Source organism: Mobula hypostoma, chromosome 21, assembly GCF_963921235.1.
Source record: "Mobula hypostoma chromosome 21, sMobHyp1.1, whole genome shotgun sequence".
Taxonomy (NCBI): Eukaryota; Metazoa; Chordata; class Chondrichthyes; order Myliobatiformes; family Myliobatidae; genus Mobula; species Mobula hypostoma.
In genome coordinates, this window is record NC_086117.1 from 45,421,586 (window position 1) to 45,565,764 (window position 144,179).

The following is a 144,179-nucleotide window of genomic DNA, read 5'->3' on the forward strand; positions in this document are numbered from 1 at the left end:
GCACTCTGATCTTGGTCTCACTCTGATGTGGGTCTCACTCTGATCTTGGTCTCACTCTGATGTGGATCTCACTCTGATCTTGGTCTCTCTCTGATGTGGGTCTCACTCTGATGTTGGTCTCACTCTGATGTGGATCTCACTCTGATATGGGTCTCACTCTGATATGGGTCTCACTCTGATGTGGGTCTCACTCTGATGTTGGTCTCACTCTGATGTGGATCTCACTCTGATCTTGGACTCACTCTGATGTGGGTCTCACTCTGATCTTGGTCTCACTCTGATCTTTGTCTCACTCTGATGTTGGTCTCACTCTGATGTGGATCTCACTCTGATCTTGGTCTCACTCTGATGCGGGTCTCTCTCTGATCTTGGTCTCACTCAGACGTGGGTCTCACTCTGATCTTGGTATCGCTCTGATGTGGGTCTCACTCTGAAGCGGGTCTCTCTCTGATCTTGGTCTCACTCCAATGTGGGTCGCACTCTGATCTTGGTCTCACTCTGATGTGGGTCTCACTCTGACGTGGGTCTCACTCTGATCTTGGTCTCACTCTGATGTGGGTCTCACTCTGATCTTGGTCTCACTCTGATCTTGGTCACGCTCTAATGTGGGTCTCACTCTGATGCGGGTCTCTCTCTGATCTTGGTCTCACTCCAATTTGGGTCTCACTCTGATCTTGGTCTCACTCTGATCTTTGTCTCACTCTGATGTCGGTCTCACTCTGATCTTGGTCTGTCACTGATGTGGGTCTCACTCTGATCTTGGACTCACTCTGATGTGGGTCTCACTCTGATGTGGGTCTCACTCTGATGTCGGTCTCACCCTGATCTTGGCCTCTCTCTGATGTGGCTCTCACTCTGATCTTGGTCTCACTCTGATCTTAATCTCACTGTGATGTTAATCTCACTCTGATGTGGGTCTCACTCTGATGTTAATCTCACTCTGATGTCGGTCTCACTCTGATCTTGGTCTCTCTCTGATGTGGGTCTCACTCTGATCTTGTTCTCACTCTGATGTTAATCTCACTCTGATGTAGGTCTCACTCTGATCTTGGTCTCACTCTGATGTGGATCTCTCTTTGATGTTGGTCTCACTCTGATGTGTGTCTCACTCTGATGTTGGTCTCTGATGTGGGTCTCACTCTGATGTGGGCCTCACTTTGATCTTGGTCTCACTCTGATCTTGGTCTCACTCTGACCTTGGTCTCTCTCTGATGTGGGTCTCACTCTGATCTTCAACTCACTCTGATGTGGGTCTCACTCTGATGTTAATCTCACTCTGATGTGGGTCTCACTCTGATCTTGGTCTCACTCTGATGTCGGTCTCACTCTGACCTTGGTATCTCTCTGATGTGGGTCTCACTCTGATTTTCAACTCACTCTGATGTGGGTCTCACTCTGATGTTAATCTCACTCTGTTGTGGGTCTCACTCTAATGTGGGTCTCACTCTGATGTCGGTCTCACCCTGATCTTGGTCACTCTCTGATGTGGGTCTCACTCTGATGTTAATCTCACTCTGATGTGGGTCTCTCTCTGATGTGGGTCTCACTCTGATCTTGGTCTCACTCTGATGTGGGTCTCTCTCTGATGTGAGTCTCACTCTGATGTGGGTCTCACTCTGATCTTGGTCTCACTCTGATGTTGGTCTCACTCTGATGTGGATCTCACTCTGATCTTGGTCTCACTCTGATGTGGGTCTCACTCTGATGTTGGTCTCACTCTGATGTGGATCTCACTCTGATATGGGTCTCACTCTGATCATGGTCTCAGTCTGATCTTGGTCTCACTCTGATGTGGGTCTCTCTCTGATCTTGGTCGCACTCTGAGGTGGATGTCTCTTTGATGTTGGTCTCACTCTGATGTGAGTCTCCCTCTGATCTTGGTCTCACTCTGATGTGGGTCTCACTCTGATATGGGTCTCACTCTTGTGTGGGTCTCACTCTGATCTTGGTCTCACTCTGATGTGGGTCTCTGTCTGATCTTGGTCTCACTCTGATGTGGGTCTCACTCTGATCTTGGTCTCACTCTGATGTCGGTCTCACTCTGATCTTGGTCTCTCACTGATGTGGGTCTCACTCTGATCTTGGACTCACTCTGATGTGGCTCTCACTCTGATGTTAGTCTCACTCTGATGTGGGTCTCACTCTGATGTCGGTCTCACCCTGATCTTGGTCGCTCTCTGATGTGGCTCTCACTCTGATCTTGGTCTCACTCTGATGTTAATCTCACTGTGACCTTAATCTCACTCTGACGTGGGTCTCACTCTGATGTTAATCTCACTCTGATGTGGGTCTCACTCTGATCTTGGTCTCACTGTGATGTGGGTCTCACTCTGATATGGGTCTCACTCTGATGTGGGTCTCACTCTGATCTTGGTCTCACTCTGATGTGGGTCTCTGTCTGATCTTGGTCTCACTCTGATGTGGGTCTCACTCCGATGTGGGTCTCACTCTGATCTTGGTCTCACTCTGATGTGGGTCTCACTCTGATCTTGGTCTCACTCGGACGTGGGTCTCACTCTGATCTTGGTCTCGCTCTGATGTGGGTCTCACTCTGATGCGGGTCTCTCTCTGATCTTGGTCTCACTCCAATGTGGGTCGCACTCTGATCTTGGTCTCACTCTGATGTGGGTCTCACTCTGACGTGGGTCTCACTCTGATCTTGGTCTCACTCTGATGTGGATCTCACTCTGATCTTGGTCTCTCTCTGATGTGGGTCTCACTCTGATGTTGGTCTCACTCTGATGTGGATCTCACTCTGATATGGGTCTCACTCTGATATGGGTCTCACTCTGATGTGGGTCTCACTCTTATCTTGGTCTCACTCTGATGTGGGTCTCACTCTGATCTTGGTCTCACTCTGATGTGGGTCTCATTCTGATCTTGGTCGCACTCTGATGTGGATCTCGCTCTGATGTGCGCCTCACTCTGATGTGGGTCTCTCTCTGATCTTGGTCTCACTCTGACGTGGGTCTCACTCTGATCTTGGTCTCACTCTGATCTTGGCCTCGCTCCGATGTGGGTCTCACTGTGATCTTAGTCTCAGTCTGATATGGGTCTCACTTTGATCTTGGTCGCACTCTGATGTGGATCTCGATCTGATGTGCGCCTCACTCTGATTTGGGTCTCTCTCTGATCTTGGTTTCGCTCTGATGTGTGTCTCACTCTGATGTGGGTCTCATTCTGATCTTGGTCTCTCTCTTATGTGGGTCTGACTCTGATGCGGGTCTGTCTCTGATCTTCGTCTCACTCTGATGTGCATCTCTCTTTGATTTTGGTCTCACTATGATCTTGGTCTCACTCTGATCTTGGTCTCTGATGTGGGTCTCACTCTGATGTGGACCTCACTCTGATCTTTGTCTCAGTCTAATCTTGGTCTCACTCTGATGTGGGTCTCACTCTGATGTTACTCTCACTCTGATGTGGGTCTCACTCTGATGTTAATCTCACTCTGATGTGGGTCTCACTTTGATCTTGGTCTCACTCTGATATGGGTCTCACTCTGATGTCGGTCTCAGTCTGATCTTGGTCTCTCTCTGATGTGGGTCTCACTCTGATCTTGTTCTCACTCTGATGTTAATCTCACTCTGATGTAGGTCTCACTCTGATCTTGGTCTCACTCTGATGTGGATCTCTCTTTGATGTTGGTCTCACTCTGATGTGTGTCGCACTCTGATGTTGGTCTCACTCTGATGTTAATCTCACTCTGATGTGGGTCTCACTCTGATCTTTGTCTCACTCTGATGTCGGTCTCACTCTGATCTTGGTCTGTCACTGATGTGGGTCTCACTCTGATCTTCAACTCACTCTGATGTGGGTCTCACTCTGATGTTAATCTCACTCTGATGTGGGTCTCACTCTAATGTGGGTCTCACTCTGATGTCGGTCTCACCCTGGTCTTGGTCTCTCTCTGATGTGGGTCTCACTCTGATCTTGGTCTCACTCTGATGTTAATCTCACTCTGATGTGGGTCTCTGTCTGATGTGGGTCTCACTCTGATCTTGGTCTCACTCTGATGTGGGTCGCTCTCTGATGTGGGTCTCACTCTGATGTGGGTGTCACTCTGATCTTGGTCTCACTCTGATGTTGGTCTCACTCTGATGTGGATCTCCCTCTGATCTTGGTGTCACTCTGATGTGGGTCTCACTCTGATGTTGGTCTCACTCTGATGTGGATCTCACTCTGATATGGGTCTCACTCTGATCATGGTCTCAGTCTGATCTTGGTCTCACACTGATGTGGGTCTCTCTCTGATCTTGGTCTCACTCTGAGGTGGATCTCTCTTTGATGTTGGTCTCACTCTGATGTGAGTCTCCCTCTGATCTTGGTCTCACTCTGATGTGGGTCTCACTCTGATATGGGTCTCACTCTTGTGTGGGTCTCACTCTGATCTTGGTCTCACTCTGATGTGGGTCTCTGTCTGATCTTGGTCTCACTCTGATGTGGGTCTCACTCTGATCTTGGTCTCACTCTGATGTGGGTCTCTGTCTGATCTTGGTCTCACTCTGATGTGGATCTCACTCTGATCTTGGTCTCACTCTGATATGAGTCTCACTCTGATCTTGGTCTCACTCCGATGTGGGTCTCTCTCTGATGTTAATCTCACTCTGCTGTTAATCTCACTCTGATCTTGCTCTCACTCTGACGTAGGTCTCACTCTGATGTGGGTCTCACTCTGATCTTGGTCTCACTCTGATCTGGGTCTCACTCTGATGTTAATCTCACTCTGATGTGGGTCTCACTCTGATGTGGGTCTCACTCTGATGTCGGTCTCACCCTGATCTTGGTCTCTCTCTAATGTGGGTCTCACTCTGATCTTGGTCTCTCTCTGATGTTAATCTCACTCTGATGTGGGTCTCTCTCTGATGTGGGTCTCACTCTGATCTTGGTCTCACTCTGATGTGGGTCTTACTCTGATCATGGTCTCTGTCTGATCTTGGTCTCACTCTGATGTGGGTCTCTCTCTGATGTGGGTCTCACTCTGATGTGGGTCTCTCTCTGATTTTGGTCTCACTCTGATCTTGGTCTCACTCTGATGTGCGTCTCACTCTGATGTGCGTCTCACTCTGAGGTGGGTCTCACTCTGATTTTGGTCTCACTCTGAGGTGTGTCTCACTCTGATGTGGGTCTCACTCTGATGTTGGTCTCACTGTGATGTGGATCTCACTCTGATATGGGTCTCACTCTGATCATGGTCTCAGTCTGATCTTGGTCTCACTCTGATGTGGGTCTCTCTCTGATCTTGGTCTCACTCTGATGTGGATCTCTCTTTGATGTTGGTCTCACTCTGATGTGTGTCGCACTCTGATGTTGGTCTCACTCTGATGTTAATCTCACTCTGATGTGGGTCTCACTCTGATCTTTGTCTCACTCTGATGTCGGTCTCACTCTGATCTTGGTCTGTCACTGATGTGGGTCTCACTCTGATCTTCAACTCACTCTGATGTGGGTCTCACTCTGATGTTAATCTCACTCTGATGTGGGTCTCACTCTAATGTGGGTCTCACTCTGATGTCGGTCTCACCCTGGTCTTGGTCTCTCTCTGATGTGGGTCTCACTCTGATCTTGGTCTCACTCTGATGTTAATCTTACTCTGATGTGGGTCTCTGTCTGATGTGGGTCTCACTCTGATCTTGGTCTCACTCTGATGTGGGTCGCTCTCTGATGTGGGTCTCACTCTGATGTGGGTGTCACTCTGATCTTGGTCTCACTCTGATGTTGGTCTCACTCTGATGTGGATCTCCCTCTGATCTTGGTGTCACTCTGATGTGGGTCTCACTCTGATGTTGGTCTCACTCTGATGTGGATCTCACTCTGATATGGGTCTCACTCTGATCATGGTCTCAGTCTGATCTTGGTCTCACACTGATGTGGGTCTCTCTCTGATCTTGGTCTCACTCTGAGGTGGATCTCTCTTTGATGTTGGTCTCACTCTGATGTGAGTCTCCCTCTGATCTTGGTCTCACTCTGATGTGGGTCTCACTCTGATATGGGTCTCACTCTTGTGTGGGTCTCACTCTGATCTTGGTCTCACTCTGATGTGGGTCTCTGTCTGATCTTGGTCTCACTCTGATGTGGGTCTCACTCTGATCTTGGTCTCACTCTGATGTGGGTCTCTGTCTGATCTTGGTCTCACTCTGATGTGGATCTCACTCTGATCTTGGTCTCACTCTGATATGAGTCTCACTCTGATCTTGGTCTCACTCCGATGTGGGTCTCTCTCTGATGTTAATCTCACTCTGCTGTTAATCTCACTCTGATCTTGCTCTCACTCTGACGTAGGTCTCACTCTGATGTGGGTCTCACTCTGATCTTGGTCTCACTCTGATCTGGGTCTCACTCTGATGTTAATCTCACTCTGATGTGGGTCTCACTCTGATGTGGGTCTCACTCTGATGTCGGTCTCACCCTGATCTTGGTCTCTCTCTAATGTGGGTCTCACTCTGATCTTGGTCTCTCTCTGATGTTAATCTCACTCTGATGTGGGTCTCTCTCTGATGTGGGTCTCACTCTGATCTTGGTCTCACTCTGATGTGGGTCTTACTCTGATCATGGTCTCTGTCTGATCTTGGTCTCACTCTGATGTGGGTCTCTCTCTGATGTGGGTCTCACTCTGATGTGGGTCTCTCTCTGATTTTGGTCTCACTCTGATCTTGGTCTCACTCTGATGTGCGTCTCACTCTGATGTGCGTCTCACTCTGAGGTGGGTCTCACTCTGATTTTGGTCTCACTCTGAGGTGTGTCTCACTCTGATGTGGGTCTCACTCTGATGTTGGTCTCACTGTGATGTGGATCTCACTCTGATATGGGTCTCACTCTGATCATGGTCTCAGTCTGATCTTGGTCTCACTCTGATGTGGGTCTCTCTCTGATCTTGGTCTCACTCTGAGGTGGATCTCTCTTTGATGTTGGTCTCACTCTGATGTGAGTCTCTCTCTGATCTTGGTCTCACTCTGATGTGGGTCTCACTCTGATGTTAATCTCACTCTGATGTGGGTCTCACTCTGATCTTGGTCTCACTCTGATGTGGGTCTCACTCTGATGTTGGTCTCACTCTGATGTGGATCTCACTCTGATATGGGTCTCACTCTGATCATGGTCTCAGTCTGATCTTGGTCTCACTCTGATGTGGGTCTCTCTCTGATCTTGGTCTCACTCTGAGGTGGATCTCTCTTTGATGTTGGTCTCACTCTGATGTGAGTCTCCCTCTGATCTTGGTCTCACTCTGATGTGGGTCTCACTCTGATGTTAATCTCACTCTGATTTGGGTCTCACTCTGATCTTGGTCTCACTCTGATGTGGGTCTCACTCTGATCTTGGTCTCACTCTGATGTGGGTCTTACTCTGATCATGGTCTCTGTCTGATCTTGGTCTCACTCTGATGTGGGTCTCTCTCTGATGTGGGTCTCACTCTGATGTGGGTCTCTCTCTGATTTTGGTCGCACTCTGATCTTGGTCTCACTCTGATGTGCGTCTCACTCTGATGTGGGTCTCACTCTGATTTTGGTCTCACTCTGAGGTGTGTCTCACTCTGATGTGGGTCTCACTCTGATGTTGGTCTCACTCTGATGTGGATCTCACTCTGATCTTGGTCTCACTCTGATGTGGGTCTCACTCTGATGTTGGTCTCACTCTGATGTGGATCTCACTCTGATATGGGTCTCACTCTGATCATGGTCTCAGTCTGATCTTGGTCTCACTCTGATGTGGGTCTCTCTCTGATCTTGGTCTCACTCTGAGGTGGATCTCTCTTTGATGTTGGTCTCACTCTGATGTGAGTCTCCCTCTGATCTTGGTCTCACTCTGATGTGGGTCTCACTCTGATGTTAATCTCACTCTGATGTGGGTCTCACTCTGATCTTGGTCTCACTCTGATGTGGGTCTCACTCTGATGTTGGTCTCACTCTGATCTGGATCTCACTCTGATATGGGTCTCACTCTGATCATGGTCTCAGTCTGATCTTGGTCTCACTCTGATGTGGGTCTCTCTCTGATCTTGGTCTCACTCTGAGGTGGATCTCTCTTTGATGTTGGTCTCACTCTGATGTGAGTCTCCCTCTGATCTTGGTCTCACTCTGATGTGGGTCTTACTCTGATGTTAATCTCACTCTGATGTGGGTCTCACTCTGATCTTGGTCTCACTCTGATGTGGGTCTCACTCTGATCTTGGTCTCACTCTGATATGGGTCTCACTCTGATCTTCGTCTCACTCTGATGTGGGTCTCTCTCTGATGTTAATCTCACTCTGCTGTTAATCTCACTCTGATCTTGGTCTCACTCTGACGTGGGTCTCACTCTGATGTGGGTCTCACTCTGATCTTGGTTTCACTCTGATCTGGGTCTCACTCTGATGTTGATTTCATCCAGATGTTGGTCTCACTCTGGTTTTTATTGCTTCTGATTTTGGGTTAATCCCAGATGCTGGTTTTATCCCTGACTTTGGTCTCACTCTTGGAGTTTGGGAGAAGGATGTTGGGAGTGGCTAGGGGTGTGGAGAATGTTGGACAAGGGTTGTGTGTGTGGGATGTGAGTGTGGGAGGGGTGGGTGGGTGTGTAAGTGGGGGTGGATTATACTCATGTACGTGTGAGGGATGGGGTGAACAGCTGGTGTCAGTGTGGCACTGACACCAGCGATCATCGTTCAGAGGTGCCAGGCCTGGGTGTGGAGGGGGCTGCCCTGACTGTTGGCTTTGTCCCTCCCAGCACTCACCCTCGGCCTTGTTTCCATGGTGACTGCCTGGGCTGGGAAGCTACAGCCAAAGTGATGGATCCCTGGTTAATGACTCAACTGCTCCCCGCCATTCCTGGAGGAGGCAATTCAGGAATGTTGTCAGCTCCTTCCTCAGAACCCACTTCCCCTACACACCCTCCTCTCCACAGCCCCTCTGATCACATCCCCACTCCCTCACCCCCGTTCCCAACAACTGCAATTGATGATACAGGTATGATTTTCCTTTCACAGATTTCTGCTGCCTTGCTCAGTGCTCTTCCAGTTTACTGGGGGTTCTGTAAGAAGGCTCCATTTATTATAGATTCCAGAATTCTCCCTGTGACTAACACACTGGTAGCTCCCTGGTTTGTCTCTCTTCCTTTCTCCAAAGGACAGGACAATGGTTTAGTACAGCAGCTGCATTCCAGCATCGAGACCCACGTTCAGCCCTGATCTTGACTGCTGTCCACGTGGAGTTTGCACGCTCTCCAGGTTTGACCATGTGGTTTTCCTCTGGGTGCTCTAGTTTTACTCCACATCCTGGATTGATAGATTAATTAGCTGCTGTGAATTGGTCCAGTGTTCGTTGGGCACTGATGAGTCCCTTGTGATTAAAAGAGAAGGATGCTGGTCAGACAGTGTCTGTGGAGTGGGAAAAAGTGAATGTCCAGAACTGGGAAAGAAACTCACCAGTTAGTCTAGGTAGCAGAGAAACTGACGGAGGGGTAGGGAAAGGGGATTTCTCTGATAGGGTGAGGTAATGTGGCAATTATAGGAAAAAATAAGCTACTTAGTTGTGTAACATTGCACAGTCTGTGTAATGTAGAGTCTGTGTAACGAAGATTCTGTAATGTTTACAGTCTCTGTAATGTAGAATCAGTGTAACGAAGTCTGTAATGTTGTACAGTCTGTGTAATGTAGAGTCTCTGTAACAAAGTCTGTAATGTTGCATAGTCTATGTAATGTAGAGTCAGTGTAACAAAGTCTGTAATGTTGTACAGTCATTGTAATGTCCAATCCACAACATTGTAAAGTCTGTGTAACGCTGTCGACTCTGTGTAAAGTTGTACAGTCTGTAACATTGTCTAGCTTGTGTAACGTTCATTCTGTGCGACATTGTTTAGTCTGTGTAATTTACTGTCTATTAATGTTATACCATCTCCATAATGTTGTACAGCCTGTAACATCACATAGCCTGCATAATGTTGTCCAGTCTGTAATGTGCTCCAGTCTGCGTAATGTCATCTGCAATATTATACAGTGTGTAATGTATAATCTGTGTAATGTTGTATAGTCTGTAACATCAGTTAGTCTGAATATGGCCTGTAATATATACTCTGTGAAATATTGCAGTCTGTGATGTCGTCTGGTCTGTGTAAAATTATACAGTCTTGGTAATATTATGCAGTCTGTAATGTTATACAATCTGTGTAATGTTGTACAGGTCAGAGTGGGAAGGGGATGGTGAGTTAAAGTGGTAGGGAACCAGACACTCAGGATCACTCCTGTGGACTGAGTATAGAAGAGGCCACATTGTCAACATTGAATGCGCTGGACTAGAGTGGATGACATGCGAGTGAACCCCTGCTTCACCTGGAAGGACTGTCCTAGTCTGTGGCTGGTGGGAAGGGGAGAGCTGATGTGCTACACCTCCTGCAGGTTCCAACGGGACATGCCGCGAGATGGGAATGGTTGGCGGGGAACAGAGCAAAGCGTACCCACCCACCCACCCTCTGAATTGCTCTTGTAGCCACAGTAACCTTTTGTTTGGCCAAGTTAGGATTCTGTTCACTGCTCAACCCGGGGTTTGCTCATGAAGGCATCAACAATGGCAGTATTGGACTTCAAGGACAGGGATTGGTTGCATGTGTCTGTTGCCTATACCATGGATGTAGGCAGCCCTTTGCCAGCCAGCACCCAGCACTGTCCTGAATAACTGCCACAAAGACATCCTGGGTCTGTGATGACTGACCACCACAGTGTCCCTTTAGTGTAGGGCTTTCCCTGCTAAACTGTATAGTCCCTGCACTGTATGTGTAATATTGTACAGTCTGCACTGTTGTAAAGCACAGTCTCTGTGGGTCCAAGTACCTTTATTTGTACTGACTGACACAGAGACCCTCAATCTCCATTAGTGCTCACGACGAGAAGATGGGGAGTGGGAGGGCTTGAGAGCCTAGACAGCGCAGGTAATTCCAGGAGGAATTTGGGTTGATAATGAAGTTAAGGCAGAGTCAGCAGCGAAATTCCAGGTGCTGTCATAACTGGACCTGCAGATTAAACCCCAGCCTGGGCACACCGGACCTGGGGTGGGGGTGAGGCTACAGAAAGGGGAGTGGTTTCCATGGTGCTCAGGCAGTGCGCCCAAATCCATATTCAACCTGTTCCGATCGGAATGGGTCTGGGCGAGGAAATGGACACCAGCACACAATGGGATCACTATTGACCCAGGGAGGGATGGGTGATGGACAATTTCCCTGTGATTAAATCCACTGTGCCTTTGTACTTTAATCCAGAAAGTGGCCTGGGGTGAGTGTGCATACTGGGCTGTGACAACGGGCAGTGATCCTTACACAGAGACTGGGCTGTGACAGTGGGCAGTGATCCTTACACAGAGACTGGGCTGTGACATCGGCAGTGACCATCACACAGAGACTGGTCTGTGACAGTGGGCAGTGACCCTCACACACTGGGCTGTGACAGTGGGCAGTGACCCTCACACACTGGGCTGTGACAGTGGGCAGTGATCCTTACACGCTGGGCTGTGACAATGGGCAGTGATCCTTACACAGAGACTGGGCGTGACAATGGGCAGTGACCCTCACACAGAGACTGGGGCGTGATAATAGGCAGTGACCCTCACACACTGGGCTGTGACAATGGGCAGTGACCCTCACACAGAGACTGGGGCGTGACAGTGTGCTGTGAATGGGGTAGTGACCCTTATACACTGGACTGTGACATGGGCAGTGACCCTCACACGGTGGGATGTGACAGTGGGCCGTGACCATCACATGGTGGGATGTGACAGCGGGCAGTGACCCTCACATACTGGGATGTGACAGCGGCCAGTGACCCTCACACGGTGGGATGTGACAGTGGGCTGTGACCCTCACACGGTGGGATGTGACAGCGGGCAGTGACCCTCACACGGTGGGATGTGACAGCGGGCAGTGACCCTCACATACTGGGATGTGACAGCGGGCAGTGACCCTCACACGGTGGGATGTGACAGCGGGCAGTGACCCTCACATACTGGGATGTGACAGCGGCCAGTGACCCTCACACGGTGGGATGTGACAGCGGGCAGTGACCCTCACACGGTGGGATGTGACAGTTGGAAGAGACTCTCATAGTGGGGCTAGGATGGGTCTGACGGGCCAGCTGCACGGTGACAGTATATATAGAGATCTTTCGTTCTGTAAACAGGTCTTTACTGACACCCAGCGGTTCAGTGATGCAAACTCCCCCAAATAAATGAACGGGATCTGGGGAATCCGAGGAATTCTCACGCCGGATCGGGAGGTTTCTGTAGACGGAAGGACTATGCAAACAAGGAGATGCGTTACAGGTGATCCGGAGCTATCACATCGAATGGCAGAACAGACTCGGGGGTCTAACGGCTCCCCCAACCCTTGACTTTATGCAGCAAACACTCAGTCGCAGTTTGTCCGGCGACCAGGTGAACCTGCCGCAGTTTACAAGATGGTTGAGATGTTACTGTACTGGGAATTCCGGCTGATGTCTCAGTCACGGCGTCCAGATCCATCCACGTCTGGGGGATCTTCCCGGTGGGATCCTAGACCCCGTGGTCGGAATTTCCCGCTAAGACTGAGCAGCTCCGATATGGAGGGAGGGAGCCCGTCCACAGTCGGCAGCGCACCCGCGGGCAGCCGAATTGGTGGGAAACTCGCTGTCAGTACCTTCTCTAAAGGATAGCGAGGGGAGTAGCGCATTTCCCTCTCCCTGGCACGGCCGCCTGGATTCCCCCGGACATCAGCTGCTCCCCCCCGCCCCACTTCCTCCACCCGTTTCCCCGGCAGCTGCTGCCTGACTGCGGGACCTCAGCCCTCTCACAGCCCCGTTTTGGCAACCACCGCTGACCGACCTGTTTCCCGGATAAGGCGGCGGTGGAGGGAACGAGAGCGGATGGGTGAAGCACACGTATAACGGTTAAAACCGGTAGGAGGAGGCGTCTGTCAACGATCCCGCCGCACCTTCTGTGCCAACACAGACTTTGATTCTGTTAACGTTAAACCACGATATATCTGGACGTTAGAAATGCTGGGACAACTCAGCGTGTTGTCTAACCTTCGCGACCCGGCTGTCGTGAGGCTCTGTGGCAAAGTGCGTTCCCGGCGAAGGTCGATATGGTTGGATCAGGGAATACGGGCTCAATGCAGGACAGTGGCTCTGAGGTCGGAGATAGGTGCGCTTTTACTGAGAAGCCCAACGGGAGCGAAGCTCACCGGTGAAGCAGTCGATGAACATGGTTGGGCTGGGACCTCAGCGTTTATAGATTCATACAGCACGGAAGCAGGCTCCTGGGCCCAAATCATCCATGTCGATTTCTACTAATTCCATTTGTCTGCATTCTGCCCACCTCCTGGTACCAAGTGTATTTTAAAAGTTGTAATTGTACCCATCTCTGTCACTTCCTCTGGCAGCTCACTCCATGAACCCACCACCCTTTGTGTGAGAGAACTTCCCCCTCCGGGTCCCTTTTAAGTCTTTCCCCTCTCCATTTAAACATATGGCCCCTAATTTTAAACACCTCTACCATGGCCAAAAAACTGATTACCCTGTCTATGCACCTCAGAATTTGAAAAGATCACTCCTGAACCTCCTTCACCTGGGAAAAACGGCCCCAACCCATCCTTTTCTCTATAACTTCAGTTCTCCAATCCCCAGAGAAGTGAATCTTCACCCTCTCACATCCTTCCATGACACGGCAAACAGAATTGTGCACAGTACTCCAAGTGTGGCCTAACCAACGATTTGCGAAGCTGACACCCAACATGACATCAAACTCTTGTACGCAATAACTGATTAGATGAAGGTACATTGTATATCACTCGTCTACCTGTCACCACTTGTATCCCAAGGTCCAGCCATTCATTTGGTGAACTTCCCACATTCAGTTGTCTGACTCACAGTTTCGTCTGCCATTCCTTTGTCCACTTTCCCAATTGATCAAGATGATGTTGTAATCTTGCTTCACCATACCATCATCTGCAAACTTCCTAACCATGCTACCTAACCCACATTCTCTTCCATATTATTTAATGCATGTATGGCAAACAACCATGGACCCACACCTATCCCAGTAGCATACCACCAGTCATAGGTTTGAAGTCTGAAGAACCCTCCACTACCACCCTTCACCTCAATCCTGCCAGCAGGTACGGGCTGCCTCCGACCACTCCCTATCATCTCACTTTTAAAAGCCTCACACTTGCTGGGCCTGCAAGCAGCTTCTCCCAATCAACCTTCACAAGTTCCTGTCTGATGCTGTCAAAATTAGCCTTGCCCCAATTTATTAACTTGCAGTCACATTCTTTTCCATAATTAACTTGAAATGAACAGAATTAAAGTCACTGCTCCCAAATTGCTCTGACATTTCAACTACTTGCCCAACTTCATTTCCCCTAGAAGTGCAGCTCCTTCTCTTGTAGGCTTCAGCAATCTTTCCTGCTCTCACTTAACAAATTCTGCTCCCTTAAAACTATGGCAGCTCCAGTCAATATCGGGGAAGCTAAAATCACCTACTGATTGCAACCTCATTAATCCTACATCTGCAACTTCACCTGCATATTTGCTCCTCTAATTCTCCCTGGATTGTTGGGGGGGGGGTGCTATAATACAATTCCAAAGTGATCAACCCTTTTTAAAAAATCTACTTCCTATCAATATGGCCTCACTGGAGGCTCCCCTGGGATATCCTACGCATGGTCACAATGTTCTCTAGCTCTGTCTGTCACACTAGATACCTTAGAATACTGAGTTGCCAGTCCTGTCCATTCTCCAAAATAACCATAAAAGCCCTGTTCCTTTTGTTGATTCATGCTCGGAGCTCTCCCGCTTTATCCGAGAGGCTTCTTGCATTCAGTGCAGTTTGCCTGCTGACTGGACTTGCTCACGTTGTCCTCTTTTCTCTTTGGCCATGCTATTACTTTAGGTCCCTCTCATCTGCCAGACTAATTTAAAACCTCCTGAGTAGCTGAAGTAAGCTCCTCACCAATACACTGCTTCCCCTTCCAGTTCAGACACAACCCTCATGTACAAGTCCCCTCTGCTCCAGAAGTGCTCCCAATGGTCCAAGAACCAGAATCTACCCCCCCACCCTGCCCCGTACCAGCTCCTCAGCCACACATTCATTTTTTCTTATCTCCTCCCATTTCTACTTTCACAGATACGTAGCATCAGGAGCAATCCAACTAACAACCCTTGAGGTCCTGCTTTGTAACATTTTGACTCCCTCTATTCAGTCTGCAGAACCTGATCCCTTTCTCTATCAGTTCCCTCAGCGATGTTCTACGGTGAACTAAGTGGTTTCCAACAACTACAGTAACTCTTCCTGCTCAGCATGGTACAATCCAGAGCACAATATTCCCTCTCAGTTTCTATAACAACTCTTCTTTGAGCACAAAGCAATTTCTGGGCCAAGTTCTAAGGAGCCAACCCCCTGCCCTTCCCCCAGCACCCTCAGAATGCTTTCACCCTCCTCAAGGAACTGTCCTTTGGAGGCAGGGATTAATCAGACAGTTGCAGGAAGACCTCAAACACCAACACCTGCTTCAGACTTGGCTGTAGCTCCAGGTAGCAGAAGACAATTGTTGGAAAATGATCACTGCAAACAGGCAGGAGGCAGAGCCATGAAGTGAGTTATTGTGAAAGATTTTTTATTCATTGCCTTATTTGTGAATCAAAGGAAGATGCAGCAAGCCAGTAATTTTACTGCCTGTGGTCTGGGATTCTAACAATCCCATTCCTCTTAGGGAATCTGAAGAATTCATTACCTAGAATTGCAAGAAATTGCCTCTGATAGCTGCCCCTAAAGCTACAGGAACAGCAGTTGCTTCCTCCCCAACTTAAAGAATGGCAAATGGCATTTCCAATTGTAGGAAGCTTCACCTCGCATCCTCCCGATATCCTACTTCCCCAGTTCAAGGCCCCCACCGTGGCCCCAGACTGTCTTGACGTACCACCAGAGTGAAGCTGACACAGTGTATTCTGGTCATCCACTGACATTCACATTCAGTGACCATTTTTTGCCAGTACAGTGACCGCCACCTTCTTTACAACCCATCAGGGACCAGCACATTTCGCACCCAGCTTGGGCCATTTCTGCTATGCATCTGGCCATGGACTTGATTCTGCAATTAGAGATGGATGTCAGAGGGACAGTCATCTCTCCTACAGGACAATGACGACTCACATCAATATAATCTTTCTGTGCACTGGTGACTACAATCACACATCTGTAACATCCCCTCTCCACCCATTCGCAATTATTTCCTCACAGCCTGGATCTTGTACCATCCTCTCCTCCTGCAAAGTCCTACATTCAAACCTGCCAGATTTCCATGTGTGTAAATGTGTCAGCACAGGAACAGGCTCTTCAGTTCTATATCTGTACTGAACACAATACCAAATTAAACTGCATCTCTTCTGCCTGTACATGATCCATATCCTTCCAAACTGCATTTTCATGTATTTAAGAGGCTCCTGAATGTAATTGTTGCATCTGCTTTCCCCAGCTGCCCGTTCCTGACCCCTGCCTCTGTAAAAAAAAAGCCCTGCACGCCTTTAACCTTTCCCTCCTCACCTTTAATACATGTCCTCTATGACTTGACACTTCTACCCAAGGGAATATTCTATCCTATCTGTGCCTCACATAATTTTAAGTTCAAGGACACAAGGTGATGTCATGCAGAATATCAATAAAACCAAACCGAGACAGAACACTCATCAGGCCAGTCTGTTAGCAAGAAAATACGTTTTTTTGTCTTTAATGCAGAAATATAATTGAAAATGTTTACATGGTGCAGAGGAAGGCTCCAAACTCTCTCAGCCCTCCTTTGACAGGTCACATACTCCAAGGCAGAAGCCAGTGGTGGAGGGCTTTGATGATGTAATTCTCTGCGTTGCTGAATGCTCCACTTGCTTTCCACAGAATTACTGCCCATTAATTAGCACCACCACCCACCAGCCATATTGGAAAACAAACATCTGGTCCTCCAACAATGAAGGCAGCAAAGTCAGCAACATTAGAGCACTCCAGCCTGCCCTGCCATGTTAGGGAATTCCCTACATCATTTTTCTTTAAACAAAGACAGAAGATGCTGGTAACACTAAGCAGGTCACACAACATCTGTAGTGAGGGAAAGAGAGTTAACATTTCAAATTGATGAGCCTACTGGCTTTGAGGAATCACTTGGACCTGAAACTTTAACTATACTTCCCCCCCCCCCACATATTTTGCTAGATCTGCTGAGTGCTTCCAGCAATTTCTGGTTTTGTTTCAGATTTCCAGCATCTACAGTTTAAAAAAAATATTTTCATGTTTTAAAACTGATTTGCAGTTGGTAGGTTTCACTGACCGGACTGGCACTGCCCACTGAACGAAGCCAGCTGTGACTGCCCTGAAAACCTGGTGAGGCTGGCGATTTCCTTCCCCGAGGGACATGAAGGAACTGGAGGAAACAGCTTACCTGTATCAACAGTGAGTGGTGTTCTTACAGTAAATACCAGCTTTCAGTTAGTGGGAAGGACACAAGTCAGAGTTCATTAACTTAAGATCATTGTAGGAGCAGCTGAAGGCAAGGTGAGAACATTTACTGAAGTAAACTGTGACTCTCTGGAACACTTTGTACAGTGTGGGAGCCCATGGTGTAGGGGAATTGGACAGGGTCAGCCAAATTTCACAGGCTAGGAGTATGATCTGGTGTCTGCTCTCTGCCCATTCACAGTCTGGTTGTGCTGTGGACTGACTGGAAGTGCTGCTCCCCTGGACTCGCCATCCCTCCTGCAGCTTGGTCAAGGCAATTCCATGAGTGAGCGTTCCCTCCCTTCAGCAAACCTCACTGAGCTGCAGCTCTTCTGTTGCCTTTCCACAACCCCAATGGCATAACGGGCCACAGAAGCTAAATATGGATACCACACCACAGCAGAAAGGGCCCCCGCCTACACAAAACGGGTGGACGTGACGACGGAACAGCTCGAGACAGTGCTTTGCTGATGTGTCACATGCTCCCCACTGCCTGGCCATGGGCAGGGGGAGTGAACAGAAATGGGCAAGGGGGCAGTGAGGGCAGACTGGCGACGGATGAACCCAGTCTTTAATTGTTGACACCACTGCTTCACTGCTCCAGTCACCCTGGTTTGAGCATGACCTCGGGCACTAGCATGTTCTTCCTGTGACCACGTGGTGTCCCCTTGGTTCTTCAGTTTCCTCCCATGTCTCAAACACGTGTGGTTGGTAGGTTAACTGTCTGCTCTAAATTGTCCCCAGTGTGTAGCTGAGGAATAGAACAGGTTAATGGTTTTGGTGGGGGGGGGAATACAAGGGGATATTGGGATTGGAGTATATGTGTGCCTGGAGGTCGAAGCAGATGCAGTGGGCCAAATACTCTGCTGGTGAGTTTATGACCCCACACCTCCAATGAGAGTGAGACTGGCAAAATATTTCACAAGCAGTACATGTAACAAAAGACTTCTCCAACATAAGACTGTAGTGAATCACTGGAAAATTTAGGAAAACAAACTAAAATCTGAGCAAGCCAGTGCAATAACTTGAGAGCTGGCAATTTCTCCAACCGTTTATCCTAGAGGGAAACTCTGGATACAAATTCTACTTGGAGCTGACCAACAGGGTGGAGTGGAGCAGGCACTGTTCTTCTGTACACTCGGCACGCCTCACATTAACTCCCTCCCAGCTGCGAGAAACTCATCGCTGGTTTCACCCTGGGGCCATGAACTCTGACCTCTGCTGGGTTACTGATGTCCCATTCACATGGGCTTACCCTATACTGCTCGTAGCCAGGGACAGGAGCATACACAGGAACCACGTTAGATCAGGGAAATAACTGGCTTTACATTCTGGTAGTTATCTTGATGGCTATAAAAACTCTACACTCAACAATTAGATACTAATCATTCCATTCTTATTTGAAGCTGCCTGAATTACACTGATTTTAATCAATTCTGTGGTAATGGAGGTCAGAACCACACACTGAGAACCTGGTGAAGCAGGTTTTAATTACCCCATGGTACTACACTCATTAACCAACCCCAACATACCCACTGTGAGTGAATGGGCAAGAAAGAGTCAAGGGCAGGTTAGCATATCCAAACTCTTAGCGGTTCAGGGTTCAAGGATCCAGTCAGTACAACAGAAAAGAAAAACTGAAAAGTAGGGCAAGGGAAGGCATCACTTTGTTTTTAAGAAGAGTCTTTAGTTACAAGACTTCCAAACTGCCTGAGTTTACTGCCAGTTTTAAAGGCACAGGGCCAAGTATGAGTTGGAGCATTGGTTCAGTGCTGTAGATCTGTTGAGTTTCCAATCTGCATGGGAGGGGTAGGGCGCTGAGCCATTCTTACCTGGGTACAAGCCTGAAAGCGATCAGAGCGCGAGTGATGGGTTGTCCGCAGTCAGGGCGAAATTCCAAATCCAGATGGTAGAAATGCAACAAATTCTGATGAAGGTGAAATTTACTAAAGACTAAATCCACCAGTTTCAACTTCAAGAAGTCCACCCATTTCTTGAGAAATGTGAATAATGTTAAGCTGCCGTAGGGGCCTGATTAAGCTTGAAGGCAGCCTGGCTGAAGCTTCCAATTCAGACCCTGACTCACCTGCATCGATACACAGTTCGACACATCCTTTCCAGCACTGGTGAATACTTAGAAACTCGTGATGGAGGTTGAGTGAAACAAGGAGTATTTAGGACAAACAGCTTCTGCCACAAAGCCAGGGTACATGCTTTGCACCAGTGTTAGAGAGAGACTGAAAGTGTGGAATGGACAGGGTTGTAATACCAAGACAAACACCAGTACTGATGACCAGTCTATAGCTCCTCGTAGTCTCCTGCTCCCCTGCTCCTTGCATGATTATCGCCACTGCCAATCAGAAACTTCTCCAAATCGTCCGTATCCACTTCAGATTTGTTCTTAGCCTTCTTCTTCTTCTTTTTCTTCTCCTTCTCTCCTTCGGCTGTTACTTCTTTTTCCTTTTTCTGCTTCTCCTCTGTTCCTTCTCTACTTTTCTTCGGTTTCTGCCTCTTCTTTTCCATTTTCTCATCATCCTGAAAAAGCAGAGTGTGAATTGGGGTTCAGAGCTGCTGTCCACAGGTGGGGCACTGGAAAAGTTCTTGTAATACTTTCAGCATTTTCATTAATTCTAATGCAATCTTTTCCTGCTACGTTTCCCACATTACAACATTATTTTCCATTTTGTACTACCTTAATATATGGACTTATCTGTCTGGATGGTGTGCAAAAGGGTCATCGTACCCTGGACTTAAAGTTTATCTGAACAGGCAGCTGGGCTTGGCTCCCATGCTGCATCTGAAAGACGGCACTCACCCAATAAACCAATGGATTATCAAACCGGATTATAGGTTAAGGCCCTTGGAGTGCAACTTTAATCTGATCCTTCTGACCCAGTGTGACTACGTTTTCTTCCTCCCCACCCAACTCCACAGCCTGCCTGTACTTTCTAGGCCCCTGCCTCCAGAACATGCAACATTATTCCCTGCCATGGAAAACAATATACCTCTCTCACTTTTTTCTTCTTTTTCTTCTTGTCTTTTGAGGAAGCCTTGCTCGTTTTTTCTGTGAAGGAAATCAAAGACAATTTCAGTCAGCTGGTAACACATAATCCAGGTTACGCTCCCCAATAGGAGGGAAGGTAAGGGAATCAGTGTCTAACACTTTACATACGTAAGAATGCAGAACACATCTCTGAAAGCTGCAACAGCAGAAGTGTATTTGACATTCTTTATACAAGCATTTAAAATTTCAAGTAGTTTTTCACCTTCCTCCTTGAAACCCATGAATTGTGATGTTAACTCCAAGTCTACAGTTCCAGTTAGTGTATATGAGCCACAGCCAAAAACAGACACCCTGACCCTGTCAGCCTAAGGAAGACCACTTCCTGCTTGGGAAATCAAGGACAGATTTGCAGCCCTAGGTTCAAACAATGGAACCATCGTACCACCACGCCACGGTTATTTTGGATATATTTTTTGGGTATTCTTTGGATATAAATTCACTGGGTATATTTAAAGAGGAAGTTGATAGATTCTTGATTAGTAAGGGCAAAACTCACAGGGAGATGGCAGGAGAATAGGACTGAGAAGGAAAATAAACCAGCCATGATAAAATGGCAGATCAGATTAGATGTGCCAAATAACCATTTCTGTTCCCATGTCTTATTGTCTCAGAGTTCAGTTCTCACAAACCCGCTGACTCCAACTCAATGCTATTAATGAGGCGTGAAAGAGTCAACCTAACTGTGACTATCCAGGGGTGGAGGAAGGTGGGCATTGCCAGATGGCACTGGTGAAACACAACGATGTGTTACAGGAAACTTACACAAACTTCTAAATATACTTCTGAACTACTCTCACTGCAATCTGCAGCCTGTAATTTCCCTTATGTAACATACTTCTGAGCCATCTTAATGAACCAGTTATTTCACGATCTGAACGACTCAGTGGACTTAACTCTCAAGCTTGCGGATAAGATACCTTTAAACCAACAAAGGTACATCACCATGGCCAAAAGAGAGGGAGGAGGGGAGGATTCCAAGCCAGATTAAAATGCCAGGTTAAGAAATCTCCTCTTCTCAGCATCTTGTTAGCAAATGTACAGTCACTGGAGAACAAGATTGAGGACCTAAGGGAAAGATTACTGTATTGGAGGGAAATAAGGGATTGCTGCACTCTATGTTTTACAGAGACATGGCTCACTCCAGACACGTTGATTTGACAATCAGACCTGAGGACTTCCCGATATACAGGATGGACTGTACTGCTGATTCAGAGAAGACAAAAGATGAGGGTCTTTGTTTCATGGTAAACTCTTTGTGGTGCTTGGACGCAGCGATCTTGTCACACTTGTTTGCCCGACCTGGAACATCTAATGATTAAGTTCCAACTGTTTTACTTATAAAGAGAGTTCTCCTCCATGATCCTGATCGCAGGTTACATATCAAGGCTAATGTTAAGCAGGCACTCAAGGTACTGAGTGCCACCAACAGCAAACATGAAATAGCATCATTGTGGGGACTTCAATCAGGCTTGTTTGAAGAAATCTCTGCCCAAGTATCAACATAACACCTGCGGCACTAAGGGGCCCGACACACACGACCACTACCACACTACGATTAGGAATGCCTACCATTCCTTGCCTAAACTGCATTTCGGAAAACCTGATCACTTGGCTGTCCTCCTCCTACCCGTATACAGGCAGACGAGCAGCTACAGGGATTGCTTTGAGTTGGTGGACTGGACCATGTTCAAGGACTCAGAGGATCTGAACGGATGTCGTGGATTTTATTTTAAAAAAAAAGTCAGACAAATGTGCCCCCACAAAAACATTCAGTCTTCCCCAACCAGAAGCCCTGAATGAACCATGAGATTACAATCTGCTGAGGGCTAGATCAGAGGCATTCAGGTCTGATGAACAAGTAAAATACAAAGGGTCTAGGTATGATCTCCAGAAAAACATCTCACATGTGAAGTGACAATTCTGGACCAGACTTGAATCACAGAATAATGCTCAACAGCTGTGGCAGGGCCTGACTGCCACCACCTCCTAAAAAGTAAAATCAAGTGACATAGGTAACGGCAAGACTTCAATCCCAGATGAGCTTGATCCCTTTTTTTGCTCACTTTGACTGTCAAAACATGGAGGCACCTTCATGAACTCCCACAGCCTCCGATGACCCTGTGATTTCAGGTCCGAGGCCAATGTGAGAGCATTCTTCAGGAGGATGAACCCATGGGAAGCATCCAGCCCAGATGGGGTACCTGGCTGAATACTAAAGACCTGTGATGATCAACTGACTGGATTATTCACAGTTATCTTTAACCTCTCACTTTGGTGGTCTGAGGTTCTCATCTGCTTCAAGGATACTGGTGTCTAATAAGACCATGGTATCCTGCCTCAATGACTATCGTCCAGTAGCACTTACATCCACTGTGACGAAGTGCTTTGAGAGGTTGGTGATTAACATATTAATTCTTGCCTGAGAAACCACTGGATCCACTCTAATTTGCCTACCATCACAACAGGTCAACAGTAGATGTCATTTCATTGGCTCTTCACTCAATCCTGGAGTATCAGGCAGTGAAGATGCACACATCAGGATGCTCTTCATTGACTACAGCTTGGTATTCAATACTATCATTCCCTCAAAATTAATCAACAAGCTTCAAGGAGGCCTCAGTACCTCCTGGTGCAATTGGATCCTCGATTTTCTCACTTGCAGACCCCAGTCAGTTCTGACTGGCAAAAACATCTCCTCCACAATCTCCATCGGCACAGATGCACAAGGCTGTTTGTGTGCTTAGCCCCCTGCTCTACTCACTTTATACTTGTAAGTGTGAGGCTAAGCACAGCTCCAATGCTACATCTAAGTTTACTGATGACAACCTCTCACTCAATGTCAACAAGACCTGGAAACTGATTATTGGGTTCAGGAGAAGGAAAGCAGAGTTACAAAGGGAATGGTCCACTTGAAATGCTGAAAAAGGGAAGGGGAAGATGTGTTTCATGGTGTTGAAGTGGCTGAAATTAAAAAGGATGATCACTGAATGTGCAACTGGTGGGGACAGTGAGGACCAGGTGAACTCCCATCCTTGTTCTATCCATGAGAAGGAAATAGACAAGATACAATCAAGGGCTCTGTTAACTTGGGAAGAGGGGAGACCACAGTTCAGGAAGACATCTCAGAGGTACCTCCATGGAAAGTATAAGAGCTTACACTACCAAAAAGATCTATTAAAGGCTTACAACACCCTCCCCCACTGCCCCACTCACTCCCACAGCTATTTGCCTCATCCAACCTCCTGTACAGACTCCTTTGCATTCTTCCTGTCTCTGTCACATCTGCTCCAATGTTGGGAACTTGCATTCAGATGCCTCTGAGATATCTTCTTTCTGAGAAATGGACTCCTCTCCAGCAAAGCCAACAAAGCCCTTGATTACATTTCATCTATTCCCCGTACTTTTGCTCTCAGCCACCCATCCTGGACAGAGCAAGCTTGGCATAAAACAGAAAATGCTGGAAAGACTCATCAGGTCACGTAGCATCTGTGGGAAGGAACATACCAATGTCCCCATGGACAGCATTCTAACTGGTTGCATCACCGTCTGGTATAGAGGGGGGCACTGCAGAAAGTTGTAAACCCAGTCAGCTCTAGCATGGGCACTAGCCTCCCCAGCATTGAGGTAATCTTTGAAAGGCAATGCCTCAAAAAGGTGGCATCCATCATTAAGGACCCTCATCACCTAGTACACCCTCTCTCCTCATTGCTACCATCGAGATGGTACAGGAGCCTGAAGACACACACTCAACGTTTCAGGAACAGCTTCTTTCCCTCCGCCATGTTACTTCTGAATGGACAATGAATCCATGAGCACTACTTCACTTAGTTTCGCTCTCTTTTTACACAACATTTAATATTTACTTTTTATTGCAATTTAGTTTTTTTTTATGTATTGCAATGTACTCTGACGCAAAACAACAAATTTCACAACATACAATAAGCTAGTGATACTAAACCTGATTCTGAAACAGTTAAGATTTCAAGTCTGAGATCCTTTACCCACATTTTCTGTTTTTAATTTCAGACTTCCAGTATCTATGTAATTTTGTATTCTGTGAGCTTCCAGTCCTCACATTACAATCCACCCACATTCAGAGGACAGATATCCTATCCGGAACAACAGTGAGTTATGATAATCTAGTAGTTGCCAGGCTATTAATATTGGAACTAGCTTTAATTCTAGATTTATCTAACTTCACACAATTTACTTTCTGTTCCTATATAGAAGACCATGATGAAGAGAGAGGATATGAATTCTTTGTTCATTATTTAAGGTAACCTACAAAATCCACCCAAAGGTCTTTCCTAGAACATGGAGCTGGCTATACTGACACAACATTGCTCTCACTGTGGTGACTCTGCATGGCCTTTGATTTCCACGAACATTCATTAAAATAATTACTTAAAATTGAAAACTTAAATCAAAGACCTGCATAGGTAAAGTTACTAGAATCATTTAAACTGATTGAACTGAACCATCTTTCTCCCTGTAGTTTGGTTTCCTCCGTTCCTTTCAATGGAAGTGGAAAATATGGCGAGTCTCCACTGGACTTCACAAGGACACACCCAGTCAAGAGCAGAAATCCCACAGCCTATGCTCCACGTGTGGAAAGCTGTGCCCAGGAAATTCCCATTCTCGACTGATCTGCCAGTAGATGTGTGTGGAATTCAGCAGAAGGCTATAGCCAGTGAAACATTCTGTGAGAGATCCAGATAATTCAGATTCTATCCACTGGACAGGTTTGCATTAAAAGCAGGATGTGCTGGTTTGCTGGAAATCTATTTGTTCCTATTGCTGCAGCTATTTGAATTCTCATTGGACTGGCTGTTCATGTTACAGCTAGCAAGAATAGCTATTCAAAGGTGCATAGTTACACAACTAAGATCGCTACCTACACTAGTCCCATTTGCCAGAGTCTGGCCCATAATACTCTGAACTTCCCCCATCCATGCACCTGCCCAAGTACCTTTCAGCAAATTATTTAGCTGAAGCTTAATTCAGTGAATCTGAGAAGTTGTAAGGCGAGTGCTGAGTCCCTCTCTTACTCTTATATAGTAAATAGCTGTCAGAGGAAGGAAACGCTTCAGGCAGCAGGGTGTAGCCTGGGCACTGGAGCCCAGTGGGAGCGGGATCGCCTGTGGCTGGCGGCTTTTAGCTAGGAACCACAGTGATTTTCTGTCTGTGTGTTCCAAGCATGTTCACACGGGAGAAGAAATAATCTCAGAACACTCACTCCCCAAATTCTCCTTATTTATGCTGAATATACAAGTAGACAGCGTCAGTACCGTTGGGAATTACAGGTGCTGGAATGGAAAACGGTGCAAAGAATGGAACCATATCAGCATAAGGTAGTGCCCTGCAACAAATTAACACTGGCAAACTCGAGGGAGGAATCTATCTTAGCACCATGTCACAATGAACCCAGTGTTAACTTGCTCACTGAAACCCAGAATAGTTTCCGTGTACAACCTCTTGGCATCACCTTCATCGGTGCTCTCCGGGGCTGCGGGGCTTTTGTTGTTGATGCCCAGGCCAAAGATGTCCAGGTCATTGGCTGCCTTCACCACCCGCAGCGGGGCTTTCGCCTGCACGGTGAGCTTCGCTGAGTCGAGGTTGAGGTCGTCGTCAGAGATCTCGGAGCTGTCCTCTCGGACAGGGAATTCCTCCTGCAGAAAGGCAGCACCAGGGGGATCAGTGGGCGAGGATCCGGGGCACAGAAAGAAAATGGAGAGTGCGTTCAGATAACTGTGAACCAGGAAATGCACGCAGACTACAGCTGCACCCAGCTCCATCACCATCACCCAGGGAGCTCGGCTCCAGTCAGAAAGTCATGAGTTCAAGCTCCTTCCCACAGACTTCAGAGTAAATTCCAGGCTACGCATCAGAGCACTGGAACTTGGAATCTGCTCACCTTCACACTGAATCTCCTAGAGCCACCCATACATGTGCTGGGTCTCTGATCCCAGATACCAATGCTCTGGATCTCCTGGTCCCACCCATCCACACCATGGATCTCTAAGACCTACACAACAATGCACTTGACCTCCAGGGCCCATCTGTTCACACACCGGATTACAAAGAAATCGCCACTGGATCTCCTAGACCTAAACCCCAATGCCCTGGATCTCCTTGACCCATCTGTCTATGCACTAGCTTTCCCAACACCTTCATCAGTAGGCAGTGATTCCTAATGCAGACCGAGCACTCACATGGTAACTCCAGCACAGTGTGAATACCGGGCAGCGGTGACGGGCAGCATCACAAGGCTGAACAAGAAACTCTATTCCCTGTTTAGCATTCGACTGGATTTGGAATTCAGCCAGGCCTTGGGGGCGACTGGTGCGGAAACTGAAAAAACACCTGCACTGTTGACTGTGCCCGCAAATGAAATCATTTTATTTAATCACCATCCCCCTCACACCGATCCGCCCAACACCAAAGAAAGCATGCAGCAAGTCTCAGCTAGTCTAGGAACCTACAAGTATTGGTCTTTTGTTGGAATCGTCACTCTCAAAGTCCGGGTCGTCCAACACAAAGGACAGCAGCTGCTTGGCAATGGGACCCTCAGTGTCACTCTCAGACGATTCTTTGCATTCTTGTGGTTTTGCTTTGCTCTGGTCTTTTCCTTCAGTCTTTTGGAGAGGAGCTGCCACTGGGACTAGTGGAGTTGTCAGAGAAGGCATGGGGGTCAAGAGGGTGCTAGTTGGCAGGCCAAAGGTCGTGTGTTTGTTGCCTAGTTGCTCTGGTCGAATGGGAGCAGGAGAGCTGTCAGCGGGATGGTGTTCAATGGCTTTAGGTGGGAATCCATCTTGGGATTTTAACACATTTTTGGAAGGCCTGTAAAGGAAGGGGAAGTCATAAATATGAAGAATCCTCTTGCTGTTAGACCACTCAGACTTAGCACCCACACTCAATACTTTCATTGCACCTGTGCATACATGTCCTTGTGTGCATGATATTAAACTCAACTTTGACCAACTCATGACACTGGAGAAGAACGTCTGTGATCAGCTAAGTTATACATTTTTAGCAGATGAGGTCCAATTGGTTATGCATCTGCTTCTTATCTCTGAGTGTGAGAAGGAACTGCACCTTAGGAGACCCACACCTAATGCAGCTGTTAAGTGGAAACTACAATGTGTGAGTGATTCATGAGGACTGGTTCACAAGGCGACAGATGAATTAACTGACTTGGCTGGTAATTCTGGGGTTTAGTTATGATTTGGGTGTCTGAATTCCACCATACCTAGATAATTTAAAATATTACTTTAACAAATCCATTAATTTCCAAAGACTAGCATCAATAACAGTGACCATTAAAGGAAGTTTTCAGATGACACAAAGCCAGGCAACAGTGTAAATATACAGTATAATGTGGTGGTGTTGATAGCTTAGATTATATGTAGACTATTAACAGATTAGGTGCATGAACACAACTGTAGGAAATAGATTACAGTGTAAGCAAAGAAAGAAATATTTCTGGTTGTTCCCAAAGCCAAAAGAGATAAACTTCCTAATAAACTTGGCTTCCCTTGTAAAATCAGAAGAAACATGCCTGTGTGTTATCCTTGGTTCGGATTTGATTTTTTAATCCCACATAAAGAAAGTGACCAGAGCAACATTTCTACACCTAAGTATTGCAAAGGCATGTCCATTTCTGTCAAGTAATGATCCTGAGAGACTAATTCACACCTTTATATCGAATAAACTAGATTACTGCAATGCTCTTTTTACTGGCCTTCCAAAGCAATCTACTGAAAACTTCACCTCAATGAGAATACCACTGTTAGACTTCTAATTAGAGCCAGGATGAAGGAGCATATCACTCTCGTCCTAGTATCTTTGTACTGGCTTCTTGTATCTTTTAGAATTGATTTTAAAGTTTTTTTTTACTTGTATTTAAAGCTCCCAATGGTCTGGGACCCAAGTACATCACAGAACTACTTTCATTTCATAATCCTGCTCGAGCTCTCAGGTCTTCTTCCGCCAGTCTCTTAAATTTAAACAATCGCCCTCAAAAGATAAATGGCAGGTCAGATCTTTTGAACTATGCTCCTAAACTGTGGACTTCAATACCTAAAACTAAGAGATACAAACTCAGTTGACATTTAAATGCCAGCTCAAAAATGATAGCTGATCTTTAGCCTGGGTACCATGTACTTGCATTAATCTGTACTCGATCCTTTAGTGTCCAGGAATCTACTGCTCTATGCCTGGTGAACCCAGTGATCAAGCCTCCACCAGCCAAGTCAGTGGAAACCATTTTAGATACACAGAACCCCACCTCCCCAACATTTAGAATGATTCTATTAATTTTCTTTAATATTGTAAGTTTTTCCAATCCATCCTATTAACTACTGATCCCTGTCCCTGTTGCCATTTCAGTAAATCTCTTCTACTCAATCATTTCCGAAGTGTAGGTCCAGATCTGAGTACAATAGCAGCCTAATCAGCAGTAACGTGAAGCTTCAGCGTTTCCTTGGTTTGACACTCACTTCATGTGTTAATACAGTCCACCTGCACTTAACTTCCTTCCCAGCTTAACATCTTCAAAGATCTGTGCATTATGTTCCTGTTACCAACTAGTTCTCTTCCCATATCTGCCTTAAATTTTACTTGAAATCTCTTTGGTTTCTTTCACCAGTGTGTTCATGACCCCCTCAAACGTCATTCTTTTACTTCAGGAGATTCACAAAGACAGATCTGGGCTTTCTAGTGCATAGTTTGCAAATGTAGGTACCACGAGCAAGCGGTGAAGCTAGCAGAATACAGTCAGTTATCATTAGTGGAACAGAATGGTTTTAGGGTCAGGTGAAACAACCAATCTCAGGGAGGCTTTCAGTGACTGGTTGTGGCTCCTAACAACAGCTTGGCTATTAAAACAGTTTATCCAAGAGCATTCATGCTTTGGGATGCACTGTTGGGTTTTTGTAGCTGCGTGGTTTTACCGAATAAAGGTTTATTTCATGTTCTGGCTTTATTCTATCTCTTGGCCTCCTGACAGTGCAAAGCTGGACTTGGCAGAAACCCATCTCCAGGTGATGGAAAATCCACAGGAGCTTCTCATGATTACAATGCATAGGGGTTGTTTCCCTTCCTCCGCCTGTCTTTTGGGGTAAAGATGGCTCCTTCAATTTTCCAACAGCTTATGGACACTTAAAGCCCTGGCAGGTCTTCACAATAGAGATGCAGTAAAGTATCTCCTCTTTTGAGAGGGTCTAGAACTTGGGCAATAAAGGATTGTCCATGGAAGACAAAGGAGAAACAAAACTGTTGTCTTCAGAACTCCCTTCCTCAAAGTAGAGGTGGGAACAAAATCATTGAATATTTTTAATTGACATATAGATATTTAACACGTAAAGGTGTGTGAAAGGTTACTGTGAGTAGATGAGAAGTCATAGGCAAGATTATAATCAGACCAGCATGGTTTGATTGAATGGCAGTGCAAGTGTGTAGGGGCCTTGAGGAATACTGTTCTAAATTCCTATGGTATGCTTGTTTTGAAATTAAGCACCACACATCCAGTGTATGTCTAGGACAGTGGCTCTAATACTGGCCCTGACTGCATCATTATACATTTCCCTCCGATCACCAATTACCAAGTACTGACCTCTTCAGTGGATCCAGACTCCTGGTGACTTTTGTGTTGTCATCTTCGTCACTGGACAGCGTTATATCCTTACTGGGAACCTGCGACTTCACGGCAGGCTTCTGCAGCATCTGGTCATCGAGATCTAAATCGTCCTCAAAACCGGCAACCATGGGATTGCCCTGCCTCTCTCCATCACTGCAGCAGGAAAAGACAAAGCGGCTGTCAGTGAATCACAGAGCTGCTCTACCAGCAGCATCACTAACTTGCACCGTGTTTGCCAGCACTCTACGAGCGCCGTAACCTCCACCCAGTGGCCGTGCTGGCCTTGCACTCATCACTCAGAGCAGAGCATCACTGCCTGGTAGCTGTAGCTGCTACAGCTCTTTCCCACCACCTATGCCTCCCACACCCATGACAAGGCCACTACTTCAGCCCTGTAGAAATTTTAAACATTTTAACATGATCCCCCAGCATTTCTAACACCTAGGTGTGCTGATAATTGCACATTTACAGAATCAAAAATGTGTCAGCATAAGCTGGTGATAGGCTCATTCTGCTTGTGGCTGTGGGTGTATTCATTGCTACCCCCTTCCCATTGCACGTTCCCCCCCTTTCAAAACTGTTTCATGTTATTTCAGTAAACAAGTATAAAGGAGAATAACTGTTACTCAGGATCCAATATAGCACAAAAACACAATAAGATAAAGGACACAAAAAAACCCCACCATAAATGTAAATACATAAGATAACCTATATACAAAGATTGATTATGTGTCCATAAAGTGACGTGAGCAACAGGAGAGTCTGTACATAAGCTGACAGGAAATGATAAAGTAGTGGTGTTGGTAGGTGTGGAGGGGTGGATTAGTGCGTAGAGGTGTTGATCAGTCTTACTGGTTGGGGTAAGTAACTGTTTTTGAGCCTGGTCATCGGTTGTGAAGATGTAGAGTCCTTTGGTACAGGGATGACGGTGGCTGAGTTGAAGCACGTGGGGACAGCAGCCTGGATGAGTGAGGTTTTGAAGTTATCAGTAACCTGGTGTGCACACTCCCCGAGTACTCGGCCTGGAATGTTGTCTGACCCAGCGGCTGACACTCTGAAGGGTCCTTCTCACGTCTGCAGGTGTTACCGACAGTGACTGCTCACTTTGGAGGGAAGTAGCTTTACAGCATCAGGGAGGGAGGCATCACTGGTACAGTCGACATGTATAGTCCTTGTGTAGTGAAGTAACGGCCTTGATGCTCAGCCACATACGTCTCGCTTTGTTTTGTATGGGACAGGTGTTGCTGTATTTTTGTGCATAGGCAGTCCTTGCCCTGAGAGCTGTTGTCTCCAGACTTCCAGGCAGCATCCTGGGCTTTTAATAGGGGATACACTTGTGTTCAGCCAGCGCTTCTGGTTGGATCATGAGATGATCGTTCTTAAGGTTGTCTACACACTTACTGATGTAGCCAGTGACAAATGAGGTATGTTCCTCAAGGTCTGTGCCTTCTGTTTGTGGCAGTCTCCTTGAACATCTGCCAGTTAGCCTATTCTAAACAGGTCCTGGAGCATAGAGATTGCCTCATTAGGCCATACAGTGATGGTGCTTTTGTCCGGTTTCTCCATTTTCAACAGCAGTGTGCTGGGATTAACATTGTGGAGATGTGGTCAGAGGGGCCAAGATGGCTTTGTAAGCACTGTGTCTGTTTCTACAAACATGGTCCAGCCTGTTTGTTCCCCTGTTGGCCATGGTGACGGGTAAAATGTCCTGCAGGTTAATGTGATTGAAGTATCCTACAATTTTGAAGAGACTCTGAATATTTGTTTGTAGAGAGCTGATGATACTGTCAAGCTCTTCTAGTGTGTCCTTGGTGTTCGCAGTTGGAGGGACATAGACGGCAGTGATGAACACAACAGTAAATTCCCTGAGCAGGTAATGTGGCCGACATTGTAAGATGTTCAACGGCCCCCGAACAGTCACTACAGATGAGTTTGTGCACCAACCTGTGTACGGGAGTTTCTGTCTGTGTGAAACAGAGTCATCCCATCTAGCTGAGATGCCGACTCTGGCAGTTGTTCAGGCACGTTTCAGTGAAAACCAGAACCTAGCAGTTTCTCATCTTTCGTCATTCATTCTCAGTCTCAATTGAGTCTATTTTGATTTCCAGTGAGTGGACGTTGGCCAGGAAAAATGATGGTACTGCCAGCCTGGCTGGGTTAGCTCTCGACCTACCTAGTTCCTGGGTCTCTTGCTGCATTTCTACCTGCTCCCTCCCTCCTGCCTAGACCAGGTGACTGTAGAATCCCAAGTCTATTGAGCACTACTATTAAGTCTACTGCTGGTGGATTAAAAGTAATTCAGTGGTGGTATATTCGTGGAGCTTTGGTTGACTGAAACGTCTGACGAGAAACTTTGAAATGCTAAGAATTTAAAACTAGTACCATTCAGATTTTTAAGTGTGTTTGCAGTTGCCCCTTTAAAGTAATCACTGAATCAGCTTCCATCCCTGTCAGACAATGCACTCTGGAACACCACATAAGAATTAGGCTGTTAACAGCACAGACTGCACTAATTTCATTCATCCATGCATTTCATCTGAATGCATCTTCAACCATTTGGGAATTGGGTGCTAGATTGGATTGGCTGAAATAATAAGCCAACACCAATGGAAATAATGCAAGAATTTGAGAATAGGGGAAAGAAATCTGCAGAACATGAGGAATCAAATATGATTTACCTCTCAAAAACACCTGGCTCCTTGATGTAATCCTATTATTGTTCCTTAGGTGCTCTGTTATTACATCCTTCACTATAGATTCCAGAAATTTCCCCAATACCAAAGCCAACCACAAGTCCTATCGTTCTGTTTTCTCTCTCTCCTTCCTTAAATAGATTAGATTTACTACTCTCCAATCTATAGGAGCTATTCCATTCAATTTACATACACAAAGAAGCTCATACAGTCACTTATGTGTCTCACCAGTTTATCTTCTTATTCCATCTTGCCTTTGTTTAACAATTTCTTGTTGCTCTTTTGCCAAGTTCCAAAATGCTCAAAATCTTAGATTTGCAGTTATTTCTGGTAACTTTGTCCCCCTGCTTTAGATAAAACACTATCTTTAATCTCTCCTGTCAGCCACAGAGAGACTGTTTTCCTGCTGGCCTTCTGCATCTTATGGAATACATTTTCTCTTACAAATCATGCACCCTCCCTTTAAATGTCAGCGCTGCCTGTGCATTGTCTACATTTTAATGCAGCCTTCCCAGTTACCCAAAGCCAACTCACCTCTTGTGACACCATAGTTCAAGACTGTTTCAGGTCAAACTAACTCAATACAAAATTCTATAGTATTTAAGCTCACTCTTCCTTAAGGTCCCTTTCTATAAAGATTGATGAACATGTTCTTCTTGAACGGTACAAGTATAAAAGGCCTTTTCCTTGGTTGACTCCTGAACATATTAACCTATAAAACATACATTCACACAGACATATTCCTTACTATTCACTGCCCTTTACCACCATCTTTCATCCAACACCACTCATCTTTTTCTCTCCGTCCCTCCCCTAATGACTTAAGATTTAATTCATTTCTAAATTGCTTCAGCCTTGATGAAAATATACCAACCTGAAACATTAACTTTCTTTCCCCACCCCACACACACAGATGCTGTCTGACCAGTGGACATTTTGTGTTTTTTTTTAAATGTTAAGAAGTAGATTTAAAAGCAAAGGTTTTGAGGAAAAATTTCATAATCTTCAGTAACACACTGAGAAGTAGAGCCCTTTAAAGAATGCTAACAAAGTTAAGAATGGTATCAAATTGAAAGAAAATGTACATGTTGTTGTGAGGGTTAGTGGTGGATCAGAAAATTGAGAGCATTTCAAAAATGATGCAAGGATGCTGAATGAAGTGGTAGGAAAAAATAAATCATGTTAGCAAGCCTGCACTGATAAAGGATCTTTGACTTGTAATGTTAAATATAAAAAAAGGCAATAAGGACTGCAAGGATATGAATCAAATCAAATTCAAGTTTCATTATCATTCAACCATACATGAATACAGCCGAATGAAACAGCATTCCTCCAGGGCCAAGATGCAAAAACCACACACACACAGAGTCCCTGAGTGCTATTTCCCATAAATTAATGGTGCAATCCGTAAACACGCATGCAATCCAGCTCGTCTTTCCACCGATTGAACACTGGAGGGCAGGACTGATGGAAGAGGCCTTCACTGCCTCCACTGATCCCTCTTCTGGACTGCAGCAGCAGGCAAGCCCACGGCTTGCGGCCTAGTCCTTGGCAGCTCCTGTGCCATCTATCAGACCACCAAACGAGGGAAACAGTCCTGTGGCATCTTACATTATCAATACCCAACAGGGTCTTGCGGTTGTAAGAAAAATGTCCAAAACAATCACCCATAGTTGCATTGCATGCTGCCTTTGCGCACCAACTCCGATACTTTCCTGTAGCAGACAGCAACATGGTCTGCACTAAGTCCAGCTCCTCCGCCAACAAGCAGCTCACTGATGGGGTAAACCTACAGTACCTGAAGCTCTTGGAACCCAGTACTGTCTTGTGATCATAAAAAGGACATTTAAAAAAGTTAAAATAACCCTTGGTTGGCCCCCAAGAGGCCGCTACAATCAAGTGCTCTGCCATCTTACCAAAAGCAAGTTGAAAAGGAAGAGAATAAATGTAGGACCATCAAAGGTGAGATGTTCTCCGGGAATGGTTGAGGGGAGCTAACGAAATGACAAATTTTTATGTTTTCAGGGCAGAAAGCACTAGTAGGAAATCTGGGGTGGGGGTGGTAAAAGGGAGGTAGGGGCTTCATCACAATGACAAGAGGCAAAGTATTAGACAAACTAATGGGAGCAAAAAAGCAGACAAGCCTCCTGGACAAGTTGGCCTACATCCTGGGGTTTTAAAAGTGGCTGATCATGGATGCATTGATTGCAATATTCTAATTCCCAAGATTCCAAAAGGATTGTAGCAAATTGGAAAATCACATTACAACCCCAATGAAGAAAGGCGAAGACAAGAGCAGAAAACAAATGCTAGGGATGGAAGAGTGGGATTAAGCTCGTAACTTTTCCCAAGGGTATCAAAGGTTGCAGTGTCAACTATTACACTAAATTACTGTAATCTCTCAATGTAAGTAATCTAGAGAAAGGAATTCTGGTTTATTGTCATTTATTTATGAACCTCTGCGATGGACTCCTGTCCAGACACGTGGATTCATTTCTTACCAACTGCAATCACTGACAGTTTACACTTGTCTACATTTGTGAGACATCAAAGATCACACTGGGGCCTCAGCTATTTACAAAACGGTATTAATGCTGTAGATGAACTTAAGGCAAGGAGGGTGATTCCTGGTAAAAAGGTGCTGTAGTGAGAGGAACAAATCTGTAAACCAGGCCTATGATCTCAGGAATTTAAACATACTGAAACTGTAAAATTCTGAGGTGCTTGACAAGTTAGATGATGCAAAGCTTTCTTTATGGGGGAACCTGGAACTTTTAAAACAACAATCAAGAGAATTATTTTCCCCGTGGATCTTGCAAAACAGGGACCTTTGAGTATATTCCATATTGAGAAGGTTGTTTAATCTGTTAAGGAGTTGAGGGTTACGGACCGGAAGCAAGGTCAGATGAGCCCGGATCTTACTGAATGGTACGGTATGTTAGAGGCCTCCTCCTGCTCCTCTCATTTTCATTCTCACAATCAGTCTCTTCCACCCATATTACAAGAAATGTAAGAGCTGCGTTTATATAATATCTTTCATTAACTCCCTATGTTCAAACCAATGAAGACAGCTCAAATCCACAATTCTCTAAATCTCTATACAGCACACATTACAATCCTCCTGTTCTGCACCAACACTGTCCTTGTATGTAGTCAGCAGAGTATTAACATTGTGGATTTTCCCTCCTGTACACAGCCTGCAGGACACTATTCCACTCACCACTCGAGTGGCACCAACCACCACCTGTCCCCACCCTGCACACTGCAAATTCTACTCATCACTGTCCCCACCCTGTAGGAAAGGAAGAAACAGATGTGGATTTATGAAGTAATGCACACAAAATGCTGGAGGAACACAGCAGGCCAGGCAGCATCTATGGGAAAGAGTAAACAGTTGACGTTTCAGCCGAGACCCTCCATCCCATGGACAAGTCAAACACTTAACTGCCAAAGCAGCAGTGGACATCTCACTGACCACTGACACTGCCTCTAATACAGCATTAACTTCACTTCCCCACACTGTCAAATATATTTTAACTTCACTCAAGAACACTGCACCCTACACAGTGCTAATCTTACTCTTTACCAACACCTCGTGTGCAGTGGTTTCTACCTTCCCGTACTGCCTCTTGTTCAGTGACAGTCTCACTTTTCTTCTATGTCAATTCCACCCAGAAATACTGCCGTCTCCAGTCTAGTACTAACCACATTCACCATGAAACCATCCCCGTACTGTACTCGTTCGACTCACCAACACAAAAATTCCATTCGAGGGTAAGGGAACACCACCACCTAAAGGTTCTCCTCCATCCCTGCTCCTTCAGGGTTCAAATCCTGAACCACGCCCCCCCCCCCCCAACGTGGGAGCATTTACCAGAACTTTCAAGCTCACCACCACCTTTGAGGGCAATAACTGCCGACCTCATCAGCCACACCAGATGCCAAAAGTCAATAAATATTAAAACAAAAGCACTTGCACTCTCCTGCATCATGCTGATGCCACTCACCAGTAACACCTGCTCCTGTACATTCCCTCTACCCCCAGTTGCCTTTAACAAACATCTCTGCCTGTATACACTCAGTACAACAGTAATACCATTGGATTGAAGATTACTGTCAATAATTTCTTTAGATTATCGAACCATGAAAAGTAAGCAAATGATTAACTGTGATTAAACGCTGTTATTCATTTAAAAAATGTAAGTGTTATCCTCAGGCCAGGGGACCCTGAATCGGTCAATGTGCTGAAAGCTCTACCTGTCACTCTCTTGCCAGGCTTCACTGCTCTTTTCCTTTTGAAGAGCCAGGTCATCCAAGAAGCTCTTGTCCAATCCCTCATCAGGGACAAAGTCATCAACACTGTGCGTCTTCACTTCTTCTTCAGGGGATACCGGGACTACTGCATCTGTACAAGGAGAGAGAATTTTGGCAAGAAATATGAGATGCAAGCTTTTGGGAACTGAGGACTATTGCTAAGGGAGACAAGTGGAAAGAAATGGCATCAGATGTGACAAAAGGAAGTGGGGCTCAGGGAAGGAATATATAGACACCAATCAAGGGAAGAAATATTCAAATGAAAGATTCACAAGCTATTTGTTAGGAAAATAATGGTAGAGGGAAAGAGGGGGAAGTAGCTAGTAAAGGTCTGTGGGAATGCACTGATGCAGTGAAGGAACACAATGACAGATGAGGGCACCATGAGGATGAATAGATTGTAAAGTGGGCTCCAGCAGAGAGGCTACAGAGGGACAGGAATGGCTGTATGGCGGAAAAACACGAGTTCTGGAACAGGGGTGAACAGAGAGACCAAAATGGGACCATCCTGAGCCTTAAAATTATTCAGATCACGCAAAGTCTGAAAGATCATCCACCAGATACTCAATTAGGTATCCCATAAAATTACACGAAAAACCAATCAGGCCTACTGAAAAAAGCATTTCTTTTGTTTCCTTAAAATTTACAGCATCTGGAGGATTTTACTTTAAGATTCTGATAAATTGGGTGGAGATTTAACTGTTAACCGGCAGAAAATGGAAAATTATTCAGTAGGCTTGGCTGTTTTATCTGGTAATTTCAACATATTAAACAAGGAATGAGGTACTTAAGATCAGATTAATGTGCTTATTACACAATTCTCCTACCTGTATTTAGACAGGACATAGGGGAGAATACACCCCACCTACCCACCTTGAGTCTGTTTCCTATCCTAGCACGCCCATATTTAAATCTAAAGCACTGTGCAGAAGTCTTAGGCACATTATATAGAATCACAATCAGGTTTATTATCACTGGCAGTTCAATGCAATACATACTATAGAAGAAATAAATAAATAAAATAAATAATAAGTAAATCAATTACAGTACATGCATATTGAATAGATTAAAAATCATGCAAAAAATCCCAGAAACAATACATTAAAAAAGTGAGGTAGTGTTCACGGGATCAATGTCCATTTAGGAATCGGATGGCAGAGGGGAAGAAACTGTTCCTGAATCAGAGCGTGTGCCTTCAGGCTTCTGTACCTCCTACCTGATGGTAACAGTGAGAAAAGGGCCTGCCTTGGATGCTGGAGGTCCTTAATAATGGACGGTGCCTTTCTGAGACACCGCTCCTTGAAGATGTCCTGGGTACTTTGTAGGCTACTACCCAAGATGGAGCTGACTAAATTTACGACCCTCTGTAGCTTCTTTCGGTCCTGTGCAGTAGCACCCCCCCCCCCCCCCACAATACCAGACAGTGATGCAGCCTGTCATAATGCTCTCCACGGGAAATCTGTAGAAGTTTTTGGGTGTTTTTGTTGACATACCAAATCTCTTCAAACTCCTAATGAAGTATAGACGCTGTCTTGCCTTCTTTGTAGCTGCATCAATATGTTGGGACAACACACATCAAATTTGCTGGTGAACGCAGCAGGCCAGGCAGCATCTTTAGGAAGAGGTCCAGTCGACGTTTCCGGCTGAGACCCTTCGTCAGGACTAACTGAAGGAAGAGCTAGTAAGAGATTTGAAAGTGGGAGGGGGAGGGGGAGACCCAAAATGACAGGAGAAGACAGGAGGGGGAGGGACAATATTAGGTCCTCAGAGATCCTGACACCCAGGAACTTCAAACTGCACACTCTGTAATGTGCCCAAGACTTTTGCATAGTACTGCATTTGTCAATATGGAGGGGAGAGCAAGTTTGTAAATCCGGCGGAAGCAAAGGATGTTGGGGACAGCGAGGCTGAAGCATCGCAGGTGGGGTGTGAGACAGGTGGCAGAGGAGTGCCGGGGCAGGGAGTGGTACGGGTACAGACACACCCAGCCCTCAGACACCAGGCAGAGTTATGTGATTCCAAACATTTGGTTTATGGATCATTACAGAATGTCCCCCAGGTGCTTCTCACTCCTACCTCTCTCCCTTCCCCCTTTCCCAGCCTTGATTCCCCTCTTCCTGCCCCCTTCCCACTCTCAGTCCACAATAGAGACCCACATCAGAATCAGGTTTATCCATGTCATGAAATTTGTTTGTGTTTGTGGCAGTATTTCAGTACTGTACCTGTCCATGGTGCACTTGATTTCCCAACAGAATTCCAGCTATTCCCAATCAACCACTGACCATGGAGAGCTCTTGACCACAGGAAGCCACTGTGAAAACTTGTTGTTTGCTTTGCCCCTAAATGCCCCAGCACTGATTAATGCCCGGTCCCTCAGTGCCTCTGGCTCCCCAGCCCTTGAGGAGGGGTTTTGCTCATCTATCCTCAAGTACCCATTGTGTCCCTGGAATGGCTTCAGTCCTTACCAGGCTTAATGGCCGGAGCCTCAGGTGTGAAGGAGGATCCAAAGAGTCTGGAGATGAAGCTGCGTTTCTGAGCCATGGGCGCAGCCAGGGCGCTGGGGGGAGGGGAGGGAGAAGGGGTGCTGACGGGCACAGATGGCATTTCGGTGCGTTGCTCAGCACTGGGGGACACTGAAGGAGGGGGAGGGGACAGTGATGGAGTGGGTGGTGCTTGGATTGGAGGCTGAGGAGTCCCTGGGCTGGAGTTGGTTGTGGAAGCCGAGCTCGGCGGTACCACGGGTGACTGGGACCCCGATGATGGGCTTTGCTCATTGGCTGCGACAGGAGAATGGAAGTTCCGATTCTTGTTATCCATCAGCTCAAGAAATCTGCAGAACAAAAAAGGGAAACGGAAGATACTGGTTAGGCTGCATCTGTGGAAAAAGCAAAATTCTTCTCGGGACATTCCACGTTAGACCAGTTCCTCCATGTTACAGCATCTCCAGAATTCATACAAACAAAACTAACGCTAAAAGTACAAAGCCTTTCTTATTGACCAAACAGTTTCACCTTATACTGACAGGCCACAAATTAAAGCAGGCTCATCCTGCTGGCTTTAAATATGAATTTGTTCACGATGAACATTTGGAACATGTGGTCGTTTAAGAAAAAGAAGCTTGGACTACGTTTATAAAGCAGGAGATGCTGGGAGAATAAATCACGCTGCAGGATTAGTAAAGGTGGGAGTTTTATGTAAGGCATGGATTTGTCACTTTATAACAATTTGCGACTCTCATCATCTGCTTCAGATTTGAAGGGTGCAATGTTTACCTCAATAGCTTTTTGTTCATTGTCAAAACAGCCTTTTTAAAAAAAAAGTTCTCAACCTTCAGTCGGAAGGCTGGGAGTTCAGCCTGCTCTTCAGGAGCGTACCGTCCTGAAAGACACCTCATCTGTTGGGTGGAAGGAAGAGTTTTGCCGGATGGAGGGCTTCTCACAACTTCGCAGCATGAGCATTGAACACGGCATTGATTTTTTTTGTGTGATTCTATAGAAGTTTAAAGATCCGTGCCAAGGCTCCATCCTTGTTTAGACATAACTTTGTGAAGTTTATCAATTGTAGCATTTCTTAATTTCCAAGTAGTTTTCCACTTTGGATTCACTTTCCTCCTTCCAGTAACAGTTGTCTCTGCTCCAGAGAATATTACTCAGGTATCCAGATACATTTCAAAGAAACAGGGCAAGTTGGAACAGAGGGTGGGTCTGGATGTCATCCAGGAAAGTGGTTTGCATCACCTTCTCAACTCATCCACTCCAGCTCAGCCTCACCTGCCTTCATTTATTTATTTATTCAGCAATACAGCAAATAAAGGGAATTGGCCCTTCCTGCCCTTCGGGCCACACTGCCCCAGCAACCCTGATTAGCCCTAACCTAATCACAGGACCATTTGCAATGACCAATTAACCAACCCGGCGTGCCTTTGGACTGTGGGAGGAAACTGGAACACCCTGGAAAAATCCACGCATTTCACAGGAAGGACGTACGGAGACTCCTTACAGAACAGCCCAAGAATTGAACTCTGAACTCTGGAATGCCCCAACTGTAACAGTGTCACACTAACTGCTACGCTAAACAGCATCTGTAAAGTGAAATGGATGCTCAGAGGCGAAGTGGCCGGTATAAAGAGACAAGGAGCTAGGAAGTTGATGCAGGGGAGGAGGGGAGCGGATGGTTGGCGGGGGGGAAGAAACAGCGATGTGGGATTGGGTGTGTGTAGAACTGGATTGATCAGGAGAGGAGAGAAATGGACAGAGGAGGTGTGGATCATCTGAAGTAAGAGACTACAATGTTTGTGCCATTGGTTTGCAGACTACCCATGTGGAACGTGAGATGCTGTGCATCTTGCTTGTATCTGGCTCCCTCTGGCTGTGAATGTGGCCAAGGACTGACTGATTGGTGTGGTAATGGAGGGGAGTTAAATGACTGGTAACCGGGAGCTCCAGATGGCCATGGCAGATGCACGCAGCAAAGCAGTGTCTAAATCTGCCCTTTGTCTCATTGATGCCTCTCCTCGGCCTTCTCTGAGGCAAAACGAACCTCAGACTACCTGGGTAGTCTACAATCCAAAGGTATCATTGAGTTTTCCAATTTCAGGTACCCTGCACCTTTTCTGTCTCATTGTCTCTCCAGGTCTCCTACAGCCCTCCATTATCCAGCTTCTTTCCCATTCTCCATCCTCTCCATTTTCCCATCACACGCACTCTGGGTGCCCTCCACCCCATTGTTCCCATCTGCCCACTCCTACTCTAACTGGATCCATGCTCTAACTTCCTTTTCTATCGGATACCAGCATCTACAGCCGTCTATTGCCTCCACATCACCTCTAAGCCTCTGTCCCCATCCCCACCCTTCCCCTCCAACTGACCATCTGCCAACCACCCCTCCTCAGCTGGATCCACTGGCTCTCACTCCACCTCTGTGCGCTGTTATCTCCCCTCCAATCTTACAGCTCAGACGAAAGATCTCAACCAGAAACGTCGACTGTTCAGATCCCTCCACGGTTGTTTCCTGACCCACTGAGTTCCTCCACCAGTTTGTTTTTGCAGCAGATTCCAGCGTCCATAACCTCCTGCATCTCAATATGAGGCACCTTGCCAAAAGTTTGTTACAAATTCAAACAAGCCACACTCTGGGCATCCTTGCCAGCAAAGTCAACAAAGTTGGTCAGGAGGTATTAGGCTCAAGGACACACTACCTGTTCATATGACTAACAGCTGTCAACAGTGCAAGTCTAACAAAGGTGCCCAGTGACAGATGGGCCTGTTACTGTAAGACTTATCATGGGAGGGCTTGTTCCATACTATTGAAAGGGAAAGGCAGAGCCAATCGTGTACAACTCCACTGAAGTAGTTAAAATGTTATCATCAGCCATTTGCTCTCCCACTCCCACCCGCTGCTTGTCCCAACCCCTGTCCTTCTCCTCCTCTCACTTCCCCTAACTCTAGTCTCTCTTCAGCCTTTTAGAACATAGAACATAGAATAGTACAGCACATTACAGGCCCTTCGACCCTCAAACCCTGCCTCCCATATAACCCCCCACCTTAAATTCCTCCATATACCTGTCTAGTAGTCTCTTAAACTTCACTAGTGTATCTGCCTCCACCACCGACTCAGGCAGTGCATTCCACGCACCAACCACTCTCTGAGTGAAAAGCCTTCCTCTAATATCCCCCTTGAACTTCCCACCCCTTACCTTAAAGTCACGTCCTCTTGTATTGAGCAGTGGTGTCCTGGGGAAGAGGCGCTGGCTATCCACTCTATCTATTCCTCTTATTATCTTGTACACCTCTATCATGTCTCCTCTCATCCTCCTCCTCTCCAAAGAGTAAAGCCCTAGCTCCCTTAATCTCTGATCATAATCCATATTCTCTAAACCAGGCAGCATCCTGGTAAATCTCCTCTGTACCCTTTCCAATGCTTCCACATCCTTCCTATAGTGAGGCGACCAGAACTGGACACAGTACTCCAAGTGCGGCCTAACCAGAGTTTTATAGAGCTGCATCATTAAGAGCTGACTCTTAAACTCTATCCCTCCACTTATGAAAGCTTACATCCCATAAGCTTTCTTAACTACCCTATCTACCTGTGAGGCAACTTTCAGGGATCTGTGGACATGTACCCCGAGATCCCTCTGCTCCTCCACACTATCAAGTATCCTGCCATTTACTTTGCACTCTGCCTTGGAGTTTGTCCTTCCAAAGTGTACCACCTCTCACTTCTCCGGATTGAACTCCATCTGCCACTTCTCAGCCCACTTCTGCATCCTATCACTGTCTCTCTGCAATCTTTGACAATCCTCAAATCCTCAATCCTTTGACTATCTACAACACCACCAACCTTTGTGTCGTCTGCAAACTTGCCAACCCACCCTTCTACCCCCACATCCAGGTCGTTAATAAAAAAAATCACAAAAAGTAGAGGTCTCAGAACCGATCCTTGTGAGACACCACTAGTCACAACCCTCCAATCTGAATGTACTCCCTCCACCACGACCCTCTGCCTTCTGCAGGCAAGCCAATTCTGAATCCACCTGGTCAAACTTCCCTGGATCCCAGCCTTCTGACTTTTTGAATAAGCCTACCAGGTGGAACCTTGTCAAATGCCTTACTAAAATCTATGTGGATCACATCCACTGCACTACCCTCATCTATATGCCTGGTCACCTCCTCAAGGAACTCTATCAGGCTTGTTAGACACGATCTGCCCTTCACAAAGCCATGCTGACCGTCCTTGATCAGACCAAGATTCTCTAAATGCCCATAGATCCTATCTCTAAGAATCTTTTCCAACAGCTTTCCCACCACAGACGTAAGGGTCACTGGTCTATAATTATCCAGACTATCCCTACTACCTTTTTTGAACAAGGGGACAACATTCACCTCCCTCCAATCCTCCGGTACCATTCCCATGGACAACGAGGACAGAGAGATCCTAGCCAGAGGCTCAGCAATCTCTTCCCTCGCCTCCTGGAGCAACCTTGGGGAATATTCTGTCAGGCCCCGGGGACTTAGCTGTCCTAATGTATTTTAACAACTCAACACCTCCTCTCCCTTAACATCAACATGTTCCAGCACATCAACCTCACTCATATTGTCCTCACCATCATCAAGTTCCCTCTCATTGGTGAATACCAAAGAGAAGTATTCATTGAGGACCTCGCTCACTTCCACAGCCTCCAGGCACATCTTCCCACCTTTAACTCTAATTGGTCCTACCTTCACTCCTGTCATCCTTTTGTTCTTCACATAATTGAAGAATGCCTTGGGGTTTTCCTTTACTCTACTCACCAAGGCCTTCTCATGCCCCCTTCTTGCTCTTCTCAGCCCCTTCTTAAGCTCCTTTCTTGCTTCCCTACATTCCTCAATAGACCCATCTGATCCTTGCTTCCTAAACCTCATGTATGCTGCCTTCTTCCACCTGACTAGATTTTCCACCTCACTTGTCACCCATAGTTTCTTCACCCTACCATTCTTTATCTTCCTCACCGGGACAAATTTATCCCTAAATCCTGCAAGAGATCTCTAAACATTGACCACATGTCCATAATACAATTCCCTGCAAAAACATCATTCCAATTCACACCCGCAAATTCTAGCCTTATAGCCTCATAATTTGCCGTCATCATCCCTTCTCCTCCACCACTTCCTCTCTCTCCATTCTGAGGAGGCAGGTGGCATTGCCTATTTCTCTTCAAACAGCTGCTGACCTGATGTCGATAATTTTTTTTTGAGGCAAATAAAACATCAGCATTTATTGTCAAGGAAATGGAAAACAAGAATCGGGAACTACTACTGCAACTCAAGAGCTTTTCTACAACACCCGGAGTAATGAGTTGGTTTTGGTCTCCTTATTCAAGGTCACAGCTCAAAAATGTTTTACTTGGTTGATTATTGAAATGAAAAAGTGATCTTTATGTGGAAACATTGAACACAGAGTTTAGAAGAATGAAAGATAATGTTATTGAAACGTGGTATTGAGGGATTTTGACCATTTATTACATTGAGATATATTCAGTCTTGGGGGAAAAATCAGAGACAGGCATGTGGCCCACCATATCTGTGCTGATCAAGTTCCTATCTATATTGATCCCATTTACCAGCATTTAATTTAGAACATACTCTGCCCTGGTGATTGAAGTACTTGTTCAGATGTTTCTTAAATAAGAGTCTCTGCCTCCATCGCCCACTTAAGCATATATTCCAGATCATAACCACAAGTCTCTTACTCCTCTGGTCTTGGGCATCACTAACATAGCAAACGGGTTCCTACCCTACCTACGCCTCTCAATTTTGTATACTCTTAACAGGCATCCCTTAGCCTTCTCCAAACTTAGGAAAACACACTTACCCTATCCACTCTCTCAAATGAAACCTTTCAATCCAGGCAACATCCTGGTGGACCTCTGCTGCATCCTCGCCAGTGCAATCATGCCCTTCCTATAGAGCAACCACAGGTGTTTTACAAAATTGCACCAAGGCCTCTTATATTCTACGCCCAGGCTATTGAAGGCAAGCATCCTCAATGCCTTCTTCACTAGTCTATCTACGCTGCCAACTTCAGGCATCTCTGGACCAGTACACCAAGATCCCTTTGTTCCCCAAGGATCTCATGGCACATATCCTGACCTCACTTGACAATATGCAATGCTTCACACTTACCAGGATTAAATTCCACCTGCAATTGCTCTGCCTAACTTAAAAGGTGATTGATATCATTCTATAAACTAAGTCTATTTCTCCCAGTATCAACAATACCACCAACTTTCAAGTCAATTGCAAACTTATGACTCAAAATCTGGAATAAAGGGAAATCATTTCAAAATAGTGCACCACCAGAAATGAAGAGGAATTTCTTTTCTCATCTTTGGAATTCTCGTCACCAGAGATGTGGAGGCTGAGACATCTGAGTATATTCAAGGAGGAGATTGGAGGGAAGGGTTAGATTGATCGTGTAGTAGGTTAAAACTTCGGTACAATATCATGGGCCAAAAAGCCTGTACTGTGCCGGAATGCTCTATGTCCTCCACCCATTTTTGTTGCTTAACCAAAATAAAACTGTACCTTCCTGAGCAATCCAGACAGAGCCTTGAAACACAACCACCTAACACAGAGTAATAACTTTCAAACTCATCTTTAACATTCACAAACCTCTGCAAATTCTTCCACTTCAGTCTATAAAAAGTTCAGTTTACTCCTGGGTGCCAGAAGATGCTGAAAGACCTTTTTGAGTGGGGCAAGGAGAGAGAGCAAAAATTTAAAATCCTCAACCTCAGTATCAGACTCTTTATGCTTTTAAACAATCTCTTCTCTTCAATGTCTCTTTGACTTGTATCTGGTCCAAAAACCTTCACCTCTGAGTTTGGCCTCTTCACCTACCAGATGGCAAAGTCTTCAGCTGTCCATGTCTTTCTTTAAAATGGCTTCATCTTACACTTCATGCTCCTTCTTCAACCCAAATTTCAGGCCGTGACTGTCCATTACTTTCAACTTTTTGCCTTGCTGACATTTATTCCCTTTCATATCTGTGGCAGGTATCTTTGAGGTTTCTCTGCTTGAATATTAGGGCCAATAATTTCCAGTGGCTTTAACATGCTGATCTTAGCATTCTACACATTCCATAGAGACTCCAGCAACCTAAGGACAGCTTCAGGAAAGCCTGTTGTAAGCCTATGACCTCTGTCCTCAGGGTCACCAATTATCACCTGGGTCATGAGGCAGATGCATTTCCTAACAGAGGCACAAACTTCAGAAGGAACTTATTGACTCCTATCAAAATAAAAGATAATCAGATCAAAATTCTATTCCCAAAACAAGGCTTCAAACAGAACAGCAAAATTCAGTTCTGGGCATACACTGTTTGCAGAAATGTTCAGTGATGCAAACAGTTTGCTGAAACAATGAATAGATGTCTGATGATTCCACCCACCTGGTCAATCACATAACTGACGATGAGGTAGAATTACAATGCAGCATGTGATGGGGACTGTCGCTCCAAATTCCTAATTAAAATCCCGGCCTGTCTCCTTACAATATGAGATAAGCAAGTGGGAGATGCGCTATGGTTCAAAGCTCTGCAGGGATAAACCACAAGCTACAATCAGCTCGTGTTGAGAAGCCGTGTTCCCAATGCTGTAACTGTCTCTCTTGCTGCAAGGTGGTCAGAGATCGGAAAAACGATCTCTTACGCAGCCACTCATCTAACATCACAATAGCTTTAAATGAATTAATTAAGAGCCCAGGCACTGCAGATTTAATATCAGGGACACAAGTCTTCTCTTACAGAAGATAACTGATCTATAACTATTTGTGCCTTTCAGCCAAGGATTGCAAAGCTGTAGTCCACATGTCACAACCGACTGCCAGTCACGGTTTTGTGAAGCCATAAAAGTAGACGTCAAAGCTTTGAAATGTCCATTTGGCATTTCACCACTTAGAGCACATTAGAGTAGACCATCAACTCCAACTTCTTCCCAGAATTTTCTACCATTATGCCTCCAAACTGCCCATCCCTGATTCACCAGATATCACGGACAATTCTCCTTGATTATTTCCTACCCTCACTGGGATACCCTGGTGTTATTACATTCTCACAGCATATCCCAGGAAAATATCGGATGATGCACCCATCAAAGTGTGTGCACGGCAGTCAGGGGACTGGGTGATATAACCCAGTCACTATATACAGAGGGTGGGTCCTATCCACAGTAGCATTGTATGCAGTACTAGCGATACAGCTGAACCAAGAACTAATGAAGGTGAGCTGTTGGTTGGTTTACTCCAGCTCTGGTACATCCTGGTATCCGATTTTAATTGTACAACGTGCGTTCAAGATAGTGCCAGCGAACTACGCTATCAATGTCCTGCAGACAGTTCACAAAACTACTTCTTTCAAGTAGGATTCTACTGCAATTAGAACCTGTGATTTACATTTTGATGGTGTGTTTTTGGGTTGATTAGCTGGCTGGTGGCGTAGTGGCATCAGCGCCGGACTTCGGAGCAAAGGCTCCCAAGTTCGAATCCAGCCGGCTCCCTTGCCCGCTTTCCATTTATCCTGGGTTGAGCACCGAGCTAGCAACTTGGTCTTGTAAAAATAAGAAAGCCTGCTAAAGAAAACGCCGCCATGACGGCGTCCTGATGACTCCACTCGGAGTTAAGGGCTTTCTGCTTCTTCGTCTTTTGGGTTGATTGAGCAATCTGGCTCAGAGGAAGTTCGGTGAGGTTGAGAGCAGAGTGTGTGGCCTGGATGTAGGGCGAGATCTCATGATCAACTCCAATGCTCCTCTCTGATTAAGGCATTGAGCAAGGTTTAAGTTGACAAAGATGGGAGCAGACTGCGGGTGTGTTCTCCCACCGTTCATCATCCCAAATGCAACACCTCACACTTGTCTGCATTAAGTTCCTTCTGCCATTTGCCAGCACATTTTTCCAGCTGGTCCAGATCCCACTGCAAGCTTTGATAGCTTTCCTCACAGTCCACTTTGCCCCCAATCTTGGTGTCATCTGCAAATCTGCTGATCCAGTTTACCACATTATTATCCAGATCATTGATGTAGATGACAAACAACAACAGACCCTGCACCAATTCCTGCAGCACAGCACTAGTCACTAGCCTCCGGTCAGAAAGGCAACCATCTACTACTACTCTCTGGCTTCTCCTGAATGTTGAATCCAATTTACTTCCTCATCCTGAACGACAAACAACTGAACCTACTTGACCACGTCCATGTAGACAATATCCACTGCCTTTCCTTCGTCAACTTTTCTAGTAACCTCCTCGAAAAACTCTAAGATTAGTTAGAGACAGTCTACCACACAGAAAGCAAAGTTGACCATTCCTTATCAGATCCTGTTTATTCAAATGCTTATATATCCTGTCCCGTAGAATACTTAACAATAATTTACCCATTACTGACATCAGGCTCACTGGTCTATAATTCACTGGCTTATTCTTGGAGCTTTTTTTTAAAAGAACAGAACTACATTAGCTCTTCTCTAGTCCCATGACACCTTACTACAAGGTCCGAGGGGACATGATGTCATGCTCTGGAGATAGATATAACTATGCTAATTTACCTCAAGTCAGCAAGCACCTCCTCTTTTGTAATCTGGCTATGGTCCATGACCCCACTACAGTTTGTGTATTAGTTCTATAGATTCTGTGTTCATCTTCTTAGTAAATTCAGAGGCAAAAAAAATCCATTCAAGATTTCCCTAATCTCTTTCAGCTCCATGCAGAGATGACTACTGATTATCAAGTGGACCAATTTTGTCCTTTGCTATTGTTTTGCTCTGATTATATCTGCAGAAGCCTTTAAGATTCCCTTTCCCCTTGTCTGCTACAGCAACCTCATTTCTTCTTTTAGCCCTCCTGATTTTCCTCTTAGTGTTCTCTTGCATTTCTTATGCTCAAGTCTAATGTTTGTTCCTTGCTGCCTATACCTGCTAGGTAACTTCTTCTTAAACAAGGCAACAATAACCCTCAAAAACCAAGGTTCCCTAAACCTATTAGCCTTGCCTTTTTCCCCTAACAGGAACATACAAATTCTGCACTCTTGATATTTCGCGTTTCATTTACCAAATTTCCCCTTTTCAGAAAACAACCTATCCCAATCCACAACTTGTAGATGCTTTCTGGTGCCCTCAAAATTGGCCTTTCTCCAAATTAAAATCGCAACCTGAGGATCAGTCCTGCCCTTCTCTACAATTATCTTGAAAGTAATGGAATTATGATCACTAGATCCAAGGTGTTCCTCTAAAGACTTATTTTATCACATTGAAACATTCTGTACAGTGAAATGTGTCATTTGTGTTAACAACCTACACACCCAAGGATATGCTAAGGGAAGCCTGCAAGAGGTGCCGCACATTCCTTCACCAACATAGCATGGCCACAATGTTCAAAGCAACAATATAACAACCAGCAACAGCAGGAAAATAAGCCCCTTTCTCACCCTTCCACACACACATGCTTTCAACCCTTCAGGGCAGGGTGCCTCTAGGCCTTGGCCCCTGACTCTCAAACTCCCAGACATCAGGACTCCAAACTCCAGTCTCTGATCTGGACTGTAGACTCTACCTTTGCGCCTCTACTTCCAGACTCACCAACTTCAGTCTTTCTACCCCGGGATTCACTCAGCTCTGGACTTCGACCTTCAGTTTTGCCCTCTGGATTTTGCTGACTTCTGGGCATTGATCCCTGGACTTGCTAACCACGGGTTTGACCTTTGGTCTATCACACACTTCTATCTCCTGTCTTGTCTCGTTCCTTAATAGGAGACCTAGTATTGGGCGTTCTCTGTTTGGGTCTTCCAAATATTAAGGAAATTTCTGGCTCAGTGCGCAAGGCCAAATGTCACATTCTTTGTAACCATTGCACTGTTTCCTGCATTATTTTTCTTTTTATTACCTTTAGTACTTAAAAATGGAATGACCTGCCTGGACGGCTTTTCACAGTACTTCAGTACATGTGACAACGATAAAGCAAGTCCAATTCCAGATGAGAAATCCTACAACACTGGGCTGTGACACCAAAAACATATTGGCAACTTGTCCCGCAACCGCCTAACTGGTTATTTGTCTCTTTAATGTTTTGGCGACCAAACTTCAAATGATTTCTTTGGATCACTGTAAAGATGAAGGAAAATTTTTATCAAGTTCCCTCTTTGATATATGGCATCATTTTCCCTGCACAACTGCAATTAGATTCCTGTTTTAATGCAAGGAGGAAAAGAAAATCCCACACTAAACAACAGTATTGCAGAGCACACACAAAGCTAATTAAAACTGGAATATTTCTACTGCCTGCTGACAGAAACAAAGAATGAGCTTATACTTACAGCTCATAGTTTTGGTCCTCGGTTTCATGCTGTACAGAGAGTTCTTCCAATGTTGCATCAATATCCAGCTGATTAGTCTCCAACTGCCTTAGCAACGTCTCTCTCTGAAGGAAGAAAAAACCGCGTCAATATCCAGGAAACGAGACATTTGCTCAGCCACATACTGCAATCACCACAAATCACCTTTCAGTGTTCTAGAATTCATCAGTGTAGACTCAAAACAAAATGAAAGCATGAATAGATGAAATCTTTCTCAATTCTGATGAAAGATCTCAGATCTGAAACATTAGCTGTTTCTCCTTCCACAGATGTGGCCGGGCCCACTGAAGTTTTCAAGCATTTTGTTTTTATTTTACAACTTCTTTCTTTGCACCTTCTGACAGCATTCACCATTCCCGCCTTTTCCCTCCTCTTCTACAAAGCCCCGAGTTCCCCATCATCTGCAGACTTTTCCCTCCCCATATCCTCAGTTCAGTGAACACAATTTCCACTGCTGTAACTCAAACCCCTCTCCACTGGACTTGTGATTCCCTTAATGCTCAAATCCATCATTCTTGAATGTAATTGCCAGCTGCACACCTGCATTTCTCCGGGTCAGAGATATCCATAGGTATGCAACCTTTTGAGTGAAGAAACCTCTCATATCATCCCCCTATCCTTCGACCATGCCCTAATAAAGATTCTCCAGCTAGGAGAAATAGCATTTTAAGGGCAGCACACACGCACAGCTCAGTTCCAGAGTTCCGGATTCGATCCAGATCGCAGATGCTGTGTGTGTGTGTGTTGAGTTCTTATATTCTCCCAGTGACAGCACAGGTTTTCTCTCACTGATAAACTTCCCCTAGTGTGTAAAGACTGGTAGAATCCGGGTGGAGTTGGAGAGAACTGTGAAGAATAAAAAAGGCATTAAAGCAAAATTAGTGTAAAAGCATAGGCATGGACTCAGGGGCCAAAAGGCCTGGTGCTGTGCTGTATGACAAAAACATATACCAAGTAAGTGGATTGCTTAGTCTTGGATTACAATATGCCTCTTGAGAACTGTTGAGAACTGGACCCCCAGGCAAGTGCAGGGAATTCCATCACACTCCTGACGTGCCTTGTAGAAAGTGAAAAACCTCTGGGACCAGGAATCAAGTCACTCACCACAGGACACCATATGTGCTCATAACATTTTCTTAACAAATAGTGACAACCTGGAAATTAATAACTGGAGCGAGGAGTATTGCTGAACCTCAACAAAAAGCAACTGGATCTTTTCTTGATGAAAATGGATACTGTCCAGTCATTGTGTAGCTTGAATGTTATTTCCCATTTATGGGTGTCAAGCCTGGCTTCTTGTGGGTATGATCCCCTTCAATACCTCAAGCATTCTTCCTTCTAAATGCCTTCAGGTAATGATTTGTCATACAACGCAAAGGACACCTCCATGAAGTGTGTCAATGTGTACGTTACACAGAGACATGATTAAATAGGATATTATTATTTGTTGGAAATAACTTAGAAAATGTGTAGCTCGGGCGGCTGATGGTAGGGTTGAGCCGTTCTCAGATCTTGGCAATCCATTTGCAAACATTTTATCACCATACAAGGAGACATCATCAGTGCACTGTTCATTTGTGGTGCGTCCTCCGAATACTTGGCTTTTATATACTTATCAATCAGCTGATTTTAGCCGGCTGGCGGTGTCGTGGCGTCAGCACCAGACATCAAGGTGAATGGTCCCGAGTTCAAATCCGGCCAGCTCCTTGCACGCTTTCCATCCCTGCCAAGTTGAGGGTCGAGGTAGCAGCTCTGCCTCGTAAAAAACAGTCAAATGCTATGGAAATGGCAAAAATGCCATCTAATGCACCACAAAGCATGAAAAGGAACAACAAAAATCAGTTGATTGGTCATCATTGCAGAAACTCAGCTGTGACTTCACATTTGTTATTTGTATCTTGCTGTTCAATGGTCTCACGTGTGTATCCTGGCCAGTTCTTCAGGGTAAATGCCAGAGAGAACAGAGGTTATTTACAGTTGTAAGAAAAAGTTTGCGAACCTTTGCAATTACGTGGTTTTCTGCATTACTTATAAAATGCAGTCTGATATTAATCTAAGTCACAATAATAGACAAATACAATCTGCCGAAACTTATAACACGCGAACAATTGGCCCAGCAGAGATTGCACTTTCTGAGGAAGCTTAAACAAGCATCACTCCCCACTAACATCTTAACTACATTCTACAGAGGCGTGGTTGAGAGTATGCTGACCTTTTGCATCACAACCTGGTACTCCAGCTGCAGTGCTGTTGACAAAAAAGCCTTGCAGAGGGTGGTTAGGGGAGCAGAGAAGGTTATTGGGGTCTCCCTACCTTCTGTCCAAGACCTCTTTCAGAGTCAATGCCTCCAGAAGACACGGTACATCATTAAAGACCCCTCACACCCTCTCCATGAACTGTTAGTTCTTCTGCCATCAGGCAAACGTTAGAGGAGCATCAAAACTAAAACCACAAGGCTACTAAACAGCTTCCTCCCACAGGCAGTCAGACTGCTAAATAGCTGCTCCACCTGACTCTGCTTTGGACACTTTTAACTTGCACTGGACACTCATAACTGATTTTAACTGACATGTGGCTGTTGTGTTTTACTATTTATTGTTATGTTTATTATTTAGTGTTGCGTTTGTTATGTTATGATTACACTGCCCCTGAGAAATGCTGTCTCGTTCTGCCCTGCAGAGCTGATGTATGATTAGAATGACAATAAAGTTTTTTGAATCTTTGAATCTTTGAATCTTGAATCTTCTTCTTGTCAATACTGAGTACACTATTTAAACAATCACAGTTTAGATTCTTAGTTAAGTATGTGAACCTCTAGGGTAATGCCTTCTACAAAAGCTATTCAGGTGTTCCAATCAATGAGATGAGATTGGAGGTGTGGGTTGTAGAGGTGCCCTACCCTATAAAAAAAGAAAGTCAGGTTACTGACAGAGCCTGCTGTTCTCAAGAAAGATCTGTTTATGTACACCATGTCTTGATCAAAACAACTTTCAGAGGATCTCAGAAGAATTGTTGAGATACATGAAGCTGAAAAAGGTTACAAAAATCATTTCTAAAGACTTGAGTGTTCATCAGGCCACTGTTACGAGAAATTGTCTACAAATGGAGGAAACTCAGTACTGTTGTTACTCTCTCTCCCTAGGAGTGAGCATCCTGCAAAGATCACACCAAGAGCACAACGTGCAATGCTGAAGGAGGTGAAAAAGAACCCAAGGGTAACAGCAAAAGACCTGCAGAAATCCCTGCAACTTGCGAAGATCTCTGTTCATGCGTCCACTATAAGAAAAACACTGAACAAGGATGGTGTTCATGGAAGGACACCATGGAGGAAACCACTGCTCTCCAATTGCTGCACATCGCAAGTTTGCAAAAGACTACAATGCCCTCCGACAATGTTCTGTGGACAGATGAGACAAAAGTTGAACTTTTTGGCAGAAATGCACACCGCTATGTTTGGAAGAAAAAGGGCACTGCACACCAACACCAAAACCTCATCCCAACTGTGAAGCATGATGGAAGGAGCATCATGGTTTGAGACTGCTATGCTGCGCTTGCAATTGTTGAGGGAACAATGAATTCAAAATTGTATCAAGACATTTTACAGGAGAATATCAGGTTAGCATTCCGTCACCTGAAGTTTAGTAGAAGTTGGATAATGCAACAAGACAATGATCTGAAAAACAAGAGTAAATCAACAACAGAATGGCTTAAAAAGAAGAAAATTCGTGTTTTGTAATGACCAAGTCAGAGCCCAGACCATAACCCGATTGAGAAGCTGTGGCATGACCTGGTGGGCTGTTCAAGCAAGGCATCCCAGAGATATTGAAATAGAACAGTTGTCTATGGAGGAATTGTCTAAAATTCTTCTTCGCCGTTGTGCAAGTCCAATTAGCAGCTATAGGAAATGTTTGGTAGATGTTCTTCGCGATCAAGGTGCTTCTACCAGTTATTAAATACAAGGGTTCATATACCTTTTCCAGCCTGGACTGTGAATGATTAAACTATGTGTTCAATAAAGACATGAAAAGTACTATTATTGTGACTTTGATGAAGATCAGACCATATTTCATAATTAATACAGAAAACCACGTAATTGCAAAGGGTTCACAAACATATTCTTGCAAATGTATAAAGAGGAAAAAAACAGAAGACATTAAGAATCCATATTGCATGCACCTTCATTCATTGACAATACAGCCCTTAACATTGTAAAGAGTTCTTCCTGCAGTTTTTGGGCTTTCTAAGGCACAGTAAGGCACAGAACACAAAGGAAGAGCTGTTAGTAGCTATGGATAAGAATTATTATTGTCCAAAGTACAATGGTCTGCAGCAGTATTTATCAGAACTGAAGAACATTATACACAATACCAATGACATATGATACTAGTCTTAACCAAAATTAAAATGGACTCTGTGCTTTTATTGATAGCCTTAGACAAAAAGTCAAACCTTTTAACAACTCTTGCACACCTGACCCACATGATATTTGCAAAGACAAAGAATGGGAAAAGGGAATTGGCCAAGCTGGAAATGGTGGTCTGTGGTTCAGCTTTGATGCTCTAAAATAGATCTGCCTCATGAATGAGCTAACAGCGTGTGGTCAATTCTTCAAAAGATCTGCCATCAAAATCACAGTTTCAAAAATCAAATTCCACCACATGTGGTACTAGACTCACTTCAGTCTTTAAAATCAACTGTTGCCTGTTACATATTTTGAAGACAACCATGCACGGATTACAGACTATCTTGGCAAACTTGAAGGGATGATATCAAATGCAGAAAGGCTTTGAGATGAGGTTATCCAGCTCCATATTTAAAAAAATCTCCTCCAGTCTTCAACCCAGCTACATACAAAAAAACTCAGTAGGTCGGACAGCATCTATGGAGGGGAAATAACCTGTTTATTTATTCTCCTCCACAGATGCTGCCTAACCTGCTCAGATGCTCCAGCATTTTGAGTATGTTCCTCAAAATTTCTAGAGCCTCTTATGTTTATGATCTCTAACCTAGCTGCCTATATGACATCCTAATTGAGCACAGTACTGAAGGCAAATGTCCTTCACCAGAACCATTACTTTGTCAATGACTTTCCTTCCATTGCAAGGTTAGAAGTGGGAATGTTTGCTGATGATTGCACGATGTTCAATCCTATTCACAATTCTTCAGTAAATCAAGCAATTCATGCCTGCATGCAGCAAAACCATGTCATGGGCTGATGCGGCAATCAATAACCACCTCCAGCTGCAGAAATTCTAACCATCTACAGTACGTCAGACCAGCTACTCTGTGCGTCTCATCCCTTAGCCCCTAACATTCCAGAAAACAATCCAAGTTTGTCCAGCTTCTCCTTACAGCTAATGTGCTCCAAGTCAACCTCTGCTGCATCCTCTCCAAAGTCTCCACATCCTTTCTGTAGTGTGGTGACCAGGACTGCACACAGTATTCCAAATATGGCAGAACCAGCTGCAATATGATTTGCCAACTTTTACAGTTAAAGCTCTATGGCTTTATCAATGAAGGCAAGCATGCTATATGCCTCCTTTACCACCCTCACATACTGTATTGCCAATTTCAGGGTTCCATAGACATATAATCCAAAGATCCTCATTCGTCTAAACTCCAGCAAGTAAAGCCCAGAGCCATCAAACACTCCTCACACATTAATCCTTTCATTCCCAAAATCATTCTCGTGAACCTCCTCTGGACTCTCTCCAATGCCAGCACATCTTTTCTGAGATAAGGGACCCAAAACTGCTCTCAATACTCCAAGTGAGGTCTGACCAATGGTTTATAAAGACTCAGCATCTCATCCTTGCTTTCATATTCTAGACCTTTTAAAATGAATGCTAACATTGCATTTGGCTTCCTTACCACTGTCTCACCCTCCAAGTTAACCTCTAGGGAATTCTGCAAGAGGACTCCCGAGTCCCTTTGCACCTCTGATTTTTTAATTTTCTCCCCATTTAGAAAAACAGTCTATGCCCTTATTCCTTCTACCAAAGTGCATTATACTCCATTTGCCACTTCTTTGCCCATTCTCCATGTCTACATCCTTCTGCAGACTCCCTGCTTCCTCAACACTACCCGACCCACCACCGACCTTCATATCGTCCACAAATTTGGCCATGAAGTCATCAATTCCTCCATTGAAATCATTGCCATTTAATGTGAAAAGAAGCAGTGCCAATATCAACTCCTGAAAAACACCAGTAGTCACCAGAGGCCAATCAGAAAAGGCCCCTTTTATTAACACTCTTTGCCCCCTGCCAATCAGCTGATTTTCTATCCATGCTAGTATCTTTTCTGTAATACCATGAGCTCTAATCTTGTTAAGCAACCTCACGTGCCCCACTTGCTTCTTTTAAACTCTCTCTCCCACTACGCAATCCAGCATCTCCTCCGGAACTGTGGTGTGTCAAATGTCCCTCCTTAATATGAGACCGCAGTTACTAGTCTAGGCTACTCCAGCAGTAACTCCCAATCGTGTAACCTTTACCACCAGGAAGAACGGGGCAGCCCAAGCAAGAACATATATCACTTTAGAATTCTGCTTCCAGCAAACTGCTCCCCTTTTGTGTCTTCTCTCTCATCTCTCCTGACATACTCAGTTCTTTCTATACCCACTCCATTACCGTACTCTTTTCCCCTCCTACACCCACGCCAGCACGCACCACCATCACCATACTTTCCCTTGCTCCACCCACCCCAAATGCCCATCACCCACACTCTTTTGCCTCTGGTTCTCCTCTCCCAAATTATTCCCACTTGCTCTCCCCGCCTCCCTCACTTGATTCCATGCATCACCTTTCTTTCCTATTAGAATCAAATAGCTGCAGCCGTTCGAAACCTTTCAGCTTTTGCTATTTCCACCTGCCCTCCCCCCATCTGTCTATCACCCCTCCTCACCTGGATCCACCTATCATCTGTTAGCTCTTGCTCCACTTCTTTACACCATCTCCCCTCAAGCTTTCAGTCCAGAAGAGGGGTCTCGACCTGAAATGTCGACTGTGCTTTTCCCTCCATGGCTGCTACTTGACCTGCTGACTTCCTCCAGCATCTACTGGGTTGCCTCTGCAAGGTCCCATCATCCAAACTTCATCCTGAAACTCCAACAGTGGTTCAAGAGGAGATTCATCACCTCTTAATCAAGGACAATTAGATATGGGCAATAAACACCAGCTTGCAAGTGCCACCTTAAACAAATATTTATTTATTTTTAATTTAGAGATAGAGCACAGAACAGGCTCTTCTGCCCAACTGCCCAAAACAATCAGATACTTCCTTGAACTAAATGTTGAGAAGACATTCAGCTCTCCATTCATCACCCACTGAAAAGGAGATTTGTGTCTGTATTAGACACTCATCTGTGATACTGGCTCAGTTTGTATACTGTTTTGCTCTCCCTCCCTTTTTTCTCCTCTGGGATGGAGGCTGTAGCAAGCCTAAATGGTTGGACATGCCTTCCTGCTCTGCATTTTGCAACTTTTGTTTATGAAGATGGTAAGAATGCGGAATTCTCCACCTACAGGCCACATACACCATGCTCTCCACCCACACAGGATCACCAGTCTACTCGAAGTTTCTTGTCCCTTTGTCACCTTTCCCACCCACCTCCCCCATCTGGTTTCATCTGTCCACCATCCTCCACCTGTATGGTTCCACCTATGACCCACCAGCTTCTGCTCCACCCCCTACCCGTACTGCTGTGTAACAGCAATCTTTCATCTTCCCTCCCAGTCCTAATGCAGGGTATCAATCTGACATATTGACATCTCTTGCCTCAAAAAGCTGCTGCCTGACCTGCTGAGTTTTTACATTAGAACATTACAGTATGGTACACGCCCTTTTAACCTACTCTAAGATCAATCTAATCCTTCTCTCCCACAAGGCTCTCTATTTTTCTATCACTCAAGTCTCGTAAATGTCAATTTCTTCGAACTTTCTCTTTTTTAAAAATTCTTTGGCCTGTTTTGTTATCTATGTTCTCGCTCACTAAATGATCACCCATTCACCAGGCAACCTTGTTTACAGTTTATCCCCACTGTACACCCTACTGGGATAATTCCTCTCCATCTTCCCTACAGCTTAACAACCTGCCTTTACTTTGTTCCCGACTCAAACCTCAGTTGAGGTCGAAGGGTTTTCAATCCCAAACATTAATTGTGTTTTCCTCTTCCCACAGATGTGACCTGACCTGTTGAGTATTTCAATACTGTTTGTTTTAGTTCAGATTAAAAACATCTGCAGACTGCTAATTTCAGCAGCATAAACGCAAGCTGTTGTTGTTGCTTGACGAGCAGATTTATTGAAACTCAAGCACCAAAATGGACGTGGTCAACGACAGAATCCTGGACACGACTGTGTAACAGAGCCCATTCAGCAAAGATAGTTTACAGGCCTTAGAAGTTTCTAAACATTTAATTGACGATCAAACTGATCAAACCCAGTATTATCTTTTGATATCACCTTCAGTTTAATACCGAAGTTCTGCCACTTTACAAAAAAGTACATCAAATAAAAATAACTTGCATTAAAAAAAAAAATCTCTTCCTCCTTTCCTGTCTCTCTTCCTGGGGCAACCTATTGCTGAGCAGCAAGGGTGAGCTCTGTTCTGCCACATTTTCTACCTATTTTCCATCAACTGAGAAAGCATGGTTGGTGGTTAAAGAACGAAAATATTTCAAAGGCTGGGATTTTAAAGCTTGTCAATAATTTTTTTTCTAATAATTAAGAAATATGTACAATATAAGTGCCATCACAGTACAGAAAGCATTACATTGCAATTGTAATAGAAAATTCAAATTTTGATCCAAGCAACTCACCTGCAGTTGAAGAAATGGAATATTGAAAAACTTGTGCAAGTACTTCAACCCAAAACCATTCTTCATTGAAGATTCTGCATATCGAATATACGATGACCTGGGTAACCTAATGATGAAAGGAAAAGCAACATTAGTTGGAGGAAATAAAGACTGATCAGATTGGTGAATGGGATCCTCAGTGACACGACAGCTAGTACTATCAGTTACAGAAAGTACACAGAATGAGAATGAGGAGTTAGTCCAACTCACCCACGCCACTGTCACTGCTCTACATGAACTTGCTTTCATATTATTTGCAAATATATCTCATTTCTTTCTCCCTCAGATTATTATCCAATTTTTCCTGCATCCTTTCATGCTACTTCTCTTAACTACCTACATTCTATAAACAAGTTATATAGTACTACTACACTCTAGGTAGAAAGCTTTCTTCTTAATTTCCTTTATACAACAGTGACAAGTCAAAAAATATTTCCTTAGCTGCAGGGAGCTTTGGGGCACCCTGAGATTCTGGAACATGGTTTCAAAATGCAAGTCTTTCTTTCCATCAGATTTGCATTTGCCCCATCAAAAAGTTACTCTTACTACTCCCTGCACCAGCCTAAAGGCCAAGTTTTGGCCAACAGGCCAAGAAAACTGCTGCTCTTCACCAACAGCATCCCTAATTAAATGCTGCACTGTGACAGCACCTCTAATCAGCAATTAACATTCATGAATGTCAACCTAATAATAGGTTCAAATTACGGTGGAACTTCAGGCTCTGAGCCTCTTTGAAGGATCCAAGCAGTAACAACTGCCTTCAAACACAGAACAGAGTATTCATCCTCTAACTACCTGCCACAATTTAAGTTTTGATTTAAACAATCCTTATGGGAGAATTGCACATCCCCATTGGTGAAGTGATGCTCTTTATCATCACCCTAACAGAAAACACTCTACAGAGCATCATTACACTAGACTGAAGCAGCACGACAGAGGATGAACCAGCTCCAAATGCACAGTTGGACACAGCGGGAAAATGTTGAAGGCAGCAAAGCTATGCTCCAGTGGCAACAGGCATCTTACAATGTGCAAATATTTCCTTGATAGTCCTTGTCTCAAATGAACATGCAGTCAAGGGAAAAGGAAAGACAGCAGGATTTGGGATAAAACAAAAACACCAGCAATTCCCCCACAAAGTGGAGAGAACACTACCAGATATTCTCTCTGCCAGCTAACTCCATGAACACTTTCTTAACAATGACATTCGCTGGTCAGACACAGCCAGCAGGATACTCATCCAAGGATTAAAAAAGCAAATGCAACAGCAACTGAGATGCTATGTATATGATAACAGGTTTACTGTGGGATTAATCTAATATTTAAACTGTTTCCAAAAATAGATTGTAACAAGAGTACTTCTGGGAAATGAAGCTGTTCACAATAGCACTGCAAAATACACAGAAGTAACATTACACTGCTCTCTCACCACTATAACAGATCACCACATCTGCACAACAGACTATGATGCCTGTTCTGTGATGCAGTTTCTCAGTCTAGAAAAGAAGTGCAAATATTTTCTTTGTCCAGTAAAAACCCACAGACAAGAGGAATGGCTGGAGACAAACAGGACTGACAAGTCTGAGCCTGGTGGTTGCCAGGAGCAGAGAAAGGCAGTGTAACTATGTTCTGAGCAGTGAGCAGGCAGCTCAACGTTCCCACAACCTAGCCTACCATTGGCAACTTCCCACTCTTCAGAGGTTAATTCTGCTTTTTAAACCCGGCTCGAGGTTTCTGAGTTGGAGCACAAGAAACCACAGGGGCCGCAGTGTGTGAAATTTCTGGGCAAAGCTCTCCACCTGACATCAACTGTTTTGATGCATCAGCTCTTAGTAAACTGGCATAAACACAGGGGGAGAAAAAGCTCTGATCCACCTCGAACAATATTACTTATAACGTTCTACAAACACCAACTGAACAACCATGCGCTTCCAGAACTGTGTTTAACAGGCTATGATTGGAAGAGGAGGGACAATGTCCAGTATCAGGAGTCAGCTCTAATGATTTATGTCTGCAGCTCTGTTCACAACCTCAGGACATCCAAAATGCTTTGCAGCTAAAGCACAGCTATTTTAAGTGTGGTCACCGCTGAGCTGTGGGAAACATGGCACAAAGCAAGCTCCTGTAAACAACAATATGATAATGACCAAGTACTTGCCCAGAATTTCTAGCAGGAAGCTGGAAATTCCACATGGAGCTGTGGTTTGAAGCTCCAAAGCTGTGCACAAGTTCTAGACTCCACAGAAGTGAGCACAAATGCAGAAGTCCGAAACTTTCACACAGCTGAGTGCAGAGGATTTCCCAACTGTACTCCAAAGTTGGAGTGAGAACTTCGATGGATTTGCCAGTGCTATCGCTGGGCAATCTGTCGAGCACAGGAACAGTCAGCCCATTCTTTGAATAAAGAGGAACAACAGCAAGGGATAAGGGCAAGGAAAACGTAAATGGCTCATTTTTAATTGAGTTAATTTAAATGTATTAATAAATTTGAAATGAGTTCTAGTCCTATCAGTGTTCTGATTTGGGTGCTTTTGAAAATATTTTACATCATATTTAAATACAATAGCTCTTGAATGCTTGAAAACATCAGGCACAATCACAAACATTCAAGGATTTGACAGTCCTGTTTCAGTGTGGCCATTTTGCTCATGGCCTCTCCCATCAGCTCCCTTGTAAAAGTTCGAAGGGGAAATCTCACAATGATAACAAGGGTTTAAACAGGAACTAGCAGTAAGCAGCTAAGTGAACACTGCAGGTCAACATTTATCCTTTGGCTGGGGTGGATAAAGGCTGGGTCCAACAGCATGGAGAATTTCTTTGTTGCCACTGAAACATACTACTCTATTTCAACTGAACTCGCCAGAACCCTGCTCTAACCCATTCAATCGTTACAGTTTCATAAATGCAACTATTAAATGATTGATAAAATCATCTAGCAATTCCACTGTTACTTCTGCCTTCATGCAAAAACAGCTACAGTAAATCGGATACGTTTAGAACAGGCAGCAAGAAGTTAAATGGATGAAGAGCTATGGTTAGTGCCAACAAGGTTTCTTTCCAATGGGAAAACAATAATTTTGTGCCTAAAGAATTCATCATTGTGAATCAACCCATAAATCTTCATGCCCCTTCAAGCTTCTAAGTCATACATTTACCTCATCAGATCTATCTTTAGACATCAGCACTTCAATGAACCACATTAGTCCACAATGAAGAATTCTTCAGGCACCAATGTCTGTTAACCCCCCCTTTCATCACTAACCTTGATGACACCAACCCATAGCTCTTTCCATGTACATTCTTGCTCTCTGCTCTGCATACATCTGGTTTATTACTGCTGCTACAGCCATGAAACTTGACTTGCACTTCTGTAACATAATTCATTAGAGTTAGGGTTAAGATTAGGTCAACAGTATTGATTAAAAAATCTACAAATACCATAAATCTGAAATAGAAACAGAAAATGCTGGAACTATTTGACAGGTCATGCACTGGAAGTAAGAGATGAGCAGAAAGGGTAAAGTAAATGCCTGTGACAGGATGTCGGGGGCAAGTTGTTGAAGTCACCTACTTGATAAACTAACGTGATTAAACAGAGAAGGAAAGAAAAACAAAGCAATATATTACAACTATGAAATGCAAGTCAAGAATATGTTTTTGTTTTAGATTTCAGCATCTGCAATCTCTGTTGACTTTACCATATCACTGCTTGGCATGGATCATTTCAGTTACAAGAGACAGGAGAGGCTGGGCTTGCTTTCCTTTGGAGAAAGCTGAGGGGACAAAGATAGGGTGCATAGTAGGAAACCATACCTCAGAGCAGAGGCACGTAGAGCAAGAGGGCTCAAATTTAGGATAAGGGGTAGGAGGTTTACAAAGCATCTGAGAAAGGACTTTTTTTTTTACACTCAGAGAAAAGCCAGAATCTGGAACATACTGCCAACAGGAGTACTGAACAAATCGCACTTAAGTGGATATTGAAGAGTGGTCACAGAGTTATTTTCTTCTAAAGGTCATTTAGTAACATCTCCTACATGCTGTCATTTTGTATAATTCAATTGCACAAGGCAAACTTCTTAAGGTGTAGTGGAAGTAGAATTAACACTCACACCTCCATCAGTTTTATAACTAACTGTACTGTAATTACTCAAAACAAAACAAACTATTTCTCCCAAACAACAGGAATTCTGCAGATGCTGGAAATTCAAGCAACACACATCAAAGTTGCTGGTGAACGCAGCAGGCCAAGCAGCATCTGTAGGAAGAGGTGCAGTCGACGTTTCAGGCCGAGACCCTTCGTCAGGACTAACTATTTCTCCCTGCAGCTTTGTTTCAATTCAATTGACTGTACCTTTTCCCCACGGTTGGTTATGGCTAATACCAGAGGACATCCTTTTAAGGTGACTGGAGGAGATTTACGGGACATGCCAGAGGTAGGTTTTTTTACCCCCCCCCCCCACATAGGGTGGTAGGAGCATGAAATGCAGTGTTGGTGGCAGTGGTAGAGGCTGATATATTAGGGACATTTAAGAGGCTCTTAGATAGGCACATGGATGAAAGAAAAATGGAGGGTACGTAGGAGGGAAGGGTTAGATTGATCATGGAGCAGGTTAAAACATCGACACATGGTGGGCCAGAGAGTTAGTAACATGCTGTACTGTTCTAGGTTTTCTCCCAGTTGTTTTACTGTCAATTACCATGCCCTACTTCTAAAAAACTCCATTACTGCACTGCTGCACCATAGACCTCCATCAATTTCATCTAATTCTATTACTTTGCTCTCTCCTTTTATCCTTGTATTATTCCCAAACTAATTCCAATGCTCATCTTTGCCCATAGCTTGAATTCAATCTAAATTAATACTTGCACTCTCACTTCATGTAGACCTGAGTCAGTCCCAAGGCAATCAAACTTTGTGCCCCAAAAGCCTTGAAGCATTCTGAAACCACCCAGAATGGCTTGCTCTGTCCACAGAGCCAGATTAATCCCAAATCCTTCTCCACTGCTATCAGACTTGAGAACCAATCAACAATTTCACATCCCTTCACAATGGTGATGTGGTGCTGACGTGTTCTGGGACTTAATTGCACCTCATTTTCTGTTGCTGTTTCAGCATTTATTTTTGCACCATTCAGCTGTTTTGTACTCACCCGTGGCTATTGCTGTATTCATTATTACCATGTGTGCTCTTTACCAGCTGAGCTTTGTGTGAACAAGGAATATCATTGCACCCTGGTGTATATGACAACAAACTAATCTAATCTCAGTAGTCCCTTCTCTCTGCATCAAAACTAAATTTACCCTCTGCCCCACTCCCTCTCCATAGCATTGGAACAATCACCACTAATCCTATTGACCTGGTGGTCATACATCAATACACACCATAGCCTTGCAAAAGGAACAGCACAAGGAGGGGTCTGTGTGAGAAAAACAATGAAACAAACGGGGATCCCTCTGACTTTCTCCACAATCTGAGAACACCCATTTTGCTTCCTCATCATCCACCAATGTGAAAAGAGTCCAAACCTCTTGATTGCAAATCCGTCATTTGCTTTACCTGTTGATACCGTAAATGAACTCCTTGACGTCATCAGGAAGGATGACCCGGTGCTCTCCCATGTCACGGTGGTTCCCAAGGACACAGACTGGAATATGGTCAGGCACTTTTGGAAGTTCTTTCATGATATAACTGAAGGTCCTGCAGGGTAAAGAATCAATACGTCATTTGCTCTTCTGTGTACAGTTTCATTGATTTATCGATGAAGTTCAGTGTAGTGGGTACAATGCCAAAACTAGTCATCTGGACCAAACTTAGAAAATGTATTCAAGATGAATGAAGTGATCTCTTCACAACAACAAAAGCCGCCACTAGAGGCAAGAATGGAGCAGAGAAACACAGCCAAGGGGCATCCAGATGAAGGGGTCCTAGTTACCACCACACACCTGGGGAAATTTGGGAGGTCGGGAGAGAATAAAGTAACCTGACTCACTCTCTGCCATCTCTGCAAGAGCCACAGCTGGAAGTAAGAAAGTGTCCATGTTCACTTGGGAGAAATGCAGAGAGGAGGGAGGCACAGAAAGGGGAAGGACAAAGTTAAACCTTAATCCCTGTGGAGGGTCAAGGAGTACTTCACTCCTGGATCCTTCGGTTCTACCACACTTCTCAGTGCCCTGCTGTTCACTGTGCAAGTCCTACCCTGGTTTGTCCATTCAAAGTGCAAAATTTCACACTTGTCTGCCATTTTTCAGCCCATTTCCCCATCTGGTCCAGATTACACTGCAAGCTTTAATAGTCTTCCTCACAGTCCACTATGCCCCCAATCTTGGTGTCATCTGCAAATTTGCTGAATCGGTTTACTACATCATCCAGATCGTTGATATGAATGACAAACAAGTCTTATCTTTAGAACAATGGAATGTCAGCTATCCTCCAGTTCCCCCTTGCAATTTCTGATAGCTTCCAGCAAGGTCCAAGGGAACACCTTGTCAGGTCCTGAAGACTTATCTACCCTAACTTGTCACAAGACATCAAGCACCTCCTCTTTTATAATCCATATATGCTCCATGACCTCACTGCTGTTTTGCCTCAGTTCATAGACTCCATCCATCTTCCAAATACACACACCCATGTAAGAACCCATATAAGATATCCTCCATCTCTTTTGGCTCCATGCATAGATGACCTCATGGTTCCTCAAGTAAACTGATTTTGTCCCTTACTATACTTTTGCTCTGAATATCTGTAAAAACCCAAGCAACCCTTCTTTTAGCCCTGGTTTCCCTCTTAAGTGTTCTCTTGCATTTCCTATACTCCTGAAACACTTTATTTGTTCCTTGCTGCCTATAACTGCCATGCACCTCATCCCTCTTAACTAGGGCCTCAATATCTCAAAAACCAAGGTTCCCTAAACTTGTTACCCTTGCCTTTTATATTGAAAGGAACATGCACATTGTACTCTCAAAATTTCACTTTTGAAGACCCCCACTTATCAAGCACACCTTTGGCAGAAAACAACCTATCTCAATCCACACGCCCAGTCCTTTCTGATGCCATCAAAATTGGTCTTCCTTCAATTTAGAATCTCAATCCGAGGACCACAACTATCCTTCTCCAGAGTTAACTTGAAATGAATGGACATAAGTCACAGATTGGAGCAGATTTAATTGGCCAAATAACCTCATTCTGCTTCTATGTCTTATGATCTAGATCCAAAGTGTTTCCCTACTCACACACACTTCCATTACTTGCCCTGCCCCTTTCCCTAATAAGAGATACAGTATCACACTCTCTATAATTGGGACCTCTAAATTGATTAAGGAAACATTCCTGAAAACATTTGACAAACTCTATCCCATTTAACTCTTTTACACTCAGTATGGGAGTCCCACTCAATGTGTGGAAGTAAAAATCACATAATATCACAATGTTGTGTTTTTTTGCAACAGTCTGCAATCTCTCTATAAAGTTGCTTCTAAATCCTGCAGACTGTTGAATGTTCTATAATATAATCCCATTAACATGGTCATCCTTTTTTTAATCCTCTGTTCTACTCACATAGCGTCAGTAAACAAACCCTCCAGTCTGTCCTTTCTGATGATTGCTGTGACATTTTCCGTGACTAGTTATATCACCCCTCCCCCTTTAATTCTATCCTCACCTCTCCATCATCCAAGTGATCTTGTAGAGGCAAGATCACTTGGGTTATTTAAAGAAAAAAAACAGATTGATCTTACAAAAAACCAGGGCTGTGGGAATCTGCACTGAGAGGCACGAGACATAGGATCCACGGAAACTTGGCTGCGTGAATTCACAATTGGCTTGACCACAATTGGCTGAGGGTGCTGGTAGATGGAGTGTATTCTGCCTGGAGGCCAGTAACTTGTGGTGCTCTGAGACTCTTGCTCTTTGCAATTTTTATAAATGGCTTGGATGAGGAAATGGAAGGGTAGGCTGGTAAGTTTGCAGATGACACAAAGGTTCATAGTGTTGTTGATAGTGTAGAAGGCTGTTGTTAGATTACAATGGAACACTGACAGGGTGCAGGGCTGGGCAGAGGAGTTCAATCCAGAAAAGTGTGAAATGATTGAATTTGAAGGCAGAGTACAGCTTAATGGCAGGATTCTTAGCAGCGCGGACAAACAGAGAGATCTTGGGTTTCAAGACCATACAGCCCTCAAGGTTGTCACACAGCTGATAGGGTGGCTCACAAGGCACATGGTGAGTTAACCTTTATTAGTTGGGGGACTGAGGTCAAGAGCCACGAGGTAATGTTATAGGTCTATAAAACTCTGGTTATATCATACTTGGGAGTATTGTGTTCAGTTCTGGTTGCCTCATCATCAGAAGGACATGCAAGCTTTAGAAAGAGTGCAGAGGTTTACCAGGATGCTGCTTGGAATTGAGGACATGACTCATGAGGAAAGGTTGAGTGAGCTAAGGTATTTTTTACTTTAGAGCATTGGAGGATATGAGTTGAGGAAAGTTTAGGGAAGATGAGTTTTTTTTTAAAACAGAGCATGGTAGGTGCATAGAATGCACTGCTGGGGTGGTGACAGAAGCTGATATATTTACGAGGCATGTGGAAGTAAGAAAACAAAGTTATGGGCTGTGTCAGAGGGAAGGGATAAACTGGTCATGGAGTAGGTTTATAAAAGATAGCACAACATTGTGGGCTGAAGGGCCCATACTGTGCTCTACTTGTCTCTGTTCTATGAGACCTGGACAGATCAGCCATGATCACATTGACCAGGGCAGGTTTGAGGGGCCAAGTGACAATTTTCTTATATTTTCACTCAAGAAGCTTGAGGCTACTTCATGCCTGCACACCCCTGGACAACTACATCCTCTACCACTGGGTGCCGTAGCTGCAACTGTGAACAAGATGTACAATAGGAATTTTCCATAGTGTCAACAGAATCTCCTAAAAACAGGCAAACTTTTCCACTGAGGGCACAGGCAGCAGGTGAATAGGCAGCTGTCTACACATGCTCTTTTGACTCACATGCTAGCCTGTGCTGGAAATGTAATCCACTCCTTCAGCAGTGACCTTTTACACAGCAGTACCAAGGGAAAATCAGATGAACTTTGTTGACCACATCCCACCGGAGTATAAGTAAAAGGGTGACTCAGCAGTCACTTTTCACAAGTCACTTTTTAAAACTGCAACTTTAACCCAAAGTTCCTAAAAGTTAATGGGGTTAGTGTTATGCACAGAGTTCTACATTCACAGAATCACATACAATGGGGATCTGGTGTAAAACACTGAAATAGTCTTACCATTGCTTGGTGATGTCAAACATCATTATAACACCATTACAGTTTTTGTAGACATCGAGGAATTCTGCATCCAGGGCCATCTCTGCATCAGTCTATCAAAATAAAACAGGGAGGATTAATGCTTCTCACTGAAAACAACTGTTTGTGACAGCAGAATGGCATCCTTGGACCTGGAAATGCAATAAACCTGTACCTCTTAATTGCATCTGGTACAGTGCTGGGCACCATCTCAGAACTAGAATCAGAAAACTGCAAGACAGAAGAATGCCCTTTGACACATTGAGTCTGAGTCAACCATCAAGCATCTAATTAAACTCTATTCCCCTTACCTCCCAGATTCCACCAGTCAACTACACACCACGACAACCCACACATTGCTGGAAACCACAGCACCTGGAGGAAACCCATGTGGTCACAGGTAGAACATGTAACCTCCATACCAACAGCACCAGTGATCAGGACTGCATCCCGGTTGTTGGAGCAGTACTGTGCCCCACTGGGAGAATTCAAAGATCCCCAGCTGTGGCAACTCTTCACCTGTGAGTCTGTTGGGGTCATACACAGTGTTTGGTGGCCCCAGCGTGGCATCTCGCATATCAGTGAGATCCAGCGTAGACTGGGAGACCGTTATCCAAGCACCTACGGTCCATCCGCCAGAAAAAGTGGGATCTCCCAGTGGCCACCCATTTTAATTCAACTTCCCATGCTGATATGTCTATCCATGGCCCCCTCCACTGTCGTGATGAGGCCACACTTAGGTTGGAGGAACAACACCTTGTATTCTGTTTAGGTAGCCTCCAAACTGATGGCACAAACAGCGATTTCTTGACCTTCCGGTAATGCACGCACCCCCCCCCCCCACCCCCGTCCGTCCTTCACCATTTCTCATCTCCTTTTTCCTCTCTCACCTTATCTCTTTGCCCACCCATCGACTCCCTCTGGTGCTCCTTCCCCCTTTTCTTCCTTCCATGCCCTTCAGCTCTTTACTTCATCCCTCCCTCTTCAGGTTTCACCTACCAACTTGTGTTTCTCTCTCCCCTCCCCCCACCTTTTAAATCTACTCCTCAGCTTTATTTTCCTCCAGTCGTGCCAAAGGCTTTCGTCCCAAAATGTCAACAATACTCCTTTCCATGGCTGCTGAGTTCCTCCAACATTTTGTGTGTTGCTTGGATTTCCAGCATCTGCAGATTCTATCTTGTTTGTGACTGGATCCCCAGGAGGTGCTTTGAACAGGATACAAGGTGGCTTGATGAGAAACTGTTTCCTATGCTGGCAGAACAGGTATAACCATAAAATTAAAGCTTTACGCTTCTGACTCCTCAGGAAACAATGGACTGTGGAAGCACAGAACTCTGCTCCAGGATGCTGGAGACTGATTACATTTAAACTTGGGATTGGTAGATCCTGGGAGAACACAAGGTGTGAAACAAGGCAGGTAAGTGGAACTGATTTATTGTCCAGCTAAAATCTCACTAGAAGGTAGAACATTTAGAGGACAAAAATTGCTGAAATTCTAAAATTAAAAAAACACATGGTCTGGCAACATTTGGGGAGAGAGAAACAGTGTAAATGTTTTAGGTCTAAGATCTTTCATCAGAACTTGAAATGAGTGCAAGATTTTAAAGTGCAGGGAAGGAGATGGTGGAGAGAAAGGAGAACTGTGATAAGGTGGAGTCGAAGAAACCCAGGTTATATAAATGACGTTGAGACTATAAGGTGACAAATGTTTCCTAATCATATCTGATCTGTCTGGAAGAAATGTAGAGGATGAGGAATGAGGGCAGAAGAGAAGAAAAATAAACAAACTACATCTTGATCTCAAGTACTTAAACATGTACAAGGGATTAATAGGTATCTGATTAACACACAGTAGCTGAAGGAGCAATGTCTTCCGTATGATATTAATTATGACGACCTCACCAACATAGAAACCAGTTGTCGGCATCTTGGAGAAGCAGAGGTCATAGTGACCTGCTGTCATTACTCCCACACCTCAGGCAGTCTGCATTACAGATACATTCAAGGTCAAAGCATGATGGACAAGGATAACTTAGAACTTATTTACCTTCCTTGAGGGGAGCTTAAAGCCAAAAACTTGTTCCCCATGATAACTGATATTGAGACATGACTAAGAAAGCCAGCTCATTAATTTAGTTCATCCACATAGACTGATCAAAAACTTCCGGCTGGTTGAGAAATATTTGCAAGTTTGCCTTTATTTTATGAATGTTTAATAAAAGGTTGAAATGATGAAGAAATTCCTGACATTTAACCCAATTTGCATCTGTATTTTGTTGCTCTGAAACACTTGGAAATTTATTTCAGCTTACTTACCTTATCAGTTCTGGGCCTAGCCTACTTGCACTATTACTCATGGCTGAGGAGCTCAACTGATTAACGTCAGCCAGGCTTCCACTGCTGCTCCATCTTTGCAATTTACTCAATGTGGGTGCAGTTGCAGGATCTGGGGCTGCAATATGCAGGGTCTGGAAAATCTGAGCAGCATTTCCCTCTGCCCTCTTCTGAACATGGCTACAGCAGAGTGAAACACTTCTCCAAAAGCACTGGACTTTCACCCTGCTTTCTACTGATCTAGATCCGGGCTTGAGTCAGCTTTAGCTGCCAACCTCAGCCTGTGAGCTGTTCTGTCAAATTAGTGGGCTTAATACTCAAGAATTGCACTGGCACTCAAATATAGTGAATTCTATCTACTTCCTAATACTCCAAGTAAACACACGATTCAAGTGTTTCTCTAGTGTCAGTGTGAAGAGTGCTTGAGGATGGAAAGAGGTGATCTCCACACTTAAAATACAGGCTAACTTATGAGCCAGTGAAATGAAAAGGCTGCTAACTAATGTGAACACAAACCAACTGTGGGACTGGAGACTGATGCAACCCACAGAACATATCATTCATTGAAGCTTATCGATACATCATACTAGGTGGATGCCATCATATCACCTACCAATCCTGGATCACTGCAGCCATTAACTAAAATACTGCCTTTGAGCTTCAGTTCTGATACAATGCACTGAACTGCTAACAAAATGGAAATGAAGTGCACAGGTATGCAATCGGTGCATATGACATTTCAGACATGCATATACACCTGCAGCCTCAGCGACTAATAACTGTAAATTAATGTACTTATGTTTATTTACGAATAGAAGCAAAGATTTATCAAGTGGTAGGACAACTCCTGTAAATTTTGCACTGCAGGTTACATTAAATACAACTTCCAACTGACAGCTGCTGACATCCTTGACAACAGAAAACAGAACCAACACCCCACTCCCCCACATTGTTCAGTAAAAGGTTGACCTAGCCGAGGGCTTTACTTATCCAACACATGGGAAATATCACCCAGCTATTTTACATTTTCATATATAGGGAGATTCAGGATCAAATGTGATTCCAGGCCTGATGCAGGGCCTCAACCTGAAACATCGACCATCCTTTTGCTTTTACAGACACTGTCCATACTGTTGAGTTCTCCAGTAGTTTGCTTTTTGCTCTAAATTCTATTATCTGCAAACTCTTTCATCTTCTGTGATTCTGAGATGTCATTCTGAAGTTACTGTCTATCCCTATTTCCGTAGAATGCTATTGAATAAACAGCGATCTTAGTTGTAATTTGAGAACAAAAGAAAATAAAAACCAGAGCATAAGAGACAGGAAATGAAGTGGACTTCAGCGCCACCAATAGCTGAAAAATTACATTTCCGGGGGCATGGGCAGTTCATGTTATAGATAAGGCCATGAGGACCATATACTGCAAAAATGTGACAACAGGAAGACTTAGTGGAAAAGAAGTAGATGGAGAAACAATACCTGCAATACATTACAAGCAAGGAGTCTCTATGGAATGTTTTGACAACAATCAATGTCAAGGTCATACTGCAATATAACTCCAAGTACATCAAACAGTACCTCTTGTGGATCATTCTCCAGTTTCAAGCCATCTCCTTTTCTTCGGCTTTTACCTGAACAAGGACAACAATTGGTTAATAAAGTTTATGTCTTAATTTCCTTCCAAATATCTCACCAAACTATACGTCACTTAAGTAGTAGTGGGAGGGATGAACAATGAGTAACCAGCCTGGAAACTTCAATTTGCTCTCCCAAAACAAAGCAATGTCCTCAGGGATCCTTCCCCATCTATTGTGGTTTCTTTACATTGCTGTACTAAAATTACTTTGAATATTAAAGTTTTAGTTAGCTGCCATTGTTAAATTTCTTAATTTTTTTTTTGAGTCTTTTGATGGGCCAGTTAAAAACATGTCGAACAAAGCATTATCTGCATGCTGAAGGCAAAGCAAATGATGAAATTAGCTTTAACCAGAGTCAAAGATTTAAAATCAAATTGCTAGTCAAGTTGCAGAACAGAAACCTCTCTGGTGCACCAACGCGATTTTTCGAGTTTCAAGATTCAGGATTGTTTGACGTCATTTCCAGTACGCAGGTGTACAAGAGAACAAAATAATTGTTACTCCAGATCTGATGCACCATATAAAAACACACTAAGATAAACAACAAAACAATAAAGAAAAACACAATAAATATAGATACACAAGTTACCTTGTATACATAGATTGATATATGCACATAAGGTGATGTCCGGTACAGGAATGTCTGTACATTAGGTGACTGATAGGAGATGATAAGTTATGGTGGTGGGGTTCTTGTAGGGTGGGTTAATGGGTGGAGGTGTTGATCAGCCTTATTGATTGGGGAAAACAACCGTTTTTGAGTTTGGTGGTCCTGCTGTGGATGCTGCAGTCATCTCTCTGATGGGAGTGGGACAAGTAGTCCATAAGCATGGTGGGTGAGATCCTCCATGATACTGCCAGCCTAGTTCTGGCAGCTTTCTGTATACACGTCCTTGATGGCAGGTAGGCTGCTGCCGGTGATGCGCTGGGCAGTTTTGACTACACACTGTAAAGCCTTCCTGTCTGGAGCAGTGCAGTTTCCATATGAAGCAGTGATGCAGTTTGTTAGGATGCTCTCTACTGCACATCTGTAGAATAACTTGCGTATAGATGTGCATAGTCTGGCTCTCTCAACCTCGTCAGAAAGTAAAGGTGTTGGTGAGCTTTCTTGGTTACCTGGGATGTATTCTGGGATCATGAGAGGTTCTTTCAGATTGGCCCTATTATTAATAGGATTTTGATCTAAAAAAAACAGAAGCTAGCTACTTTTGAAGACATATTTATAAACTTCCTTTTGACCTGTAGAGTGATGTAAAACTAAAAATACAAACCCCATTTCCAGAAAAGCTGGGATATTTTCCAAAATGCAATAAAAACAAAAATCTGTGATATGGTAATTCATGTGAACCTTTATTTAACTGACAAAAGTACAAAGAAAAGATTTTCAATAGTTTTATTGACCAACTTAATTGTATTTTGTAAACATATGCAAATTTAGAATTTGATGGCTGCAACACACTCAACAAAAGTTGGGACAGAGGTATGTTTACCATTGTGTTACATCACCTTCCCTTTTAATAACACTTTTTAATCATTTTGGAACTGAGGATACTAATTGTAGTAGGTTTACAATTGGAAATTTTGTCCTTTCTTGCTTGATATAAGACTTCAGCTGCTCAACAGTCCGTGGTCTCCGTTGTCTGATTCTCCTCTTTATGATGCGCCATACATTTTCAATAGGAGACAGATCTGGACTGGCAGCAGGTCAGTCAAGCACACGCACTCTGTGTCTACAAAGCCACGCTGTTGTAACCCGTGCAGGATGTGGCCTGGCATTGTCCTGCTGAAATAAGCATGGACGTCCCGGGAAGAGACGTCACCTTGATGGCAACATATGCCTCTCTAAAATCCTAATATATGCCTCAGAGTCAATGGTATCTTCACATACATGCAACTCACCCATGCCGTGGGCACTGATGGACCCCCATACCATCACAGATGCTGGCTTTTGCACCTTTTGCTGATAACAATCTGGATGGTCGTTTTCATCTTTGGCACGGAGAACTCGACGCCCGTTTTTTCCGAAAACTAGCTGAAATGTGGACTCATCTGACCACAGCACACGGTTCCACAGTCTTTCAGTCCATCTGAGATGAGCTCGGGTCCAGAGAACTCGCCGGCGATTCTGCATAGAGTTGATGTATGGTTTCCTCCTTGCGTAATCCAGGTTCAAGTTGCATTTCTGGATGCAGCGACGGACTGTGTTGAGTGGCAATGGTTCTCTGAAGTACTCCCGAGCCCAGGTGGCTATAATTGTCACAGTAGCATGACGGTTTCTTAGGCAGTGCCGCCTGAGGGCTCGAAGATCACGCGCATTCAACAGTGGTTTCCGACCTTGCCCTTTACGCACTGAGATGTCTCTGAATTCTCTGAATCTTTTCACAATATTATGTACTGTAGATGTTGAAAGACCTAAATTCTCTGCAATCTTGCATTGAGAAATGTTCCTTTTGAACTGACTAACAATTCTCTCACGAATTTTGGCACAAAGGGGTGAGCCACGACCCATCCTTGCTTGCAAAGACTGAGCCTTTGATGGATGCTACTTTTATACCCAATCATGATACCTCACCTGCTACCAATTAGCCTGCTTAATGTGGAGTCTTCCAAACCAGTGTTACTTGAATATTCTGTGCACTTTTCAATCTTATTTTAACTCTGTCCCTACTTTTGTTGAGTGTGTCGCAAGCCATCAAATTCTAAATTTGTGTATATTTACAAAATACAATTAAGTTGGTCAGTAAAAACGATTGAATATCTTCTTTGTACTTTTGTCAGTTAAATAAAGGTTCACGTGAATTAACATATCACAGATTTTTGTTTTTGGAAAATATCTCAACTTGTCTGGAAATGGGGTCTGTAGTTCCTTTTGTAGTCTCTGCCCAGAATACTTTATGATTATGTTCAATGATACTCCCCAAGACCCCTATCATCAACATTGCCCAACATGCCATCTGGGCCAGCCACAGTTTCAGGGTATCATATGGCGAGTGACCCATTTTTTGACACCATATTCAAATATGACAGGCCTGTGACTGAATACTCTCCACTTGCCTGGGAAAGTGCAACTCCAACAGCAACCCAGACAGTGGGGGGAAAAAAAGGCACGAGAACAGTGTCTTAGCAGTATCAATCATGATTCAGTTACACTTAGCATTGTTATGGAAAGGGATAAAGGTTAGAACTGGTGAAGGTTCAGAACCAACGTCTGAATGCAGGGACTTGACCAGAAACACCGACAACACAATCCACCCCAAGCAAAAACTGTTCAACTCAGTTAGGTTCCTCAGCATAAGGTCCTTTGCTTCAGATCCATTAATTTGGATCCAATAAGCTATACACAGGCCAGTAGAGATTCATGATGTTGCCAGGATTCAAGGAACTGAATTATGGAGAGCTGTTGATCCAGCTGTGAAAATTTTCCCCCACTAGAACATAGGGGAATGAGGAACCTTTTTACAGAGGTGCATATCATGAGGGGCATAGACAGGGGCTAACACATACAGTCTTTTTTCCAGGATTGAAGAATCAAGAAAATAATTAGTTAGGTAGTCAAGACCTAGGGGGCTTCGATAAGGTGAGAAGGAAGAGATTTAATAGGAACTTGAAGGGTAAAGTTTTTACCCAGACAGTGGTCAGTACACGGAGAGAGCTGGTGCATTAATATTTTAAAAGGTACTTGGACAGGTCCATGGATAGGAAATGTTAAGCATGATATGGGTCAAATGCAGGAAAATAGGACTAGCTTAGATAGCAATTTTGATTGGTGGTGTCCAGTTGGTCCCACGGATCCGTTTCTGAGCTGTGTGATTGTCTGCAATAATAAAAAATAACTCCCAAATCCAGGGTCTGTGGAATGTGAAGAAACACAGACAGTGAAATAGCTGAAGGGGAGGTGTATGGTAGATAGCAAAAAAACTCAAAATTGTAGCAAGTCCACAGGAGTTTAGAAGAGTAAGATCAAAGTGGAAATTAGGCTGCAAAGGAAAACATTGTGTTATCATCAAGGAAAAACAAAACCCAAGATGCTTCAAGACCTTAATAGCAGCCTGGCGTGCAGGCGGAAGGCATACATGTATCATTCCCAATTAACAATTCATGGAAAGGGAACTGATATGAACACCGATGTTACAAAGTATTAGAAATGACAAACACTGGAGGGCACATTAAGCAGCCAAACAACTTTGAAAATGGATGAATTGGTAGGTGCGGAAAATGTACTAAATAAGAGAGAAATCGTTCAGGTTATGACTAAGTTTCTATTCATATTTGACTACAAGAATGACACTGGAGGGACGTGTGTCACTGTTGTAGGTACATCTTGACAAACAGGAAGGGGTGGGAAGTACATCGTGGGAAAGAGCTTAATTGAAAATCACAAAGGAATTTCCTATTATTTTCAGTGTAAATACTGCTTCTGTTCCCAAGCCCTAAAATACATCAACACAAATATCTGAAATAGTCAAATATGACTTATTTACAATCAAATCTTAAGATAATAAAATCATACATAATGTACCCTTTCAGGATATTCACCAAGTAAAAGGAGAATAAAATAGATTAGGCCAAGGTTAATGTAAAATGGGTGCTTGACAGTTGGCGCCGTCTCTGGGCAGAAGGGTCTGCTTCCATGTTGGATATCTCTATGATTCTCTGAAATATAAAAGATCCCTGATAGGATGGACATACCCTCCAGACACAGATAAAGGCTCCCTGTCTCACAATAAGAGTTTAATCACTGAAGACAGATGAAGTAATTTTTTCTCTCTCTCATTGAATTATCAGTCTTTGAAACACACTTGCTCAAAAGCAAATGGGAGCAGAATTCTTGATTAGCAAGGGGATGAAAGGTTACTCGACCAGAGAGAAATGAGGTAGCAAGCAGGTCAGCTGTATTCTTATTGAATGGCGATTAGACTCAATGTGTGGAGTTGCCCCCTCCTGCAACTTCATGGCAGACCTGCATAGCACCTTAGTGGTGGCAGGAGGCACAATGGTATTGCAAGTTCTATCAATACCACACACCTCCAGAGACTGAAGTTCAATCCTGACCTCCAGTGCCATGAAGAGATTTCACATTCTCCCTACGATTGCACTGAATGCTTCTGGGTCTTTCCACATCCCAGTGGTGCACAGGTTGGTTAGGTTAACTGGCCATTGTAGGTTAACGGCAGGAGAAACAGGGGGTGTGGCAGAAGGTATTAATGAATATGTGAGGAAACAGCTAAATGGCGAATGGAATGGCTCTGAAAGCTGGCACAGTCTCAGTGGGGTGAATGGCCTCCATCAGAATCACTGGCAAATATGACGTGCTAGTTATGACTGGCATTCAGATAAAAGGTGATGTTGGTGAACCCAAGCCTGGAGTTTATGAGCAACATACACAAAATGCTGTAGGAATTCAGCAGGCCAGACAGCATCTATGGAAAAGAGTAAACAGTCGAGGTTTTGGGCCAAGATCCTTCATCAGGACTGGAAAAGAGATGAGAAGTTAGAGCAAGAGGGTGGGGGGGGGGGAAGGGGAGGATGTAGAACAAAGTGGTAGGTGATATGTGAAACCGGGAGAGGGGGAAGGAGTGAAGTAAAGAGCTGGGAAGCTGATAGGTGAAAGAGATCATGGGCTGGATAAAGGGGAATCTGATAGGAGAGGCCAGAAGGCCACAGAAGAAAGGGAAGGGGGTAGGAGTACCAGAGGGAGGCGATGGGCAGGTAAGGAGAGGTGTGAAAGGGAAATGGGACTGGGAATGATGAAGGGGACCGGAAATTACCGGAAGTTCGAGAAATCAATGTTCACGCCATCAGGTTGGAGGCTACCCAGACAGAATACAAGGTGTTGCTCCTCTAATCGGAGTGTGGCCTCATCGCAGTAGTAGAAGAAACCATGGACTGACATGTCAGAATGGGAATAGGAAGTGGAATTGAAATGGGTGGCCCCTGGGAGGTCCTGCTTTCTCTGGCGGATAGAGCATAGGTGCTTAGTGAAGCCGTTTCCCAAGCTACATCAGATCTCACCAATATACAGGAGGCCACCAGGAGATCCCACTTTTTCTGCTGGATGGAGTGAGACCCAATGTAGATTGGAAGACTGCATTGTGTGCACTTACATTCAGAGACAAATGTCCTAATTCATGCCGACTCTCCCAAATCAACCCATACCTCTAAGTGTAGATTCATGCTGTCACTAGAATTGTGTCTTAATAATTTACCTAATGTGATGTTAGAAGTTGACTGACCTGATATCTCTTTGTAAATAATTATATCCTTTGATTTACAGATTCACAATTTACGATTTTTAATTTAAGTGTAATTCACACTATAGGTCATATGTCCTTGAATTTGCAGTACGTAATTTTAGGGGGCAGAGAGAAAGATTCGTATCAACATTTGCATTAAGTTGCAATTAAAATCCCAGGTATTGATGGGAAATTCATTCGAGTTGTTTTCCATTGGCTACTGATGCAAGTACCTATTGAAACGAAAGTGTGTATTAGAAAATCAGAATCAATGAAATGAGTCCCTTTTTCCCTTTTTCGTGAAAAATATTTTTAGAACAAGAATTCAAAGAATGTGGGGTGTAAAAAGTGATGATGCTTCTGAAGGTGCCAATAAGTTCTTTCTTTTTCTTTTTCAATCTTTTTATTAATTTTGAAATATATAAAACAAAACATAGCAATAATACAAATAGTAGGAGATATATTGTTACACTTAAGAAAAGTAATTATAAAATCAAATAGTGTAAGTTACCAAAGCTCCCAATCATATAGAACTGACAACAGATAATACAAATCAAAAAAAACTGAAAAAAAACATGAAAAAGAAAAAAAAACAAAAAAAAAAACCCCATCCCCAAAGAAAAACAAAATTAATCAACTAAACTAAAAGACTTGGGCAAAACTAACAACTTAAAAATGGAAAAGAAGAAAACGTTCGTGTCGGCAACTCCATTCCCCTCCAACAACAGTACAGAGAGATAAAACAAGTTTGGAAATGATCAAATTACATCAAATGAAAATGCTGAATGAATGGCCTCCAAGTTTTTTCAAACTTAATGGAAGGGTCATAAACTGCACTTCTAATTTTCTCCAAATTCAAACACACCATAGTTTGTGAAAACCAATGAAATACCTTAGGAGGGTTAATCTCTTTCCAATTCAACAAAATGGAGCTTCTAGCCATTAAAGTAAGAAATGCAATCATCCTTCGTGATGAAGAGGTTAAATAGTAAGTTCAAGAACAGCCATGGTTGGTTTGACTGTTTCAAGAAATACGAAGGGCGACATTGCTGGTGTGTGCATGATTCCCTTGGGTTTATAAACCTGGAGAACCTCAAAGATCATTTTCAGTTGGTAAATGAGGCCGAGGGTGAAGTAGAATACAAGGATAATTTAGAAGGGTTTGTGTAAAATAGTAAGAAGATCAAAAAAGATCTGTTGGAGTTGAGCAACAGAGGTCACAAGAAGAGGAAGGACCAACTGATGTAGAACCATGACTCCCAAATGAGCAAGCTTTCGGAGATTTCTGATATCAGCATCAGAATCAGGTTTAATATCACCAGCAGATGTCGTGAAATTTGTTAACTTAGTGGCAGCAGTACAATGCAATACATGATAATATAGGAAAAGTAAATAAGTAAATCAATTAGAGTGTGTGTGTGTGTTAAAGTTAAATTAAAAATAGTGCAAAAACAGAAACAACTAAAGTCAGTTAGTGTTCATGGGTTCAACATCCATTTAGGAATCAATGGCAGAGGGGAAGCTGTTCCTGAGTGTTCTTTCAGGAAGGACACACTGATGAGAAGAAGGGTATATCCTGGGTGATGGGGGTCCTTAATAATGGACAGTGCCTTTCTGAGACACCACTCCTTGAAGAGGTCTTGGATACTACGGAGGCTAATACCCAAGTTGGAGCTGACTAGTTTTACAACTTTATGTAGTTTCATTCGATCCTGTGCAGTAGTACCCCCACCAATACCAGACAGTGATTCAGCCAGTCGGAATGTTGTCCATGATACATCTGTAGAAGTTTGAGCATCTTGGGTGACAAACCAAACCTCCTAATGAAATATAACTGCTGTCTTGCCTTTTTTATAGCTGCATAAATATTTTGGGACCAGGTAAGATTCTCTGAGTAATTTCACGTTCCTGGGTATATATGTATGTATGTATCTCTCTCTCTCTCTCTTCTTCTGATCCCTCTATGAGGAATGGTTCATGATCCCTTGTCCTACCTTTTCTGAAGTTCACAATCAGCACTTTGGTCTTACTGAGGTTGAGTGCAAGTTGTTGCTGCGACACCACTCAGCTAGCTGGCATATCTCACTCCTGTATACCTTCTCATCTCTATCTGAGGTTCTGCCAACAATGGTTGTATCCTCAGCAAATTTATAGATGACATTTGAGCTATGCCTGGCCACTGTCATGGGTATAGAGAGAGTAGAGCAGTGGGCTAAGCACACACACCTGAGGTGCGCCAGTGTTGATTTTCAGCGAGGCGGAGTTATTAATACCAACCCGCACAGATTGTGCTCTTGTGATTAGGGAGTCAAGGATCCAATTGCATACAGACCAAGAAAGGTACTGCCATACAAAACAACATTCCATGTGTCAATTTTTTCACACACGAGTTCAGATGCGCCATACAACTCCTATACCCCCACAATTCTTGTAAAAATGTTAATATAGAACTTGTGCATAATCTCATGCGTTTAAGTTACTATCACATTCAGACGGTGCTAGTGTGGAGATGTTGTTACATGATGGAAAATGCAGTGCTTTGCCACAAGGAGATCTACTAGGTGAAGGACAGCTGTTCAGATGTTCATCAACATCCTCAAATTCAGTTCATCATCCGCCAAGGAACAATCACAGGAAGAATCTTGCCCTCAACATCATAAACTCCAAGTTGAGAAAATCTGCAGATGCTGTAAATCCAAGCCACATGCACAAAATGCTGGAGGAACACAGCAGGCCAGGCAGCATCTTTGGAAAAAAAGTAAACAGTCAACTTTTCAAGCCAAGATCCTTCATCAGGGCTAGAAAAAAAAGGATGAGAAGTTAGAGCAAGAAAAGGGGGGGGGGGGCGCGGCAGAAGTAGTATAAGGTAGTTGGTGATGGGTGAAACCAGAAGACAGAGAGGGGTGAAGTAAAGAGCTAGGAAGCTGATAGGTGAGAGATAACGATCTGGAGAAGAGGGAAATCTGATAAGAGAGGGTAGAAAACCATGGACGAAAGGGAAGGGGGAGGAGCATCAGAGGGATGTGATGGGCAGATAAAGAGTTAAAGATGTATGTTCTCTGTCTTCTGCTGCTGTAAACCCATCCAATTCGAGGTTTGATGTGTAGTGCACTCAGAGATGCTCTTCTGCACCCTATTATTGTAATTTTCTTCTTCTTATCGTGTCCACAGACAGTCTATACATGGCCCAGCCAGAACTGGACACATTTTTGCACCTTGTTGTTGAATTCAGCAAGATCTGCAACAGTACAGGGTTCCTCTAGCGATGGGCATTGCAGGAGATGTTGCATAGTTTGTGGCTCAGTTCCACATTCACAAGTTGTCGAGCTGGTTGTATATCCCCATTTGCTTAGTGACACCTTTGAACGACCTACACTGGTCCTGAGTCTGTTAAGGCACTTCCAGGTTGTTCAGTTGCAATTAGCTCCTGGGGTAGGCTTTCATCTGGTGGAATTTCCATCGTTGGGGGTTGTTTGAGACTGGCAAGCCGGTCTTTCCACAAGGCGATGCCGGCTTCAGATGGGGTTGATTGTAATGGAACAACACTGTTCATGAAGCTCTTCCTTGACCTTAGGTGGCTGGGTGTAGGTGTATGACCATATAGAGGGTGTCTCTCATCTGATGTTTGACAGAGTCATTCTTTCTTGCTGGCTACCGTTCTTCTTATATCAGGGAGAGCGATACCCGCCAGGATATATAGGCTGTTGGGTGTTTGTTGGTTTTAAACAACCTGTGATAAGTTGGCAGCTTGCATTCAGAATGGCATCCATCTTCTTAGCATGAATAGATCTTTCCCATGCAGGGCAGGCGTATTTGGCAGTGGAATAGCAAAGAGCAAGTGAACTGGTTCGCCAAGGTAGAAGCGTTCACGTCACGGCCCTGGTTCAACCAATTCTACCACCACCACACGCAGCAAGTAGTGTATTCAACATTTTTGTACCATTATTGTAATGCGTGGTTATTTGAGTCACTGTCACCTTCCTATCAGCTTGAACCATTCTGACTATTTTCCTTTGACCTCTCCCATTAACAAGGCATTTTCGCCCACAGGACTGCCGCTCACTGTATATTTTATTGTTTTTCCACACCATTTTCACCAGCTGTGCGTGAAATTCCCAGGAAATCTATATTTTCTGAGATACTCAAACCACCCCATATGGCACCAATAATCATTCTCTTTTGTTTCAAAGTCAACCCAACTTAAAAATCTAACCAACACTTATAGCAAAATCAAAGGAATCTTCTCTGTAACCACTCCATTCTTCCGAAGTCTGCTGCAATTTCAGCAGTATCAAGCAACTTGGTCACTTAGATCACTTTTCTTCCTCATTGTGATGTTTGGATTGAACGACTGAACCTCTTGACCATGTCTGCATGCTTTTGTGCACGGGTTACTCCCACATGATTGGCTGATAAGATGTTTGTATTAATAAGCAGGTGTACAGTGTACCAAATAATTGGACGTAGCATGAAAACCTGATTGATCAGGAAAGCCTGTGGGATCCTACGGTAAATGATAAATTGGATTCAAAATGCAAAGATTAGTTTCAAAGTTTCAACGGTTCGTGAACACATTGTTCTGTAGGACCCAGCAGTAAATTCCTTGAATTACTGGTACATTTTAATAATCTGGACTAAAAGTATGGGCCATGATTAAGAAATGTGCCAAAGGTAGCAACTTTAGCAATGTGGTCAATAACAAGGAAGCAAGTTAAACACAAGGAAGATAGCAATAAACTGTTTCATGTGCACAAAAGTGCCAAATGTAATTCAATTCAAAGAAGTTTGTGAAAATACAATTTCAGAAAGCAAACAGAGGAAGTAGACGGTAAATAGTAGAAGTTATGTGTAAAAGAACAGAGGGACCTTGAAGTGCAAATGCAGGCAGTGTCATAAACAAATAAGATGACAGAGAAGTGAACCTGCTTTTATTAGCTGAAGCAGAGTAAAAGAGTGGGGAGATAATGCTGAAATTGCAGCAGATTAGGGAAGAATGGAGTGATTACAGAGAAGATTCTTTTGATTTTACTGTTAGTATTGGTTAGGTTTTTAGGTTGGGTTGACTTTGAAACAAACAAGAATGATTAGCGGTTTAATATCTAGACTGACTGCTCAGGAAGGACTTAGTGAAATAAGGATATGCAATTGGTTTACAGGGCAATGGACTGGAGTGTAGCCAGCAAAGATGCAATGGGCTGAATGGCGCCCTTCTTCACTGCAACTCGATGAACAAGCAGGCTTGGAAGTTCAGCAAGTTGAAGTGTGGGTACAGAAATCAATCAGACATAGCTGGCAGCAAAGGGCAAAGAGGGGTTGCAACATGTGGAATGAAAAGGCCATGTGGACAGCAAAAGGTCAGTTTGGGCATCACAAAGACACAGCAGGCAAGATGCAGCCTCAGAGGTCCAGCTGCTCAGGTTCAGTTTTGATTTCCAGCGCTGTCTGTGTAGTTTGCATGTGTGGAGGAAAATGGGATTCCTCTAACACTGGCAATGGGGTGGGCATCTTTCAATGCCAGGTCAGGAGCAGTAGACCTTCTACAGCTCTTGTGGATATTAACTTTTCTCAAGGATCACAATAATGCAGAAGCTTGAAGAACAATAAGAATTTGTTCACGTATTGAAGAGAGACAGACAATTGCAGCATGAGAGTACATCAGTCACATACAAAGTTCTCAACATCTTCTGGTTAGGATGTTAAGCCAGCAGTAATTTTTCCCTCTTTCTCTCCTCTACTCCTACGGACAAAGACTTCTGAAACCAATCACCACCCGAGTTGCACACAGTGACTCTCATTCAGCTCCACAATGCCGGAGTTCAAGTCTCTATTCCAACAGAAACTTTGCATAAAATGTGCCCTCAAGTATTATCTCTAACCCCTTTTCTCACTGGCATGCAAAATCATAGAAACATACAGCACAGAAACAACACTTTCAGCCACTCCATCTATACTGATCATCCAGGCATATCCCATTTGCATCAGTCTAGACCCTAGACAAATGTCTTCTAAACTTTGTGACTTATCTGCATCTACCCCCTCATCTGGCAGCTTATTCCAGATAACCACCATCTGTGTGAAAATCTCCTTTAAATTTCTTCCCTCTTACACTAAACCTGCTCGTTCCACCTTTAGACTCACCTAGGAAAAAGATTTTGACCATTTATCTTGTGCCCCTCATCTCTTTGTAAATTTTTGCAAGATCTCAGCCTCCGAGGTTTCAGTGAGAACAAACCCAGCTTATCCAAACTCTTTTATAACTACAGTCTTCCATTCCAGACAACATCTTGGTGAATTTCTTCTGCACTTTCCCTATTACTACCAAACACTTCCTGCGGTGTGGCAACCAGAACTATACACAATACTCTAAGTGCAATCTAACAGTACTTTGAACATCTGCAACATGAGGTGGTGGAGAAGACACTTTACAAGGTCAGTATTCTAGCTTACAATTCCACCAAATACTGAGAAGCAACGTCATGATCATGCAGGCAATGCAAAGACCATCAAGTGTTACAAATTTTCATACATACAGGCAAGCTTCAGGAATTAAAATTTAGTATTATAATCGCATCACTGATCAGCACAGAAATTGGTCATATTAGCCACAAGTATTTCTAACACACCTTTTACATCTTCACACGCAAGTTAATTTAAATAATCAGTTTAGTAAATGGTGATTAAGACACAGACAATGGCCAGGATACCACAGAGAATTCTCATGCTCTTTTTCATATCATGCACTCAGACCTTCCAAAGCCAAATTAATCATCTAGTAATTCGGTAGTCAATCGCACCAGTCTCAAAGACAAGGCAAATTCCACCAGAGCAGCATAATAGTTTAATTCTGAATAATTACTAGAATGAACACCTTGTATTAGTAATGAGGATGATAAAATGACTGGATTGATGCAAAAACCCATCTGGTAAAATAATGACCCTCATGATTATTCTTAACTACCCTTATTTATAATTAATTTTGGACAGCAAACAAATTCAGGCCTGACCAGCAACGTCCATGACCTGTCATTCAATGTACACAGTATATTGATATGCATTTTGTATTCCAATTTGCAGCAAATGAAGTTTAACCAAATTTCCTAACATGGCACCATGAAAGGAGCAAGGTAGGAGGTACAGTGTGCAATGTTTTGTTATTATTTAGGACAGAAATAAAAATCAATGGAAAGTTTGCAGAATAAATCTTCCCAAAAGCTGATGTCTAATTCAAAGGCATTTTCAGACGGGTTTGCATGTGTATTTTCAGATAGGTTTGCAAATGAAGATCAGATAGGCTGATCATGGTAGAATTTTTAAAAATATTCTTGGATATTTTTATTTAATTGAAAGATTAGTGGCTATGGTAATGTACAAAACCAATCACAGATGGAGAAAATCTACTATAATCTGTCATCATTGGTAATGAAAAAAGTGCAAAACAACTGGGCTGAAAAACAAACTGATCCAAAACTAGGAACAGGAAACGGAACTGAGTGCAAAAAGGGTTCATCAGGATGTGCACAGTTAATGTATGCAGCTGTTGGTGATTCTCCAAGCAATCTCACATCTCATCCTAACATTTTCCGGACATGATAGGCAAGTCTCAAATTCTCGCAAATCATAAAGAACCACAATCACGTGGTCAGAGTGCCATAAAACAGCTGGTTAAAGGAGTTTACAGGAGTGGCAGCAGCCACATCATCTGATGGCTAGTGATAAGCTAAATAGATGTGAACAGTTAATAAAGTAAATGCCCAATCAACTGAGCAACGAAATGAAACTGAACCAGATTTTGCTTATCTGCTCCATGGGCAATCTATTAAACATAACATTGCGAATAAGAACAGACAGAAGTCAAGGCTGTTGCCGAACTGTAGAACCGTACATCAGCAAAGGTCAGCACACAGGTTATTATTTAAAACTCGAAGGCTATAACTCGTGGGCGGAGGATGCAGCTGATATCAGGGCAGAGTCATGCATAATCTTTATCCATGATTTTGCTGAGAAAATGAAGCGCAATAAGATCCAAGTTTAGTAATGATGGGAAGCTGGGTAAGTGTCAGTTGTGAGGTAGAAGGAGAGGCTCCAGGACAAGTGGCTGGATATGGACAAGACAGACAGAATATAACCGGTAAACTGAGAGGTCCCCTACAATATGGAAAAAATAACAAGGTTAAATGATTTTTTTTTAAACAATCAGTGACGGACTGAAAGATGCTGGTGTTTCAGAGAATCTGGGGACTCTGGTACACAAATCACTGAAAACTCATATGCAGGAACAGTATGCAATAGAAAGTCTTAATCGCAAGAGGACTGAAGTAAAAAGTTCTGTATCGGTGAACAACCCTGCTGTGATTACATTGCAAACAACTTTCAGGTCCACTTCCCTGTCACGGGAAGGACATGTCCACGGAAGAGCGAGTAAGATCAGGGGTCACTAAACTGGCTCTTTTGGGATTGTCCTACAAAGAGAGGTGAAACAGGTTGGCCCTGTCCTCTAGAAAAGTTAGATTAATGAGATGTGATTTCATTGAAATGTACAAAATTCTGATGTAGCCTGACAAGAGTGGATACACAGATGGTGTCTTCCCTAGCCAGAGTATTTATAATTGTGATACCATCCGAAGATTAGAGGACAGCCATCAAGGTAGCTACTGAATTTTCTACTGAGACGGTGTGGGGCTAGTTGCTGAGTTTATTGAAGAAACAGATCAATGGAGGTTTGGGAATCAAGAGATGTGGACTAGTGCACAGGAGAGTGTTAATGAGATCAAAGATAAGCAATGATTTGACTGAATAGCACAGCTAGCCATGGGCCACATGGCCGACTCTTGCTTCAATTTCCAAGTTCTTAAGTGCTGTGTTGAGAGGCCACATCAGTGGGACTGCACCCCAATCAGAGGCCACATCAACTGCAGTGTAGCTGAGTAGGTATTTCTGGAACTCTATCTCAGTGAAGTCAGAGCCCATGGAAAATTCTCCATCCAGAGTAAGCATGCGTAGCAGCAGTTGATAAACTGATGAAAGAAAAACGTAAGATGTAGACACTAACACTACATAGAGTTTACTAGTCACTGCAACCACATGCACCTGAGACAGTACAAGACTATCAAGTTCAACATACGTCTTACATTTGCAATCAGATTCTGCAGCCAGAAGCTAAACAAAGTCATTGTCAAGCAGACTAACACTCACCCAATGTACCAGTGGAGGGAACTGCACCACCTGAACAGAATGAATTCAGAGGATTGATAACCACGACACAAAGTGAAATGAGAAGGAGCTTACAAGTTGTAGAAAGAGCACTCTCCCAAGTTCACCTCAATGGGATTCGATAAGAGGGAAGCCAGGGAATTTTTCCAGGTTGTAGGATTACTGACAGGGAGCTGTATTTGGTGCGTGGATGAAAGGAAAATTGAGGGTTATGGGCTACATAGGAGGGAGGGGTTATATTGGTAAAACCATAAGATGTAGGAGCAGAATTAGGTCATTCAGCACATTAAGTCTGCTCTGCCATTTCATCATGGCTGATACAATTTTCCTCTCAGCCTCAATCTCCTGCTGTCTCCCCATATCACATGACCTGACCAGTCAAGAATCTACCAACTTCTGCCTTAAATATACATGAAGACTTGGCCTCTGCCATTTCTTTGCCCATTCTCCTAAACTGTCGAAGTCCTTCTATCGCCTCCCCACTTCCTCAAAACTATCTGCCTCTCCACCTATCTTCATATCATCTGCAAAATTTGCAACAGTGCCATCAATTCCATCATCCAAATCATTGACATATGTCGTAAAAAGAATCAGTCCCAACACAGACCCCCGAGGAACACCACTGGTCACCAGCAACCAACCAGAAAAGACTCCTTTATTCCCCACTCTTTGCCTCCTGCCAATCAGCTACTGTTTTTTCCATGCTAGAATCTTTCCTATAATACCATGAGCTCATAGCTTGTTAAGCAGCCTCATGAGTGGCACCTTGTTAAAGGCCTTCTGAAAATCCAAATACACATCAACCGATTCTCCTTTGTCTATCCAGCTTGTTATTTCTTCAAAGAATTCCAACAGTTTTATCAGGCAAGATTTTCCCTTGACGAAACCATACTGACTATGGCCTATTTTACCACATGCCTGAAAGTACCCTGAGACCTCATCCTTAATAATCGACTCCAACATCTTCTCAAGCACTGAAATCAGACTAACTGGCCTATAGTTTCCTTTCTTCTAGAAGAGGAGTGACATTTTAATTTTCCAGTCTTCTGGAGCCATTCCAGAATGTAGTGATTCGTGAAAGATCATTACTAATGCCTCCACAATCTCTTCAGCCACCTCTTTCAGAATCCTGGGGTGTACACAATCTGGTCTGGGTGACTGATCTACCTTCAGACCTTTCAGTTTCCCTACAACCTTCTCTCTAGTAATGGTAACTCCGCACACTTCATGACCCTCGACACGGAACTTTCACCATACTGCTAGAGTCTTCCACACTGAAGACTGATTCAAAATACTTATTCAGTACCACTATTGGTACCTCTCCAGCATCATTTTCCCGCAGTCCGATATCCACTGTCAACTCTTTTACACTTTATGTATCTGAAGAAACTTCTGGTATCTTCTATAATTATTGGCTAGCTTAATTTCATAATCCATCTTTACCCTCTGAATGTCTTTTTTGTTGCCTTTTGTTCATTTTTAAGTTTCCCAATCCTCTGACTTCTCACTAATTTTTGCTGTATTATACGCCCTCTCTGGATTTTATGTTGGCTTTGATTCTTCTTGTCAATCACAGTCATTTTGCATTTAGAATACTTCTTTCTCTTTGGGATGTATACATCCTGTGCCTTTTGAATTGCTTCCAGAAATTCTAGCCATTGCCGGTCTGCCATCATCCCTGCCAGTGTTCTTTTCCAATAAATGCTGGCCAACTCCTCTCTCATGCCTCTGTAGTTCCATTTACTCCACTGTAATACTGATATATCTGACTTTAGCTTCTCCTTCTCAAATTTTATCACATTATAATCACTTTCCCCCAAGGGTTCTTTTACCTTAAGCACTCTAATCAATTTCGGTTCATTGCACAACACCAAATCCAGAATAGCTGATCCCCAAGTGGGCTCAACCACGAGCTGCTCTAAAAAGCCATCTTGTGGCACTCTAGAAATTCCCCTCCTGGAATCTAGCACCAACCCGTTTCCCCCCCCCCCCCCCGTCTACCTGCATATTGAAATCCCCCATTGCCCTTTTGGTATGCATTTTCTATCTCCTGTTGTAATTTGTAGATCACATCCTTGGGGATCTGTATACAACTCCCATCAGGGTCCTTTTATCCTTGCAGTTCCTTAGCTCTATCCACAATGATTCAACACCTTCCTATGCTCTGTCACTCTTTTGAGTGATTTGATTTGATTTCAATTTTTTTTTTTACCAACACAGCAACACCTGTCCTTTCTGCCTTCCTGCCTGTCCTTTCGATACAATGTACATTCTTGGACATTAAGCTCCCAACTATAATCTTCTTTCAGCCATGATTCAGTGATGTCTACAACATCATACATGCCAAACTGTAACTGTGCTACAAGTTAATCTACCTTGTTCCGTATGCTGTGCGCATTCAAATACAACTTCAGTATTATATTCATCTTTTCGACTTTGTCTGCCTTTGACGTTGCAACTCATCCTGTTGACTGCAATTTTGCCCTTTCAACAACCACTCCTCACTACACATTGCGTCTGTTTGTAAACCAGCTACCTCATCTTCAGCACTATTATCTGCCTGTCCGACAATACTTCTTGCTTTGAAATCTATACAGCCCAGGACACTTGTTGCAGATGCTCAATCTTTTGATTCCTAACTTTGTCTGAGGTCTGACTAACATCAGGGAGTAAGTAGGCCTTTCTAGGTCGGCACAACATTGTGTGCCAAAGGGACCATTCTGTTCTCTACTGCTTTATGTTCTAAAATGAAAATAAAGGGCGTCAGAAAAAAAAGGGGGAACAACAAAAGTGGAGAGGTGACAACCAAAGTGAGAGCTGGAGTACAAGGCCAGAGGTGGCAAGGTAAAGCAATAATGTAGGTTGTTACCATACTCCCAAATTCGCGTGCTCTTACACTGCCAAGAGGAAGCAGGGGCAGATGCAATGTCGGAGGGCTAGGGGTAGCAGTGGTCTGAGAAGTACCAACAGTGTCGGGGAAACTATCCTGTTTCTGTGACTATGTGGTTCTATTAGAGTATTCTGTCTAATTCTGGATAGCATGCTTAACGACAGAAGCCAAATACTGGGGACAGTTGAGAAAATTTCCACGAATAACACAGGTAATAAAGCACCAGTTCTGTGGAAATGCTGCTGAAGCTGGATTGCTCAACCTACAGAACAGAGGTGGAGGAATTTAACCAATGTTAAAGAATCATCATGCTTTATAGAAAAACTTAAGAGAAAGTGGTTCTACTGACTGGAGGCTCAACAACATGAAGATCACAGACTTAAGGCTTCTTTAAAGAACAAGTTGTTATTTGGATTTCACCGAGTGAAAATGTGAAGGAATCTGATTCAAAGCTACCTCTCAAAAAGGACATTTAATAAATAGTCTATAGCACCTCAGGCAACAAAGGAGGATTAACTTGCACCTCGAGAGAGCTGGCATAGACAAGATGGGCAAAAGGATTTCAAATGCTGCAAGTTACTTTAATATTCACTTTAGGCCACAATAAAAACTCTCATACAAATTATTGTTAAAAAAATAATTCTGCCTATGAATCCTTACAGTCAAGTTTTAAGGAGGAAAGGCAGGAAAATTTTACTTCAAAATTAGAAGATGAAAGACAATTCACACAGCTGCACTGAGTTCCAGCTCTTTCCAGAAAAATGAAGACATTTACACAACAAATGCAAAAGAAATGAATCTCTCGTTTAGCAAAACAGGAAAAGGTTAATGAGAGCACTGACCTTTATCCACAATGTCCCAAACTTCCACCTTCACGATATCGTCAGTTGCTGAAACACAAAAGTTGGTACTTTTTCACTTGAATGTAAAAACTGAAAAAAAAATCAAACTTACAGCATTGACGGAGACGTGAGCTAAGAACACAGATAGAAAGCCACTGTGCAACAGAATCCCTGCACCACCAAAACTTTAGAACGCAAGATCACCGTACACAAGGCAATTATTGCAGAGTTTGATCAACAAGGGAGTCTCAAATAATAACACCACCACTGAACAGGACTCCAGAAACCAGAAAACAATGGAATGGACTATTGGGTCTCAGGAACTCAGACAAGAGCAGAGAAGTCAAATGAACCCACAGTTCCACTAACAGAACCAGTAACAAATCCCAGAACCCCCATCATTGAGAAGAAAGATGATCGACCCTGGGATCGCTGTCAGTAAATTAAAATCAAAAAATAAACTGCAAATGCTAGAAATACAAATTAAAACTAGGTAAACAGGGAAGGCAGCATCTGTGAAAAGAGAACAAACATTAACAGTTCAGGTCAGAATCACTTCAAAGCTTTTTTGATTTGAAATGTTAACTCTTACTAGAGTGACTCCATCACCTGCTAAATGGGTCTACCATTGTCTGGCTTTACATCAATAATGTCAGGCAATAAATAGAAAAGCAAAATGAGCCAGAACAGACAAATCAAGCTCCAGACATATTAACTGTTTCGCTTCCCATTAAAGAAGCTGCATCCAAATATTTCCAACTATTTTTGGTTTTATTTGAAACAAATATATAATTTTAGCTCCAATCTAACCAACTAAGGGCAGGGTGTCAGAGCTCAGGACATCAGACAACTAAGGGACCATCTCCATCAGCACAGGGTGCTATTAGCTGGAGCAGTGGGCTAAGTTAATCTATTTAATATTAATACAACAGCTTAAGCTAGCCGGGACCCCAGATAATAAGCAGGACAATTTCCCTGAGCTCAAAATCAGGTGAGAGTCTGACCAATCCCACTGTGATAACCAAGGAAACCAAACCCTTAACATTAAGAAAAAACAGACAGGTTAATCGAACCCAAAACTCCTGAGAAATATGCGGAGGCTTAACAACCTCCAGGCACCAATAGCAGCAGGACAGTCTATCCAAATCTAAGGGTTCCAGACGATCATAGAATGAGATAACCAAGCACCAGGCAATCATGGGACAGACTAAGCTCCAGTTACCAGTTAATAAGGAACTGGCTAACCAAACCCAAGACACCTGAAAATAATGGAATAGACAACCTGCACCTGGGGCACAATAATAACAGAGGAATCTATCCAACCTGCAGACAACAGTAAACTTGCCTACAGGAACTGGACTGTGGCAAGCTGACCAAGCAAACAGGTAATAATACAAAAGGCTAACTGAGCCCAGAAACTTAGTCAATAATAGGCCAGGCTACTCGAATTCCAGACACCAACAAAACCATCTCACTAAACTCAAGGTAGTGTACACTATCAGAGCAACCTAAATGAATCACACAATGGGACTGGCTATGTCAGGACACGAAGCAATAACAGGGCAAGCTAAAGAAGCCTAAGACACGAGGCAACAATGAAACAGGATAAATAAGCTCCAGGTGACAGACAATATCCAAGACAGCAAATTACAATAAGAAATTTTGAAAAGTTGAATAAATTGTGAAAATAAGAGAAAAAAATATTGATGTTGTACATGGATTCGCTGGCCATTCAGAAATCTGAAGGTGGAGGGGAAGAAGCTGTCCCTAAAGTTTTTTGAGTGCCTTTAGGCTCTTGTACCTCCTCCTTGATGGTAGCAATGGGAAGTGGGCAGGTGCTGGGTGATGCCACCTTTCAGAGGGATTGCCTTTTGCAGATGTTCTCGATGCTGGGGAGGCTAGTGCCCATGATGGAGTTGGTTGGGTTCGCAATCTTCTGCAGCCTTTTCCGATCCTGTGCCCGTTCATACCAGATGGTGATGCAACAAGTTAAAATGCTCTCCACAGTATATCTGTAGAAACTTGCAAGAGTCTTTGGTGGCCAACCAAGTCTCCTCAAAGTCCTAATGAAAAATAGCCGCTGTCATACCCTCTTTGTAATTGCATCAATATGTTGGGCCCACGAATAGATCTTCAAAGGTGTTGACACCCAGGAACTTGATATTAGAAACATAGAACACCTACAGCACAATACAGGTCCTTCGGCCCACAATGCTGCACCAAACATGTACTTTTTTAGAAATTACCTAGGGTTACCCATGGCCCTCTATTTTTCTAAGCTCCATGTATCTATCCAGGAGTCTCTTAAAAGACCCTATCATATCCGCCTCCACCACCGCTGCTGGCAGCCCATTCCACGCACTCACCACTCTCTGCATAAAAAACTTACCCCTGACGTCTCCTCTGTACCTACTTCCAAGCACCTTAAAAATGTGCCCTCTCATGTTAGCCATTTCAGTCCTGGAAAAAAGCCTCTGACTATCCACAAGATCAATGCCTCTCATCATCTTATACACCTCTATCAGGTCATCTCTCATCCTCCGCTGCTCCAAGGAGAAAAGGCCGAGTTCACTCAATCTATTCTCATAAGGCATGCTCCCCAATCCAGGCAACATCCTTGTAAATCTCCTCTGTACCCTTTCTATAGTTTCCACATCCTTCCTGTAGTGAGGTGACCAGAACTGAGCACAGTTCTCTAAGTGGGGTCTGACCAGGGTCCTATATAGCTATAACATTACCTCTCGGCTCTTGAAGTCAATCCCACAGTTGATGTATGCCTTCTTAACCACAAAGTCAACCTGCGTAGCAGCTTTGAGTGTCCAATGGACTCAGACCCCAAGATCTCACTGATCCTCCACACTGTCAAGAGTCTTACTATACCATTAATACTATTAATAATATTCTGCCATCATATTTGACCTACCAAAATGAACCATCTCACACTTATGTGTTGAACCTCATCTGCCACTTCTCAGCCCAGTTTTGCATCCTATCGATGTCCCGCTGTAACCTCTGATGACCCTCCATACTATCCACAACATCCCAAACCTTTGTGTCATCAGCAAATTTACTAACCCATCCCTCCAGATCCTCATCCAGGACATTTATAAAAATCATGAAGAGAAGGGGTCCCAGAACAGATCTATGAAGCACACCACTGGTCACCGACCTCCATGCAGAATATGACCCATCCACAACCACTCTTTGCCTTCTGTGAGCAAGCCAATTCTGGATCCACAAAGCAAGGTCCCCTTGGATCCCATGCCTCCTTACTTTCTCAATAAGCTCGCATGGTGTACCTTATCAAATGCCTTGCTGAAATCCATTTACAAGGGGTGATTGATAAGTTTGTGGCCTAAGGTAGAAGGAGTCAATTTTAGAAAACCTAGCACATTTATTTTTCCTACATTTACACACTTAGTCCAGCGGTCGTGGAACATACAGATCCCTTCCTTGTAGAAGTCGGCATCTTGGACCTCCAGAAGTGGTCCACAGTAGGGGTGATTGATAAGTTCCTGGCCTAGGGTAGAAGGAGATGAGTTAATAACTTCAATCTTTCTGCATTTTCACTCAAAGAGTTGAACTGCACGTGCATGTAACGAGAGCAGTATAACTCATCTCCTTCTACCTTAGACCACGAACTTATCAATCGTCCCTGCTGTGGACCACCTGGAGGTCCAAGTCACTCTCGTTACATGCACGTGCAGTTCAACTCTTTGAGTGATAATGCAGGAAGTTTGAAGTTAATAACTCATCCCCTTCTACCTTAGGCCACGAACTTATCAAGCACCCCTGTTGTGGACCACTTCTACAAAGAAGGGACCCGTATGCTCCACGACCGCTGGACTAAGTGTGTAAATGTAGGAGGGGACTATGTTGAAAAATAAATGTGCTAGGTTTTCTAAAATTGACTCCTTCTACCTTAGGCCACAAACTTATCAATCACCCCTCGTACACTACATCTACAGCTCTACCTTCTTCAATGTGTTTAGTCACATCCTCAAAAAATTCAATCAGGCTCGTAAAGCACAACCTGCCTTTCACAAAGCCATGCTCACTATTCCTAATCATATTATGCCTCTCCAAATGTTCATAAATTCTGCCTCTCAGGATCTTCTCCATCAACTTAACAACCACTGAAGTAAGACTCACTGGTCTACAATTTCCTGGGCTATCTCTACTCCCTTTCTTGAATAAGGGAACAACATCTGCAACCCTCCAATCCTCTGGAACCTCTCTTGCCCCCACTGATGATGCAAAGATCATTGCCAGAGCCTCAGCAATCTGCTCCCTCGCCTCCCACAGTAGCCTGGGGGGTATCTCATCTGGTCCCGATGACTTATCCAACTTGATGCTTTCTAAAAGTTCCAGCACATCCTCTTTCTTAATGTGTATATGCTCAAGCTTTTCAATTCGCTGTAAGTCATCCCTACAATCGCCAAGATCCTTTTCCATAGTGAATACTGAAGCAAAGTACGCATTAAGTACCTCTGCTGTCTCCTCCAGTTCCATACACACTTTTTCACTGTCACACTTGATTGGTCCTATTCTCTCACATCTTATCCTCTTGCTCTTCACATATCTGTAGAATGCCTTGGGGTTTTCCTTAATCCTGCTCACCAAGGCTTTCTCATGGCCCTTTTTGGCTCCTAATTTCATTCTTAAACTCCTTCCTGCCAGCCTTATAAATCTACTAGATCTCCGTCATTACCTAGTTTTTTTGAACCTTTCGTAAGCTTTTCTTTTCTTATTGACTAGACTTTCAACAGCCTTGTATACCACAGTTCCTGTACCCTACCATCCTTTCCGTCTCATTGGAATGTACCTATGCAGAATGCCACGCAAATATCCCCTGAATATTTGCCAAATATCTGCCGTACATTTCCCTGAGAACACCTGTTCCCAATTACTGCTTCCAAGTTCCTGACTGATAGCTTCGTATTTCCCCTTACTCCAATTAAACACTTTTCTAACTTGTCTGTTCCTATCCCTCTCTAATGCTATGGTAAATGAGATAGAATTGTGATCACTGTCTCCAAAATGCTCTCCCACTGAGAGACCTGACACCTGACAAGGTTCATTTCCCATATTGCTCACCCTTTCCACTCCTGATCCCTCGATGTGGCCTGGTGTGTGATCCCTCCACTTCCCCCTTCTTGAAGTCTGCATGGTATCGTGGTGGTTAGCACAACGCTTTATAGCACCATCAACCCAGGTTCAATTCCCACTGCTGCCCGTAAGGAGTTTGTATGTTCTCCTCGTGACCATGTAGATTTCCTCTGAGTGCTCTGGTTTTCTCCCACAGTCCAAAGATGTTAATTGGTCATTACAAATTGTCCTGTGATTAGGCAGGGATTAAATTGGGGGTTGTTGGGCATGTGGCTCGAAGGGCCTACTCCATGCTGTCTGTCAGTAAATATCTACAATCAATTCCTCGGTCGTACTGACATTGAGTGTTGTGACAGCACTCAAAACCAGCTGATCCATCTCACTCCTGTATGCCTCATCATCATCTGAAATTCTGCCAACAATAGGTGTGTCATGCACAAATTTATAGCTGGCATTTGATGCCCAGCCACACCTTCATGGCTGTAGAGAGAGTAGTGCATTGGGCTAAGCATGTATTAGATTGAGGACACGCAGTTCTTTTTTATTGTCATTCAGTAATGCATGCATCAAGAAATGATACAATGTTCCTCCAGTGTGATATCACATAAACACGAGACAAACCAAGACTTAAAAAACTGACAAAAACCACATAATTATAACATATAGTTACAACAGTGCAAAGCAATACTGTAATTTGATAAAGAACAGACCTTGGGCATGGTAAAAAAAAAGTCTCAAAGTCTCTCGAAAGTCCCATCATCTCACGCAGGCGGTGGAAGGGAGAAACTCTCCCTGCCATGAACCTCCAGCGCCGCAAACTTACTGATGCAGCACCCTGGAAGCACCCGACCACAGCCGACTTGAGTCCGTCCGAAAACTTTGAGCCTCCGACACCGAGCACCATCTTTGCCAAGCGCTTCAACCCCGGCCCCGGCAACAGGCAACAGGCAAAGCCGAGGATTTGGGGCCTTCCCCTCCGGAGATTCTCAATTGCACAGTAGCAGCGACAGCGAAGCAGGCATTTCAGAAGTTTCTCCAGGCGTTCCTCCGTGCTTCTCACATCTATCTCCATCAAATCAGGATTGTGCACGGCCCCTACTTAACAAATACGATATCATTTCAGAGCGGCCGCACGCGCTGCATCGCACCGCCATCTTCTCCTCCCCTCCACTGAGGTTTTGATTGTCAGCAAGGAGGAAATGTTATTTGATCGTCAACATGGATGCTGAGTATGGTCTCCCAATAAAGGAAGGCAATGATCCATTTGCAGAGGGAGGTACAGAGGCCAGGCTTTGAAGATTTTGATTGGTACCGAGGATATGTTAGTGTTGAATGCTGAGCTGTAATCAATAAGCAGCAGCCTGACATTGTTATTACTATAGTTCAGATGATGTTGGTTCCAAGGTTGTCAAGCTGAAGAGTGGTAGTGGGGACAAGCTCCCACTACCTATAAGTGTTCCTCACGGCATGCGCTTCAAATAGCCTCTGACAACCAAGTCCAACTCCTGGCCTTCTTGTGTGGCTTAGCCTCTAAGCCCAGCAGAACTGTTTCTACTGACAGGAGAAGGGGCAAAGGCGGGTCCTGGCACCTTAAAACCAGTGCTTCAGGTAGATGGAGCTCATCAGCCTGGGAAGGCAGTCCATCTAAGAGAAGGAAAACTCTGATTTCAAACCACCGCTGCCTTGCGGCCATACCCACTCAGGGGAAAGGCTTCGGGAGTAAACCCTGAGGACAAATCCGGAGCTGGAGTCCCTAAGGCAGTCCAACGTTGCCTTCAACCTTGTTCTGGTAACTCCTGCGACAACACTGGTGCCAAGCTGTATCGGCCCTTGCCCTTCCCTTCCCTTGGACAACATCAGTGTCGTGGAGAGGGGAGACTTGCTGCATGGGCAACTGCCGGTCTTCCATACAACCGTACCCAGGTCTGCGCCCTGGAACCCTTCCAGGAGCAGATCTATTGGTCTCACGAGACTAACGGATGCCACCACCAGTTCAGACGATCCAAGGATAAGTGAAGAGCCAGTGTGATTGTATCTACTGTGTAGATCTATCGTGGTGATAGGTAAATTGCAGCAAGTCCAGGTCCGTGCTTAGGCAGGAATTGATTCTAGCCATCATGAACCTCTCAAAGCACTTCATTACAGTAGATGTGAGTGCAACTGGGCAGTAATCATTAGAAATCTCATCCTGTTCTTCTTGGGCACTGATATGATTATCGCCCTTCTGAAGCAGGTAGGAACACCAACTGCAGCAGTGAGAGATTGAAGATGTCCTTGAACACTAACACCAGTTAGTTGGCACAGGTTCTCAGTGCCCTACCAGGTACACCGTTAGAGCCTGATGTCTTGCAAGGGTTCACCCTCGTGAAAGATGTTCTGATGTCAGCCTCTGAGACAGAAATCACAGAGTCACAAGATGCTGCAAGGATTCACACGAGTGTAGTTTTATTCTCCCTTTCAAAGCGTGTCCTGAAGAAGAGTCTCGGCCTGAAACATCGACTATTTACTCTTTTCCATAGATGCTGCCCGACCTGCTGAGTTCCTCCAGTATTTTGTGTATGTTGCTTTGGATTTTCATCATCTGCAGATTTTCTTGTGTTTATGCATAAAAGGCATTGAGCTTATCTGAGGGTGAAGCATCACAGCCATTCACGGTGTTAGGTTTTGCCTTGTAAAGAGTAATGGCCTGCAAACCCTGTCAGAGCTGACATGAACCTATATGGACTCTAACTTCAATTGGAATCAACCTGGGACCATTCGTGATTTGCTAATTCATGAAGCTCGAAGCAATCAAATCAACATAAAGTTTTTCAAACGTGAGGAAGAAAAATACATTTTTCAAAAATCAAACGTCTTAAATTTTAAAGCTGAGTTAGCTTGTTTTCAGCAGATACTGCAAGGTCATTGGCACCAGTAAGCAGCTATGGGGAGTGGGGTTAAGTTTTTGTATTAAATACAACAATGAGCCTTCTTCATTTCAGCTGCAGAGATACCTGGCACTCAAGGCCATTTACTCAAATTCCTCTTAAAAATCTGGCTTGAACAGCAACATTTAACAAAAAAAAAGCAATATTTCACCAGAATACAGTTTAGTCCTTAAAGCACACCAACACTGATGAAATTAACTGCTTGCATTAGAATAATGAAAAGACAATGAAAACAAAGTTCAGATGTTAAATCTAAATTTATTATTCTTCATATACTAATTATTTTCTGTAAGGACATGTTTCACAACAAATGCAATGCATTAGGGAAATTTAAAAATAGTAAATGGCAGCTCGTATAGGCTTCAGTCATTGCCCTCTGCTCAACTATCATTGGGAAATTTATTCAGAAACTAATTCATACCTTGTCTGTCTTGTGAATATAAAAGGAATATCATAGGTAATCAGACCTGAGAATGTCTGACCAGAGTGTGTTTACAGTTTGTGTGGGAGCTGCATTTTAACTGAGCTAGGAATATTTGATGAGGTAGAGTAAAGGAAGGTTTACTTTCCTGCTAACCTGTGACTCACTATTTAGGAAGTGTCTAAGAGAAGAGTGCAAAGGAGTTTTACTCCATGATGTATCTGTCCTGAACATATTTACTGATAGCTTTATCTTTTATTTTCAATGTGACACAATGATACGTATCCTCAGCAACATTTGATCCCGATATGATGGAGGAAGAGCTCTTCAGCACAGTACAGCAGTGATACTGATATCCAGATACTGTTCTGATCTCAAATTGCAATTAATGAAGCAACATAGTCACTAGATAAAAATTCTCAGCTTTCTCAATTCCAACCTAGCACAGTCTTACAATACCAAAGTTAAAGAACAAAAATTTCTAATGAAGATAAGCAACTGAATCATTGCTCATGCATTCTGTGTAGATAGCTGAGCAATGCGCCTTTTCTGGTATTTTCAAAAAAACACATTTGCTCTCAGAACTTACTCTTGTAACTCCAGTGAATGCTGGTGACTTGGATCTCCTGAGTTGGGATGTACTGTTCCACAAACTTCTTGCCTTGCAGTCTGTGCCATAGTGTGGTCTTTCCTGTATTCCTATCACCTCGTATTAGTATCTTCACTGGAACAGAAAACCAGAACGATTAGCTAGTTTGTTAACACAATTTTAATTTCCTAGTTACCATGCCAGAGTTGTATGGTACAGAAATGGGCCCTCCAGCCCAACTCAAACATGCTAAAGTTGCCTACCTGATATGGGCCATATCCCCCAAACCTTTCCTATCTGTGTACTCAACAAAATGTATTTAAATGTTGTAATTGTACCCACCTCTACCACATCCTCTGACAGTTTGTTCCATATATCTACTACTCTAAGTGGGAGAAAGTTGCCCTTCAAGACCCTTGAATGATTTAATCACTTAACTCCTTAAACAAAAGCAACTACAGTGGATTCCAGTAAATCCAGGCAGACACTTACTTGGGACAACTCTTAAAGAACAAAAAGATTAATCAAGAAAATATCCAGGATTCCCTTTGTTTATTTGGGACACTATGCCACATAATTGGGACAGAAGACTGTTGCTGAACAGTTTCTAACTAGTGCTTGTGTAGCTGTCAGACACTTTTGGAGAGAGCAATTTTTAAATAGCATCAGTTGTGTGTGCTTGTACTTTATTATCCAAGACAGTTAAGAGTCGTCCTCGAAGCACTTTATTCAGATGACTGTGCTCCAAAGGCCCACACTGAGTGACCTGCAACTGTTTATTGACAGGTTCAGAGAAGCCTCGCGTCTGTTTGGCCTCACCATCAGTCTGGACAAAACAGAGGCCTTATTTCAGCCTGCTCCTGGATGCAGTGCTGTGCTGCCTTCCATCACTATCGAAGGCACAACATTGAGGGCAGTAAAGGAATTTAAACGCCTCGGCAGTGTCACCTCCAGTGATGGTTCCTTGGATAATGAAATCAATGTCAGGATTTGCAAGGCTGGTCAGAGCCTGGACTGCCTGAGATCACGTGTGCTAAACAGCATAATAACCAGAGGTCCATGAAGATCCACTTGTACAAGGCTGTTCTCCTCACCAGCCTCCTGTGTGGTTGTGAAACGTGGACCGTATACAAAAGCAACTCAAACTGCTGGAGCACTTCCACATGAGATCCATTATGGGTATCCACTGGCATGACCGTATCACAAACCTGGAAGTCCTCAATAGGGCAAAGACTACCAGTATTGTAGCCATGATCCTGAAAACATAACTTCGTTGGACCAGACAGGTTATACAACTGGAGGACTCCAGACTCCCTCAGCAGATGCTCTATGACCAGTTATCATGGGGAAGTAAAAACCATGGTAGACCTTGTAAGAGGTAATAAGTCTGCGTGATAGCCAATACTGCTTATAGTGGGCTTGCTCCCCAGCATCTGGAACATAGGGCAGGAGACAGAACTGGTTGGCGCACCTTGGTTAAACGTGCTCACAGCAACTTAGAAGACGGGCATCACGCGGAGCTGGGGACTTCCTGACAGAAGAGGAAACCAGCAGCAACAGCTGAGCCATTCCTACAGAATCAGGACAACTCCCTTGTCCCCACTGTGAATGTCTATGCCGTTCAAGAATTGGCAGCTGAACACACATCAGATGAGCTGCACAAACACAATTGTCATTGTCGAAATTGACGGACAACCAACAAAGCAAAGGCAAGTGCAGCCCTTGTCTCTGTGTAATACTGGGGTAGTGCACTATCGGGTACAGTTATGTCACTGTACAACACTAGGGTAAAACAGTGGTGAATTCAGCCTCTGTCACTCTACCTACCAGTGCTCTAGAGAAAGTCTGTAGGACACTAAATGGAGGAACAAATCCCCAGGGAGTAAACAATATTCAAGAATGGTAGGATGCTAACATTCATATTTGAATTATGCTGATATTGACTGGAACAAATTGGGGTCAGAGGCACAGAAGCAGAGGACTCTTTTTGCAACAAAAGAACATTTTTTTAGATCTTGCGCTGGGACAATCCAAATGGGACAAGTGTCCACAGGAGAACACTTGAGAAACAATGTTTATTGGACCATAGGGGTCAGAATGAAAACAACAAGGTATGGAGAGTCTAAAACTAGAACTAAACAGCAGGATGGCTAGCTTCAATGAGATGGCAGAGGACCTGGTCAAGTCAAAGTTGACTGAACTGTTGGTAGGAAATACCATTACAGGATGATTGGGTGACCTTCAGGTTGTGGGCAAGGTACACTCCTGCAGAGGGGAAGGAATCAAAGAAAGAATGCCCTGGATGCTGAAGGGAATAGAAGAAGAAATATTATGCAGGTCAGGTGAATATTTCAGTGAGAACCAGGCTGAATCTAGTCAATGGTGAGGGAAAGTGAAAAGAAAAATATGACGACAGCACGAGAAGGAAGAGAGTCTGAAAAGGAAATAGTAGTTAACATTATGGGGAATTGGAAAGCTTACTACAGAAATGTAAATTAGGGTGTAAAAGGAGCAAGCATTTCAAAAATGAAATCAGGAAAGCCATGAAAAATCCTTGGCAAGTAGGATTAAAGAGAATCCCAAGGCATTCTATACATACATCAAGAGCATAACTAGAGAGAGGATAGGACCATTCAAGGATAAAAGGGGGAACATTTGCTTAGATGCAGAGGATAGGGGTGAGGTCCTAAATGAATACTTTACATCAATATTTACCAATGAGAAGGATGTGGAGGATACTGAGATCAGTGCCAAGCGTATTAAAATGCTGTGGCAAAGGAGGAGCTGGTGTTGTATCTCTTAGAGAACATTAAGGTGGATGTACCCCCCCCCCCAAGGGCCTGATAGGATGATGGATTATCGAGGGAGGCAAGAGATGAGATTTCTGGAGCCTTGACAAATATTGTTGTGTCCTCTCTAGCCCACAGGTAAGATCCCAGAGGACTGGCGAGTAGCTAAATGCTCCATTATTCAAGAAGGGAACCAGAAATAATCCTGGAAACTACAGTCTCATGTCAGTGGAAGGGAAGCTACTAGGGTAAATTCTTAGGGATAGGATTTATGAGCATTTGGAAAACCACAGTCTCATTTGGGAGAATTAGCATGGCTTAGTGCAAGTCGTGTCTTAATAATCTGATTAAGATTTTTGACGAGAATGATTGATGAAGGTAGAGCCGTGGCTGTTGACTACATGGATTTTAATATGGTGTTTGACAAGGTCCCCCATGAGAGGATCATCCAGAGATTAAGATGCATGGGATCCATGGTGAATTGACCATTTGGTTTCAGAACTGGCTTGCCCATGGAAGACAGAAGTAGTAGAAGTAGAAGGAGATAAAATGGCAGAGCAGACTCGATGGGCCGAATGGCCCACTTCTGCTTCTTTGTCTTATGGTCTTATTCTAGCTGGAGGTTTGTGATTGGTAGTGTTCTCCAGGGATCTGTACTGGGATGTCTACTGTTTGTGATGTATATAAATGACCTGGAAAAAAATGTAGATGGTTGGCTTAAGTTTGCAGATGATATGAAGATTGGTGGTGTTATGGACAGTTTAGAAGATTGGCAAAGATTACAGCAGATGTGGGCAGAAAAATGGCAAATGGAGTTTAACCTGGACAAATATGAAGTGTTGTACCTTGGTAGATCAAACAAAGAGACAGTACACTGTTAACTGCAAGACCCTAAACAGTGTTTTTGAGCAGAGGGATCTTGGGGGTCCAAGTTCATAGCTCCCTCAAAGTGTCTACACATGAATATTTGATAGGGTGGTTATGAAGGCATTTGGTATGTTTGCCTTCATTAGTCAAGGCAATGAGTTCAAAAGTTATGTTGCAGTTTTACAGAACTTTAGTTGGGCCACATCTGGAGTATTTCACATAGTACTGACGGCTCCATTATAGGAAAGTTGACAAGGCTTTTGGAGAGGGTGCAGAAGAGGTTTACCAAGATGCTGCAAGGATTAGAGGGAATGTGCTATAATGAGAGGTTGGAAAAACTTGGGTTATTTTCTCTGGAGCAGCAAAGGCTGAGTGGAGTTCTAACAGAGATGTATAAGATTATGAGAGGCATAGAGTAGACAGACAATATTTTAATGCCGAGATTGAAATGTCAAATACCAGAGGGCATGCATTTAAAGTGAGATTGGGTAAATTCAGGCAAGTCTTTTTTTTAAACCACAGAGTGCTGGGTGCCTGGAATGTGCTGCCTCGGGTAGTGGTAAAGGCAGATACGTTAGAGATTTTAGATAGGCACGTGAATGTAAGGGAAACAGAAGGATATGGGCACGTTGTGTAGGCAGAAGTGATTAGTTTAGTGACCATTTGATTACTAATTTAATTGGTTCAGTATACCATAGTGGGTTGATGGCCTGTTCCTGTGCTGTTCTAAGTTCTACGAGTGGGCTGATTAAAAAATACAAATGGGGCACTGAATGGTTTTTACGAAAGGAAGAGGTTGCTGCCCAAATCTCAACTATAACATCAGAAAAGTACTCACTAGCATAAGTAAGCAAGACTCCTGATACAGATAGGATGCAACATCATTGGAAGAGGGAGATGTGGTGGAGACTGCAAAAGGCCTCAACAGAATCTCCCTGGACACAGGGGTTTTACTTGGAGTGAAAAATAGAAATAGAAAAAAACACATGATTAAAAAGCAACCACAGTCCAGTCCATTTATCCTCATAAGAGGAAATTTTTGGAAACAGTTATGGAAAATATTAATAAGCACTCCAAGTTCCAAAAATAGTCAGGTCACATTTGATAAAGTCAAGTCACATTTAACGAATTACACTTTTTTTGATAATGGCGCACCAAAACTGAAGGCAGCATTTGTCAAGGTCCTACATAAAACAGTAGTAAACTAAACCGAAGCTGATAGATTTAAGGAACTAACAGTGGGACTCAGAGGAAACTGGCCGGAAAGCAGAGTGATGGTATTTGGCTGTCCACTCATCCTGAAGGACAGGAGTCAATGGTACTTAAAGGGTAAATATCAGGATCACTTCTCCTTTGTCATATATAATCAGTGGCCACATTATTAGGTACATCTGCTCATTAATGCAAATACATCAGCTAATCATGTGGCAGCAACTCAATGCATAAAAGCACGCAGACATAGTCAGGACATTCCATTACTGTTCAGCCCAAACATCAGACCAGGGAAGAAAAGTGATCTGAGTGACCTTGATCGTAGAATGTTGTTGGTGCCACACAGGGTGGTTTCAATATTTCAGTAGCTGCTGATCTCTTGGGATTTTCATGTACAACAGTCTCTAGAGTTTATAGAAAATGGTGCGAAAAACAAAAAAAAATCCAGTGAGCGGCAGTTCTATGGCAATAAAGGCCTTGTTAGCGAGAGGTTAGAGGGGCCAGACTGGTTCAAGCTCACAAGAAGGTGACAGTAACTTAAATAAGCACTTGTTACAAATAGTTGTGCAGAAGAGCATCTCAAAATGCAAAACCTCCAAGTTGATGGGCTACAGCAGCAGAAGACCATGAACATATACTCAGTGGCCACATTAGGTAGCTCCTGTACATGAATATATACTGAGTACACAGTCATATCTTAGATACAGAAGCACATCAGCATTTCCAAATTTGTGGATGACATCAGTCTTGGAACTATGATTTGAAACAGTAAGCAAAATAATGGACTGGAAGACATAATAAACTTCCAAAATAGGCAGATATCATTCAGGAACAGCTTTTTTTCTTCTGTCATCCAATTCTAAATGGACATTGAACCTATGAACACTACCTACTATTTTTGTTGTGATGCATCTAATGTGGTAGTGTAGTGGGTAGTGCTTGTCACTTGCACTTTCAGCTTCCACCGCTGGCTAGCAATCTTGCGAAAAGGAGAGCTGGATGTGTCTCTCCCTGCCAGTACATAGGCACTTCAACAGCAAGCTTCATGTAGAACCTCGTTAACGACACCCAAAACAGGACTCAGGCTAAACTCCAGAGGACAGGGAGGAGGTTTGGTCCCTGTACCCATTGCACGCAGGCCCACCGGTGTGTGGACACGCCCTGGTGATTGTGATCCAGATCCCCACCTATGGGTTAATAGCTCCACTGCCTTGTGGGCAGCCTCGGGAGAGATAAAGGCTACGGGAGTAAACCCAGGCGGCAGATCCGGAGTGGAGTCCCTAAGGCAGCTAGACATCATTGAGCATCCTTCCAGCAGCTCCTGCAGCCAAGCTGGTGCCAAACATATCGCTTCACAAGCTTTCCTTTGGACTACACTGGTGAGGTCGAGAGGGGGATCTTGATAACTGGGCATCTCAGGATCTCCATACCTTCCGCCCAGGCTTGTGATAATGATCATCATCACCCATTGTCCTTTGAGACAGACGGATGACAACCAACCATTTAATATACATATATACTTAATGTGATTCATTTTTTTCCTATATTTATCATGTACTGTATTGTACTGTTGCCGCTAAATTAACAATTTGCGCAACATACACCAGTGATATTAAAGCTAATTCAGATACAATTTAACTTAGGTGTGAAGTGATGTACTTTGGAGGAAAGAATAAGCAGAGGCAACATGGGATAAAATGGCACAGCTCGAAAGGAAAGCGTGGAAACAAGGTACCTTGTAACATGTGCACATCTTTAAAAGTTGCAATACGTGTCAAAAGAATGAATTACAGATTCTAAGGGATTTTGGGAATCATTAAGAGCGGCAGAGTACCAAAGTAAGGAAATTACGCTGATGCTTAATTAACCGTTGGTTATACCACAATAAGACAGTTGCGGTCATGCATTTCAGGAGCAATGGAGGAGGGACGACAGGTATCAGCTGTAATGTTAGAATGGAGAAAATGACAACGCTGTCTCTAATTGCTATTTGAACTATTCCTTCAAATTGTGATAATAATACTGATGTGGACTAGGATGCAGTAGTGGTGGGGATAGTTTTATTCCTGCATAAGTCTAGGGTAGACTACTTGTGGGGAGAAGTCAGTCTTAATGTAGAGATCTATCTTGTATACGGTTCTGGTGGAGACAGGTTGACAGCTGCATGAACGTGGATACAGGCCAGTCTCCATATAACTCCAGGAAAAGGATGTCTATCAGTATAACAGGGGGATACATGTGTGCAGTTCCAATAGCCATGGGATTTATTCTTACATTACACTGGCTTGTAGTACCAGTGAGTGCAGGTCTGTGTCTGCATAACCTTGGGCTAAAACATTTGTTCTCTGTTCAGTTACAAACATTTATGAGTGAGTCTTTGAGATAGATTACTGGAATAACTATAAATACCAACATTACTTCATTAAATTATAGGACAGCATGACAACATCAAAACACTTAAAATTAGTGACATTCTGCAGGCAAGCTCTGTTTTGTCCTTTATCTCCTTCCAGTTCCCATTATGGCATAAATGCACTAAAAGCAAGCAAACTGCTCTGTCATATTCCAGACAACTGACAGCTAGAGGCTAATGGTGTAACATTAATCTCTGCCAATGCCTGATTTTACATCTAATTGAATGCCCTCAGAACTTCCAACATCTTAGCCAAGATGTAGCAATTAATTTAGCCGTTTTCCAAGTTGGAAAGTGTGAAGGTGACAGGTAGAAAGTTTTGACCCAGAAAGTTTGCGCTGACTGAAACTGATCCACGGCCAATGCAGTAATTAGAAAACTGGATTCTCCACTCACAGACAAGACTGCAGAAGGACACTCTTGCACATATTACTCAAAGCCCCAGAGTCCTCCAGCAGCACACCTCCACCCTCGGGCATACCCGTTATTCTCTCCATCCTTGAACTTTCTGCACTGGGCAAACATCTCAGCACCTTGTCCAAGCACCAATCACACTCATTTCTCCAATACCACTCAGCCTTGACACTTGCCACTGAAAGGCGCCATTCCCTCTCTTAATTTACCTTTTGTCCTTATCCAAATTAATCCATGCCACTGATCCAGCTGTTGCTATATTTTTTTTGACTCCGGTTCACTTCAATAACTTGTTCACAACATACATTCCATATAACCATATAACAATTACAGCACGGAAACAGGTCATCTCGGCCCTTCTGGTCCGTACCGAACTCTTACTCTCACCTAGTCCCACCGACCTGCACTCAGCCCATAACCCTCCATTCCTTTCCTGCCCAAATATAACTTTAAATGACAACATCGAACCTGCCTCAACCACTTCTGCTGGAAGCTCGTTCCACTCAGCTACCACTCTCTGAGTAAAGAAGTTCCCCCTCATGTTACCCCTAAACTTTTGCCCTTTAACTCTCAACTCGTGTCCTTGACCATTGTCCCCAAACACAGGTCCAATGGCCTCTGAGACCCTTGGCTACTGACCCACCACCCTTTCTTTACACAAGCCCCAGGAATTCTGCTACACCTGGCTCCAAACCCCTCTCCCTTGGCCCCAATTCCCACTATCCTTGATTTCGGCCCTAGGGTTTCTCACACAGTGGTTCCAACCTCCACCACCCTTGGCCAATCTCCACAGTTGAGGCACCCCGACCTCCGGACCCTGTCCCACCCCACCACCCCTGTTCCCCAGTTCCCGGCCACACTCACTGTTGTACTGCACTCCCTTGGCAAATCTCCGCTGCAGACTTTGGTTCATGCTCTGGAGCCCGACCGGGATGGCCCGGTCCTTGCCCGGGACCTGCTCCGTGCCCACCAGCTTCTTCAGAGCCGAAAACATATTGCCGGGGAGGCAGCCTCGACCCCGCGACTGGGACCGAAGCCGAGGACGAACAACCACAGCTTCCACTCCAATAGCGGCACATCAACACGGCAGGCCCGGCGTCGCGGCTCGGGGTCAGGGGGCGGAGGGAAAAACTCGTGCGCCTGCGCAGTCGGCACGGACACGCGAAGGTACCCGGCACGCTCACACTGCGCCTGCTCATCTCCGCCCTCTGCCGGCTCTTGTGCCGGGATTGCGCCTGCCCATCTCTGCCCTCTGCCAGCTCTTGCGCCGGGATTGCGCCTGCTGGGTGCTGCTGGTTTCAGGCGTTGGAGCTGGTTTAACTTTGCACTGGGTGCAGTGGAGCTGATGATTGGGCAGCACGGTCCTGAGGTAGCGGAGGTGTGTTACCTCCCTTTGCCAGCCAGTGGGAAATAATGATGTGGCACTTCTCGCAGCTGGATTCACATCATCCCTCTAACCATGCAAACACGCCTGTTCTGTCACCGCTGGGCGGGAAGGTGCTGAGCTGGATTAGCCGATAAAGTTATTGGACGCGTCGATACCATTAATGGTCTTGCAAGCAATATTGCTAAGTCTGTGGAAGTTGCATCGAAGAATGCTAAAGAAGTTCATCAGTGCAATCCTTTTAAGTTTGCAGCCGTAGTGAGATAATGGGCTAGAACTTCGAAAGCGAAATCCGAATTACGTGGATGGGACTGTGCAGTTAGAAATGTAACGCGAGACATCTGCTGAGTGCAAATCAGACAGCACCTCCCGAACTCGCAATGAGTAAAATCTTGGTGGGTGGGTGGAAACAAGAGCGATAGGCTTATATGAATACCACCACCACCTGCAGACTCCCCCTCCAAATCGCACTGCATTCTGACTTGGTCATAAAAGGTAAAAATACACATTCTGGAAATCTGATATAAAAATAGGAAATGCTGGAATCACCAGGCTGTGTTTCTGGAGAGACGGAGTGAACGTTTCATATCCCGCTGTTTATAACTCGGGTCTCCAGTATAAGATGGACTCCTGACCTCTCAATCTACCTTCCATTATGATCTTCTATTTTACTGTCTACTTCCACTGCACTTTCTCTGTTGCTGTTACACTTTTGTCTGCATTCTGTCAGTTTTACCTTGTACTACACTACAATAAATTGATCTGTAGGAACAGTATGCAAGGCAAGCTTTTCAATGTATGCATGACAATAATAACTGAATTCCAATGTCGACCATAAATGACATCCAAAATAAGCCAATTCCCAGGCTGATGAGGCACGGTTCCTGGGAATTGTTGGGAAGTTCAGTAAACAAAAACCATGCATGGGAGAGGATCACAGAAACAGCTGGAGTCTCGGAAGAGCGGCCGCGAGCCAGCCTCACTAGCTCGATGAGTGAGTGAGTGAGTCTGCCCAGCGCCCTCAGCTCTGCTTTACTCCACCTGGATGTAGCAGAATTTGTGTGTTGCATCCAAGATAGTTTCTTCACGCAATATGTAGAGGAAGCTGCTCGAGAAGGAGCTTCTGGGCCTCCTCTTAGGTAACGATGCAGGCCAAGTAACACAGAGCACTTTTGGTCCTGTCACCATAGTTTTAAAATATGGAGCAGTGCTTCATACTGAAGTCATGAACTGACTTCAACATGAGATAGGATCTAGTTGAAGTGAATTAAATTCAGAGGACATGCAGTCCTCTTTTATTGTCATTTAGTAATGCATGCATTAAGAAATGATACAATATTCCTCCGGTGTGATATCACAGAAACACAGGACAGACCAAGACTGAAAAACTAACAAAAACCACATAATTATAACATATAGTTACAACAGTGCAACAATACCATAACTTGACGAAGAACAGGCCATGGGCACAGTAAAAAAGTTCAAAGTCTCCCGAAAGTCCCACATCTCACGCAGACGGGAGAAGAAAGAAAATTCTCCCTGCCATGCCCGACCACAGTCCGACTCTGAGTTGTCCGAAAACTTCGAGCCTCCGACCAGCCCTCCGACACCGAGTACCGAGCACCACCTCTGCCGAACGCTTCGACCCCAGCCTCGGTCGCCAGCAGCAGGCAGAGCCGGGGATTTTGGGGCCTTCCCTCCGGAGATTCTAGCTCGCACAGTAACAGCGGCAGCGAACCGAGCATTTCAGAAGTTTCTCCAGATGTTCCTCATGTCTGTCTCCATCAAATCAGAATTGTGCACGGCATCCTACTTACAAACACAATATCATTTCACCGGAGAGCTGCGTGTGCTGTGTCGCGCTGCTATCTTCTCCTCCCGCCTGAATTTTGTGACTGTTTAAAAGCAAATGAATAGTTGGCAAGTTGGTGGCCTTTAAAAGGGTCATATCACAAGTCCAGGGCCAGAGGGTTCCTGATAAGGTAAAGCTACCAATTTCAGGGAACCCTGACTGACAACAGATATCAAGGGCCTGGTTGGGATAAAGAAGGAAGCCTGTGTTGCATTTAAGCAGCTGGGTAAAAGTGAATCCCTGTCGAATATATACAAAAAGTTTAAGCCCAGACATAAAAGAAAAAAGAGGAGAGCAAAAAAATGGTGATAGGATTGATTTGGAAGGCAAGGTTAATGATGATGCTAAGAATCAGTGATATAACAGTGAAGAGATGACTACGTCCTTTAAAAACCTATTAGGGCTGTCTATGTGGGGAGCCGCAGAAGATGGCTGAGATTTTTCATGTCTATTTCTCTTCAGTGCCACTAATGGGCACCAAAGACATGATGTAATAAGTAGTTTTTGAATTGAATTGAATTGAATTATCTTTATTGTCATTATACATAGGTACAATGAAACTCTATTTGGCTTTCTCTCAGGCAATTAGATAAAGCCGTAGATAAAAACAAAACAGTATTGAATAGATAAGTAGCAGAAAATAAGTTGCAGCAGCACCAGAATATCACAGTAATGCGCAAAATGCTGTTAGCGCAAGTATTTGAGCCCTTGTCTGTGCTCACAGTAAAGCCTGGGTCTTGCGCATAAGGAAGAAGGTACTTATAGCCTTCAAATGCATTAAGGTGGGCAGATCCCCGGGGTCCAACAGTGTACCCTCAGACCTTATGGGAGGCCAGGGAAGAAATCACAGAGGTCCTTGCACAAATACTGTATTTGTCAACGTGGAATGGAGAGTGAGTTTGTATATATGGCGGGAGCAAAGGATGTTGGGAATGGTGAGGGTGGAGGGCCACAGAAGGGCAGCCGAGAGAGATAGAGTGCCGGGGGCGGGTGCAGACACACCCAGCCCTGAGACACCAGGCAAGGTCATTTGATTCCAAACAATTGGTTTATTGATCTTCGCAGAATATCTGTCTGTTGCTTCCTGCTCCCTACCCTTTTCTGAACTATGATTCTCCTCTCTGCCTCCTTTCCACTCACAGTCCACAATGGAGACCCATATCAGAATCGGGTTCATTATCACCCACCTCTTTTTTGCAGCAGCAGCAGTACAAAGCAATACATAAAATTACTACAGTACTATGCAAAGTTCTTAAGACACCTGAGCTATACATATGAGTCTAAGACTTGCACAGTGCCATGCGTAAATGATTTGGGGATGAATATACATGTGATTAGCGAGTTTGTTGATGATACTAAATTGGGGGCTCTTGTTGACTGTGTAGCAGTTACAATGAATTGAAAGAGATCTTGACCAGTTCGGGAGATGGGCTGATGTATGGCAAATGGATTTCAGAATCGGAATCGGGTTTATTATGTGATGTGAAATTTATTAACTCAACAGCAGCAGTTCAATGCAATACATAATATAGAATAATAATAATAATAAATAAATAAGTAAATCAATTACAGGATACGTATATTGAATAGATTAAAAATCGTGCAAAACAGAAATAATATATATTGAAAAAGTGAGACCGCACGAACCCATCTACATCGGTGGTGCGCAGGTGGAACAGGTCAGAAGCTTTAAGTTCCTCGGGGTCAATATCACACATGAGCTGACTTGGTCCAACCAAGCAGAGTCCATTGCCAAGAAGGCCCATCAGCGCCTTTATTTCCTGAGAAAGCTAAAGAAATTTGGCCTGTCCCCTAAAACCCTCACTAATTTTTATAGATGCACCGTAGAAAGCATTCTTCTAGGGTGCATCACAACCTGGTATGGAAGTTGTCCTGTCCAAGACCGGTAGAAGCTGCAGAAGATCGTGAACACAGCCCAGCACATCACACAAACCAATCTTCCGTGCTCGGACTCACTTTATACCGTACGCTGTCGGAGCAGTGCTGCCAGGATAATCAAGGACACGACCCACCCAGCCAACAGACTTTTCATCCCTCTTCCTTCCGGGAGAAGGCTCAGGAGCTTGAAGACTTATACGGCCAGATTTGGGAACAGCTTCTTTTCAACTGTGGTAAGACTGCTGAACAGATCCTGACCCGGATCTGGGCCGTACCCTCCAAATATCCAGACCTGCCTTTCAGTTTTTTGCACTACCTTACTTTCCCTTTTCTATTTGATTTATAATTTGAATTTTTATTATATTTACTATCGATTTCTACGCCAGGGAGCACGAAGCACATAATCAAATATTGCTGTGATGATTGTACGCTTTAGCACAATTGTTTGGCAACAATAAAGTAGCGTTCATGGGTTCAATGTCCATTTAGGAATCGGCTGGCAGAAGAGAAGAAGCTGTTCCTGAATCACTGAGTGTGTGCCTTCAGACTTCTGTATCTCCTACCTGATGGTAACAGTGAGAAAGGGCATGCCCTGGGTGCTGGAGGTCTTTAATAATGGACGCTGCCTTTCTGAGACACCGCTCCTTGAAGATGTCATAAGTACTTTGTAGGCTAGTACCCAAGATGTAGACCCTCTGTGGCTTCTTTCAGTCCCGTGCAGTAGCCGCCCACCACCACCCCCCATACCAGCCAGTCACGCAGCCTGTCAGAATGCTCTCCACAGTATATCTATAGAAGTTTTTGAGTATCTTTACTTAGATATCTACTGTAAGTGTGAGGTGATGTATTCTGGACATACGGAACTTTCACAGTGAATGGCAAATGACAAGTGTTGTGGAACAGAGGGACGGAATACTAGAGCGTACTTTGCTGAAAATAGCAGCACAAGTAGACAGGGTGGTGAAGACATTGTCTGCTAGCCTTTGTCACTGAAGGCATTAAGTTTAGGAGTAGGGACATTATGTTGCAGTTATATGTCATTGGTGAAGTCACATTTGAAGAACTCGGTACAGTTTTGGTCTCGCTGTATAGGAAAGACAATATCAAGCTGGAGAGGCTGCAGAAGAGATAGAAGACCTGAGTTATAGGGAGAGGTTGGCTACACTTGAAGCGCAGGAAAATGAAGTGTGACCTCATAGAAGCTTAATAAATCATAAGCAGTATAGATAAGGTTGTCAGTCATACTGGTTCAGGGTTGAGGACTCTAAAACTCAAGGGTGTTACAATGGGGCGTAGGGAGGCGGACCCAAGTGCAGGACACAGACACTGAGGTAGCATTATCAGAGGTGTGTTTATTAATAGTTGCAAGGAAAGCCGGGGAGCGAGGATAGAATGCTTACGTGGACGACGGTGTGGGACAACAAACAGGAGGAGCTCGGACACGGAGCCCGGACTTGGACTCGACTTGGACATCAAGCCTGGACTTGGTCACCGAGCAACAAAACAAAACCAAACAATGACAGGCAATTCGTATCACGACTCAGAGCAGCAGCAAATGGCCTGCAATACTCAGCCGGGCGCAAGATGACAAAACAAACGACGACAGACAATTTGTATCGCGACTTGGAGTAGTGACAAACAGCCTGCAATACTCAGCCAGACATGAGATGACAAAAGCCAGCAACAACAGTCCATTCGTATCTCGGCTCCGGGTAGCACATGAAGTGGCAAGCGGCCAGAAAAACTCAACTGGATGGCAAGCTCTCGACTCGACCCAGGAACTGCGGATGGCAGGCTCTCGTCTCGACCCAGGAACTGCGGACGGCAGGCTCTCGGAACGAGCATAGCTGCACTGCTGAGGTGATGAACCAGCAGCGAGTAGATGTAAGGCAGAGTTTTTATGCTGCCGGTTTGAATGAGGATCAGGTGCCCTAATCAAGGAGCCCAGTGGAACACGGGGAAAAGGAAATAAACTGAAATGAGGAGTCAACGGACTGGACCATGACAGAGGGCACAGATAAAAAATAAGGGAAGAGAGAATTAAGAGACCTGAGAGATAACTTCTTTGCAGAGGGCAGTGAGTACCTGAAATGAACTACCAGATGAAGTGATCAAGGCAGATTCAAAAGCAATGTTTGGGAGGGGATTGGAGGGTAATGGGCAGAATGCAGGCAACTGGGACGAGCAGGAAGGATGCTGTGCTTGGTGTGTACTCGTTGGGCTGAAGGGCCTGTTTCTGTGACTATTGCAGCTCTGGCAGTGCATACAGAAGATAGAGAAGGCACACTGAAATGTCCATTCTCAGCTGGCAGATGTATGCAGTAGCCATCAAATACATCCACATCAAATCCTGCCACAGCTCCCAAACATTTATTCATATTCATGGAGTGTCCATAAGTCGGGCATTTGTAACATGGGAAGGACCTGTATTTCTGATGACCTTTCACTAGAACTAGAAGGGATATGGCTGGTTTTAGTCAACACCTTCGCAAATACAAGAGAAATAGGAATTACTGGCGATGAACAAAGTAAGAGATAGATATCCCATCAGAGAGGAGCAGAGCTTTTTTCCCCCACAGAGAGGACTCCTGGAGATGGAAAATTCAACAGTAACAAAAGCAAAATACTGCAGATGCAAGAACTCTGAAATAAAAATAGAAGGTGCGGCAAGATACTCAGCAGATCAGACAGCATTTGTGAAGGTCAACGTTAACATTTCAGGTCTATAATTTTTTTTCAGAGCTATGGATTCCAGTCAATTAAAAACTGCATTCCGTCTTCTAATTCACCACAAGTTCAATTATGCTTCCAAGCAACTACTATGACTGCTTTTTTTCTAATTCAGTCCAAGTGACTAACTGTATTTCAGTCATTGTGCCATGTAGAAGGCTGGCTTAAAGCTGATGACAATCTTCCCTACCTTGGCTCTTCAGCCACCTCTAGACTCTGCTATAATTGACGGTCAGTGCAATTACGAGCCTTGGAGGTCACTGAAACATTGGTGCCATTTATCGACAGGTACCCCGCACCTTTCCGAGAGAGGTTGCATACTCTTTTGTGTCTTGATGTGTGACTCATAAGCTGGCCAGAATGAGGGTTCAGCTCTTGCTTGAAGCCTTGCAGGAAGAGGCACCAGTCATCAATGATCCACTTATACTAATTTGGCACTAATCCCAATTTATTCTTCCCACATTTCCATCACAATCCCCTGATTCTTCCACTTTCCTACAAACTAGAAGGAATTTACAGTGGCCTCCCAACTTGCATGTCTTTTGGACATGGGAAGAAACCCATATTATCACAGGAAGAACGTGCAAACTCCGCACAGATGGCATTCAAGGTCAGGATTGGACCCAGATCGATAGAACTGTGAGGCAGCTACTCAACCTCCCCTGCCAAACAGCTCTATTAGCTGTGTCACTGAACCACCCCCAACCCCACCCAGAGCTGTTGAACGTTCAGAGGAGTCTTGTGGCAGCTGCGCCAAGGGTGGATTTGCCTGGATGTGATGGTCAGCATGCATTCTAATGTAGAGTTCCCTTGATTGCTCTATCCCATCAGCTTCTCAGTGAGGCACGAAGCCAGCAAGCAGAGATATAACCACTCATTTAAGAGTGTATTCTACAGTTGTGTTCCCAAGTGATGGAACTGAAGGCTTTGGTAAGGTTCAACAAACCATATATAGTGGCTACACACACAAAATTCTGGAGGAATTCAGGTCAGCAGGCCAGGCAGCATCTATGGAAAAAAAAAAGTACAGTCAACGTTTCAGGCCGAAACCCTTCCGCAGGCCTAGAGGAAGAAAAGCTGAGGAGTAGATTTGAAAGGTGGGGGGAGGAGAGAGAGACGCCAGGTGATAGGTGAAACATGGAGGCAGAGAGATGAAGCAAAGAGCTAGGAAGTTGATTGGTGAAAGAGACTGAAGGCCACGGAAGAAAGGGGGAGGGGCAATGGATGGGTAAGGAGATAATTGGGAGAGGGACAAGGGAATGGGAAATAGTGAAGGGGGGGTGGAGGCATTACTGGAAGTTTGAGAAATCAATGTTTATGACATCTGGAGGCCACCCAGACGGAATATAAGGTGTTCCTCCAACCTAAGTGTGGCCTTATCCTGACAGTGGAGGAGGCCATGGATGGACATAATAGAATGGGAATGGGAAGTGGAATTAAAATGGGTGGCCACTGGGAGATCATTGCTCCCTGCATTTGCCTGAAGATTAGCCCACTTTCCTTCTGATGGATGGTCTGTCACAGAAATGTACTTCAGCTGGATGGTTATGGGATGTCACAGTTTTGCTCTATATCTTTTCTAGGTTTAAACTACTTTAAGAGAGTTTGATAGGACAATCTAGGGGTAATTTCTTTATATCAACCTTCAAACCCCTGACCCCATCTTTCACTCACCACTATCCCTGTATCAAGGGTGTTTTTGCTGGGTTAGTTACAGGCATCCTTAAATTGTACTGTAATAAAAACAGAAAATGCCAGAAGCATTCTGCGCCAGGTAGCCATTTGTAGAAAGAGAAACAGACCGTTACCAGGCAACATATCAGGTCCATAGTCCTTCATCAGAACTGCACTGAGCCTGTCGGGACATGTTTGATGGGTGTGTATATACAGAAGGCTTGATTCTGTGCATGTTTCATGGTAAATAAGATTAGTTCACCTCTCTCTATTAATGTCATTTACTATGAAACATGCACAGAACCAAGGTGGGTGCACAGGACACTGAATTATTGGTTAAACAATGATAATCATAGACTAGTAGGAACATGTGCTGAAACAATAAAAGCATTGTCATACAAACCTGCTAAATGTTTCCACTGTAAAAAGACTTTATTTTCAGTGACTAATGCACAAAATCAGATTCCAATCTAACAAACAACTTTTTTCTTGCTGACATATTGTTTCCTGTCTTTCTTCTTCACTCTCCTCACTACTCTCGTTTTATCTTGGACTAGAAGCTCGCTCTGTCTTTTGATTTCCTCTCTTGTGAGAACACCATTGTTGCCTGTTATTATGTAGTCAAAGTCATCTGGAAAAGGAGAGTTGTAGAACATAAAACAGTACAGGATAGGAACAAGCCCCTTGGCCGATACCTGTGCCAACCACACCAATTTTAAATAAATCCCATTCACTTGCACATAATCTACATCCCCTCGCATTCATATACCTGTCTAAATGTCTCTTACATTACTATTTTATCTGCTTCTACCACCTCCCCAGCAGGACACTCCAGACACCTAACACACCCTATGCACTGAAAACATGTCATGTCAATCTCCTTTAAAATTTTCCCTTTCTATATAAAGGAATCGGACATTTCCTTCTTTGGAAAAAGACTCCATCTATGTTCATAGGAGACAGCTCCCAACAGTGAACCTCGATCCTCCTGGTTCAGCCACCTGTGCACTGGAAGATCCTTTGCGGACTCAATCCCATTCTAAACCATCGGCAGGGTCATCCAATTTACAGTAAGAACACAATGAAGCAACTACAATTTTCCCATCATCAAACTGTAACTCTACAAAATAGGTGGAAATGAATATGTAGCCCTGTTCTTTCAAGAAGCTTCATTTTAATGGCCTCTTTTAATAAAGGCATCCATAAGTCTTGTCAGACCATGGATCTGTGCCTGAAAAGTCTTCACTCGCCAGGGCGCAGGCCTGGGCAAGGTTGTATGGAAGACCAGCAGTTGCCTATGCTGCAAGTCTCCCCTCTCCACGACACCGATGTCGTCCAAGGGAAGGACAAGGGCCGATACAGCTTGGCACCAGTGTTGTTGCAGAGCACTGTGTGGTTAAGTGCATTGCTCCAGGACAAAAACACGCTGCCTTGGCTGGGGCTCAAACTCATGACCTTCAGGTCACTACCTTAACCACTTGGCCACGTGCCCACACCCTCCCACCAAAATACATGGAAAGATACGTGGGAGTGCAGAGGTGTCGGCCACTCACATTTCATTCCATCCAACCAGATGAATGGAAAATGTAAAGTGCAAAAACTAAGCCTGTGTCTATTTGTACTTTAGACCCCTCAGTGCACAGAAGGTCAGCACAGTGGCTGCATTGTAGAGATAATGGATGTTTTGTTGTGCTTACCTTGCATATCATAACCTAAATCCATTTTTTTGCTCTTCTGGTTCTCAGCGAATGCCTTTTCTATTAATTCTGTCAACTGAAAGATCCAGGTTAATTACAAAGGATGGATTGGAAGGATGGACCACATTGTAATCAAAGAGTTTCAAACACAAATGTTGCAGCATCTCACTCATTGCTGTGGATGCAAATTAACCATTAGGACCTAGTCTCAGACTCTGTCAATCCACAATTCCAGTTGGGTTAGCTGGATGATGACTGTTGTGGCTTTCTCTTAGAAGCATAGCATTGGAAACTTTGGGATTTCTCCTGAAAACTAAGTCTTAAATAGTAGGCCAATATATGGCCATGTGATCTTTTTGCTGCTACTATCAGGCAGGAGATACAGAAGCCTATAGTACTATAACACCAGCTTCAAGAACAGCCACTTCCTTTCAGCCAGTTGATTCTTGAACCAACTTGCACAACCTTGATTACAACTGTGTAACACTATTACCACTTTGCACTAAAATAGACTTTATTTTGTTCTAATTGTTTTCTTGTAAAATTATGTATAATTTATGTTTTTGAGAATACTTCTTACACAATGCTATGTGGTGCTGCTGAAATTAAGTTCTTATTGCATCTATGCATATATGTATTTGTGTAAATGACAAACTTGACTTTGATAAAACCAATACTCTTTCCTCATGCCTTCATACTCACAATCAATTTGTCACAATCAGAATATAATTAATTCCTACCAATCTATCACCCTCAAGATCTCAAATCTTCAGGAATCTCTTTCCAATGTTTCCTTTCCTCAAATTGATCAATGGTGTTTATGCATTCTCTTGGATCCAGATGCTCAAGCATTGTCAGTTTTTATTTCCAGCGGCTGCAGTGTAGTACAGAGACCAGATCTGTGCCTAGTATTTCAGCTGTAGCTATATGGGCATAAAGTTGTACCCAGTGTAAAGTGTTAGTGCTGAGATGGTAAAGGGTACAATCCCAGAAGGTATCCCAATTTCCTCTAATGAAACAATATAAAGCCGATGCCATTGTTGTGGGTGACACCAAGATTCAGGTTGTAGTGTACAGGCAGAAAGGCTATTGAAGTTTGAAAAGTGAATTTAACAAGCTGTGAAAATAGACTGAAAAATGGCAAATAGAATTTCATGTATGAGGTGGCAGTCTTCGTAAGGACAAACCAAGGTAACACATACACAGTGAATGGTGGGGCTCTGGCTCTGAGGTGAGCAGTAGAACAAAGGAACCAGATAATACAGATCCAACATTCCTTGAACTCTAGGTAGATAGGGTTATAAAGACAGCTTTTGACACATTGGCCTTCATAAATGTATTTATTTATTGCAAAGCAGGATCTTTGAGCCACGCTGCCCAGCAAATTCCCCCAATTTTAATTGCTAGACAATCTTATACTGACCAATTAATTTACCAACCGGTACGTCTTTGGACTGTGGGAGGAAACCGGAGCACCCGGAGGAAACCCACGCGGTCACAGCGAGAATATACAAACGCCTTACAAGCAATGGTGGGAATTGAACCCAGTCACCTGTACAGTAAGCGTTGTACTAGTCACCATGCTACTGTGCCACCACAAAATGGACAAGACATTGGTTTGGCCGAATTTAGTGTATTGTGTGCAGTTCTGGGCATTTCCCTACATGAAAAATATTAATAAGCTTGAAAGAGTGCAGTGAAATTTTACAAGGATGTTTCTAAAACTTGAGGATTTGAGTTATACGAAAAGGTTGAATAGGTTAGGAATTTATTCCCTGAAGAGCAGCAGAAAGAGGAGTGATCTTGTAAACCTGTACAAAATCGGATCCAAGGTAACATTGCTTTGTGGATCCAGAACTGGCTTGCCCACAGAAGGCAAAGAGTGGTTGTAGATGGGTCATATTCTGCATGGAGGTCAGTGACCAGTGATGTGCCTCAGGGATCTGTTCTGGGATCCTTACTCTTCGTGATTTTTATAAATGACCTGGATGAGGAAGTTGAGGGATGGGTTAGTAAATTTGCTGATGACACAAAGGTTGGGGATGTTGTGGATAGTGTGGAGGGCTGTCAGAGGTTACAGGGGGACATCGATAGGATGCAAAACTGGGCTGAGAAGTGGCAGATAGAGTTCAACCCGGGTAAGTGTGAGGTGGTTCATTTTGGTAGGTCAAATATGATGGCAGAATATAGTATTAATGGTAAGTGGCAGTGTGGAGGGTCAGAGGGATCTTGGGGTCCTAGTCCATAGGACACGCAAAGCTGCTATGCAGGTTGACTCTGTGGTTAAGAAAGCACACGATACATTGGCCTTCATCAACCGTGGGATTGAGTTCAAGAGCTGAGTGGTAATGTTGCAGCTGTATAGGACCCTGGTCAGACCCCACTTGGAGTACTGTGCTCAATTCTGGTCGCCTCACTACAGGAAGGATGTGGAAACCATAGAAAGGGTGCAGAGGAGATTTACAAGGATGTTGCCTGGATTGGGGAGTATGCCTTATGAGAATAGGTTGAGTGAACTCGGCCTTTTCTCCTTGGAGCCACAGAAGATGAGAGGTGACCTGATAGAGGTGTACAAGATAATGACAGGCATTGATCGTGTGGATAGTCAGAGGCTTTTTCCCAGGGCTGAAATGGTTAGCATGAGAGGGCATAGTTTTAAGGTGCTTGGAAGTAGGTACAGAGATGTCAGGGGTAAGCTTTTTATGCAGAGAGTGGTGAGTGCATGGAATGGGCTGCCGGCAGCAGTGGCGGAGGCAGAAACAATAGGGTCTTTTAAGAGACTCCTGGATGGCTACGTGAAGCTTAGAAAAGTAGAGAGCTGTGGGTAAAGCCTAGGTAGTTCTAAGGTAAGGACATGTTCAGCACAGCTTTGTCAGCCGAAGGGCCTGCATTGTGCTGTAGGTTTTCTATGTTTCTAAAATTATGAGGGATACCGATAGGGTGCACCTATTCAGGATTTTTTTAACCTCACATTGTTTGAGATGAGAACTGTAGGTTTAGGGTGAAAGGTAAAATATTTAAGAGGAACCTGAGAAGAAACCTCTTCACTCAAAGGTGGCGGAAGTGTGAAAAGTTGCCAGCGAAAATGGTAGAGATGAAGGTCCAATTGTAACATACAAGAGAAGTTTAGATATATACGTGGATGAGAGGGGTATGGAGGACTATTGTCTGGGTGCAGGTAGATGGGACTAGGCAGACACAGACTTGATGGTCCAAAGGGCCCGTTTCTATGCTGTAGTACTCTATGACACTATTATCTGCAGACTTTGCTCCTGACTCTGTACCTTATCAAATGATTCCAAATGGAGATCATCTCGAAATGAATGGGACTTGGCACATCTTTATCCAATTAAACTGAGCTTACTTATCTCATACGGCAAATTTACAACTGATATCCAGACTATGACAAAGACAGGCCTTATATGAAACCAAAATAATACCGTGAATGTGAAGGAAGACGACAATTATACATGGAATGGCACAAAATTAAGGTAATCATCCACATGGATTAGTAGCTAGACATCCCTTTGAGTGTTGACTCTATAGAGGTAGGATGAACATTTTCTGAAGTACAGGTCAAAGAGAAATGAGCCAGTGGTTCACATTCATTCATGCTGCCATAAATGAATTGACAAGACCTCAAAACAGCCCAGTTCTGAGGTGTCGGCCGGGATCTGAGCTCGAGATGCTCAAAACTGCAAAGAAGCAGCAGGGAGAAGTAATAGTAAGTAACACTGGACAACACATTTTTTTTCAAAAGTGTTGCTTCCTCAGTATTTTTTTATGATAGATCCCTTGAAGCTGAACACTAATATAATTTCAGACTATTTGTATCAGATAGGAAATTGGATAAACAAGTTAACTTTTATTGAATATATTGCGTTTAATTGTGTAACAGCTGATTCTTTGCAATAGTTCAACTTCACTAAAATTGTTTTGTTGATGATTTTCGTTTGTACTCGGTGTCTGAGGGTTCTTGCTTAAGTGTCCAACAATAATCAGCCAGCATTGATGGACTCCATTTGCGGGTATCATTTCTCCAGGACCACAATGTCCTTGTGAAACCCTTCACCATGCTCGTCACTGACAATGCTAAGATTTTCAGGGAAGAAGTTTAAATGGGAATGCAGAAAATGAATCTTCAGTGACGTGGTTTTGTATGCTTCATCTATGTTGTCAACCAGCTGCACTTTGTTTGGTGCTCTGCAGTTGCCAATAATTTTTTTTAACAACATCTCCGAATATCTTCCATGCAATTTTCTATGGTCCCACTAGAGGTTCTTTGAATTGTCTGTCATTGAGGCCTGTTTAATTTGTGGATCAACAAAAATGCCTTCCTTAATCTTGGCATCAGTTATTCTGGGAAACATCTGTCTCAGCTATTGAAATCCTTCATGTTAATTTATAGCCTTTCTAAAACCTGTCCTGCTATGCAGCATCCACCCTACCTAAGCATGCCCAAAAATGCCTGGACAAGACAGAAAACTTTTCAGCTTACATTGTGGGCAACATTTTAATTGACGAATTATGAATTGAAGTAACAAATATAGGTAATTTCAAAGAAATGGTGCATGATAGGGAAGTTCCACGATGATTTTCATGATCAGCAGCCCAAAATCCATAAAATGCACCCAGAAGTATTCAGGAAGCAAAATCTTTGTTGTCCAGTGAATATAGCGCACAACACCAGGGTACTCGTGCAAGGAGAGGGTAAGACTATCATTTAGTTAAAGGTAAGATTAAACAGAGAAGAGGTGGTAAAGGATGTCTTGTCAGTTCAGCTCCAATCTAAAGGTACAGTGTATTCAATACCTGTGAGGATAAAAAAGACTCGAAGAGGACAGCAAAATGTTGAGCCTGTGCAGGGTAAAATAAATTACTCCGCTCTGTAGGAATCTATAATTAGGGGCAAGGACAGTAACCCAGAACTTTGATCACTGTTTTTTTTAAACCTGAGTTATGACTTTATTCAGAATGAAAAGCGAAGGGGAGTATTCCCTGGTTATTTTGTGTCAGGCTGCAAATTGGACTGGGCACTCTGTGTGATTGGCCCTTGTACCTCTAAATGTGATCTTCAAATCAACCATGTTTGGGCTGCAGCCATTACCAAGCAACATCTCTGCTCAAGGGTTGCATGAAAATAGGACAAAATGGTCTAAGAAGTGCATTATTGTGCATCTTTAAAATGATTAGGTTCTAAGAATGCTACAGCAGGTTAGTCCTCCTGTAAGCTAAGTTCTATAATTAACTTTCATTTTTTAGACTTCCCAGCACCCCCACAACATACAATGATGATCCCCCATTCTGATGTTGTTCTCCCAAACCTTCCCCCTGTCCCAGGCACAGCCCAAATCTTCTGAACCAAGACCCATGCCCCACCTTTCCATGAGCCTTCCCAATAAACAATCTCCTTCCCCACCCTCCTGATCCTCTCAACTGCTCATTTTCACCAGCTCAGCCAGCATATGGAGAACCCCTTTCAACCTCCAACAGCTTGATTGCTGCCTCTGAACCACACTCCCCCTTCCTGGCCTCGACCTTTCTAAAACACCCACCCCACCTTCCATTTACCTTGCACGTGAACAGAATCCCCAGCTTCAATCCTTTTGCCAAGCCTCGTGGCTTTTTCCCCTGGTCCCCCAATTGCCTGGGTCCTGTACGACACACTTTTGGCAATGCAATATGCAAAACCTTTTCAGTAGTGACTGAAGCTCATGCTGCAACTGCTACTTAATAAAGAAAATTGGGATCGACAAATGAAACATTCGCAAGAGCTCCAATATGATAATCTAGCACATTCATTTGGGTGCTCCAGAATTTCCAGGCCAGTGTGGTTTGTACCAAGATCCAAGAGTGCACAAGAGTTTATTACCAACATAGTCATAGAAACATAGAAAACCTACAGCACAATACAGGCCGTTTGGCCCACAAAGCTGTGCCGAACATGTCCCTACCTTAGAACTACCTAGGCTTTACCCATAGCTCTCTATTTTTCTAAGTTCCATGTAGCCATCCAGGAGTCTCTTAAAAGACCCTATCGTTTCTGCCTCCACCGCCGCCGGTAGCCCATTCCACGCACTCACCACTCTCTGCGTAAAAAACTTACCCCTAACATCTCCTCTGTATCTACTTCCAAACACCTTAAATCTGTGCCCTTTTGTGCTAGCCATTTCAGCCCTGGGGAAAAGTCTCTGACTATCCACACAATCAATGCCTCTCATTATCTTGTACACAAGACAGCCACTTTGAAATGGCAGGAATATATTCTGATCAGAGAGCTGGAGGATCCAAAAGTTGTATTTAACAAATAGTAATAAAGAAGTGTTTAGATGAAAAGCAGAATGTTAGTGACTAAGACACAGACAGATTAAGGTTAATGTATGGATAAACTGTGAAATGGGGTGGAAACATTTCATTGTAAAGACACTGGCAGCAGTGCTGCCACAGGAAGGACATTTAACATTTGGATGGGCAGTCCCTGAACAAGAAACACACACAAATGCTGGAGGAACTCAGCAGGCCAGGCAGCATCCATGGAAAAGAGTACAGTCGATGTTTTGGGACGAGACCCTTCTGAACAAGAACAATGCTCCCAAATGATTTTAATCCTTTAATGCTCACTTTGTCCGACATAATATGGAAGCACGTTCACAAGTCCTCACAGCCTCAACAACCCTGTGATTTTAGCCTGAGGCTGTAAGAGCCCCTTCAGGAAGGTGAACCTACAGAAAGTATCTGGCTCAGACGGTATACTGGAGACCTACACTAACCAACTGTCTGGAATGTTCAAAGAGATCTTCAACCTCTCGCTTTGGCAGACTGAGGATCCACCTGCTTCAAAAGGCTGCAGTCGTACTGGTGCCCAAGAAAAACGTGGTAACCTGCTTCAGTGACTATCGCCCAGTACCACTTACATCCATTGTGAGGAAGCGCTTTGAGAGGTTGATCATGAAGCATATGAACTCCTGCCTGAAGAGTGACATGGATCTGCTCCAATTTGCCTACCATCACAACAGGTCAACTGCAGATGCTATTTCATTGGCTCCTCACTCAGCTCTGGGACACCCAGACAATGTAGATGCATATATCTGAATGCTCTTCATTGACTACAGCTCAGCATGCGTTCCCTCAAAACTAATCACTAAGCTTCAAGACCTGGGCCTTGATACCTTTCTCTGCAAATGGATCCTTTGTTTTCTCACTTGCAGACCCCAGAAGGTACAGATGGCAACATCTCCTCCATAATCACTATCAGCATCTACTCGCTATGATTGCATGGCTGAGTACATGCTCATGACACCGCTGTTGTTGGTCAATTTCTTCTTGCTACTACCATTGGGCAAGAGGTACAAGACTCTTGGATCCCACGGCACCAGGTTCAGAAACAGTTATTACCCTACAGCCATCAGGCTTCTGAACCAGCATGGATAACTTCACTCAATTCAACTCTGAACTGATCCCACAATCTAGAGGCTCACTTTCAAGGTCTCTACAATTTTTGTTCTCAATTTTTATATGTATATCTATCTATCATGTGGGTTGTTTGTCAGTCTTTATTTATGTATAGTTTTTCATAAATTATATTGCATTTCTTTATTTTCCTGTAAATGCCTGCAAGAAAATGAATGTCAAGTTAGTATATGGTGACACATGCATACTTTCACTTACTTCCACCTACCCCCTCTTCTCATCTCTTCCCCTCACCTCTTTATCTTGCCTCCACACTTCCAGTGCTGATGCAGGGTCACAATTCAAAGTATTGACCATCTCCTTGCCTCTACAGGTGCTGTTTAATCCACTGAGTTCCTCCAGGAATGTGTTTTCCATAAAAAAAGAATAGCTAGGCTGCTCATAAAACTTTAAACAATGCTGGAATCTTTAGAAGGTACCATAAAAGAGCCAGGAATAAACAGGAAAGAACAAACTAAAAGAAAGAACAGAGAAAGCACAAATGGTTAGAAATTAAATAAGTCAGTCTTTAATAACCATTATAAAATGGAAGAATAATAATTGACTATTCTGACAACAATGTGTGCAATGTTTAAAACAAAATGAGTAGACAATGCAATAATTTATGGGCAAGATCTTGATATTGTGAAGATGACTGAAACACAGCTATACTGTGAATACAATTGGCTTCAAAATTTTTCTTAATATATCACTGCCACAAAAAGCAAAGACAAGACAGGCAGCAGCTAGACTAGTGAAAAACTGTATAAAAATAGAAGTTCTGGAAATTCTCAGGTCAGGTAGCTTTTAAAGAAAGAGGAACATTCTCCTTGACCTGCTGAGTGCTTCTTGGAGTTTCTGTTTCTATTTCAGATTTCGAACAACAATTGTTGTTGATATTCAAGGATATTACAATGGCATTAGGACAAAAGACAAAACTGGCACTAAATAAACTAACAGAAATTATTTTAACAGATTGACTTGAAAGATGGGGGACATTATTTAAACCAGCAGTAGAGGAAATAAATTTGAAGAAACTGGTTTGTAAGTATGTGAATATAGTAATAATTATCAGGGATTTCCAATATCCTCAAAAATCAAAGTTCAAAATAAAATTTATTATCAGAGTACATACATGTCACCACACACAACCCTGAGATTCTTTTTCCTGCAGGCATACATAGCAAATCTCTAGAATGGTACATGTAAACAGGATCAATGAACAACAAATTTGTGCATATGCAAATAGCAATAAATAACAAATATGAAACAACATGGAATGAAAGAGCATGAAATAACAAGACAATGTTTCATGTGGATGTGTTCAATGGTTGGGAGGAGGGCTTTACCTGTGATGTACTGGGCCAAATCCACTACTTTCTGTAGGATTTTCCACTTGAAGGCATTGGTGTTACTGACCCTCTCCTCCTCTGAGTACTGACTCACGGACCTCTGATTTCCCTCTCCTGAAGTCTACAATCCGTTCCTTGGTCTTATTGAAAGTGAGTGAGAGGTTGATGTTATTACATCACTCAGCCAAATTTTCAATCTCCTTCCTGATTTATCACCAACTTTGATAGAGACCACACAGTGGTGTCATCAGCAAACATATATGGCGTGCAGGGAGCTAAGCACACATGCCTGTGGTGTTCCTATGCTGATGGGAGATTGCGAAGGGGATATTTTTGCCATTCCAAACTCACTGGGGTCTACAAGTGAGGAGATCCAGGATCCTAATACACAAGGGGGTATTGAGGCCCAGGTCTTGGAGTTCACTGATTAGTTTTGAAAGGATGATTTTATTAAATGCTGAGCTGTAATCAATAAAGAACATCCTGATTTACACATCCTTGCTGTCCAGATGTTCCAGGGTTTTGTGAAGAGCCAATGAAATGGCATCTGCTGAGGACCTGTTACTTCGGTAGTCAAACTGATCCAAGTTGCCGCTCAGGCAGGAACTGATGGGTTTCAACACCAGCCTCAAAAATGCTGGTGGGAAGAAGCAGCGAAAAGAGAAACAGAAACCAGTGTCACAGACTGCTTTGGTACGCATTAACGTCCAGTAAACAAAGAACCACCACAAGACTTTGCAAAAGTTAGTGGGGCACAAAAAATAAAGAAATGAAGCTTAGGAAGTACCATAATGGAGTATTTTCAAATATTAGGATTAAGCATGGCATTAGGACATGAAAGAATGGAATAGTAGATGGGTAAAGAGAAATAATGAGAAAATAGGCATAGTATTAATAGTCCGTGAGCCAGTAAGGTTGGTTGGTACCATCTGAGGGGAATAATGCTCATTGTGACTTTTGGCAAGGTATACACCTCTAGAGCTGAAAAATATGTGATAGCATTGCACCAGTGGTAGCTTTGTGTGTGCTATCACGCATTTTATAACACTACCCCAAAATAAGCATTTCTGAAAAGTGGCCAATATAAAGTACAACATACATATTCAACCTAGTGGTATTTTGTCATCAGTGATCACTCAACATTGAAATTTGTCACAACGTTAACTGAGTTCAAGCACTTCTCATCAAATATTGTTATAAAATTATACATTGAAAACTATGTCATTGGTGGCACTTGCAGTACAGTGTGCGCAGCCCTCCAGTGAAAAATATCGTATCTGTTAATAGGGGCCGTGGACAATTCTGATTTGATGGAGAATGGACATAAAAGCACAGAGGAACATCTGCAGAAATTTCTGAAACGCCCATTTGCTGCTGTCATTACCACGTGGTCAGGAATCTTTCAGAGGGTAGGCCTCAAAATCCCCGGCCTTGCCTGCTTTTGGTGACCGAGAAGGAGGTCGATTCGTTCGAACAGAGATGGCGCTCAGTACTCGGTGTCGGAGAGCTGACCAGAGCTTGAAGTTTTCAGATGACTCAGAGTCGGATTGTGGTTGGTATGGCAGGGAGAGCTTTTCTTCCTTCTTCCGTCTGTGTGAGATGTGGGACATTTGAGAAACTTTGAACTTTATTGTGCTCATGGACTTCATCAAGTTATGGTATTGTTACACTGTTTGTAACTATATGTTATAATTATGTGGTTTTGTTAGTTTTTTCAGTTTTGGTTTGTCCTGTGTTTTGTGATATCACACTGGAGGAAATAATGTATCATTTCTTAATGCATGCATTACTAAATGATAATAAAAGAGGACTACGTGTCTTCATAATCATATCATAATTTCAGTAGAGTGAATCATTTCATTTTTAGAAAAATATTTGTCTGATATTTATTTTGGAAAAGTCAATAAAAACCCTAGGACACATATAATCACATGGATTTGTAGAGAATTTATTCAGGAATTCAGATAATCACTTTTTGTATATATTCCATATTAACATCAGTACAGCAGAAAATGTTACCCCACCCCTCAAAAGGTAAAAAAACCTCATTTGGAGAGATTTCTGGAGTTTTATCAATGTCATATTTTCCATATTGTTGTATCAAATCAAAATAATCTTCAGCTTTTGCCATAGCATATAAAATTACAGTACAATAATTCAAATGTGGCGTTCCACACGGCCATAACCTAGGCTCCATTTGGTTGTAAAATTAATATATCTAATCAAAGACCGTTTTCCACACTTCATTTTCCATACTTTCATAACCTATTAATAATAATAATAATTTTCCAAGTCTTCCACACCTTTATCTGAACTTTCCACACTCTCTGAGGTGGATGCCTGGTTCTCACAGTCTGCCAGTCTACACATGTCAGTACACCTGAGGCCATTTGCAACACACATACATCTTGGGAGTGAACATTTTTTTGGACAGTTACAGGCCAGTAGATTCAGGACGGCATCGGGTGCTGGCTGGCCTTCCATCCAGTGCACCACCAACTGTTCAGCTTCCTCTTCTCTCTCCATCTTCCATCCTCTGCCAACAGGGCTTGGCACTTGTGGGTCCTTCTCCAAACATCTTCTCCATATACCAGCCTGGTAGTTGGCTCGCTGTCCCTCTGACGAGAGGCACGCAGAAGACCGAGTACTACGTTCTCTACCATGTCAAAGTATGATATCCAGAATGCAGATAACTCTCCATTGTAGTGACAAAGGTGTTCCAGAAAGTCTGTCCACAGGGTTATCAGCTCAGCTAAGAGTGGACTTTGCAGCAGATTGTTCAACTTCTGTTGGTTCAAGTCACTGGCCATGTCGTTCACATGGTCTAAGAATGATTTGATCATCTCACTCCTCTCTGGAACGTTGTCCTCAACCCACGGTGTGAACTCTGCCCATGTGAATCTCACATGGATTCATGGATTCATCTATGGCTTCATAGATGTACCTGTGGATCCTGACAGCATGGTTGTAGTGTTTACCATCAAGGACTCCATTGATGGACCCCTCTGCGACAATTCCAGTCTTTATGCATATGTCCTTTAGACCAGCATCCCGAAATCGCTTTCCTAGGATGGCTAAGGCATTACATATGGTATGGAATGTCCCCATCCTGAGAACAATGTTGGAGAAGTGCTCTTTGTGCTTCCAGGCAATTTCAGTGGCTTTTGCATAGAGTGCTTGATCCATAACTACCACAATTGTTTCTAGATGAAGTTCCTTCCTGATTAGCTCTGATTGGTTCAGGATTTCAGATACTGTGGTCAACTCTGTGGCTGGTGAATTGATGGTTGGCAGATACCCAACAATATCTTGTGAGATTGGTTCTTGGTCCCTGGTGCTGATATTAAAACCAGTCCAGCTTGGATTGTCTGATTCTCTGGATCTGTTTGCCTTGCAAGTATCCACACCAGGTTCTTCTTGCAGGCAGTAAGAGCAGCTTCCTTGGTTTCCTGGACACAGTGTTCCCTGGTGGGGAGAGGCTGTGGGCCCACACGTGGACCTGCTACATATACAAACATTGTACTTCCAGTTCTTGGTCCTCAATGGTGACTGATCTCTGCTTCAGTTTCTCAATGTGTGGAAGTTTGGCAGATGTGTTCCATAGACACTGGCCTGTACCACTATGCCATTGACTCTGTGTGATGTACCCTTTCCAGTGAAAGTTTCCTCAAGTCTATCGATATTGTCCCATGCAAGACTGGTGAAGACATGAGGCTTGATGGAGGCTGGAAGTACAGCTCTCTGGTTGGAGGCTGTTGCTAGCTTTTGGAGACACAGAGCAGTGTCATTCTCTTCAGGTTGGGAATAAGACACCCATGTCCAAGCCTGTTCAGTGTTTGGATGAGCTCAGTGTTACCCGCCAGTGTTTTTACTGCATAAGGGAGTAGAAGGTGCTTTGGTGGTTTATGTTGATCACATGTCACAGGTACCACCGCTGCAATGCTATCACATATTTTCTAGCACTAGGGGTGTATACCTTGCCAAAAATCACTATAAGAATTATTACCCTCAGATGGTACCAGTGGCCCAAATTTGGGGTCCTGGCTCACGGATAATAAACAGAAAGAAAATTCTGAAAAATAAGCAGAGATAACAGTAAACAAGGTGGATTTTATAATCCGGCAGAGGGTTCTCAAGACCATTCCTCCTGGCTGAATTTCACTGAATTACAATGTACAAGTTGCCTAAGCTTCAAGGTTGAATCAGAACCCTGGCCAAGCAATGTCAGAACTTTCTGGGCCTGTATCTGCCAGCTGACAGCAAACTTAATTTAATGTCAAAATGGAGGAGTTGAGGTCAGTCACACCCCATAGTTCACACCCTCCAACACGTCAGGGAGCTCACTGAGCCCCCAGATCCATTGAAAAATCTACTGTACATATATTTTCTTTCCTGTTTACAATGAAGCTACTGAATATGACTTGCAAAAACCTTTACTTAAACATGTACATATATATTCTGACTGTAGGAGAAGTTAGAACCCTCATGGTTTGTTTACTTAGCTTAAATTTTGTTTTAATTCATGCAGAAAGAGCCTTGTTGAAAGCTGTATCAAATGCAGTAGAGATAATGAATTAAGAAAATAGGGAGAAATGCTCACAAGTAATACACACAAAATGCTGGAGGAACTCAGCAGGCCAGGCAGTATCTATGGAAAAGAGTTAACAGTTGATGATTTGGGGCAAGACCATTCATCAGGACTGGTGAGAGAAGCTGACAAGTCAGGATAAGAAGATGGGAAGAGGAGAGGAAGAAGTACAAGGTGGCAGGTGATAGGTGAAACCGGGAGGGAGGGGTGAAGCAAAGAGCTGAGAAGTTAATTGGTGAAAAAGGTAAAAGGGCTGGGCGGGGAGAACAGAAGGACATGGAAGAAAGGGAAGGGGGAAGAGCAGCAGAAGGAGGTGATGGGCAGGTAAGGAGCTAGGATGAGAGAGGGAAATGGGAATGGGGAATGGTAAAAGTGTGTGGGGGGGGGGCTGCCATTACTGGAAGTTTGAGAAATTGATGTTCATGCCATCAGTTTGGAGGCTCCCCAGATGGAATACAAAGTATTGTTCCTTCTGAGATGCAACGGGACTTGGGAGTCCTCGTACAGGATACCCTTAAAGTTAACCTCCAGGTTGAGTCAGTAGTGAAGAAGGCGAATGCAATATTGGCATTCATTTCTAGAGGAATAGAGTATAGGAGCAGGAATGTGATGATGAGGTTCTATAAGGCGCTGGTGAGACCTCACTTGGAGTACTGTGGGCAGTTTTGGTCTCCTTATTTAAGAAAGGATGTGCTGATGTTGGAGAGGGTACAGAGAAGATTCACTAGAATGATTCCGGGAATGAGAGGGTTAACATATGAGGAACATATGAGCGAACATTTGTCCGCTCTTGGACTGTATTCCTTGGAGTTTATAAGAATGAGGGGAGACCTCATAGAAACATTTCGAATGTTGAAAGGCATGGACAGAGTGGATGTGGCAAGGTTGTTTCCCGTGATGGGGGAGTCTAGTACGAGAGGGCATGACTTAAGGATTGAAGGGCACCCATTCAGAACAGAAATGCAAAGAAATTTTTTTAGTCAGAGGGTGGTGAATCTATGGAATTTGTTGCCACGGGCAGCAGTGGAGGCCAAGTCATTGGGTGTATTTAAGGCAGAGATTGATAGGTATCTGAGTAGCCAGAGCATCAAAGGTTATGGTGAGAAGGCGGGGGAGTGGGACTAGATGGGAGAATGGATCAGCTCATGATAAAATTGCGGAGCAGACTCGATGGGCCGAATGGCTGATTTCTGCTCCTTTGTCTTATGGTCTTATGGTCTAATATGAGTATCGCCTCATCGCAGCAGTAAAGAGGGCCAAGGACCGACATATCGGAATGGGAAGTGGAATTAAAATGGGTGGCAACTGGGAGATCCCATTTTTTCCGGTGGACAGAGCATAGATACTTGGCGAAGCGGCCTCCCAATCCACGTCAGGTCTCACTGATATACAGGAGGCCACACCAGGAACACCGGATACAGCAGATGACCCCAATAGACTCACAGGTGAAGTGTCGCCTCACCTGGAAGGGCTATTTGGGGCCCTGACTGGGAGTGAGGGAGGAGGTGTAGGGGCAGGTGTGGCTCTTGTTCCGCTTGCAAGAATAAGTGCCAGGAGGGAGATCAGTGGGGAGGGATGAATAGACAAGGGAGTTGTGTAGGGGGTGAGCCCTGCAGAAAGCAGATAGTAGTGTGGAGGGAAAGATGTGCTTAGTGGTGGGATCCTGTTGGAGATAGCAGAAATTACAGAGAATTATATGCTGGATATGGAGGCCGGTGGGGTGGTGGGTGAGGACAAAAGAAACCCTATCCCTGGTGGGGTGGCAGGAGGATGGGGTGAGGGCACACGTGCGTGAAATGGAGGAGATGCGGTTGAGGGCAGCAATGATGGTGGAAGAAAGGAAGCTCTTTTTTTTAAAAAGAAGGTAGACATCTCTTTAGTTCTGGAATGGAAAGCCTCGTCCAGAGAACAGATGGGGTGGAGACGGAGGAACTGAGAGAAGGGGGTGGCATTTTTACGAGAAACAGGGTGGGAAGAAGTATAGTCTAGGTAGTTGTGAGGATCTGTGGGTTTATAAAAGGCGTTAGTGGATAAGCTCTCTCCAGAGATAGAGACAGAGAAATCGAGAAAGGGGAGGTAGGTGTCAGAAATGGACCAGGAAAAATTGAGGGTAGGGTGGAAATCGGAGGCTTCGATGAAGTCGATGAGTTCCACATGGGTGCAGGAGGCAGCACCAATACAGTCGTTGATGCAGCACAGGCAAAGTAGGGGAGTGATACCAGTGCAGGCTGGTATAGACTGTTCCATGTAACTAATAAAAAGGCAGGAATAGCTGGGACCCATGCGAGTGCCCTTGGCTACACCTTCTGTTTGAAGGAAGTGGGCGGAGCTGAAGGAGAAATTATTGAGAGGATCAGTTCCGCCAGGTGGAGAAGAGTGATGGTGGAGGGAAGCTGGTAGGGTCTGGTGTCCAGAAAGAAATGGAGAGCTTTGAGGCCTTCCTGGTGGGGAATGGAGATGTTTTGGGGACTGGGCAGCCAGAGTAAAAGTAAGGTGATCGAGGTCAGGGAACTTGAAGTCATTGAAAAGATTAAGAGCACATGAAGTGTCATGGATGTACGTGGATGGCCTCCACTGCCACAAACCTCACAGTTCCCTCACCTTCACCTCCCGATTCTACCTCCTACCCCAAATCCACAAACCTGCCTATCCAGGTAGAACCTTTTTTCCTGCACAACTGAACTTATATCTGCATACTTTAACTCAATTTTATCCCCCCCTCCCCCAGTTCAGTCCCTTCCCACCTACATCTGTGACATTATGGACGTTCAGTCCCTATACACCTTCATCCCACACCAGGAAGGCTTCAAGGCTCCCGTTTCTTTCTGGACACCAGACCCAACCAGTTCCCCTTCTCCGTCTGGTGGAACTGGTCCTCAATCTCAATAATTTCTTCGGCTCCTACCACTTCCTTAAAAAAAAGGTGTAGTCATGGGTACTCGTGGATCCTAGTTAAGCTCCCCTTTTTGTTGGTTACATGGAACAGTCTATGTTCCAAGCCTACACTGGTATCACTCCCCAACCTTTCCTATCCTACATCGACAACCGCATTGGTGCTGCTTCCTGCACCCATGCAGGGCTCATTAACTTCATCAATTTTGCCTTCAATTTCCACCCTGCCCTCAAATTTACCTGGTCCATTTCTGACATCAACTTCCCCTTTCTCGATCTCTCTGTCTCTCTCTGGAGGCAGCTTATCCATTGAGGTCTTTTATAAATGCACTCTCACAGCTACCTGTACTCTATCTCCTCCCACCCAGTTTCTTGTAAAAATGCAATCCCCTTCTCTCAATTCCTCTGTCTCTGCCATATCCGCTCTCAGGATGAGGTTTTTCATTCCAGAACGAAGATTATCCTCCTTCAAAAAAAGGGGCTTCCCATCATCCACCATCAATGCTGCCTTCAATCACATCTCTTCCATTTTGCACACATCAGCCATCACCTCATCATCCCGCCACTCCACCAGGGATCAGGTTCCTCTTGTCCTCACCTTCCACCCCACCAGCCTCTGCGTCCAACATGTAGTTCTTCATAACTTCTGCCATCTCCAATGGGATCCCACCACCAAGCACATCTTTCCCTCCCTCCTACTTTCTGCTTTCTGTAGGGATCAGTCCCTATGCATCTCCCGTACCCATTCGACTCCCCACAGTAATCTCCCCCGGCACTTATTCTTCATGCGGAACAAGTGCTACATCTGCCCCTACACCTCCTTCCTCACTACCATTCAGAGCCTCAAACAGTCCGTTCACGTGAGGCGACTCTTCACCTGTGAGTCTGTTGGGGTCATCTACTGTATCTGGTGCTCCCAGTGTAGTCTTCTGTATATCAGTGATACCTGAAGTAAATTGGGAGACCGCTTTGCCGATCACCAATGCTCCGTCCGCCAAGAAAAGTGGGATCTCCCAGTAGCCACCCATTCTAATTCCACTTCCCATTCTGACATGTCAGTCCTTGGCCTCCTCTACTGTCGTGATAGGGCCACACTCAGGTTGAAGAGCAACACCTTATATTCTGTCTGTGTAGTCTCCAACCTGACAGCATGAATTTCTGTTAATGACCCCTCCCCCTCACCATTCCCTTTTCCCTCTTTCACCTTATCTCCTTACCTGCCCATCACCTCCCTCTGCTGCTCCACCCCCTCCCTTTCTTCCATGGCCTTCTCCAGCCCCTCATCTTTCTCACCAATCAACTTTCCAGCTCTTTACTTCACCCTTCCGTCCCTTCTGGTTTCACCTGTCACCCACGACCTTGCATTTCTTCCTCGCCTTCCACCACCTTCTTACTCTGACTTCTCATCTTTTCGCTCCAATCCTGATGAAGTGTCTCGGCCCGAAACGTCATCTGTTTACTCTTTTCCATAGATGCTGCCTGATCTGCTGAGTTCCTCCAGTATTTTTGTGTGTTGCTTGGCTTTCCAGCATCTGCAGATTTTCTCTTCTTTGAGAAATAATCACATACTGCCTTTCGCAAAATGCAAAAGATTAGTCATCATCAAAATTGTTACATAACAAAGCTCAGTCTGTCTCGAGGAAGCAAACTTGGAAATTTAGTAATCTAGGTAAGCCTTAAACAACTTAGGGCCATAGAACTCAACTGGAAATGGAACAACAAATGTCAGAAATACCATGACCTAGAAATTTCAGTCCATCCAAATGGTTGTACTAGAATTGCATTGATCTGGGGCACCAATCATCATTTCTACAGTGGAACCTACTACAAATTGCAGCTGTGTGTGCAACAAAACTGTGGTATCCAGGTTCGGAACTGAGGCAGGCATTGGAAACCAGGTGGCCACTGGCCATGTTGTAATGCATCTTTCAGGGAGAAACAACACTAATCCTATTGCATACCTATTTACAGCTAATTTTGTAATCTTTTGGGGATGACTAATCTAGCACCAGTAAAAATCCACTTCCAGATATGGCTCTTAGTCAATGAAAATGGTGTGGTGTGATTATGGGGTTGTATGGAAAAAGCAATGGGGTCTCTGCTATAGGAGACAGGGAAAAAGGCAGCAATGATTGGGGCTTATGGGGTGGGTAGGGAGAGGTGAATCACAATGAATGTTTAGGGAGGATTGCCCAGAATTATGGCTTAGTTTCAGTGGTGGGAATGACTTGTGGCAGAGTGATGGAGCAGTCTGGAGATTGAGCCCTTGTTGATCACAAAATCATTCAATCTGGAGTGACCAAATGAATGGAAAATTGAACTGAATTAGAAAATGTAGTCGTGGTTAATTGGAGATATTAACAAGTTGGAACATTGACCTCTGAGGGTTGCAGACAAAATCAGGGGTTGGTGAAGGAGGGAGGGAGTCAAAAGGATGAAAGATAAGTTTGAAGGTACCAGCTCCGTGTTGTGTTGAGAAGTCCACATTGCCCTGGGTCTCTTTGAATTTTTTTGGCCCCTATTCAGTTAGAGGCAGATTAATACCATCTTTACCCAACTGAAGCATGGGAAAGAGGACCTGTGATTCCTTTTAGTTGGAGACTGTGGAGGAGAAGTTGTGGCCAATCCAAACTGACTGGGGTCTGCATGTGAGGAAATCAAGTATCCATTTGCACAAGGAAGTATTGAGGCCAAGGCCTTGAAGCTTATTGACTAGTTTTGAGGAGATAATAGTTTTCAATGCCGAGCTGTAGTCAATAAAGTGCATCCTAGTGTATGCATCTTTGCTGTCCAGACATTCCAGGGTTGAGTGAAGAGCCAGTAAGAAGGCATCTGCTGTGGACCTGTTGCATCAGTAGGCACATTGGAGCAGATCCAAGTCACTTCTCAGGCAGGAGTTGATATGTTGGTATGTTTCATCTCAAAGCACTTCACCACTGTGGATATAAGTGCTACTGGACAATAGTCATGAGGGCAGGTTACCATGTTCTTCTTAGGCACTGGCATAAATAAAGTCTGCATGAAGCAGGTGGGTACCTCAGACTGCCAAAGTTAGAGGTTAAAGATCTCAGTGAGCACTCCAGCCAGATGATCAGCACAGGTCTTGAGTATTTGGCCAGGCACCCCATCTGGGCTGAATGCTTTTTGTGGGTTCACTCTCCTGAAGACTGCTTGTGTGTTAGCCTCAAAGACTGAAATCACAGGAAAATTGGGGTTTGTGATGGTTCCTCAATGTCTTGATGGTAAACGGAGCACAGAAGGCATTGTGCTCATCTGGAAACAAAACCTTGTTGTCTCCCATGTCGCTTGATTTTACTTTATAAGAGTTGATAGCATTCAAGCCCTGCACAACTGTCGAGCATCTTTCGTTGATTTAAGTTTAGTCCAGAATTGCCACTTTGCCCAAGAGGTGGCTTTCCAGAGATCGTACTTGGACCTCTTCTAACTTTCTTGGTCACCAGATTAGAATGCCTCTGATCTTGCCCGCTGCAGATTGAGGATCTCATGGTTCTTCCAAGGCTCTAATTGGGGAAGACTCTGAATGATTTTATGGGGACACACTCATCTACAACTGTTTTAATAAAATCAAGTACAACCACATGCTGGATTCACTCAGGTCCACAGATCAATCCTTGAACTCAACTCAGTCCACCGACTTGGAAGTAATCCCATAGCCGCTCCTTTGCATCCTGTAAACACCTTTTTGTGTTCTAATCTCTAGCTTTGCTCTTTAGCCCCTCTCTGTATGCAGGCAGGAGGGCAGACAAGTGATCAGATTTACCAAAATGGGTCTGGGTATGGAACAGTAGGCATTCCTTATCTAAGTATAACAGTGATCTAGTGTGTTGGGACCTCTGGTGCTACAGGTTATAAGCTGATAGTAATTGGGCAGGGATTTCTTCAAACAAGCCTGGTTGAAGTCCTTGACGATGATTTGAAGTGCACTGGGGTGGACTGTTTCTTGTTTTTTTGCGTTACATTTATGACTGTGTGACTGAGCACAGCTCCAATGCACATTCACGTTTGCTGATGACAAATTAGCATATGGGAAGGAGATTGAAAATCTGGCTGAGTGGTGCCACAACAACAACCACTTACTAAATGTCAGCCACACCAAGGAGCTGATTATCGACTTAAGGAGGAGGAAATCAGAGGTCCACAAGCCAGTCTTCATTGGAGGATCAGAGATGGGAGAGGGTTAGCAACTTTAAAAACCTTGATGTTATCATTTCAGGGGATCTGTCCTGAGGCCAGCACTTAAGTGCAATTAAGAAGAAAGCACAGCAGTGCCTCTGCTTCCATCATAGGTAAAGTCCTCTCCACCATTGAGCAGGTCTACATGAAGCACTAGATAGGGTGGATGTAGAGATGTTTCCTGTGGTGGGGTATCTAGAACTAGAGGGCACATCCTCAAAATTGAAGGGCAACCTTTTAGAACAGAGGTAAGGAGGTTTTTTTTTGCCATTGAATAGTGAATCTGTGGAATGCTCTGCCACAGACTGCGGTGGAGGTCAAGTCTATAGGTACATTTAAGGCGGAAGTTGATCATTTCCTGATCAGTCAGGGCATCAAAGGATATGGCAAGAAGGCAGGTGTATGAGGTTGAGTGGGATCTGGGATCAGCCATGATGGAATGGCAGAGCAGACTCGATGGGTTGAATGGCTGAATTCTGGTCCTACATCTTATGGTCTAAGCATTGTCACAGGAAAGCAGCACCCATCGTCAGGGACCCCTACTACCCAGGTCATGCTCTCTTCTCGCTGCTACCATCAGGAAGAAGGTTCAGAAGCCTCAGGACCCACACAACCAGGTTCAGGACCGGTTATTACCCCTCAACCATCAGGCTCTTGAACCAAAGAGATAACTTCAGTTAACTCCACATGCCACATCATTGAAATGCTCCCATGACCTATGGACTGACTTTCAAGGACTCTTCATCTCATCTTCTAATATTTATTGCCAATTTATTTATTATTATTTCTTTCTTTATGTTACAGTTTGTTGTCTTTTGCACACTGGTTGGTATGGTCTTTAACTGATACTATTGCGGATTTCTTGAGTATACCTGCAGGAAATGAATCTCAGAGCTGTATATGGTGATATATATGTACTTTAGTAATAAATTTACTTCAAACTTTTAAGGAATGAACATAATGGATTAACTACCACTTACCTTTAACAGAAGGACATAACTTCTTCATTCCCAATATGTCACTGGGAGCACTTGCAGTGCCTTCTGTCAGCATTAACACAGTAAAGTGCCTTGCCAGTGTCAATAACTGCCATGCAAATTCTGTGAGACTCTGCAAGAGGTATTCTGTAGGAAAGGGCACCAGATCATGTCGCAGGGATGTAGGGTGCATCAGATTGCACCAACACTGCCATGAGCAACCTGGCATTTTCTCGGAGGGAATGGTTCTGCCACAGCATTCATCTGGCATATGAGCTTCAGGCCTGTGTTAGTTACCCCAGCTGCAGCCAAATCTCAGATTCAAGTTCATAATATAGGACTTTACCTTTTCCTGCTCGCTTCTCATCCAATCCTCCAGAACAAAACCTGCAAGTTTATTCTCCAAGAAAACTAATTTCTCGTCACATATTTGTAACTTCTCATAGGTATCCAGTGGTTTACTAGGTATAGGCTAAAGAAGAACAAAACATAATTAGTTGGCTCACTGTGAGAACCTTCCTTTCAAGATATTCCCTCAACCGGTAATGAATTAAAGGTCACCACAAACTATTTCAGTACAGCGGTGTGCTAGCTAGGAAATGAAGGTCAACAGCTGCAGATGGAAGAGGCAGGGTCAGTGTTAGTGGAATACATCCTGGCGAGTCAGTGGAATGACTTCTGCATAGGCAGAGTCAGTGGAACACATCCTACTGTGAATCAGAGCCAGTGGATCCATCCGTTAAGCATCATGGCCAGTGGAGCACATGCTGGTGAACATGCAGAGAATACTGGCACTGGAAGCTGGGGGTCTCATAGGAGGCTGAGGCTCATGACACCTGGGGGAAATGTGACACACAGACACCCAGAACCTAGATAATTGCTTTTCCTGGATGAGGTTGGTAGCAGAGTGAGATGCTGCCACCCCATTATGGACCGAGATGCCAGTAAGTGGGATCAGTAATGAGTATTTCATTGCCTGCATGGACGGGCTGGGCCGAAGGGACTGATCCAGTGCTACATGATGATTATAACTCTTGCAGGATGATTCCATGCCCCCCAACATACTGAATCCATCTCAAGGAATCCTCACATTTAAAAAGCATCTGGACAAGCATTTGAATTGCCAGGCATAGCACGCAAGTGCTAGTAGAAGTAATTTGTATGGATATGTATCTGACGGTCGACACAGACATGGTGAGCCAACAGGCCTGGTTTAGTGCTGTATATATGTTGTAGTGAAGGTGAATTTGAACTTCAAGACAACTTTCAACAGGGTTTTTGTTTTGTTTCCAGAGAAGGAAGCAACAGTGGCTATGTGGAATTAAGATGCAGATCAGTCACAATCTCACTGAACGGTCAAACAAGCACAAGGGTTGTGTTGCTAATGTAACCGTCTGAGTGGCCACTCTTCTGATACTATTATTGTGGGTGTAACTCATCACTGTATCTTATCATTGCAAAGACTTAATATTAAATGAAGATCTTAGCATTAACATTAAAATTACTTTTTAAATACACAAGTAAAATGAAAATATTGAAGATTTGAAATTTTAAAAATGCTGCAAATACTTAGCAGATCAGAATTTGTGGAGAGAGAAAATTTGTATTTTTAGTTGAGAACTTTTCCTCAATACTAATTGCTATTGGAGTATACACTCAAGGGACAACACCCCCCCCCCCCTACACACACACACACCCCGGAGACCTGAATGCACAATCCAAAGTTAATGAGCATTCTGAAGAGACATCACACAGGGGGCCAATCTAGGAAACTTGATCATTGTGGGAATTCAGCGTAAGAGAAGGGAGGTGCGGTATACGTATTCAGACCTTATTTTGAAAAAAAAAATTTCAACAGATTAAAATGCAAAACTAAATACTAGAAACTATTAAATGTTCAGTTAAACTATTAAATTAAGAATTAATTAAACATAAGTAAACAGAAACCTCAACTAACTGAATATCTAGAGCAGTTTGAGAAGGATGGCGGTAAAGGCTTTGTAGCTGCAAGTGAAGTTTCTCAGGACCTGTGAGATCCTCTGAAAACAGGTTTACAGTTTCATGCCCGCCTCTTAAAGAAGTCCAACTTTGACCTGTTGATCTGCAGTCTGAGCTGCAGAGATGAGTGCTTTAGGGAAGGGGCAAATTACCTAAATATGCTGATCCAGGAGGCAGTCACCTTCTTTAGCTTTAGTGGTAGGTAGCTTGATATTTGAAAGCAACAAACATAATGCCACTGATCGAGAAAAGGGAAAACTAAGGACCAGTTAGCATCACATGTATCGTTCGGGAAATGGCGGACTCCATGACTCATGGAATGAGTGCAATATTAGTATAGGAAGGGGACAGGTGAATGCCCAGAAAACAGAGCAGGAATAAACATAGTC

At 43.9% G+C, this 144,179-nt stretch overlaps 1 protein-coding gene across 5 annotated transcripts; it reads right to left on the bottom strand.

Moving 5' to 3' along the window:
• Positions 1 to 16,695: 16,695 nt before the first annotated feature.
• On the bottom strand, positions 16,696 to 110,230 carry LOC134359978 (rab-like protein 6). 5 transcript variants are annotated; one of them, XM_063073899.1, is made up of 16 exons: positions 109,969 to 110,230; positions 101,410 to 101,544; positions 92,364 to 92,411; positions 88,614 to 88,643; positions 73,130 to 73,182; positions 69,200 to 69,291; positions 65,480 to 65,620; positions 59,884 to 59,989; positions 51,023 to 51,126; positions 39,651 to 40,015; positions 37,129 to 37,276; positions 30,155 to 30,331; positions 27,024 to 27,381; positions 26,027 to 26,210; positions 20,492 to 20,541; positions 16,696 to 20,012 (listed from the first exon to the last, which is right to left on the bottom strand). In XM_063073899.1, exons 1-16 carry the CDS (start codon positions 110,096 to 110,098, stop codon positions 19,776 to 19,778), a joined length of 2,358 nt encoding a protein of 785 aa, XP_062929969.1. In that variant the 5' UTR covers positions 110,099 to 110,230; the 3' UTR covers positions 16,696 to 19,775. The 5 variants fall into 5 exon arrangements, with proteins under 5 accessions (XP_062929969.1, XP_062929968.1, XP_062929970.1 ...); XM_063073898.1 differs by having other exon boundaries at positions 20,483 to 20,541; XM_063073902.1 differs by having other exon boundaries at positions 19,876 to 20,012; positions 26,014 to 26,210.
• Between the last annotated feature and the right edge of the window lie 33,949 nt (positions 110,231 to 144,179).

Bases quoted from the DNA above. Each gene is read 5' to 3' on its own strand.
- LOC134359978 (XM_063073898.1), bottom strand. From the start codon at position 110,098: ATGTTTTCGGCTCTGAAGAAGCTGGTGGGCACGGAGCAGGTCCCGGGC. The intron at 65,621-69,199 runs GTAAGACTATTT...TTTACCCTGCAG, and splicing joins TTTGACATCACCAAGCAATG to GACCTTCAGTTATATCATGA. The intron at 30,332-37,128 runs GTAGAGCTTTCA...TTCCTGCTGCAG, and splicing joins GCCTGGCAAGAGAGTGACAG to TGATGGAGAGAGGCAGGGCA.